This window comes from Scyliorhinus torazame, chromosome 17 (assembly GCF_047496885.1).
Source record: "Scyliorhinus torazame isolate Kashiwa2021f chromosome 17, sScyTor2.1, whole genome shotgun sequence".
Taxonomy (NCBI): Eukaryota; Metazoa; Chordata; class Chondrichthyes; order Carcharhiniformes; family Scyliorhinidae; genus Scyliorhinus; species Scyliorhinus torazame.
The window spans coordinates 113,027,756-113,169,979 of NC_092723.1; the positions used below are offsets into that span (position 1 = coordinate 113,027,756).

Below are 142,224 nucleotides of genomic sequence, written 5' to 3' on the forward strand. Positions count from 1 at the left end.
CCGCAGTTCAGCAACAGACTGGGGCTGCGGGGAGAATTCCTGGTTCTTATACTCCGCCTTCAGGGCGGAGCTAGAGATCAACAGCCAACCAGGACCCGGGATCTGTCAGCCAATGACATCACGGCTTCACAGTCCCACATGACCACTAATGCATACTACCACATTCACCTCTTGTTAAAAATGAACCCGGCGGGGTGGTGCTTCGCATGGTGGTAGTGGTTTACAAGGCTGGTCCTGGGAGGAAAAAACTTTTGCATGTCATTACAGTGCCCTACACTGGGCTATGTACAGGGTTTTTTGTTTTGAACTATTTACAGTATTCGTAAGAGGGAAAAGGAAAAAAACATTCTCGTTAAAGTCCACAACATTCTAGTGTTACACCGATGCCACGAGTCGGGCGGGCGGTCTGGTCGTCCTTGTCGATCGCCTCAGCCCCGGTGGTGGTGGTGCTTGTTCCAGTGTTGTCGCCTCCGGGAGCTTTAGGGTTTCTGCTTCAGCTTCACTTCTGGTTGGACCTGGGAGGAGGACCGATCCTCCCGGGAAGGAGGCTGTCGCGGGGTGCGCCGGTGGCAGGGAGGGGGTGATTGGTGTCGAGGGGGTGTGTGTGTTGCCGGCGGGCGCCAGATCTCGCAGGGAGACCGTGTCCTGTCGGCCGTCGGGGTACTCCACGTAGGCGTACTGCGGGTTTGCGTGGAGGAGGTGAACCCTCTCGACCAACGGGTCCGACTTGTGCACCCGCACATGTTTCCGGAGCAAGATGGGTCCTGGGGCCGCCAGCCAGGTCGGCAGCGACGTTCCAGAGGAGGACTTCCTGGGGAAGACAAGGAGGCGCTCATGGGGCGTTTGGTTAGTGGTGGTACACAGCAGCGACCGGATGGAGTGGAGAGCGTCCGGGAGGACCTCCTGCCACCGTGAAACTGTGAGATCCCTGGACCGTAGGGCCAGTAGAACGGTCTTCCAGACCGTGCCGTTCTCCCTCTCTACTTGCCCGTGCCCCCGGGGGTTGTAGCTGGTCGTCCTGCTCGAGGCTATACCCTTGCTGAGCAGGAACTGGCGCAGCTCGTCACTCATGAAGGAGGACCCCCTGTCGCTATGGACGTATGCGGGGCAACCGAACAGTGTGAATATGGTGTTAAGGGCTTTAATGCCTGTGGCCGCTGTCATGTCAGAGCAGGGGATGGCGAAGGGGAAACGGGAGTACTCGTCCACCACTTTCAGGAAGTATGTGTTGCGGTCGGTGGAGGGGAGGGGCCCTTTGAAATCCAGACTGAGGCGTTCAAAGGGACGGGAAGCCTTGATCAGGTGCGCACTATCCGGCCTGAAAAAATGCGGTTTGCACTCTGCGCAGATGTGGCAGTTCCTTGTGACTATACGGACCTCCTCCACGGAGTAGGGGAGGTTGCGGGACTTTATAAAATTGTAGAACCGAGTGACCCCCGGGTGGCAGAGGTCCTCGTGGAGGGTTTGGAGACGGTTAATTTGTGCGTTGGCACATGTGCCGCGGGACAGGGCATCGGACGGCTCGTTCAGCTTTCCGGGACAGTACAAGATCTCATAGTTGAAGGTGGAGAGCTCGATTCCTCCACCTTAAGATCTTGTCATTTTTAATTTTGCCCCGCTGTGCATTATCGAACATGAAAGCTACCGACCGTTGGTCAGTGAGGAGAGTGAATCTCCTGCCGGCCAGGTAATGCCTCCAATGTCGCACAGCTTCCACTATGGCTTGGGCTTCCTTTTCCACTGAGGAGTGGCGGATTTCTGAGGCGTGGAGGGTTCGGGAGAAAAAGGCCACGGGTCTGCCCGCTTGGTTAAGGGTGGCCGCTTGAGCTACATCGGAGGCGTCGCTCTCGACCTGGAAGGGGAGGGACTCGTCGATGGCGCGCATCGTGGCCTTTGCGATATCCGCTTTGATGCGGCTGAAGGCCTGGCAAGCCTCTGTTGACAGAGGGAAAGTCGTGGTCTGTATTAGGGGGCGGGCCTTGTCTGCGTACTGGGGGACCCACTGGGCGTAATATGAAAAGAACCCCAGGCAGCGTTTTAGGGCTTTTGAGCAGTGAGGGAGGGGAAATTCCATGAGGGGGCGCATACTTTCGGGGTCGGGGCCTATTATCCCATTGCGCACTACATATCCCAAGATGGCTAGCCGGTTTGTGCTAAAAACGCACTTGTCCTCGTTGTATGTGAGGTTCAAGGCTTTAGCGGTCTGGAGGAATTTTTGGAGATTGGCGTCGTGGTCCTGCTGATCGTGGCCGCAGATGGTTACATTGTCGAGATACGGGAACGTGGCCCGCAACCCGTGTTGATCAACCATTCGGTCCATCTCCCGTTGGAAGACCGAGACCCCGTTTGTGACGCCAAATGGGACCCTTAGGAAGTGGTATAATCGCCCGTCTGCCTCGAAGGCTGTGTACTTGCGGTCACTTGGGCGGATGGGGAGCTGATGGTAGGTGGACTTGAGGTCCACGGTGGAGAAGACCTTATATTGGGCAATCCGATTGACCATGTCGGATATGCGGGGGAGAGGGTACGCATCTAGCTGTGTGTACCTGTTGATGGTCTGGCTATAGTCTATGACCATCCTTTGCTTCTCCCCTGTCTTTACTACTACCACCTGTGCTCTCCAGGGACTATTGCTGGCCTGGATTATGCCTTCCTTCAGTAGCCGCTGGACTTCGGACCGAATAAATGTCCGGTCCTGGGCGCTGTACCGTCTGCTCCTAGTGGCGACGGGTTTGCAATCCGGGGTGAGGTTTGCAAACAAGGATGGGGGCTCAACCTTGAGGGTTGCGAGGCCGCAGATAGTGAGTGGGGGTATTGGGCCGCCGAATTGGAAAGTTAGGCTCTGCAGATTGCACTGGAAGTCTAATCCCAGTAATGTGGGCGCGCAGAGTTGGGGAAGGACGTAGAGCCTGTAGTTTTTAAACTCCCTCCCTTGCACCGTTAGGGTCACTATGCAGAAGCCTTTGATCTGTACGGAGTGGGATCCTGCAGCTAGGGAAATCATTTGCGCACTGGGACGGATGGTCAAAAAACAGCGTCTTACAGTGTCGGGGTGGATGAAGCTTTCTGTGCTCCCGGAGTCGACCAGGCATGGTGTCTCGTGTCTGTTGATCAGCACCGTTGTTGTCGTCGTCTGGAGCGTCCGGGGCCGTGCTTGGTCCAGCGTCATTGAGGCCAGACGTGGTCGTAGTGCTTCAGCGTCTTCCTCGAACCCCGTGGAGCCGTCGATGCTGGGGTCCATTGTTGCCGTCCAAGATGGCGGCGGGGTGAACAAAATGGCCGCCCCCATCCATCGCACATGGCTGGGGGTCACAAGATGGCGGCGGGGGTGGACAAAATGGCCACCCCCATGCGTCGCGCAGGGCTGGGGGGTCCCAAGATGGCGGCGCCCCTCCTCCCCTCGTGGTGGCCGGGACCCAAAGTGGCGGCGCCTGCGGGTCGCACATGGGGCGCTGGGGGGGGGTTGGGGAGCGTTTGGAACGCGCAGGACTCCTTCTTCTCCGGGGACAGCGGCGACCCCCCGGGACCGGCACACAGCCGCGAAATGGCCCTTTTTCCCGCAGCTCTTGCAAATCGCTTCGCAGGCCGGGCAGCACTGCCAGGGGTGCTTCGCCTGGCCGCAGAAATAGCAGCGGGCTCCCCCGGGACGACTTGGCGTCTGAACCGCGCAAGCCTGTGGCGGGGGGGGGGGGTTTGTCGCGACGGGGGTCCACGGAGCCCAAGGGGCTGCCGCGTGGTCGGGGCCGTAGGCGCGGGCGTTTCGCGCGGCCACATCTAGTGAGGCTGCAAAGGCCCGTGCCTCTGAGAGTCCTAGCGACTCTTTTTCTAAAAGTCTTTGGCGGATTTGGGGAGAGTTCATACCAGCCACAAACGCATCGCGAATTAACATGTCCGTGTGTTCAATCGCGTTTACCGGCGGGCAGCTGCAGGCCTGTCCCAAAATTAGCAGCGCGGCGTAGAATTCGTCTAGCGATTCTCCGGGACTTTGCCGTCTCGTTGCGAGTTGGTAGCGTGCGTGGATCTGGTTCACTGGGCGAACATAGATGCTCTTTAGTGCTGCGAACGCCGTCTGGAAATCCTCTGCGTCTTCTATGAGAGGGAAAATTTCCGGGCTTACCCTCGAGTGCAGGACCTGTAGTTTTTGGTCTTCTGTGACCCGGCCGGGGGCCGTTCGGAGGTAGGCCTCGAAACAAGTCTGCCAGTGTTTAAAAACTGCTGCTGAGTTCACTGCGTGGGGGCTGATCCTCAGGCATTGCGGGACGATCCTGAGCTCCATAGTCCTTTGAGCACGCTTAATAAATTGTAGCGCACAAAGACTCCCGAGAGACGAATAGAGGTGAAGTCGATGAGGCTTTATTAAGCGTGACTCGTTCCCCGCAGTTCAGCAACAGACTGGAGCTGCGGGGAGAATTCCTGGTTCTTATACTCCGCCTTCAGGGCGGAGCTAGAGATCAACAGCCAACCAGGACCCGGGATCTGTCAGCCAATGACATCACGGCTTCACAGTCCCACATGACCCCTAATGCATACTACCACAGATATACCAAAAGTACCCCTGTTTTCTTGATCTTGTCTTGAGTTTGTTTTGGCAAACAATCTCTCTGGAGTTCCAAAGTATGTGATACACCCAGCTGTCCTTCTGCGTCTTTTTAATTAACGACTGTCGGTCTGTCATATAAGTGTTTATCAGGGAGCCCGGGGACCCCTTTTTAACTTCTTTCGCCGCCATTATTAATTTACCTACCGTCCCTGTGTGATTGGAGAATCTTTATATCTAGACAGTGTGGTAGTATGTATTAGGAGTCATGTGGGACTGTGAAGCCGTGATGCTATTGGCTGACAGATCCCGGGTCCTGGTTGGCTGTTGACTCCTGGCTCCTCCCTGAAGGCGGAGGAGAAGAACCCGGGCTTCTCCCCGCCGCTCCATTCTGTTGCTGAACTGCTGGGGACAAGTCTCACTCAATAAAGCCTCATCGACTTCATCTCTACTCGTCTCTCTCGTAAGTCATTGTGCGCTACAATTTATTGAGCGAGCTTAAAGGACTATGGAGCTCCGGATCGCCCCGGAATGCCTGCGGATCAGCCCCCACGCAGCGAACTCGGCAGCGGTTTTTAAACACTGGCAAGCTTGTTTCGAAGGCTACCTCCGAACGGCCCCCGGCCGGATCACAGAAGACCAGAAAATGCAGGTCCTGCATTCGAGGGTAAGCCCGGAAATTTACCCTCTCATAGAAGAGGCAGAGGATTTCCCGACGGCGCTCGCAGCACTGAAGAGCATTTACGTTCGCCCCGTGAACCAGGTCTACGCACGCTACCAACTCGCAACGAGATGGCAAAGTCCCGGAGAATCGTTAGAGGAATTCTACGCCGCACTGCTAATTTTGGGACGGGGCTGCAGCTGCCCGCCGGTGAACGCGATTGAACACACGGACATGCTAATTCGCGATGCGTTTGTGGCAGGTATGAACTCTCCCCAAATCCACCAAAGACTTTTAGAAAAAGAATCGCTAGGACTCTCAGAGGCACGGGCCATTGCAGCTCCCCTAGATGTGGCCTCGCAAAACGCCCGCGCCTACGGCCCCGACCGCGCGGCAGCCCCTTGGGCTCCGTGGACCCCCGTCGCGACAACCCCACACCCCCTCCTTCACAGGCTTGCGCGGTTAAAGCGCCAGATCATCCCGGGGGGGCCTGCTGCTATTTCTGCGGGCAAGTGAAACACCCCCGGCAGCACTGCCCGGCCCGCGCAGCTATTTGCAAAAGCTGCGGCAAAAAGGGCCATTACGCGGCTGCGTGCCGGTCCCGGGGGGTCGCCGCAATCCCCGGAGAAGAACGAGCCCAGCGCATCCCAAACGCTCCCCAACCGCCCCAGCGCCCCATGTGCGACCCGCGGGCGCCGCCATTTTGGGTCCCGGCCACCACGAGGGGGGGGGGGGTGGGCGCCGCCATCTTGTGACTCCCCAGCCACGTGCGATTCATGGGGGCGGCCATTTTGTCCACCCCCGACCACGTGCGATCCATGGGGGCGGCCATTTTGTCCACCCCCGGCCGCGTGCGATTCATGGACGCCGCCATCTTAGATGACAACAAAGGACCCCAGCATCGACGGCTCCACGGGGTCCGAAGAAGACGCCGAGACACTACGACCACGACTGGCTTTGGTGACACTGGATCAATCACGGCCCCGGACGCTCCAGACGACGACAACAACGGTGCTGATCAGCGGACACGAGACATCATGCCTGATCGACTCGGGGAGCACCGAAAGTTTCATCCACCCCGACACGGTAAGACGCTGTTTTCTGACCATCCATCCTAGTACGCAAAAGATTTCCCTAGCTGCAGGATCCCACTCCGTAGAGATCAAAGGGTTCTGCATCGCGAACCTAACGGTGCAAGGGAGGGAGTTTAAAAACTACAGGCTCTACGTCCTTCCCCAACTCTGCGCGCCCACATTACTGGGATTAGCTTTCCAGTGTAACCTGCAGAGCCTAACATTTCAATTCGGCGGCCCAATACCCCCACTCACTATCTGCGGCCTCGCAACCCTCAAGGTTGAACCGCCGTCCTTGTTTGCAAACCTCACCCTGGATTGCAAACCCGTCGCCACCAGGAGCAGACGGTACAGCGCCCAGGACCGGATATTTATTCGGTCTGAAGTCCAGCGGCTGCTGAAGGAAGGCATAATCCAGGCCAGCAATAGTCCCTGGAGAGCCCAGGTGGTAGTAATAAAGACCGGGGAGAAGCAAAGGATGGTCATAGACTATAGCCAGACCATCAACAGGTACACACAGCTAGATGCGTACCCTCTCCCCCGCATATCCGACATGGTAAATCGGATTGCCCAGTATAAGGTTTTCTCCACTGTGGACCTCAAGTCCGCCTACCACCAGCTCCCCATCCGCCCAGGTGACCGCAAGTACACAGCCTTCGAGGCAGACGGGCGTCTATACCACTTCCTAAGGGTCCCATTTGGTGTCACGAACGGGGTCTCGGTCTTCCAACGGGAGACGGACCGAATGGTTGACCAGCACGGGTTGCAGGCCACGTTCCCGTATCTCGATAACGTAACCATCTGCGGCCACGATCAGCAGGACCACGACGCCAACCTCCAAAAATTCCTCCAGACCGCTAACGCCTTGAACCTCACATACAACGAGGAAAAGTGTGTCTTTCGCACAAACCGGTTGGCCATCCTGGGATACGTAGTGCGCAATGGGATAATAGGCCCCGACCCCGAACGCATGCGCCCCCTCATGGAATTTCCCCTCCCCCACTGCTCCAAAGCCCTGAAACGTTGCCTGGGGTCTTTTCATATTACGCCCAGTGGGTCCCCCAGTATGCAGACAAGGCACGCCCGCTAATACAGACCACTACCTTCCCCCTGTCGACAGAGGCCCGCCAGGCCTTCAGCCGCATCAAAGCGGATATCGCAAAGGCCACGATGCGTGCCATCGACGAGTCCCTCCCCTTCCAGGTCGAGAGCGACGCATCCGACGTAGCTCTGGCGGCCACCCTTAACCAAGCGGGCAGACCCGTGGCCTTTTTCTCCCGAACCCTCCACGCCTCAGAAATCCGCCACTCCTCAGTGGAAAAGGAAGCCCAAGCCATAGTGGAAGCTGTGCGACATTGGAGGCATTACCTGGCCGGCAGGAGATTCACTCTCCTCACAGACCAACGGTCGGTAGCCTTCATGTTCGATAATGCACAGCGGGGCAAAATTAAAAATGACAAGATCTTAAGGTGGAGGATCAAGCTCTCCACCTTCAACTACGAGATCTTGTACCGTCCCGGAAAGCTGAACGAGCCGTCCGATGCCCTATCCCGCGGCACATGTGCCAACGCACAAATAGACCGTCTCCAAACCCTCCACGAGGACCCCTGCCACCCGGGGGTCACTCGGTTCTACCATTTTATAAAGTCCCGCAACCTCCCCTACTCTGTGGAGGAGGTCCGTACAGTCACCAGGAACTGCCACATCTGCGCGGAGTGCAAACCGTACTTTTTCAGGCCGGATAGAGCGCACCTGATCAAGGCTTCCCGCCCCTTTGAACGCCTCAGTCTGGATTTCAAAGGGCCCCTCCCCTCCACCGACCGCAACACATACTTCCTGAACGTGGTGGACGAGTACTCCCGTTTCTCCTTCGCCATCCCCTGCCCCCACATGACAGCGGCCACAGTCATTAAAGCCCTTGGCACCATATTCACACTGTTCGGTTGCCCCGCATATATCCATAGCGACAGGGGGTCCTCCTTCATGAGTGACGAGCTGCGCCAGTTCCTGCTCAGCAAGGGCATAGCCTCGAGCAGGACGACCAGCTGCAACACCCGGGGGAACGGGCAAGTAGAGAGAGAGAACGGCACGGTCTGGAAGACCGTCCAACTGGCCCTACGGTCCAGGGATCTCCCAATTTCCCGGTGGCAGGAGGTCCTCCCGGACGCTCTCCACTCCATCCGGTCGCTGCTGTGTACCACCACTAACCAAACGCCTCATGAGCGCCTCCTTGTCTTCCCCAGGAAGTCCTCCTCCGGAACGTCGCTGCCGACCTGGCTGGCGGCCCCAGGACCCATCTTGCTCCGGAAACATGTGCGGGCGCACAAGTCGGACCCGTTGGTCGAGAGGGTTCACCTCCTCCACCCGAACCCGCAGTACGCCTACGTGGCGTACCACGACGGCCGACAGGACACGGTCTCCCTGCGAGACCTGGCGCCCGCCGGCAACACACGCACACCCCCGACACCGATCATCCCCTCCCTGCCACCGGCGCACCCCGCGACCACCCCCTTCCCGGGAGGATCGGTCCTCCTCCCGTGTCCGCCCAGGAGTGAAACAGGAACAAACACCGAAACGCTCCCAGAGACGACAACGCCGGAACAAGCACCTGCACCACCACCGGGGCTGAGGCGATCGACGAGGAAGACCAGACCGCCCGCTCGACTCGTGGCATCGGCGTGACACCAAGAATGTTGTTGGACTGTAACAAAAAATGTTTTCTCTTACTAATATTGTAAATAGTTTCACAAACCTTGTACATAGCCCAGTGTAGGGCGAAAACTGTAATGACATGCCTGAAATGTTTCCTCCCAGGACCAGCCTTGTAAACCCCTACCACCATGCGAACCACCACCCTGCCGGGTTCATTTTTTAACAAGGGGTGAATGTGGTAGTATGTATTAGGGGTCATGTGGGACTGTGAAGCCGTGATGCTATTGGCTGACAGATCCCGGGTCCTGGTTGGCTGTTGACTCCTGGCTCCGCCCAGAAGGCGGAGTATAAGAACCCGGGCTTCTCCCCGCCGCTCCATTCTGTTGCTGAACTGCTGGGGACAAGTCTCGCTCAATAAAGCCTCATCGACTTCATCTCTACTCGTCTCTCTCGTAAGTCATTGTGCGCTACAGACAGTCCCCCTATTCTTTCCTACCGAGAATACATGGACTTCTTATAGTACTCACGGCGAGGTTCTCAGAAGTCCGGTAGCGTCGTGCTCCGTTCCCGAGAAGGTCCGGACATGTAACTCTTGCCTCCACGGGTGGGTTCCACAACACCCCGTTTTCTCTCCGATGCCTGTTTACCTGATCAGCGCCTCACAACATTGTTCTTTAACATACCTCCATCAATCACCACTTGCCCCTGTAAACAATCTCATTCATTAATTCTCAACGCAGCAGTATCACATTAAAGTTAAACCAGTTAGGTCACTTCTCTCACTCACGTAGCCTGTCTATTATTTTGGTTCTTCCGGTGCCACGTCCCTGATCAGTCGTCTTGCCGAGTGTCTCTAATTTCTGGGTGGTTAAAGTTTGACGACTCTGTTCACTGACCCGAATGACTGCTCAGTTCCGTGACATCCAGCCGACTACGCCATATTGTAGGTGAAAATATTCACGAATAGACCTTTGAGTGAGTAAAGAAGCAATTTATTAATTTTCAGAGCTCTGGAAGAAAAGGCCTTTGACCCCCACGGTCTGTACAGCACCTTTTCTTGCCTGAGCTGAGTTCGCACTAGGTTAATATACAGAAGGAAAGCGGAATTAGTTTGCATTCGCATTTACATATACCCAATCAATTCTGTTCGCGTCGCAATTCATAACATGCATCTTCAATGCCATAAATGGCTACAAGTTAGCTCCTACAGCCTCTAATTGGCAGTTTGCCGTACCCGATCAATTCATTACATAGATAACGGTTACATAAAGTCATGGGGTCAATAGTCCAGCCACGTTGTAACATGTCCTTCCTCATTCCTTGCTAGTTCCTCAATTTGGGGCCCCTTTGTCAGTTACAAATAACTAAGAATACAGAAATTGGGCAAAGGTTGCCAACAGCTCATTGTCGAGCAGAGGGCAGTAGAGCGGAGCTGCTGATTGGCTGTTGCGGGAAAATTTGCATCAGTGCCTTGCAGTCACTGCATCCAGAAAGTGTACCTGAGCAAGACACCCTAGGTGTTCAAGTCAAGGCAAGTATCCAGCAGAGGGCAGTAGAGCGGAGCTGCTGATTTGCTGTTGCGGGGAAAATTTGCATCAGTGCCTTGCGGTCACTGCATCCAGAAAGTGTACCTGAGCAAGATACCCGAGGTGTTCAAGTCAAGGCAAGCATCCAGCAGAGGGCAGTAGAGCGGGGAGAGCGGTGGAGACTCAGTGAAAGAGCGCAAGGAGAGCGGCGGGGACACAGGATAAAAGAGTGCAAGGAGAGCAACAGGGACACAGTGAAAGGGCGCGAGGAGAGCGGCGGGGACACAGGATAGGAGAGTGGCCTTCAGATTTTTGGCGGGAGCAGTGGCCTGGGGTCTGTCGGGAAGGTAAGTTTTCCTCTTTGAAGAGTGACATCACAGCAAAGCAGTGACCTGATTGGCTGGTAAGGAAAGTGCTCCAATTAGCAGTAGCTGGGAGAAACTTAACTCTTTGTGTGTTGGTAAGTATTGTGATTGGTAAGTAAAATCTTTATTCCTTTCACGTATTCATTATTTGATATTATATTTGTAATCAGTTAAGGTAAAGTGTAAAAATGGCAGGCGATCCCAGACCCGTGTTATGCTCCTCGTGCTCAATGTGGGAGTTCAGGGACGCGGCCTATGCCCCTGACTCTTTTATGTGTGGGAAGTGTGTCCAGCTGCAGCTCCTGTTAGACCACATGATGGTTCTGGAGCTGTGGATGGACTCACTTTGGAGCATCCGCGATGCTGAGGAGGTCGTGGATAGCACGTTCAGTGAGTTGGTCACACCGCAGATTAGGATTGGTGAGGGAGACAGGGAATTGGTGACCAAAAGGCAGAGAAAGAGTAGGAAGGCAGTGCAGGTGTCCCCTGCGGTCATCTCCCTCCAAAACAGGTATACGTTTTGGATACTGTTGGGGGAGATGACTCACCAGGGGAAGGCAGTAGTAGCCAGGCTCATGGCACCGTGGCTGGCTCTGCTGCACAGAAGGGTGGGAAAAAGTCTGGCAGGGCTATAGTCATAGGGGATTTAATCATAAGGGGATTAGACAGGCGTTTCTGTAGTCGAAAACGAGACTCCCGAATGGTATGTTGCCTCCCGGGTGCACGGGTCAGGGATGTCTCAGATCGGCTGCAGGACATACTGAAGGGGGAGGGTGAACAGCCAGTTGTCATGGTGCATATAGGCTCCAACGATATAGGTAAAAAACAGGATGAGGTCCTACAATCAGAATTTAGGGAGTTAGGAGATAAGTTTAAAAAGTAGGACCTCAAAGGTTGTAATCTCAGGATTGCTACCAGTGCCATGAGACAGTCAGAGTAGAAATTCAAGAATAGTCAGAATGAATACGTGGCTTGGGAGATGGTGCAGGAGGGAGGGGTTCAGATTTTTGGGACATTGTAACTGGTTCTGGGGGCGGTGGGACCATTACAAATCGGATGGTCTACACCTGGGCAGGACTGGAACCAATGTCCTAAGGGGTGCTTTTGCTAACACTGTTGGGGAGGTTTTAAACTAATGTGGCAGGGGGATGGGAACCAGATTAGGAAGTTAGAGGTCAGTAAAGAGGCAGCAACAAAAGCCAGTAAGGTACTAGATAATAAACTCAATGTGACTAAGGGGCAGACTAGACAGGGAAGAGATGATGAACGCAAAGGGACAGGTGGTCTGAGGTGCATTTGTTTCAATGCGAGAAGTGTAGCAGGTAAGGCAGATGAACTTAGGGCTTGGATTAGTACCTGGGAATATGATGTTATTGGTGTTACTAAGACTTGGTTGAGGGAAGGGCAAGACTGCTGACTAAATATCCCAGGGTATTGATGCTTCAGGAGGGATAGAGGGAGGTAAAAGGGGTGGAGGAGTTGCATTACTGGTCAGAGATGATATCATAGCTGTGATTAAGGAGGGCACGATGGAGGATTCGAGCACTGAGGCAATATGGGTAGAGCTAAGAAATAGGAAGGGTGCAGTAACATCGTTGGGACTTTACGACAGGCCTCCCATAAGCGAGCGTGAAGTAGAGGTACAAATATGTAGACAGATTATAGAAAAATGTAGGAGCAATAGGGTGGTCGTGATGGGAGATTTTAACTTCCCCAACATTGAATGGGACTCATGTAGTGTTGGAGGTGTAGATGGAGCAGAATTTCTAAGGAGCATCCAGGAGAGTCTTTTAGAGCAGTATTTAAATAGTCCAACTCGGGAAGGGGCCATACTGGACCTGGTATTGGGGAATGACCCCGGCCAGGTGGTTGAAGTTTCAGTCGGTGATTACTTTGGGAATAGGGGTCACAATTCCGTAAGTTTTAGAATACTCATGGACAAAGACGAGAGTGGTCCTCAAGGCAGAGTGCTAAATTGGGGAAAGGCCAAGTATAACAAAATTCGGCAGGAGCTAGGGAATGTGGATTGGGAGCATCTGTTTAAGGGTAAATCCACATTTGAAATGTGGGAGTCTTTTAAGGAAAGGTTCATTAGAGTGCAGGACAGGCATGTCCCTGTGAAAATGAGGGATAGAAATGGCAAGATTAGGGAACCATGGATGACGGGTGGAATTGTGAGACTAGCTAAGATGAGAAAGGACGCATACATAAGATCTAGGCGACTTAAAACTGATGAAGCATTGGAGGAATTTCGGGAAAGTAGGACAAATCTCAAACGCGCAATAAAGAGGCTAAAAGGAGTCATGAAATATCTTTGGCTAACAGGGTTAAGGAAAATCCCAAAGCCTTCTATTCGTATATAAGGAGCAAGAGGGTAACTAGGGAAAGGATTGGCCCACTCAAAGACAAAAGAGGGAATTTATGCATGGATCAGAGGAAATGGGTGAGATTCTTAATGAGTACTTTGCATTGGTATTCACCAAGGAGAGGGACATGACGGATGTTGAGACTAGGGATGGACGTTTAAATACTCTAGGTCAAGTCGGCATAAGGAAGGCGGAAGTTTTGGGTATTCTAAAAGGCATTAAGGTGGACAAGTCCCCAGGTCCAGATGGGATCTATCCCAGGTTACTGAGGGAAGCGAGGGACGAAATAGCTGGGGCCTTAACGGATATCTTTGAAGCATCCTTGAGCACGGGTGAGGTCCCGGAATACTGGAGAATTGCTAATGTTGTCCCTTTGTTTAAGAAGGGTAGCAGGGATAATCCAGGGAATTATAGACCTGTGAGCTTGACGTCAGTGGTAGGCAAACTGTTGGAGAAGATACTGAGGGATAGTATCTATTCACATTTGGAAGAAAATAGACTTATCAGTGATAGACAGCGTGGTTTTGTGCAGGGAAGGTCATGTCTTACAAACCTAATAGAATTCTTTGAGGAAGTGACAAAGTTAATTGATGAGGGAAGGGTTGTAGATGTCATATACATGGACTTCAGTAAGGCGTTTGATAAAGTTTCCCATGGCAGGTTGATGGAAAAAGTGAAGTTGTATGGGGTTCAGGGTGTACTAGCTAGATGGATAAAGAACTGGCTGGGCAACAGGAGACAGAGAGTAGTGGTGGAAGGGAGTGTCTCAAAATGGAGAAAGGTGACTAGTGGTGTTCCACAGGGATCCATGCTCGGACCACTGTTGTTTGTGATATACATAAATGATCTGGACAAAGGTATAGGTGGTCTGATTAGCAAGTTTGCAGATGACACTAACGTTGGTGGAGTTGCAGATAGTGAGGAGGACTGTCATAGAATACAGCAAAATACAGACAGATTGGAGAGTTGGGCAGAGAAATGGCAGATGGAGTTCAATCCAGGCAAATGTGAGGTGATGCATTTTGGAAGATCTAATTCAAGAGCGGACTATACGGTCAATGGAAGAATCCTGGGGAAAATTGATGTAGAGAGATCTGGGAGTTCAGGTCCATTGTACCCTGAAGGTGGCAACGCAGGTCGATAGAGTGGTCACGAAGGCATACAGCATGCTTGCCTTCATCGGACGGGGTATTGAGTACAAGAGTCGGCAGGTCATGTTACAGTTGTATAGGACTTTGGTTAGGTCACATTTGGAATACTGTGTGCAGTTCTGGTTGCCACATTACCAGAAGGATGTGGCTGCATTAGAGAGGGTGCAGAGGAGGTTCACCAGGATGTTGCCTGGTATGGAGGGTGCTAGCTATGAAGAAAGGTTGAGTAGATTAGGATTGTTTTCGTTGGCAAGACAGAGGTTGAGGGGGGACCTGATTGAGGTCTACAAAATTATGAGAGGTATGGACAGGGTGGATAGCAACAAGCATTTTCCAAGAGTGGGGGTGTCAATTACAAGGGGTCACAATTTCAAGGTGAGAGGGGGAGGTTTAAGGGAGATGTGCGTGGAAAGTTTTTTTCGCAGAGGGTGGTGGGTGCCTGGAACGCTTTGCCAGCGGAGGTGGTAGAGGTGGGCACGATAGCATCATTTAAGATGCATCGAGACAGATATATGAACGGGCGGGGAACAGAGGGAAGTAGATCCTTGGAAAATAGAAGACAGGTTTAGATAAAAGATCTGGATCGGCATAGGCTGGGAGGGCTGAAGGGCCTGTTCCTGTGCTGTAATTTTCTTTGTTCTTTGTCTCTCCGGATGCATCTGGTTGTGGATCACTTGTTTTGCACAAAGCTTTACTACTTCAGCAGCAGACACTGATAATAACATGGGGTCAAGAACATTGACAGAGTCCTTTTTATATCAAGCGGCATCCATTTTGTATCTTCTGTAGTCCGTTCAGAATTCTATCTCTTCAATGACCATGAAACCATTGTTGATTGTCGTAAAACCCCATCTGGTTCACTAATGTACTTTAGGGAAGGAAACCTGTCATCCTTACCCGGTCTAGCCTATATGTGACTCCAGACCCAAAGCAATATGATTGATTCTTAAATACCCTCAGGGATGGGCAATAAATACTGACCCAGCCAGCGATGCCCACATCCCATGAACGAATAAAGAACAAGGAGCTAAATGGCATAGCCCCTCCCACAATATAAAAAGGACCCCTCAACAATTAACACAGCTCCTCCCCAAGCTAACAGTGACCAACTCCCTGAAGTAGATGATAAACGGCCGCCATTTCTGGTAGAACCCTTCAATTAATCCCTCGACGTATATTTGACCTTCTCCATTAGAAACTCTATTAAATCACCTAGCCACTCCGAGGCACTGGGCAGAGTTGTTAACCACCATCCCAGCAGGACTTGCCTCCAAGCAATCAGCAAGGCAAAGGCAAGAACATCTGCCCCGCACCCATCTGCAGTTCCAGCAAGGAGCCGATGGAGCAGATTCTGATTATGGATTCAGGGACAGAGTTCCAACTCGATGTTCAGAACAGCCTACATGGTGTTGAAAAAGGAGATCCAGGGCAGCACCATTGCACAATGGTTAGCACTGCTGACTCAAGGCGCCGAGGACCCTGGTTCGATACCGGCCCCGGGTGACTGTTCTCATAGAATCATAGAATTTACAGTGCTGGAGCCCATTCGGCCCATCGAGTCTGCACCGGCTCTTGGAAAGAGCACCCTACTTAAGCCCACACATCCCCGTAACCCAGTAACCCCACCTAACCTCAGGGCAATTTATCATGGTCAATCCACCTAACCTGCACATCTTTTGACTGTGGGAGGAAACCGGAGCACCCGGAGGAAACCCACGCAAACACAGGGAGAACGTGCAGACTCCGCAGTGACCCAAGCTGGGATTCGAACCTGGGACCCTGGAGCTGTGCTAACCATTGTGCTACAAGGCCGCCCATTGTGTGGAGCTTGCACATACTCCCCCTGTCTGCGTGGGTCTCACCTCCACAACCCAAAAGATGTGCAGGGTAGGTGAATTGGCCATGCTTGTTATGCTCTGTGTTATGGCCGTGGTAAAGATGCCCACAGAACATATAGTTCTTTGACTTGTAAGATAGTTTATTGACAAAATGAACAAGTGGAAAGAAAACTAACAAACTATAATACAAACAGTAACGAATAATTGAATTCTCCTAGAGCTACTTCTAATGTGACTGTCCTCTTGAACGACTTACTACCAACTGCCAGTTCTGTGGAGTCACATGGTGGATCTTTGTCCCCACCTGCTCGTCGGAGGTTATATATTGAACTATATGTAATACTATGCATATGCTTGTCACCACATTCCCCTTCCTTTGGAAATGTGCATGTTTAACAATATAACTGTGCCCTACAAAACAGGATATGCATAACAATTTCAAACATGTCATATATACAAATCTAACTGTGCTTTACAAAACATAATATGCAGAACAGTTTCAAACGCGTCCCTTGTGCACAGTTCACTACACAGTCAGTCTTTCAGGTTAACGACATCTTCTTGTTGGTCTCCTGAACCTTGACTGAACACAATGATTTTGTTTCATCTTTTGAAAGACCGGTTTTCTGGCTGGTCTTTGAGTCACCAACTCTTTCAGCCTTTTGAAGCGATGCCTCCTACTCCATGTGTGTTCTTGTATTGCCGACGGTTGTGTCTTCACTGTCGTGGCTGCTATCCGATCGACCAACTATTGACTCTTCTCTTACCCTTCCTTCTCATTTTTTTCATAAACTCGGTCCTTCTCCTTTTCTTCTTAGCTTTAATGGCATCATCCGTGAAGTTGGTGTGGTTCACACTTATAGCTGCCTGTCCACCTAGAATGTCATTCTTGCTACTGGTCGCGGCCAAGGGATTATCTGATTCTGGATCCCTTGCTGCAATGGCTGCTTCTGGATCTTTTGCTATAGTAGCTGCTATGAAAGCTGTTTCTGGCTCTCCTGCAACATTAGCTGATTCTGGACCCTTTGCTGGATTGAGGAGTTTTGGTTGATCCATGGTGATGCAGTCGAACGCTGTACTGCATGCTTAAGAACTGGGGAGGCATCGAACGTCAGCATTCTTTTGGACGCTTTCACAGTTGCAGTCAAGTTTGCGACTTCAGAAATGATCTGCAAACCCTCGCATTCCGGTATCTTAGCTGGATCAATGTCCTCAATGAAAGGCATTACTTCTTCACTTTGTGTTTTAGTTTCAATTAGTGGCACATCCTCATCCGATATAACGATACATGCTCCGTCTGTTGTGTTAGAACTACACAAAAATACATCCATCTGTTCTTGCTGCAGGTTCTTTGATGGACTGGCCTTAAGTAGTTGAAATTCACTGCAGGAACCATTCCATGGGCATAGAATAATTCATCGTACTTCTCTGGAGCCAATTTCTCCAAAACGGGGATTATTTCTTCCGTTACCAGTTGGCTGTTCGCAGTTGATTTGCTCTCAGCCAATTTGTCTGCTGTTGCAATCACGCTTTAAACATCAGCATTGATGCTAAATGAACCTTCATGGTCTTCCTCTTCTGGCTCATCATCTCCTTCTTCACTTTCCTCATCGTAATCATCATCATCGTCACCAATAGCTTCTCCTTGATGTATAACACTGTTCGTGAAATTATGTGTTCCTGCAAGTGACCAATTTCAAAGTCAGCAATGAGCCTTGCCACAAAACCTTCATCCAGTTTCCCATCCTCTGGAACTGCAGGAGGATTAAAAAAATGGAAGAGTCATTTGGTACAGTTTTCGTAACTGTTCTACCAGTGCGCCAACACTTCTGCTTCGTTTTAATGGTCTTCATTGTGATGTTTCTTTCCTTTCATCCAGTCGATCTGGCATCCTGTGTATTTCTGGTTCATCAAAGAAGAAAAAAATCTGACTTATCAGGCGCCGACTCCATCTTGTATGTTTTTGTCATGCTTCATTTGCGAAATACTCATTTGGCTCAAACTTAAACTCCAGAATAAAACTCATTGACTGTCCTGGACCTGAAAATGTCACATCTAAGTCTTGTAAATGCTTTATCCATTCTCCCCGTGTTTGCATGGGTTTCGCCCCCACAACCCAAAGATGTGCAGGGTAGGTGAATTGGCCATGTTAAATTGCCCATTAATTGGAAAAAATTAATTGGGTACACTAAATTTTTTAAAAAGTAACTGCTTTATCATAGAATCCCTACAGTGCACGAGGCCATTTAGCCCATCGAGTCTGCACCGACCCTCTGAAAGAGCATCCTATCTTGGCCCAAACCCCACCCTATCCCTGTAACCCCACCTAACCTTTTGAACACTAAGGGACAATTTATCATGGCCAATCCACCTAAATTGCATATATTTGGACTGTGGGTGGAAACCAGAGCATCCGGAGGAAACTCACGCAGACACGGGGAGAAAGTGCAAACTCCACACAGTCATCCAAGGCCGGAATTGGACCCGGGTCCCTAGTTCTATACGATAGCCGTACTAACCACTGTACCACTGTGCCATACTTTAGGATGGGCTCATCAAAGGGCGGCATGTGGCGCAGTGGTTAGCACTGGGACTGCTCGCTGAGGACCCGGGTTCAGATACCGGCCCTGGGTCACTGTCCGTGTGGGGTTTACACATTCTCCCCATGTCTGCGTGGGTTTCACCCCAGCAACCCAAAGATGTGCTGGTTAGGTGGATTGACCACGCTAAATTGCACCTTAATTGGAAAAGAAAAATAATTGCCTACTCTAAATTTAAAAAAAAAGGATGGGCTCATCATGTTCCTGTATCATTTCACTGAACAAATCAACATTCTTGAAGGCTGTTAACCAGAATTCTGGAATTACTATTGGCTCTTCCATCTCTTCATCTGGTTTATCTTCCTCCACCTTGACTTAGCTTTTATCTCATCGGATAACTGCGTCACTTCATCTCATTGCCATTTGCAATCATCTTTTGTCGTAGCACTGTCTGGAATGTACAGCCGTTCAACTAGGTTCAGTGCCTCCCACACTTCCGCTCCTATGATGGTCTCCCGTTCCGTGTCCACAATGGAAAATGTTATGGTGTGACTTCTGTTATGTATCCATGCTTCGAGCTCACATGCGCCCAACGTCACAATCTCCTTTCCATTGCAGTTCTCAGCAGTCTTGTTTGAGTAATGACTGTCAGTTTGACTCTCGGCTTGTTCGAAACTGACAAACCAAGAAGGTTGGTCCTCGCTCTGTGTCAAGCTTGTATTTAATTAAAGTGCCATTGATCATCAATGGGATCGTCCATCTGTCTTACATGGAGTCAGCATCACCATCACTATTGCTGCAAACGGTATGTAAGACTTCTTCACTTTGCATATTCGGACTCATCGTCCGCAGTCAAAATCAGATCAACGAAACACAGGTCTTCAATGCACATTTCATCAATCACGTTAACTGATCCTGTTCAGTTCCCAGTTTGGCGTGAAAAACATTGCCTCGCAAAATGATTTGTTCTGCCACACTTGGAACACACCTTTACAAATGCTGGACATTGTCGTGGCCCACGTCAATTGCCGCATCGCTGGCACAAGATGCCGGATCCGGCTGGCCATTTAAAATTGCCACCCGCACTGGGACCTCGTTCCTTATTGGAATGCGTCACTAAGCTTATGGCAATGGAGTCTTCTTCCATGTTGGTGCCAAATTGTTTCAGGTTGAGCATCGTAACATGCTGTGCAGTTTGCTTGCTTGCATGACAAATCTTGTTAGCATTTTCTAATTGAAGCTCTTCTTCCCTCAATAGCCTCTTGCGTATCATTCGATATCCAGAACACTATTTGGTTGTGGATCATCGACGTACCAAAATTGCACGACTGCAAGTCGGCTAGAAAACTATTGAAAGATTCATCAGCCTTCTGGGTACACGTGCGAAAGATATAACGCTCAACTGTTTCATTTTCTTCAGGGAGCAATGTCGATCAAAGTATTTTTTGACAATCAAAGATTTTGCTTTCTGCTTCACTGTCGAACGCAAAGGTATTATAAATTTTGGTGGCTTGAGGACCTGCTACTGTGAGCAGAAACGCAACAAGCCTCTTGTCAAACTGTGTCGGCAGGCCAAAGGCTGCAACATAGAGTTTGAATTACTGCTTAAAAACACACCAATTCTCATCTACATTATCGGTGACTTGAATCTGGTGAGGTGCCTTCAGACCTTCCATCTCTAACTTCAGTCTTTCTGTGTGTTGCGTCCCAGTTGCCAGTAGTTTACCAGGTAGTTGGAAGAATTTTTTCTTTTTTCGGTCTATTTCGCCCGTCTTCTCCGTAGTTATCTTTAATTGTTCTTCTCGCCTGGTACCATGTTATGTTCTGTGTTCTTTGACTAGTAAGATAGTTTATTAACAAAATGAACGTGGAAAGATAACGTACGAACTATAATATAAACGGTAATGGCTAATTGAATTCTCCTGGAGCTACTTCTAATGTGACTGTCCTCAAGTACGATTTAAACTTCCAACTGCCGATTCAGTGGAGTCACATGGTGGATCTCTGTCCCCACCTGCCGGTTGGAGGCCGTATATCATCGCAATGCTAAATTGCCCCTTAATTGAAAAAAAAATTGGGGACTTTAAATTAAAAATAGGGGCGACCCCAAAACCAACCTGTTTTGGATAGGACCAAAAGATGTGCATGTGGCTAGCAGGACCCCTCGAACAGTGCTCGCGCCTGTCCTCAAACCCCACAAAGAAGCGACTCATTTTAGCTCTGGTCAAGTGCACCCTAAACACTACCTTCAGCTGGATGAAGCTCAACCTCACATACTAGGACTAGGTTCTCCCTATCGAGTGTCTCACTCCACACCTCACCCTACAACATGGGCCCCAGCTCCTTGGCTTTCACCAAGGCCTTTGACAGAATCCGCCCATATATGCTGTTTGTCCTAACCTTCTCTGACCCTACGCATGAAAGGATCCTCTCCATCAAAGAGGATGGCCGTCTCTGGGTTAATGGATGGGAACTTGACCATTTAGTTGACAAATGCATTTGTGCTTCTTGGTGACTAAAGTTCACAGGGCCCTACTTCCCTTAGACAAAAAAACAACTTTCTGATATCGTTTAGGACAAATAGTTCCCATTGCAGGAAGATAAATCATGGAAAATTGAGTGAATTTGATCTCTCCATTTAACAGGTTGCAAGGCCTTTATGTTGACGGCCAGTGACGTCATTGGTAAAGGGCCGTCGGATCAGGAGGACCCTCCGGGTGGTGACGTATTATTTGTGGGACGGGCCACAGTGTCCGGATGTGCCGCGGCCTTCGACGCTGCGATGCCGAAGGTGAAGCGAAGCCGCAAACCGCCTCCTGATGGCTGGGAGCTCATTGAACCCACACTGGATGAACTGGACCAGAAAATGCGGGAGGGTGAGTGAGGCCCAGGATGACTGGATGGGAGGTGATGAAAATCAATCGGGCGGGGTGGGGGAGGTCACAGAGCGAATGACGGGGTCGATCGAGACCAAACGCCATCAGTATGAGACTTGCATTGACATAGCGCCTCTCCCCACCTCAAGGTGTCCCTTTTACAGACGACATTGAAGTACTTTCGTTTGATGTGTAGACACTTGTAATGTAGGAAGCGTGCAACGCCAGTTGTGCACAGCAAGATCCCACAACGTGATAGTGACCGGATGGTCTGCTTTTGTGATGTAGAGTGAGGGATGAATGTAGTCCAGAATACTGGGTGTCATTCCCCACTTCTTTAAATTACTGTGCGATGTGATTTTTTGCATTCACCAATCCAGAGTCACTAACTGTCCCCAATTTTACAGGAGAGAAGGAGAAAATGCTGGAAAATCTCAGCATGTCTGGCAGCATCTGTAGGGAGAGAAAAGAGCTAACGTTTCGAGTCCGATGACTCTTTGTCAAAGCTGATTTTACGGGCCGTCCTGTATCGTGAATCCACTGTTTCGTGTCCTGGGTTGCATGGTGTTGGGGATGCTATTTGTACCGTAATTTGGACCTTTAAATTTTGTGCTTGCACAGCTCTGGCAGCTTCTGCAGTGGGGGTGAGTAGGATAATTCGGTGTGAGTTATGACAGGAGTTCAAATTTATGGAGAGTGGAAGATGGGTGCCAGGCCCGGAGAGTATTGGAAAAGATGCACCTGCAGGCAAAAAAGGCAGGGATAAGGATTTCAGCAGTGGATGAGCTTGAGGCCAGCCAGAGACAGGCATTGTTATATGGATGGAAGCTAGAGAAACTCTGATCAGATCAATCTGAGATTGTAGCTGGAAAGAGGATGGAATCAGTGGCAAGGCAATGGAGTTTGTGACAACCAAAAATGGCAGTGCTGGGGCAGGATGTGATGGAGGTGTCCAGTGCCTTATAGGTAATGATGATGTGGAGATGCCGGCGTTGGACTGGGGTGAGCACAGTACGAAGTCTTACAACACCAGGTTAAAGTCCAACAGGTTTGTTTCGATGTCACTAGCTTTCGGAGCACATTGGAAAATTGCCATTGGAGCTGTTCCCTTGAGCAAGTCTTTTGTACCATGGGGAAGCGCAGGATTTATATAGAAAGATAAACCTTGTTAAAAGGGAGACAGGTACTGAAATAACACAGTAGCCTGAACTGCTTCTGTGTTATAGTGTAACTTGTCCTCAACAGTCTAACCACTGGCTAGATACAAATAAAGAAGACAATTTGTCTAATTTTAGCACATCAGTCAACTATTGTGAACCTATCGAGCGAAAAATAGTCACATCACAGCAAATTGGAAACTAATGACCACAACAAAAGGCTACCAAAGGGGAAAAAAATCCTGCCTTTGCCCCATAAATTTCCTATTGAGTGTACAATGCTGCTATAGGACAATACAACTATTTCTTTAAATTAGGAATTGGTTTGATATCTACAGGTAAATATTATCTTCCTGTTTATTAATATATTCCTAAAATTATGTGATCATTGTCCCCAAAAAAGGGCTTCAGCGAATCATTGTTATTTTCTATGAGGAAGAACAAGATTTTGTAACTTGAGATTCTGCTAAATTATCTTTCCATTCTTCTTGTAGCTGAGACTGAACCTCATGAAGGAAAGAGGAAAGTAGAATCACTGTGGCCCATCTTCAGACTCCACCACCAGCGGACACGTTACATATTTGACCTGTTCTATAAGAGAAAGGCGATTAGCAGAGGTAAGAAACAAAATGTTGTTGAGGTAACCTTGGTGAGTTGCTGCATTGTATCTTGTGGACCAAGTACAGCAGCCACAGTGCACAGGTGCAGAGGAGGTGGATTCTGGGTGCATGAACAATAGGTATCGATCAAAGTGCTCTGGCCTGTTTCCTGATGGGCACTTCCGGTTGAGTGTTCCACTGCACTCCTGATTTGAGCTTTGTAGATGTAGAACGGCTTTGGGAGTGGATCCATCCACTGCAGATCACACCGTCTAAGCCCTGCTGTTGTAGTCACAATAATGTGACTGATCCGGTCCAGATTCTGAAGACTCCTGGAATGTTGATTATTGGGTACTATCTCACGCCATTGAAGATCTGGGGATGGTGGCTTCATCTTGTTCTAGATGTTCATTACCTGATACTTGCGTGTGTGATGAATGGTGGAAAGTTTTCGATACATATTATTTATATTTGTTGCAGTAAGATATTGAAAGAACTTCGGTTAAGATATCCAGATGATAAGTCTGCTAAATAAAGCTATGATTAAGGGGTTAACAGCTATGCAGGCTGTAGTGTCATTTTTGGGGAAGGGTCTGTTTTGTGGTTTTGATTTCAGCCCTGCCCTGTTTATTGTTTTATTTTAAGAGTTCTGCTCTGGGTTCTGACGAAAGGAGTTGTGTTTCTCAGTATGAATTTAAAAAAAAATTATTCGTTCATGGGACGTGGGCATCGCAGGCTATGTCAACATTTATTGCCCATCCCTAATTGCCCTTGAAGGGCAGTTAAGAGTCAACCACATTGCAGTGGTCTGGAGTCGCATATAGGCCAGACCGGGTAAGGATGGCAGATTTCCTTCCCTGAAGGACATTGGTGAACCAGTTGGGTTTTTACAACAATTGTTTCATGGTCATCACTAAACTTTTAATTCCAGATTTTTATTGAATTCAAATTTCATGCGGCACCACGGTGGTGCAGTGGTTTGCACTGCTGCCTCACAGCGCCGAGGTCCCAGGTTCGATCTAGGCCCCGGGTCACTGTCCGTGTGGAGTTTGCATGTTCTCCCCGTGTCTGCGTGGGTCTCACCCCCATAACCCAAAGATGTGCAGGTAGGTGCATTGGCCATGCTAAATTGCCCCTTAATTGGATAAAAAAGAATTGGGCACTTTAAAAAAAAAAAAATCCTATATGTCATTGAGGTGAAGTATCCTTTGCTCACAGTTGAAAAATTGTTGGGGTTTGTTGTCCGATTTCCTAATATAAATTGGTGTCTGGTCCGGTATTGAACACGTGATGCAAATATGATGTACAATTGTCAGACAAGACTGGGTGTTAACCAGTTTTCTACTCTTAAGCTGGTATGGGCTGCTGTCATTGGAGGAATTGTGAATTTGAGTTGAACACTGAGGTCATCAGTAAATGCCCCCACTTCTGTCCTAATGATGGAGGGATGATCATTGATCGAGCAGCTAGGCAGCTCGGTGACGTTGTGGTTAGCCCACTGCTGCCTCATAGCGCTGAAGTCCCAGGTTCGACCCTGGCCCTGGGTCACTGACCGTGTGGAATTTGCACATTCTCCCCGTGTTTGCGTGGGTTGCGCCCCCACAACCCAAAGATGTGCAGGGTTGGTGGATTGGCCATGCTAAAATTGCCCCTGAATTGGGTACTCTAAATTTAAAAAACAATTGAGGGAGCAGCTGTAGATGGATACCTACCTGAGAAACTCTTGCAATGAAATGAAATGAAAATCGTTTATTGTCACAAATAGTCTTCAAATGAAGTTACTGTGAAAAGCCCCTAGTCGCCACATTCCGGCGCCTGTTCGGGGAGGCTGATACGGGAATTGAACCGTGCTGCTGGTCTGCCTTGGTCTGCTTTAAAAGCCAGGTCTTTAGCCCTGTGCTAAACCAGCTATGACTGATGTCCTCCATCTTCCTGATGACAACTATCTTTGTTTGCATTTTGTGTGACTTCATCCAGTGCAAGTGGTTTCCCTTGACTCCCGTTAATATCTTCAGTTTGGTGAGCGTTTCTTTGTGCTATACTCAATCAAATGCTCCCTTGATGTTGATGGCAGCTGCTCTTGCCTCTTCTTTTGAATCCATGTCTGGAGCAAGGCTGCGATGGTTGGATCCTACAGAATCCAAAGTGTCAGTGAGTGGGTGTTGCTTGATGACTTCAATTATTAGTGGTTGGGAGGAAGTTGATAGGATAAATTAACCTGACCAATTACCATCCTGTATATTTTTGTTGTTTGGACAGAGCTGGTAGGTTGCCACATTGTCAGGTAAATTTGATTGTTAACTCTGTAAAGCAGAACAGCTAGCTCTGGTTCAGCATGTTGTCAGGCCTTAAGAAGTTTCCAGTGCTGAAACATCTGGTCAGGATTGACTGGTGAATCTTCTTTTAAAATTTAGAGTACCCAATTCAGTTTTTCCAATTAAGGGGCAATTTAGCGTGGCCAATGCACCTAACCTGCATATCTTTAGGTTGTGGGGGTGAAACCCACTCAAAGACGGGGAGAATGTGCAAACTCCACATGGACAGTGACCCAGAACCGGGATCAAACCTGGGACCTCGCGCTGTGAGGCTTCTGTGCTAGCCACTGCACCACCCTGCTGCCCTTTGACTGGTGAATGTTGATGCAAGTACCCTGACAACGCTGTCAGGAGCTGTTGGCTTTGCTGTGTTCTGTGTACTTAGGTTCATGCCATGTGAGAGTAAAGAGAAGCTAATTGCTCAACACTGGCATCTATGATGGTGGTGACTTTGGGTAGAGATTGAATAAGATTTGACACATTTGGATGAAAGCACTTAAAATGTTGCTATATTGATAGAACTTCCTCCTCCTGTTAGTTGTCCACAACTATTTTCAATTGGATGCCATATGGCTGCGGAAATTTGCTGCAATTGTGTTTATTGTGGGAAATAGCGCAATATCTAACCTAGTTTCAGTATTGGGTGTGCAGGAAATGCTATGTAGATGCACAAAATTCCTACCTCATTCAAAAGTATTTCTGGAGCTGCAGTTGGTACACTTATTATACTTAGAGTCTCGTGGCCTGATTGTGATATGAGTGAGAGATGCAGTGGGCAATTTGATTACATTGTGGTACTGCATAGTTCTGATGATGGCTGCTGCTCAATTTTGCTCAACTTCGAGATCTGTCCTTGGTCTGTCTCACTTAGCATGATGGTAATGCTCCACTCCTTGATGAAGAATGTTTTCACAGTAGAAGCAAGATTTTGCCTTCATAAGACATAGCACTGTCAACTAGTGCTATGATTGAACAATGGATCTGTGAAAAGTTGGTTAGTGAGGATATGATCAATAAGTTAAGATACCCCATATTAATATCATTTCAATTAATCTATGTGATGGTAGAATTGGCAGTTGGCATCAGAAGTGATACTACTGGTTGGTGTTGAACATTGAGGTCCCCCACCCAGAGTGAATTCTGTGCCCCTGGAGACCTCAAAGCTTTCCCCAAGTGATGCCTAACGTGGAATTCTACAGAATCATTGGTTGAGGTAGACCAGGATTAGGTGATGGCCTGTGGGTTTCCACGACTGTCAGACTATGAGTTGATTATTTTACGGGACGGTTTTCCCAGACATTAGTGAGAAGGACTTTGCCGTGTAGACTGTGCTGGCAACGCTGTAGATTTATCCTGACACAATGAATCTATTCAGCTTTCTTTTCTTATTGGCTTTGTGATGATTGTCACTGCAATAACTCGCTAGACTATTGTAGGAGTTGCATTAGGCCAAATCGGGTAAGAGTGGTAAACTTCCTTCACTGACCATTTAGTAGTCAAATTCGGTATTTACAAATATCTGAAGCTTCTACTAGCTTCACAACTGAGCAGATTTATTGAGTGGAGTTTCACAACTTTTCTCCGATTTGTCAATGCCATTGGGTGGCATTTTCTGTGCCTCCTGCGGCGTGTATCGTGACAGAGGAGGCAGCCTGCCATTGGGCGGTGGCGGGATCACTGTCAATGGGGTTTCCCGTTTTATGCACCCCCACCACCAGGTGACCCGCGGCAGGGGGTTCTCCATCGGCGGGACCATAAAATTCTACCAGCGAGAACGGCCGGAGAATTCCAGCCATAGTCTCCAGGCTGCGATGCTATCATTTTGTTAGAAATCATGGGGAACTGTTCTCTTGCTAGTTCATTGACTTCCAAATTGGTAACTAACTGAAGCATACAGCTCCTTTTAAATACTGGTTGAAAATCCTTTACCTAAAAACTGAACGACAATGCAGTTAATTAGTTGGTATGTTGATAAAACAATGTCATTATATTACAGTGTTAACAGGTAAGAAATTGCGTGAGAGTTGGAAAATGTAGAAACAACCTCGTATATGTAGTCTAGCTTATTCGTGAAGGTCCTGCCTTCTCACCCTTGTCGCTCGCCTGAGGTGTGGTGATCCACAGATTAAATCACCAGTCAGCTCTCCCCCTCAAAGGGGAAAGCTGCCTATGGTCACCTGGGACTATGGCGACTTAATGTTTTTTTACCTAGGCCTGGCCCTACCGTATATACGGTCGATCTGAAAATATCTGAATACTGAAATGCTATTGACACCAAGTGTTGGGATAAAGTGTAATTAAATCACTTAAAAGGAGATGCCTCCCATACGGTGGCCCCGTTTCTGGGTCATATATGATAAATACATCAGCCTAGTCAGGGGCGGCATGGTGGTGCAGTGGCTAGCACTGCTGCCTCACGGCGCCGAGGACCCGGGTTTAATTCCGGCCCCAGGTCACTCTGGAGTTTGCATATTCTCCCCGTGTCTGCCTGGGTCTCACCTCCACAACCTAAAGGTGTGTAGGGTAGGTGGATTGGCCACGCTAAATTGGCCCTTAATTGAAAAAAAGATTAATTGGGTGCTTTCAATTGCAGACATTTCTCTCTCTCTCTCTCTCTTCCTCCCCCCCCCCCCCCCCCCCCCATTAATTGTATTTTATAGGGAACAAATATTCCTGTAATTGTATGCATTGTAACGGAAATTAAGTTCCAGCATCCCAGACAGGAAACTGCTGAGTTTATAAGTATGAGGTCATTCCTCAATCATTTACTATGATTAAAGAAGGCTTTTTTATAGAGCGTGTCAAAGCAAGTAACATCTGGACTTCTGGTTGCGGCTATGCGGAGCTAAGTCGCACATTCGGCGGCTCCTGCATAAACGGACTTTTGGGCTCTTTTCAGGGCCCCCAATGACACTTTTTCGATGTTTCCCGGTGTGGTTTCCCGGTGTGGGAAGGAGTCTACAACAGCTCCCCGTCAGTATATGACTTCAACTAGGAGCGGGGCGACAAAAAAAGGTGGTGGTGGACCCGAAGAAGGTGCAAGGGAAGAAGGACAAAATGGCGGCGGCGGCGGAGACCAGTCAGCGTGGATGCAGTGGGCGGAAGAGCAGCAGGAGGGTATCCAGCGCTGCTTCAGAGAGATTAAAACGGACCTGCTAGAGCCGATGAAGGCGTCTATTGATAATCTGCTGGAGACACAGACGGCCCAGGGAGTGGCGATCCGCAAGTCTCGACAAAGGATCTCTGACAACGAGGACGAGATCTTAGGCCTGGCGGTAAAGGTGGAGGCGCACGAGGCGCTCCACAAGAAATGGCAGGAGCGGTTCGAGGAGATGGAGAATCGGTCGAGGCGGAAGAACCTGCGGATTCTGGGCCTTCCGGAGGGGCCGGACGTGGGGGCCTATGTGGTCACCATGTTGAACTCGCTGATGGGAGCGGGGTCCTTCCAGGGGCCCCTGGAGCTGGAAGGGGCCCATGGAGTGCTGGCGAGGAGGCCCAAGGCTAACGAGCCTTCGTGGGCGGTGCTGGTGAGGTTCCATCGGTTTGTCGATCAGGAGTGTGTGCTCAGATGGGCCAAGAAGGAGAGGAGCAGCAGGTGGGAGAACGCGGAGGTTCGGATATACCAGGACTGGAGTGCGGAGGTGGCGAAGAGGAGGGCCAGGTACAGTCGAGCGAAGGCGGTGCTGCACAGCAAGGGGGGTGAAGTTTGGCATGTTGCAGCCGGCGCGACTGTAGGTTACCTACAAGGACCGGCACCATTATTTTGAGTCTCCGGAGGAGGCGTGGGCCTTTGTTCAGGCCGAGAAGTTGCACACAGATTGAGGGTCGGGATGGGCGATTGGGGACTGCAGTTGATATGCTATGTTTATTTCTGTTTCGAGGGGGGGGCCTTTGTATTGCTCCGGGTTTCTTTTTCTCTGTGTTTTTCTCTTTTGGGTCGGGGTGAGGGTGGCTGGGGCGGGTTGGGCATTTTTTGGTTGGGTTGGTCGGGGTGGCTCTTGGAGGGGGGTAGGTAAACGGAACAGGGGGGGTGGATGGCGGTGAGATGGGGCCCCACGGGTGAGGGAGAGGCCCGAGTCAGGGGGGAGGGGACCGGGCCTGTAAAAGGAGCTGTGTCAGAGGTGGCGGGGCCTGGTAGGTGGAAAGCGCAAGCTTTTTCCCGTGCTGAAGACGGGCGGGGTCGGGAAAGCGAGGGTTGTTTCCTGCGCTTAGAACGGAAGGGGGAGGAGGAGAGCCTATGGATGGGGACGGGAGAGGAGGGTGTGCCACAGAATGGGAGGAGTCGAAGGAGAGGCGGGAGTGGCCGGGGTCAGCAGGAGTCCGCTGTCTTGCGGAAGTGCAATGGGGGGAGTAAATCAGCTAGGATGGGTCCTAGCCGGGGGTGGGGGTGTGGGGGGTTGGGTGGGGGGGAATCGAGTTGCTGCTGCTATGGTCAAGGAGGAGCTGGAGCGAGTGGGGGGTCGAGACAGGGGTATGCCTGTGGGGAACGGGCTGGGTGTGGGGTGCGGGTGCGTGGCTGGCCGAGGAGGGGTCCTGGCAAGTCGGCGGGGGAGGGGGGGGGCGGGTAGCCCCCTGATCCGGCTGATAACCTGGAATGTAAGGGGACTGAATGGGCCGGTTAAGCGGGCCCGCGTGTTCGTGCACTTGAAGGGGCTCAAGGCGGATGTGGCTATGCTTTAGGAGACACACCTGAAGGTGGCAGACCAGGTAAGATTGAGGAAAGGGTGGGTAGGTCAGGTGTTTCACTCGGGGCTGGATGCCAAAAATCAGGGGTGGTGATCTTGGTGGGAAAGAAGGTGTCGTTTGAGGCGTCGAGCATTGTGGCAGATAATGGCGGCAGGTACATAATGGTAAGTGGTAAGTTGCAGGGAGAGAGGGTGGTACTGGTCAATGTGTATGCCCCGAACTGGGACGATGCGGGTTTTATGCGGCGTATGTTGGGTCGGATCACAGACTTGGAAGTGGGGGGCCTGATAATGGGGGGAGACTTCAACACGGTGCTGGATCCGGCACTGGATCGCTCCAGGTCTAGGACGGGTAGGAAGCTGGCGGCGGCTAGAGTGCTGAGGGGGTTTATGGACCAGATGGGAGGGGTGGACCCTTGGAGATTTGCAAGGCCGGGGGCTAGGGAATTTTCATTCTTTTCACATGTCCATAAGGCTTATTCCCGAATTGACTTTTTCATCTTGAGTAGGGTGCTGATAGCGAGAGTAGAGGATACTGAGTATTCGGCAATAGCCATTTCGGACCACGCCCCGCGTTGGGTGGACTTGGAGATGGGGAAGGAGAGGGACCAGCGCCCGCTGTGGCGCTTGGAGGTGGGGCTGTTGGCGGACGAGGAGGTGAGCGAGTGGGTCCGAGGAAGTATAGAGAGGTACCTGGAGACCAATGACAACGGGGAGGTCCGAGTGGGGATGGTATGGGAGGCACTGAAGGTGGTGGTGAGGGGAGAGCTGATCTCCAGTAGGGCCCACAAGGAGCGGAGAGAGCGGGAGAGGCTGGTGGGGGAGATAGTGAGGGTAGACGGGAGGTATGCGGAGGAGCCCGAGGAAGGATTGTTGAGGAAGAGGCGCAGCCTCCAGGCCGAATTCGACTTGGTGACCACCAGGAAGGCGGAGGTGCAGTGGAGGCGCCCAGGGGGCAATTTCCGAGTATGGGGAAAAGGCAAGCCGGATGCTGGCGCATCAGCTTCGGAAGCGGGACGCAGCTAGGGAGATCGGGGGAATTAAGGACAGGGGAGGGAGTGTGGTGCGGAGTGGAGCTGGCATCAATGGGGTCTTCAGGGACTTCTACGAGGAATTGTACCGATCCGAGCCCCCACGGGAGGAGGGAGGGATGGGCCGCTTCCTGGACCAATTGAGATTTCCGACGGTGGTGGCGGGATCGGGGGCCCCGATTGGGCTGGAGAAGCTGATCAAAGGGATACGAAGCATGCAGGTGGGGAAGGCACCGGGGCCGGATGGTTTCCCGGTCGAATTCTATAAAAAAATATATGGACCTGTTGGGCCCGCTGTTAGTTAGGACCTACAATGAGGCAAGGGAGGGGGCGGTATTGCCCCCGACGATGTCCCGGGCACTGATCTCCTTGATCCTGAAGCGGGACAAGGATCCCCTGCAGTGTGGGTCGTACAGGCCGATTTTGTTGCTAAACGTAGATGCCAAGGTGCTGGCGAAGGTCTTAGCCACGAGGATTGAGGATTGTGTGCCGCAGATCATCCACGAAGACCAGACGGGGTTTGTGAAGGGGAGGCAGTTGAACGCGAATGTGCGGAGGCTTTTGAACGTTATCATGATGCCGACGAGGGAGGGGGAGGCGGAGATAGTGGTGGCGATGGACGCTGAGAAAGCCTTCGATAGGGTAGAGTGGGGGTACCTGTGGGAGGTGCTGAAGAGGTTCGGGTTTGGGGATGGGTTTGTCAGGTGGGTTAGGCTGTTGTATGAGGTCCCGATGGCGAGTGTGGCCACAAACAGGAGGAGGTCCGAGTACTTTCGGTTGCACCGAGGGATGAGACAGGGGTGTCCCTTGTCCCCCCTGCTCTTCGCACTGGCGATTGAACCCCTGGCTATGGCACTGAGGGAGTCAAGGAACTGGAGGGGGTTGGTGCGTGGTGGGGAGGAGCACAAGGTGTCACTTTATGCGGACGACCTGCTGCTTTATGTGACGGACCCGGTGGGGGGAATGCCGGAGGTAATGAGGATCCTTAGGGAATTCGGGGACTTTTCGGGGTACAAGCTCAACGTGGGGAAGAGCGAGCTGTTCGTAGTTCATCCAGGGGACCAGGAGAGGGGGATTGGCGAGCTCCCACTAAAAAAGGCGGAGAGGAGCTTCAGGTGTCTGGGAGTCCAGGTGGCCTGGAGCTGGGGGGCCCTGCATAGGCTTAATTTTACAAGGCTGGTGGAGCAAATGGTGGAGGAGTTCAAGAGTTAGGACGCGCTGCTGCTGTCCTTGGCGGGTAGGGTGCAGTCAATCAAAATGACAGTGCTCCCAAGGTTTTTGTTCCTGTTCCAGTGCCTCCCCGTGTTTATCCCGAAGGCTTTTTTCAGGCGGGTTAACAGGAGTATAATGGGGTTTGTATGGGCGCGAGGGACTCCGAGGGTGAGAAGGGTGTTCCTGGAGCGGAGTAGAGATTGGGGGGGGGTGGGGGGGGGGGGGGGGGGACTGGCGCTGCCCAACCTCTGTGGGTACTACTGGGCTGCCAATGCGACGATGGTGCGCAAGTGGGTGATGCAGGGGGAGGGGGCTGCATGGAAGAGGCTGGAGACGGCGTCTTGTGTGGATACGAGTCTGGGGGCGCTGGCAATGGCGCCGCTGCCGCACCCTCCAAGGAGGTATACCACGAACCTGATGGTGGTGGCTGCTCTCAAAATTTGGGGGCAGTGGAGGCGGCACAGGGGGGAAGTGGGGGCCTCGGCGGGGACCCCATTACGGGGGAACCACCGGTTCGCACCAGGAAGAACGGTTGGAGGGTTTGCGGGGGGGCACAGGGCAGGGATACGAAAGTTGGGGGACCTGTTTGTGGGCGGGAAGTTCGCGAGCCTGGGTGAGCTGGATGAGAAGTACGGGCTCCCCCCGGGGAACACCTTCAGGTGCTTACAGGTAAGGGCGTTTGCCAGGCGGTAGGTGGCGGAATTCCCGCGGCTACAGCCACACACAGTACAGGACAGGGTGCTCTCGGGGGGGGGGGGGGAGGGGGGAGGGGGGAGTGGGCAAGATATCGGAAACTTACCAGGTGATGCAGGAGGAGCAGTTGGGAGAGGACATTGAGGAAGGGACGCTGGCAGATGCCCTTGGGAGGGTGAACTCTTCTTCATTGTGCGCGAGGCTCAGCCTCATACAGTTTAAGGTACTGCACAGGGCACACATGACCGGGACAAGGATGAGCCGGTTCTTTGGGGGAGAGGACAGGTGTGTTAGGTGCTCAGGGAGCCCAGCAAATCACATCCATCATATGTTCTGGGCAGGCCCAGCGCTGGAGGAATTTTGGAAGGGCGTAGCGAGGACCGTGTCGAGGGTGGTAGGATCCAGGGTCAAGCCGGGCTGGGGGCTCGCAATATTTGGGGTGGCAGAGGAACCGGGAGTGCAGAAGGCGAAAGAGGCCGGAATTCTGGCCTTTGCGTTCCTGGTAGCCCGGCGAAGGATTCTTCTTCAGTGGAGGGATGCGAGGCCCCCCAGCGTCGAATCCTGGATCAGCGATATGGCGGTTTGTTAAGTTGGAGAGGGTGAAATTCGCCTTGAGAGAGTCGGTACAAGGGTTCTTTAGGCGGTGGCAACCGTTCTTGGACTTCCTGGCAGAGCGGTAGACATTGGTCAATGGCAGCAGCAACTCGCTGGGGGGGGGGGGGGGGGGTTACTTTATTATTTTTTGTTTCTGTTATTTACACTGGAGGGTCTGAGGGGGTGTATATACCTGTTGTGTTAAGTCGGGGTGTTAATGTTAATTTATTATTATGTACAGGGGGGAGGGGGGTATGGAGGGTTGTTTTTCTGGACTGTGTTTTGTACTTAACCCTGTTGGGTTCCTTTTTCATTTTGTTATTGCTATTTTATGAAAACCTTTAATCAAAATTTTTTTTTTTTAAAAGCAAGTAACATCTCAATCTTGTTTTGTAGAGCTGTATGATTATTGCATAAGGGAAGGATATGCTGACAAGAATCTCATTGCTAAATGGAAGAAACAGGGCTACGAGAACCTGTGCTGTCTCCGCTGCATCCAGACCCGAGACACCAACTTTGGAACAAACTGCATCTGCAGGGTCCCCAAGAGCAAGCTTGAAGTGGTGAGTCTCCCTCGACATGGAGGTCTCCTCTCCACAGTAAAACTGTTTAGAATCCTTAAACTCAATCATTTAATGGGAGACATTTCAGTCTGACGGCTTCAACTAGACTGCTGTGAAATAATGCTAACTCCTTTAACCTTGCACATTTGTGACAAGTTAATGTGATATAAATGCAAGCTCTTTCCTTCATTTGCAACATTTTTCAAATAGGGTTTGACCCCAAAAAATTTACGTTTAAAGATATAAATAACAATTAAGGATATTCTATGTGCATAATGTGTATTGAGAACAATTCGATAACTCCGATTTATGCCATAAGTCTGGGACAGAAATGCACTTGTTGTTTGGAAGGTGTACTATGGAAAATAAATATTCAGAATTCTAGTATATGGTCACATTTAATGTAGAAAAATGTCCCCAAATATTTCACCAAGTAAAACAGTCAAAAGAATGAACTGAAGCCAAACAAGATATCGGCAGCAATGATGAAAACTGTGGTCAGATAGTTGGGTTTTGAGGAAAGATCTCGGAAGAAACTCCAAGCGGGTAGGGTCCAATGTTCCCTGTAAAATGTTGTTGAAGTGCACTGCCAGTTATTTTTTTAAAAGCATGGTACCCGTACAATTTTATTTGTGTGACACTTAACATAGACAAATGACTGGAACTTTCCAGCCGTTCACATCTTGCTGATGCCCCCCCCGCCACGGGTTTCCTAGCAGCACGGGTGCATTCAATGGGAAACACTGTGGACAACGATGGGCCAGAAGACCCTGCTGCCGGTCAATGGCGGTCCGCTTCTGGGGCACAGCTTAACGGCAACATTGGTAGTGCCTGGGCAGCACGATGGCGCAGTGTTTAGCACTGCTGCTTCCTGGCGCCGAGGTCCCATGTTCAATCCAGGCTCTGGGTCACTGTCCGTGTGGAGTTTTCACATTCTCCCCGCGTTTGCGTGGGTTTCTCCCCCACAACCCAAATATGTGCAGGGTAGGTGGATTGGCCATGCAATTTATCCCCTTAATTTGAAAAAATGAATTGGGTACTCTAATTTTTTTTTTAAAAAAAAAACTTTGGTAGGGCCTAGGTGGCTAGAGACATGGCTGTAAGTAGTGGGACAAAAGGGGTAGAGGGGGTGCACAAGGTTAGAGGAAGACTGAGTTCTTTGTGGGTTTGGATTTGGACCCACGGATACCTAAATAGGCAGGCGTCTAGTCAAAAGTAATTTTAAGATGGATTATTAAGAAACAACAGTTTCAATTTGATACATTAACTAATTTTTGAGTCCAACATGACTGTTTAGAATTGTGTTCAAATAATAACGTAAGACTTGAAATGTTAAGTCTGTTTGTCTCTCCACCGATGCTGCCTGACCTGCTGAGTTTCTCCAGCTCTTTGGATGCTGGAGATCTTAAATACAAGCTCAGTATTTTGCTTTTATTTTAGTTGATGATTTTAAGTTTGAAGCATTGAGGAATCAGGAACCAACTTAGGTCAGCAAGGACTAAGGTGGTGGATGAGTGGGACTTAGTGTTAAGTGGACTATGAGCTGGGGGGTTAATCAGGACAGCATTGAATTGGCAACACTGAAAATAAACTAAAGCATGGATAAGGGTTTCCAAAGCAGATGGACTAAAAGGTGGCAGCGGTCGGGGCAATGAACCAGGTGAAAGTATGTTGTCTTTGTGATGGAAAGACATGGGTGATAAGGATATCAGATTTGCATTAATAGGATATGTAAATTGCAAACATCAGGTTCAATCTGAAACAATGAAAGGAGGTGAAAACTGGCACGATATCTTTCTAGCGGGGTCAGAAGGCACCGGCTTTGGTCTTGCCAACTAGAGGAAATGTTGACTCTCCAGGACTCTGTGTCGGACAAGCGCCTTTGATGATGGGTTGGGGGAGGGAACTTTTGTCTGTGTGGGGACTTCAGAAAAAGGATATAGAGAGGAAAAGGGTCCATGGATTAATCCTCGGGGACTGCAGAGGTATAAATATTTCAGAGTTCTTGTGATCATCAATACTTACTTTATAATCACTTCATTTCTCTTTTTCCCACAGGGGAGGATTATTGAGTGCACACACTGTGGATGCAGAGGCTGCTCTGGGTGAATTTGTCCTTTTTGGATGATGGTGGGGTTTTAGTTTACGGATAATCAATTTTATTTTGAATCAATGTATGGACCATAATTAGAATAATTACTGTATCTGTTGTAGCTCTCTTGTAAGCAGCTTTGTTTTTTGAAATGGATTATATTGAATGAAAATGTATTTTAAAACTGTAGCTTCTGAACACTCTTACCTTTATAAAGTAACAAGTAGCATCACAAATAGATTGATCTGGATGGCACTTGCTCCACTCTGAAGTACTCTCTTTTAAAAGTATGGCAATTTGGCTTGGTGCAATTAAACAACTACACTCACCGCGTGTAACTTGAGTTTAGAAGCAGCACTCCAGACAGCCAGTAAGAGATGACCAGGTTACTTTGGGCTAGTTAGTTCTGACAAACTGATTACATCAACAATAAACTATAATTGAAGACCATGCTATCCTACAACCACTTGACAGATCTGAGCCCACACATTTTAGTAACCTTTCTCGAATTGCTGGTTGATCTGTACTGAAAGTTACTGTGAAATAAAGTTTTTGTTCACTTCTCTGCAGTTTTTGTTTGAACTTCCTACAAAATAATGAACATCTTTTGGAGTTCAAATTTCCAAATCTATCCCAGGGTACAGATGGAAATTATTATTTTTATTTATAGTAGCCTGCAGTGTTGGGCTCCTAAAGCATTTCTTAGCTTTGATCTTTAAAATATATAACTATTTAGTATATTTTATTCTATTCATAAGCATTACATCACTAAACTTAGATGTTGTACTCCATTAATGGGAAGAATAGACTTGATCATTTATGTAATAAAACAAACTATTTGGAAGAGATTAACTACAATGCCTCCCTTTAACCGGCTCCTATTTAATTTCATGGTGAGACAATTTCTTCAAGTTACATATTCTGGGCACTGAGCAATCCTTCGTCGTAAGACAACGTCCTCCGACTTTATGAACGTTTTGTCCTGGAATCAGTTTCCCTGGTTATCGAATACTGTATCCTTTGATTTGTTTCTTTAGGGCAAATATGTTTAGGGATCTTTTAAAATCAGCTTTCACTGTTTTACGTACCGATAAAGTTCAGATTTTTGTTTTTTCCCCACTATTAAGAGTAGAAGACATTTATGGGGAAATCCTGACATACCCACTGCTTTCTTATTTTGTAAAAAAAACAGACCCAGAGATCCATACAAACAAATTAGGAGCAGTAGGCCTTTTTCGCCCCTCTGAATCTGTTCCTCCCATCAATTAGATCATGGTTGAACTGATTGAGACCTCACCGCGGCTATCCTTCTTACCGCCAATACCCTTGTTAGATCCTTGTTAGACAAGAATCTATCTCTGCCTTAAAAAATATTCAATGACCCTGCCACTGCCAGTCTCTGGGGAATTGCAGCCATCATGGTCCTCCTGTGGCATATGTACATCTCTACACATAATTTAGTTTTCATGCTGTTTTAAGGTCGCTTCTGAGGAATATATTCGTCACACTGCAGCAAATGTCAGTCCTTCACTTCTTTTTAAAAAATGTATTTATTCAAATTTTCAACAAACCCCCCCTCCCCCCCCCCCCCCAAACAAAAAGAAAGAAACAAGAACACAACAATCCAAAATTATACATTGGATTTCCCCCATATACAATAACCCCCCCATATAACATTTAAAAACACAAATAGGGAAACCCCCCCACCCTTGGGCTGCTGCTGACCTCCTCCTAACGCTCCGCGAGATAGTCTAGGAACGGTTGCCACCGCCTGAGGAACCCCTGCACAGACCCTCGCAAGGCAAACTTTATCATCCAGCCTGAACCCTGCCTTGTCATTGATCCAAGCTAGGGGTCTTCTATCTAGGGGGCTTCGCATCTTTCCATAGTAGCAAAATCCTCCGCCGGGCTACCAGGGACGCAAAGGCCAGGATACCGGCCTCTTTCGCCTCCTGCACTCCCGGCTCGTCCGATACCCCAAATAATGCCAATCCCCAGCTCGGCTTGACCTGGGCATTCACCACCTTGGACATAGTCCTCGCAAAACCCCTCCAAAACCCATCCAGCGCCGGGCACGACCAGAACATATGGACGTGATTTGCCGGGCTCCCCGAGCACCTCCCACATCTGTCCTCCACCCCAAAGAACCTACTAACCTCGCCCCTGTCATATGCGCTCTGTGAGTAACTTTGAACTATATTAGGCTGAGCCTGGCGCAAGATGAGGAAGAATTAACCCTACTCAGGGCATCAGTCCACAGACCCTCACCTATCTCCTCCTCCCACTTGCCCTTTAACTCCTCCACCGAGGCTTCCTCCTCTTCCCTGGTAAATCACCGAAACCTTCCCTTCTCCAACCCATACACCCGAAATCACCCTGTCCTGAATCCCATGTGCCGGAAGCAGTGGAAATTCCCTCACCTGCCGCCTCACAAACACCCTCACTTGCATGTACCTGAAAGCGTTTCCCAGGGGCAGCCCAAACATCTCCAACGCCCGTAGGCTCGCTAACGTCCCATCAATGAACAGGTCCCCCATTCTAATCCCTGCCCGATGCCAGCTCCGAAACCCCCCATCCATCCTTCCCGGGACGAACCGATGATTCTCCCGAATCAGGGACCAAACCGAGGCTCCCACCTCGCCCCTGTGTCGCCTCCACTGTCCCCAGAGCTTCAACGTCGCCGCCACCACCGGACTCGTGGTGTACCTTGTCGGCGAGAGCGGCAGCGGTGCCGTCACCAGCGCCCTCAGGCTGGTGCCCACACATGCCGCCCCTCTCCATTACCCACTTACGGATCATCGCCACATAATAGCCACACAAAGTCGACTGTCCCTGCTACGCTCCAGAAACACCCTCTTCACCCTCGGGGTCTTATTCGCCCACACAAATCCAATGATGCTCCTGCTTACCCGTTTGAAAAAGGCCCGGGATCATAATGGGAAGGCACTGGAACACAAAGAGAAACCTCGGGAGGACCGTCATTTTGACCGACTGCACCCTACCCGCTAGTGAGAGTGGCAGCATATCCCATCTTTTAAAATCCTCCTCCATCTGCTCCACCAACCGCGTCAAATTGAGCTTGTGCAGGGGCCCCTCAACTCCTAGCTACTTGGATCCCTAGGTACCGAAAGCTCCTTTCCGCCCTCTTCAGCGGTAGCTCGTCTAACCCCCTTCCCTGGACCCCTGAATGCACCACAAAGAGCTCACTCTTCCCTACGTTGAGTTTATACCCCGAAAAGTCCCTCAGGATCCGCATGACCTCCGCCATCCCCTCCACTGGATCCGCAACATACAACAACAGGTCATCGGCATACAACGACACCCGGTGTTCCTCTTCCCCCCCCCCCCGGAATCAATCCCCTCCATTTCCTGGACTCCCTCAATGCCATGGCCAGTGGCTCAATTGCCAGTGCAAACAATAAGGGGCACCCCTGTCTCGTCCCTCGGTACAGTCAAAAGTACTCTGACCTCCGCCAGTTCGTAGCCACACTCGCCACCGGAGCTCTATACAGCAGTCTGACCCAGCTGATGAACCCCTCCCCGAACCCAAACCTCCGCAACACTTCCCAAAGATACTCCCACTCCACCCGATCAAAGGCCTTCTCCGCGTCCATAGCTGCCACTACCTCCGCTTCCCCCTCCACCGAGGGCATCATAATCACATTGAGGAGCCTCCGCACATTTGTGTTTAGTTGCCTACCCTTCACAAATCCCATCTGGTCCTCATGAATCACCCCCGGGTCACAGTCCTCAATTCTCGTAGGCAGCACCTTCGCCAGCAACTTAGCGTCAACATTGAGGAGCGAGATCGGTCTATACGACTCACATTGCAATGGATCCTTGTCCCGCTTCAAGATCAAAGAAATCAGAGCCCTGGACATTGTCGGAGGCCCTCCCTCACCTTATTAAAAGTCCTCACTAGCAACGGGCCCAGCAGGTCCACGTATTTCCTGTAGAATTCAACCGGGAACCCATCCGGCCTCGGGGCCTTCCCCGCCTGCATGCTCCCCAATCCTTTAACCAGCTCCTCCAGCCCAATCGTCGCCCCCAAACCAGCCACCTCCTCCACCCTCGGGAACCACAGCTGATCTAGGAATCGTCACCTCCCCTCCTCCCCCACTGGGGGCTCAGCCCTGTACAGATCCCCATAGAAGTCCCTAAATACCTTGTTTCTTCTCCGCACTGTATTCCCCCCTCTATCCTTAACTCCACCAATCTCCCTCGCTGCCTCCCTCTTACGAAGCTGATATGCCAGCATCCGACTCGCCTTCTCCCCATACTCATACGTCGCCCCCTGCGCTTTCCTCCACTGTGCCTCTGCTTTCCCCGTGGTCAACAGGTCGAATTCCGTCTGGAGGTCAGTCCTTCACTTCAAACTGCGCATGGGATAGGGTAATGGTCGACTGACATAGTTGCCACAGTCAAAGCTTGATTCTGATCACACCAAGGCATTGTGTACTGAAACCAAGATCCCTACTGTTATCCCTGGACAGACTCCCCCAGGAGTGTTTTATAATCCATGATGGAGGCTTGGCAAGTGGCTGGAACCACAAAAATATATCTTCAAATTTAATTAAACATTACATTTTATCCAGTGTTTCAGTAAATCTGATAGCATGTAGAACTGGGGTCGGGGGTGGTTTGATAACTCTTAAGTAGTCGTCGTCTATTATTTCACTTGATGGTACTCTGTAAAAATCTTTGACAGTGTTGAAAAAGTGCATTCCCTGAATGTCCTCATTTTCTCCTGTTTTATACTCTGTGATCCTGAAAACCCAAGTTATCAAATTGGTGATTTAAAAACTAATCTTTTAAAGTTTTTAATTATCCTCCCAATGAGGTTTTGGTCCTAAAGAAACCAAAGATTTTAATTTTTTTATCCCACTCTTAAAGTTACAAAGCCAATGTGCAGAGTGGTCAGGGCAAACCCGTAACCCATCTCATTGCTTGCTCCAAAAAACAATTCAAATTTAAATTGAAGCCAATTCATAGTCTCCACAAGAGAGACATACAAGATCCAAGCTGACAAGAAAAGACATTGCACCTCATCTTGGGCTTGGTCTGATGCTTGAACTTAGCCACAAGGCAGAGAAGCAATCTAAAGAAATCAAGTAAGAAGTCTTACAACACCAGGTTAAAGTCTAACAGGTTGATTTGGAATCACGAGCTTTCAGAGCGTGGTTCCTTCATCAGGTGAGTGAAGAGGTAGGTTACACGAACAGCATATATAGACAAAGCCAATGATGCAAGATGATAATTTGAATGTGAGTCTTTGCAGGTAATTAAGTCTTTACAGGTCCAGATGGTGCGACCAGAGAGAGGAATAATCACAAGTTAAAGAGGTGTGAATTGTCCCAAGCCAGGAGTTGGTAGGATTTCACAAGCCCAGGCCAGATGGCGAGGGGTAAAATGGAGTGAGACATCAATACAAGATCCCGGTTGAGGCCATACTCCTGTGTGTGGAACTTGGCTATCAGTTTCTGCTCAGCAATTCTGCGTTGTGCATCCTGAAGGCCGTCTTAGAGAACGCTTACCCGACGATCAGAGACTGAATGCCCTTGACTGCTGAAGTGTTTCCTGACTGGAAGGGAACATTCCTGCCGGTGATTGTCGCACGATGTCCGTTCATCGATTGCCGCAGCGTCTGCATGGTCTCGCCAATGTACCACGCCTCGGGACATCCTTTCCTGCAGTGTATGAGGTAGACACCATTGGCCGAATCGCAAAAGTATGTACCGTGTACCTGGTGGGTGGTGTTCTCACGTGTAATGGTGGTGTCCATGTCGATGATCTGGTACATCTTGCAGAGATTGCCATGGCAGGGTTGTGTGGTGACATGATCGCTGTTCAATTGCTGCAAACAATTGTTTGTTTGAGGTTGCGCGGTTGAAGACTAGTCGGGGTGTGGTGATGGCCATGCCAAGATGTTCATCTTCATCGAAGGCTCCGAAGAAAATGTCATAGTTTCTCCGCTCTGGGGAAGTGCTTGACGACGAAGGGTACTCGGTCGGTTATGTCCCGTGTTTGTCTTCTGAGGAGGTCGGTGCGATTCTTTGCTGTGGTGCGTTGAAACTGTCGAGTGCCATATCCCGTTCTTATGAGGGCGTCTTTCAGCATCTGTAGATGTCTGTTACGTTCCTCCTTGTCTGAGCAGATCCTATGTATACGGAGGGCTTGTCCAGAGGGGATGGCTTCTTTAATGTGTTTAGGGTGGACGCTGGAGAAGTGGAGCATCGTGAGGTTATCCATGGGGTTGCGTTAAAGTGAAGTGCTGAGGTGACCGTCCTTGATGGAGATGCCTGTGTCCAAGAATGCCACCGATTCTGGATAGTCCGAGTGGTGAGTCTGATAGTGGGATGAAACTTATTTTTTGTTGTTTAAAAAAAAAAAAATTTAGAGTAGAGTACCCAATTAATTTTTTCCAATTAAGGGGAAATTTAGCGTGGCCAATCCACCTACCCTGCACATCTTTGGGTTGTGGGGGTGAAACCCACGCAGACATGGGAGAATGTGCAAACTCCACACTGACAGTGACCCAGGGCCGGGATCGAACCTGGGACCTCGGCGCCGTGAGGCCGCAGGGCTAACCCGCAGTGCCACCGTGCTGCCCCTCATTTAGTTTCTTCAGTTCTTCCCTATGCTGTGTTCAGTTTGGCTTTATACTGAATTATGAACCTAATATTATACATACACTTCCTCTATTTAATTTTAATATATATGACTTCTCATCAAGATAGTTACAGCTTTGCACGTCCATCTTCTCCCTAATGGGAATATGTCTAGTTCTAGTCTCTTCAAACAGTTCTGATTGCTCATTTACTATTTTACCTCTCATTTTTTAATCCAATCCGCCTGGGCCAGATACCTTTTGATGTCACTGAAATGATCCTTCCTCCAGTTGAGTATTTTCACATTTGGTTTATCCTTGCCCTTTCACGTTAAATTTAGTGGTGTTGGTAAGGAAGCTTTGTGGTCCACAGAGCCAGAATCAAAGATCTCCCTGACACAGATGAAGTGCAGAGCACATTGTAAGTGAGAGGTTTAAAATCAAAAAATAAATTGTGTATGCCCTCTAGTGGGGCTCCACAAGACTGCCTCCAACCTGCCTTTGAAGCTTCTTTCCGCCAGAGGTGAAGACAGGAATTACTATCAAGTAGCCCTGGGTTTCACCACTGCTCCTTGTTAGAGTTTAAAGGACATATTCTTTTCCATTGTTGTATTTTATCTTTATTCCATTGCACAAAGAGTAAATTAAGTCAATAACTTACTTGGGCAAATTTACAGAAGTTACTCATCTCTATATATCTCCATTGCAATGTCAGGTAAACTTTTTCATCCACATTCAGAACTGCAATAGGCTGCAGTGCGTGAATTGAGTGGAAATGAAGGGCTGAAAGTTAATACTACAAGGTTCAGTTATCGTATCAATCTTGAAATGTTGTACTATTTCCTCAATTCCGATGTTTGCGTTTATTCTCTTGCCGGGTCACGGCCCTTAATTCTGTACTTTTCCCACGGATGTGGTGCCTCTGCAGCAGGCATAAATTTTAACCAGCGATAATAATACCCGCGAAAGCCATCAATCTTTTCCAGATAGGTATTTTTTGACTTGTACTGGCAAAAAAGGAGAGAAAACATTTCAACTACTTTGTAAAAGCTTGCAAAATTGCATTGTAGAGTTAGTAACAGCCTCTTCCAAGGTGATTCTTGTAATATGTGAAAGTCTACCACGTTGGTTAAAGTCTACATCACAGCTGTAGTTAGATGCTGTGGATAATTTAGCTCTCAAAATAATGCCCCACCTTGGCTTGGCGCATTACTCTCCCTTGCATGTAATTATAAATTTACTATAGCTAAAATTAAGCACGATAGATAATGGTATAGAAACCGTAAATGTTTGGAGAAGGTAAATTTGCATCCTCACGTAACGAGTCTGTTATAATCTTGAACATATTCCCAAGTGTTCCTTTCTTTTCATCATCTTTTATTTGACTGTTGAGTATTTCCATGAATCATTGTTGCAGAATTTTCCCGATAACCCTCAAGGTATTCAGTGAGATCCTGTCTGCCTGTTTCCTATGAGATCTTGTTATATTAGAGAAGGGGATTCGCTATTTTCTGGTTGACATTCCTCTTGGAGCAATGCGACCATCTGTCTCATTATTCTTTGTAGGAAGATGCTATATGTTCCTACAAGGCACTTCAGAAGCAGTTCATTATTCATGATGCACCGTGAGACATAAGGTGCTACAGAGGTCTGCCACTTATACCTTCCAGTTTAGTCCCCAACCTACACTTGCTGCCTGAGGAACTGCACAAATTCAAACACAGCATCACTGCTACGGAAACATCAAGCCTCCAAATATTTTGCGTATGCCCCAGTACATCGCTCTGTCTCCTTTTAAACTCTTGTGTTAGCTATGACACACATTTCCACAGACAGCCTGTTTCTCGAGTTAGCCATGTCGCTGGAGGGAATTAAATGAAGTCTATTAAACCTGGCTGCCATCTCCTCCTTCAGTGACTGGCTGCAGAGTGTTTTGCACCTGGAAAAATGGTTGTGTGTGGAGGCCGATATCCACCTTGGTTTAGCAATGCAACGTGCTCCTAAAAAACACCTCATCTTTCATAATGAAAAATCAATGCTCATCATGTACCTTGTCAAATTTTGGAGGATACTTGACAGCAAATTCCAACTGTCGAAGTACAACCTCGTTGGGCTGTACTTGATTTCTCGACATATTTTGTAGGATGTTTGTGAGATATACGTAGTCCAGCTGCTTTGCTGCATTGTTGATCAAGGTGCTGTACACATTGACATTGGGGATTACTCCAGACATCTAAAATAATGGGAGAATTTCAGTAAGCACTGCAATAGATACTTTTGAAAAACCGAGATGAAACACCACATTGGGAAAAGATAATTTGAGATGATCAGGTCAATCAATTAGTAGAGGCTTAGTGACTCCAAGTAGGGAATCTTTCTTCTAAGGCCCCTTGTACTATTTTGCTTCCACGCTGGAAGGACAACAACTGTCAGGAATGTCTCCATGATCTTGGCTCACCGCTACAGTCTGTTCAGCTCCATGACCAATGTATAAATAAGCAAAATGCGGTGGATGCTAGAATCTGAAACAAGAACAGAGGAAGTTGGGAAAACTCAGCCAGCCTGGCAGCATCTGTAAGGAGAGAAGTCAGAGTTAATGTTTCAAGTCCTTTTGGCTTTTTGTTACAACCTAGCTGCCTAATATTAAAGAATCTAATGCAAAGGAGGCCTGGAAGCCACCAAGAATCTTCCTATTGACTGTTAGTGCATCTGGATATTTTTCCCTTTAATTTTGTGCAAAGCAAAGGCTCCACCTTTTGTCAAAAATGAAGTGTCAGAGATTACCTTCATGTCACGGAGAAGTTTCAGCCCGTCACTTTCTTTTCTGCAGGCTATTGCCAGGTTGCAGAAGGTGTGCATGGTCGGTGATAAACCTCGTTCAACGAGCACTGGCAGCAGAGCCTAAAGGGAGTAAATGCACATCATCAGAGGGCAGGTAGAAGAGAGCAAATTGATATAGTCGTGTTGTCAACTTGTAGAACTCTCATCTCAGAGTGTAAAAATCGTGGGTTCATGCCCCACTCCAGAAACTCGAGCACAAAAATATCCAGGCTGACAATCCCAATTCCGTAACGGGAGTGCGCAATATTGGAGGTGGCATCCTTTGATGAGATGTTCTCATTGTCTGCGCTCTCAGCTATACATGAAAGAAGGCCCCTTGTACCATTTTGCTTCCATGTGGGAAGGACAACTACTGTCATGTGGTGCACTGGTCAGCACTGCTCTCTCTCAGCACTGAGGACCTGGGATCGATCCTGGCCCGGGTCACTGTCCATGTGGAGTTTGCACATTCTCCCCGTGTCTGTGTGGGTCTCACCCTCACAACCCAAAGATGTGCAGGATAGGTGGATTAGCCACGCTATATTGCCCTTAATTGAAAAAAATTGGGTACTCTAAATTTAAAAAAAGGAAAGATCACATGGCACTAGTTCAAAATGCAGAGGAGCTATTGGGACCAATATTTATCCCTTTATCAACCAACTAGCTGGTCATTATACTGCTGTTTGTGGGAACTTGTGCGAAAATGGCCATGCCATTCAAACAGAGCCTACACTTTGTTGGCTGGACAGTGCTTATGGATGTCCTGTGGTTGTGAAAGGTGCTTTATAAATGCAAGCTTTCTTTCTTCCTTTCATAGCTCTGCCATTGACTTAATGGAGACAGAGAGAAGCTCATGGTCACAAAGTTAATTGAGTTAAATAAAGTTGTGATCTGGCATTTGGCTGCAAATCCAGCCTGGACTGATTGGTGACATTGTTTCCTGCAACTTGGGTGAAATGGATTTGTCTCTTTCAGATTCTGATACTGGTAGGTATTAGCCCATACCATAACAATAATCTTTATTGTTATTGTCACAAGTAGGCTTACATTAACACTGCAACAAAATTTACTGTGAAAAGCCCCTAGACACCACATTCCAGCACCTGTTCGGGTACACAGAGGGAGAATTCAGAATGTCCAATTCACCCAACAAGCACGTCTTTCGGGACTTGTGGAAGGAAACCCACAAACCAATTCAGTGTTAATTGATCATTCAAATTAGGACCCGGGATGGCTGTGGGTGTGGAAGAGGAATGGTGTAATAATATAATAATCTTTATTGTCACAAGTAGGCTTACATTAACACTGCAATGAAGTTACTGTGAAAAGCCCCTAGTCGCCACATTGCGGCGCCTGTTCGGATTCACAGAGGGAGAATTCAGAATGTCCAATTCACATAACAGCACGTCTTTTGGGACTTGTGGGAGGAAACAGGAGCACCTGGAGGAAACCCACAGTCACAGGAGGAACATGCAGACTCCGCACAAACAGTGACCCATGCCGGGATTCGAACCTGTGACCCTGGCACAGTGAAGCAACAGTGCCAGCCACTGTGCTACAGTGTTGCCCATTGTACTGGTACAGTGTGGGCTGCTCTTCTGAGTTCAGTACAGGCATGAAATGGCCTGGGCAGAGTCGAGAGAGCTGGACTCTGCTCATAACCAAGACGGCACTGACCTGGGGTGCTTGATGATGAAACTACTAGTCCCCTGGCATCAATACCCTCATCCTGGTCAACACAAAATTGAGTGCTTCATACGGGGATGTGTAGTAATGAAGTGGAACAGCGCTGGAGGTTCAGGGTGGGATCATTATATGTATTTATGGGTGTTATAAAGTGTTTTCCAAAGCACAGATGAGAATATTCCACCCTGATATAAGTTATGAAGGTTTCAGTGGATCAGCCAGTTATTGGGTGCCGAGGCCAGGGTCTTGGGTTTAGCTGCTGCAAATCAGGGTATTGCTACCCCACCAAACGTTGAAGGAAAGAATACCAGAATTATAGGCATTGTAGACCTTCTACATCTTCCAGTACCCATACTGCTTTCATTTTTATACTCCTTGTAATTCTTAACAATCAGAAGGCTGTACAATATCCTAACAGCATTGTGTGTGTACCTATACGACATGGACTGTAGAGGTTCAAGATGAAAGTTCACCGCCACCTTCTTGATGACGCACATGACTGCATAGAAAAATTTGGTACCAACTCCATCTACAAGTTTGCTGACGACATGATCGTAGTGGGTCGGATCTCGAACAATGATGAGTCAGAATACAGGAGGGAGATAGAGAACCTCGTGGAGTGGTGTAACAACAACAATCCTTCAATGGCAGCAATACTAAAGAGCTGGTCATTGACCTCAGGAAGCAAAGTACTGTACACACCCCTGTCTGCATCAACGGGGCCGAGGTGGAGATGGTCGACAGCTTCAAATTCCTAGGTGTGCGCATCACCAAAACTCTGTCCAGTTCCACCCACGTCGACGCTATGACCAAGAAACAGAACAGCGCCCATATTTCCTCAGGGAACTAAGGAAATTCGGCATGTTTACTTTGACTCTTACCAACTTTTACAGGTGCACCATAGAAAGCATCCTATCTGGCTGCATCACAACCTGATATGGCAACTGCTCGGCCCAAGACCGTAAGAAACTACAGAGAATCGTTTACACAGCCCAGTCCATCACACGACCCCGCCTCCCATCCACTGACTCTGTCTACACCTTCCGCTGCCTTGGCAAAGTGGGCAGCATAATCAAAGACCCCCCACCCCCTCCCATCCGCCTTACTCACTCTTCCAACTTCCATCGAGCAGGAGATACAAAAGTCTGAGAACACGCATGAACAGACTCAAAAACAGCTTCTTTCCCGCTGTTACCAGATTCCTAAACGGCCCTCTTCACACATCTTCTCTACGCTCCTGTATGCTTCACCTAATGCTTGTGTCTATGTATTTACATTGTGTATTTTATGTTTGCCCTATTATGTATTTTCTTTTCATGTACGGAATGATCTGTTTGACCTGCACGTAGAACAATACTTTTCACTGTACCCCGGTACACGTGACAATAAACAAATCCAATTGGGGGTGAAAAACCGAGCCAGCAAACCCCACATCCCATGGAAAGAATATAAAAACAATAGATATATACTGCAGCAAATTTTCTGAAAATAAAAAGCTTGCACAAGAACATGATGTGAATAACTTCCACGAAAATGACGCCAGAGAACCTCGCCAAGAGCAGAAACTACCCTGCATCTGGACTTGAAATAAACATGAAGGCAACACTTCTAAAACTCAGCCGCTTGTGATCAAAGCCTCGATACCTTGGGTGGTGTGGATTTCTGCAGCTTGGTTGGGATGGATGTGGGTTCACTCCACACATTTAGCTTCTGATTTTATCCATTCCGTGGTGCAGAGGCTTGACATTTCCCCACATGGAGAGAAGGGACAGCCCAGGAGAAGTCAAACCAGATATCCACTCACAATCAATATATTAAATCCAGTTTGAAATCATTCACTTCACAAAATCATAATCTAATTAAGGGGGAGACGGTAGCCTGGTGGTAACGTTGCTGAACTGGTAATCCAGAGGCCCAGGCTAATGCTCATGGGATGGCCACTGGTGGAATTTTAATTCAATTAATAAATAGAATCGAATAGAGCTTTATTGTCGACACAAATATGGAAATAGGTCTTTGGCTTCATAGAATCCCTACAGTGCAGAAGGCCATTTGGCCCATCGAGTCAGCACCGATCCTCTGCCTAGGTTCAGGCCCCCACCCTGCTCCATAACGCAGTAACCAGATGGTTGAATTTACATTCTCCACATAAAAAAGGGGGCAATATTTTATCAAATTTACAAAATGCGCTCTTATCGTTACAACAAAACCTGGCTGGAAAAACCCAGTGGCCTCGAGGTTTTCTCCCTGAATGCGAGAGTCGGAAAGCCTGTTAAGTGGTACCAAGTGATATGTGTCACCTTTTATTCCCTTCATGGAGCACAGAAACCTTCATGGAATCTGCATTAACCCTATCTAAACCTTTGTACACTAAGGGGCAATTTAGCAATTTCACTTCCAGTATAACGCATAATCACAGTCATTAGTTAAAAACAAGTGAATATTTCATGCATACCTATATCCATACATTTGTGCATATATGGAATTGAAAGCTAGCCTCAGTAACCATGGTGATCCTTAAACGATTGTCGGAAAAACCCACCTAATTCACAAATCCCCTTTAGGGGAGGAAATCTGCCATCCTTACCTGGCCTGGCCTACGGGTGTGACTCCAGAGCCACAGCAATGTGATTGATTCTTAACTGCCCTCTGAAATGGCCCAGCAAGCCACTCAGTTCATGGGCAATTAGGAAGGGGCAACAAATGCTGGCCCAGCCAGGGATGCCCACATCCCATGGAAGAATAAAGAAAAAACTTACTCAAAAGGATTATTGCAGCATTCAGCAGGGATGGACATATATCAATTATCCATTTTAAATAGGTATGGATTTTTACTTCAGTAGTGTTTTTAATTACTCCTCCCCAATTTGTCTTTAAAGTTTTGAAGCAATTCCAAAATGGGGGCAGCGTTTGGGCTCAGGTTGCAGGCACCTTGTAAAATGGATAAATGGAGGCAGGCTCATTGAATATCTTTGCCTTGACTCCCTTGTTCGTGAAGAATCTAAAGTTATCGAGGGATAGGTAGGAATGGGATTGAGGTTACAATCAGACCAGTCATGATCTGACTGAATGGCAGATTAGACTCTAAGGGCTGAATGGCCTCCTCCTGCTCCTCATTCGTACGTACGTATAAAATGTAAACCATTGGGGTTTTGAGACATCTGCAGCTTTCAAACAATGTGATTCCATCAAACTATCTCGCTGGTATATGGATGTATAATCCTTTGGGGCTAATCTATTTTCTCACAGACATGCTGATTCCATGAAGGTTTCTGTGCTCCATGAAGGGAATAAAGGGTGACACATATCACTTGGTGCCACTTAACAGGCTTTCCGACTCTCGCATTCAGGGAGAAAACCTCGAGGCCTCTGGGTTTTTCCAGCCAGGTTTTGTTGTAACGATAAGACCGCATTTTGTAAATTTGATAAAATATTGCTCCCTTTTTTATGTGGAGAATGTAAATTAGACCATCTCATTATTGCGCCATTCTGTCCTTAAACAAAAGCTGGTTTATCCACACATCCACTTACCTTAGCACCCTCCAGGTCACCCTGCCTGCTCTTTTTTCTAATGAAGCTATTAAAAAATGAAATGTCCGGCTTCACGCCATGCTCATCCATGAGGGTCAGCAAGGAGGTCTCAGATTGGCTGTTTGGTTCCACTACTTCAGCCAATAGTGTGAAAGTTTTAATATCTGGTGCCACACCACCTTCCTTCATTTTACTTAAAAAGCCACTCAGGTATCCGATCAGTGCTAGTCTGTCAGGTGGAGTAGCTGCTGTTCCCAAAGAAATGAGGTTCTTCTTGTTGATCTGGATATCAAGTAAATTAGGTAGATAAGCATTCTGAGGAAGGTCAATGGAGTCTGAATCAACTAGAAGTATTTGATCTCTGGGAACTAGTTCCAAAGAGTGTGCTCGTCGTGGCGCCATTTCTTTGTCTCGCCCATCACTGGATGGGAGATTTTCTGCTTCAGTTAGGTTTGATAAAGTTTCATTATTGTGGGTGGCCTCTGGTTCAGGGACTCTGCCATTAGTTGGTTGGTCAGAGGTCAATCCAAACAGCTGCTCTTCCAATAAACCTACAACGAAAGTGGTTGTATTCTTGCTGCTCCTTGCTCTCCTTTGGCCTTTGACTCTTTGAACTCTTTGTCGCTGCTTCAGTTGCCATAGTTCATCCTCCTCGCCCAACAGCAACTGTGATGCCACGACTGGGTTCCCAATACCACAGTCCCTCGTGGCTCGCAGCAGCAGGTTGTAGCTCTTGGCATCGGGCTGCACGCCAAGCTTTAACATCTCTCGCCAAATCTGCAAGAGAGAGAAAGTAAATTCAACATTCAAATGGATTCTCTAGTGCAGGGTCTGTGATAATCACAATATCATCGACTAAATGGACAGGGGAGCAGAGTAGAGACGCAGTTAAAATGATTTTTAAACCTATTTTTAAAAAATAATATATTTTATTCAACTTTTTCGGCCAAACAAAACAGTACAAAGGTTTTTCCCCTTTTTACAACAGCAAAACAATATAAATAACCGTGACCGTATTTTAACAAATAAATAAATAATATATAAACTAAATGGCAACTGCCATAACAAAAATAATAGCTCTCCCAAATAATAAAATCAGCAATTCAATATACATAACCAAGTACCAATATCTTCACAAAAACACCCCACAGCCCCTCTTCAATCTCTTCCCCCAGCTCTTCCTCCCATTTTCCCTTCAGCTCATCCACCATGTTCTCCCCCTCCTTGCTCTGCCAAGGAAAGGGATAGATTACTGGGGGAGATTTTAAGGGTGGACAGGGAATTTGCAGAGACCCCGGAGGAGCTGTACAGGGAGAGGAGACGACTCCAGACCGAGTTTGACCTTCTGACCACCAGAAAGGAGGAGGTAGTATGAATATGGGGAAAAGGCTAGTCGCCTGTTGGCACACCAACTGCGAAAGAGGGCAGCAGCGAGGGAGATAGGAGGAATTAGGGATGAAAGGGGAGACACCGTGCGAAGGGCAGGAAAGATAAATGAGGTGTTTAAGACCTTTTATGAAGAACTGTATAGGTCTCAGCCCCCAGAGGGAGAGGAGGGGATGCGGCAGTTCATGGACCAGTTGAGGTTCCCGAAAGTGGAGGAGCAGGCGGTGGCAGGCCTGGGGGCGCCGATTGAGGTGGACGAGGTTATTAAGGGACTGGAAAGCATGCAAGCAGGGAAGGCCCCGGGGCCAGACGGGTTCCCGGTGGAATTCTACAGAAAATATGTGGACTTGTTGGCCCCGTTGTTGGCGAGGACGTTCAATGAGGCCAGGGAAGGGGGGACACTACCCCCGACAATGTCGGAGGCGACGATATCGCTAATTTTGAAGAGGGACAAAGATCCGATGCAGTGTGGGTCCTATAGACCTATTTCACTATTGAACGTGGCCGCCAAACTGCTAGCAAAGGTGCTGGCATCGAGGATAGAGGACCGTGTCCCAGGGGTGGTGCACGAAGACCAGACAGGGTTCGTAAAAGGGAGACAATTGAATGTTAACGTGCGACGGCTATTAGGGGTGATAATGATGCCCTCAGTGGAGGGGGAGGCTGAGATAGTGGCGGCAATGGACGCAGAGAAGGCATTTGATAGGGTGGAGTGGGAGTATTTATGGGAAGTGTTAAGGAGGTTTGGGTTTGGGAACGGATTTATTCGCTGGGTTAGACTACTTTATGGGGCATCGACGGCAAGCGTAGTTACAGGTCGACATAGATCGGAGTATTTCCGATTATATAGGGGAACAAGACAGGGATGCCCGCTGTCTCCATTGTTGTTTGCGCTGGCAATTGAACCTCTGGCCATGGCGCTGAGAGACTCCAGGAAATGGAGAGGGGTGACTAGAGGGGGAGAAGAACACCGTGTCTCGTTATACGCGGATGACCTATTGCTATACGTGTCGGACCCAGCGGGGGGGATGATAGAGGTTATGCGAATCTTGAGCAGGTTCGGGGAATTTTCGGGGTATAGGTTAAACATGGGGAAGAGTGAATTATATGTGATACATCCAGGGGACCAGAGTAGAGAGATAGAAGGCTTACCGCTAAGGAAAGTGGAAAGAAACTTCCGATACTTGGGGATTCAGATCGCTAGGAGCTGGGGAACCTTGCACAGACTTAATCTGACACGGCTGGTAGAACAAATGGAGGAGGACTTTAAGAGGTGGGACATGCAGCCTTTATCGCTGGCGGGCAGGGTGCAAGCAATTAAGATGATGGTCCTCCCGAGGTTCTTATTTGTATTTCAATGTCTCCCTATTTTAATCACCAGGACCCTTTTTAATAAAATAGATAGGAGCATTACGAGCTTTGTGTAGGCAGGGAAAGTTCCGAGAGTAAGGAGGGGGTTCCTTCAGCGCAGTAGGGACAGAGGAGGACTGGCACTATCGAACTTGGGAGATTATTATTGGGCCGCCAATGTGGCAATGATACGCAGATGGATGATGGAGGGTGAGGGAGCGGCGTGGAAAAGGCTGGAGAGAAGGTCCTGTAAAGGGACGAGTCTAGAGGCGCTGGTGACGGCGCCGCTACCGTTCTCACCGAAAAAGTACACCACGAACCCGGTGGTGGCGGCAACACTGAACATATGGGGACAGTGGAGGCGACAGAGAGGGGTGCGGGGAGCCCTGGTGGGGTCCCCTATCAGGAACAACCATAGGTTCGCCCCAGGAAGAATGGATGGAGGATTTCAAAGCTGGTACCAGTTGGGAATTAGGAAGGTGGGAGATTTATTCATAGATGGGACTTTTGCGAGCTTGGGAGCACTGGAGGAAAAGTATAAGTTACCCCGGGGGAATTTCTTGAGATATATGCAGGTGAGGGCGTTTACTAGACAACAGGTGAGGGAATTTCCGTGGCTCCCGACACAGGGGATACAGGACAGGGTGCTTTCAGGGGTGTGGGTCGGAGAGGGCAAGGTGTCAGAGATTTATAGAGAGATGAGGGAAGAGGGGGAGGAGTCGGTGGGCGAACTAAAAAGAAAGTGGGAAGAAGAATTAGGGGAGGAGATAGAGGAGGGTATGTGGGCTGATGCCCTAAGCAGGGTAAATTCCTCTTCCTCATGCGCCAGGCTTAGCCTGATTCAATTTAAGGTGCTACATAGAGCACACATAACGGGGGCAAGATTGAGCAGGTTCTTTGGAGTGGAGGACAAATGTGGGAGGTGTGGCGGGAGCCCGGCAAACCACGCACATATGTTTTGGGCGTGCCCGGCACTGGAAGGGTATTGGAAGGGAGTGACGGGAGTGATTTAGCAGGTGGTGAAGGCCCGGGTCAAACCAGGCTGGGGGTTAGCTCTATTTGGAGTTGCGGAAGAGCCGGGAGTGCAGGAGGCGAAAGAGGCCGATGTCGTGGCCTTTGCGTCCCTAGTAGCCCGGCGCAGGATCCTACTCATGTGGAAGGAGGCGAAACCCCCCGGACTGGAGGCCTGGGTAAACGATATGGCGGGGTTTATTAAACTGGAGCAGATAAAGTTTGCCCTGAGAGGATCGGCTCAAGGGTTCACCAGGCGGTGGCAGCCATTTCTCGACTACCCAGGGGAACGTTAGAGGGAAGACGGATGACCAGCAGCAGCAACCCAGGGGGGAGGGGGGGGGAGGGAGTTGAGTATAGGTCAATAGAGTACGAGGTTTTGTTACTTGTATATTATTACTACTATTATTATTATTGTTAAAAAGTTAAAAAAATTCTGTTTTGTTACTGTTATCGTTTCGCTTGTTTTGTAAGCGGGAAAAATGTTGCTCAGGGAAAAAAAATGTCAATACAATATATATTTTTTTTTAAAAAGGGAAATGGGCCTGTAGGACCCACACTGCAGCGGGTCTTTATCCTTCTTCAAAAGTAACAATATTGTCGCCTCCGACATAGTCGGGGGCAACTTCCCCCTTTCCCTGGCCTCATTAAAGGTTCTCGTCAAGAGCGGGGCCAGTAGGTCTATATATTTCCTATAAAATTCCACCGGGAACCCATCCGGTCTCAGGGCCTTCCCCGCCTGCATGCTCCCAATCCCCTTTACCACCTCCTCCACATCCATCTGTGCTCCCAGTCCCGCCCTCTCCTGTTCCTCCACCTTCGGGAATTCCAGCTGATCCAGGAAATGCATCATTCCCTCCTTCCCTTCCGGGGGCTGAGCCTTATACAACCTCTCATAGAATGTCTTAAACACCCCATTCACTCTCTCCGCTCCCCGTTCCATCTCTCCCTCCTCATCCCTCACCCCACCTATCTCCCTCGACGCTCCCCTCTTCCTCAATTGTTGGGCCAGTAACCGACTCGCCTTCTCTCCATACTCATACTGCACTCCCTGTGCCCTCCTCCACTGTGCCTCTGCCTTACCCATGGTCAGCAGGTCAAATTCCACATGTAACCTTTGTCTTTCCCTGTACAGTCCCTCCTCCGGTGCCTCTGCATATTGCCTGTCCACCCTCAGAAGTTCTCTCAGCAATCGCTCCCTTTCTTTACTCTCTTGCTTCCCTTTATGTGCCCTTATGGATATCAGTTCCCCTCTGACCACCGCCTTCAACGCCTCCCAGACCACTCCCACCTGAACCTCTCCATTGTCATTAAGCTCCAAGTACCTTTCGATACACCCCCTCACCCTTAGACATATCCCCTCATCCGCCAACAGGCCCATATCCATTCTCCAGAGTGGGCGCTGTTCCTTTTCCTCTCCTACCTCCAGATCTACCCAGTGTGGAGCGTGGTCCGAGATGGCTATGGCCGTGTACTCTGTCCCTGTCACCTTCGGAATCAGTGCCCTTCCCAGGACAAAAAAGTCTATCCGTGAATATACCTTGTGAACATGGGAGAAGAATGAGAACTCCTTACTCCTCGGTCTGATAAATCTCCATGGATCTACGCCTCCCATCTGCTCCATGAAGTCCTTAAGCACCTTGGCCGCTGCCGGCCTCCTCCCGGTCCTGGACCTCGACCGGTCCAGCCCTGGATCAAGCACTGTATTGAAATCTCCCTCCATTACCAACTTTCCCGCCTCCAGGTCCGGGATACGCCCCAACATACGCCTCATGAAGTTTGCGTCATCCCAGTTCGGGGCGTATACGTTCACCAGGACCACCGCCTCCCCTTGCAGTCTGCCACTCACCATCACATATATACCCCCACTGTCCGCCGCTATGGTCTTTGCCTCAAACAGTACCCGTTTCCCCACTAAAGTAGCCACCCCCCTATTCTTCGCATCCAAACCCGAATGAAACACCTGTCCCACCCATCCTTTACGTAGTCTGACCTGATCTGTCAATTTCATTTACGTCTCCTGCAACATAACCACATCTGCCTTTAATTTCTTTAGGTGTGCGAGTACCCGTGCCCTTTTAATCGGCCCATTCAGCTCCCTCACGTTCCACGTGATCAACCGGGTTGGGGGGCTCTTTACCCCCCGCCCCCTTGTCGACTAGCCATCCCCTTTTTTACCCCAGCTCCTCACCCGGTTCCCACGTACCCGTATATCCCACCGACGGTGCCCTCCCGCCTCGACCACCCCATCCCATAACAGCTCCCCCTTCTCCTTAGCAGCAGCAACCCAGTTAGCTCCCCCCCCCCCCCTCCGCTAGATCCCCCTCTAGCGTAATTACACCCCCCATGTTGCTCCCAGAAGTCAGCAAACTCTGGCTGACCTCGGCTTCCCCGTTTGCCCTCGGCCTCTCACTGTGCGAGGCCCCCACCTTCCTGCGTCCCTGTTCCCGCCTTAATTACCATAGCGCGGGAACGAGGCCCGCGTTTCCCACTCAGCCCCGCTTTCCTACCCATCGGCGCCCACAATTCCTCATCCCCCCCCCCCCAAACGAGGGGAAGAGAAAAAATTTACAGGATTAAAGAGTTAACAATTGAAAAATCATCCCCCCCCCTTCATCGTCCCACATAGTCACCCCACCACTTTGCCCCAGATGCTCTTTCTCTCGCCAGACTATTCCAGCTTCTCGTCCACTATGAATGTCCACGCCTCTTCTGCCGTCTCAAAGTAGTGGTGCTTCCCTTGGTATGTGACCCACAGTCTTGCCGGTTACAGCATTCCAAATTTCACCTTTTTGTGAAGCACCGCCTTAGCCCAATTGAAACTTGCCCTCCTTCTCGCCACCTCCGCACTCCAATCCTGGTATACGCGGATCACCGCGTTCTCCCACCTGCAGCTCCGAGTTTTCTTCGCCCATCTTAGGACCATCTCTCCGTCATTATAGCGGTGAAACCTCACCAGTATGGCTCAAGGTATTTCTCCTGTCCTTGGTCTTCGCGCCATAACTCGATGAGCTCCCTCCACCTCCAAAGGGCCCGTCGGGGCCTCCGATCCCATTAGCGAGTGAAGCATCGTGCTCACATATGCCCCGACGTCCGCCCCCTCTGCGCCCTCGGGAAGACCTAAGACTCTCAGATTCTTCCTCCTCGAATTATTCTCCAGGGCTTCCAACCTCTCCACACACCTCTTATGCTGCGCCTCGTGCATCTCTGTCTTCACCACCAGGCCCTGAATTTCATCTTCATTTTCAGCAGCCTTTGCCTTCACGACCCGAAGCTCCAGCTCCTGGGTCCTCTGCGCCTCCTTTAGCCCTTCAATCGCCTGTAGCATCGGGGCCAACACCTCCCTCTTCAGCTCTTCCACACAGCACCGCAGGAACTCTTGTTGCTCCGGGCCCCATATCGAACTGTCACCTTCCGACGCCATCTTGCTTCGAGCTTCCCTTCCTTGCCGCTGCTCCGAAGGATCCACTGCAATCCGGCCGCTATCCTCTCCTTTGTCCATCAACGTCCGGGGGGATTCCCTTCTATTTCACCGCACAGTGATTTTGGCCGTTTAAAATTGCCGTTGGGGCTCTTATCAAGAGCCCAAAAGTCCGTTCCAACGGGAGCTGCCGAAACGTGCGGCTTAGCTGGTCATCACCACACCCGGAAGTCTTTTAAACCTATTTGTTGAGTGCCATGATTGACTTACTAAACAGAGTTTGACCCTCAGTTTTAAAAAAAAAAAGCGATCGGTTCTGTTTTCACCTCATCTCAAGTGTCTGAAGATTATAGATTCAAGTTGCACTACAATTTGAGCATATGTTCCAGGTTGACACTTGTACAGAATTGCAGGTGTGCAGAGTTATGGCTGCTGTGTTTCAGAGCACCAGCAATGCTCTTTCTGTCTTCGCTTGGCATTATTTGAGGAGCTCAGGTTCTTTCCTTGTCCGTGTGAGCAGAAAGCCGTCAAACAATTCCACCAAAACAAACAATCTACTCGGTGAAGCTTTGTTCAGTGCAAATTCCTTTTAAAATAATGACCTCACCTCAGAGTATTTCATTGATTATGATGCTCCTTGGGAGTCCTTGATGGCAAAGATGCTATGTCATTGTAAATTATACATTTTGATGATTTCTTCCTTTTGCTCCCTTCTTTCCTGTCTGATAAACCTAGCCTCTTTCAGCGAGCATGCATTACGAGGAAGCTTCCTCACGTTTTGCTTCCTCTTTCTTTCTGGGACGTCTGCAGTCCACTCATTGCCTTTGCCCGAATCCCTGGATGTTACTCTGGTACCTCAGCTGTGCACAGTTTACTGCCGGGATGTATCTATTGTCACCACCCTTTTTCAAGAATCGGGTCATCGTCTGCTTCTTCATTAACTGCCATTTTGTAATTTTTTTTGTTTGTTTACTTTATAATGCGAAAACAAAATCAAGGAGCAATAAAAGACAATTCTCAACACAATATATGGCAGTGTCCACCTGATGCCACTCGAAGCTGTGCTTCAGCTCGAGCTGTGACATTCAGCACAATCACTGTTTCCTCACTGAAGACAGACTTTCATTGTTTGAAAGACATTGAGATAATAAAAAATGACCTTTAAAGAGCATATCAATAAAAAACACTGAGCACAAGTATATGACAATCCACTGGTACATGCTGACTCACCAGCGCAGTGCACTGCTGAGCAAGAGGAAGGGGGTGTCAATATATCATCTGCCCCTTGGGGAGAGACAAACACCCAATTCAATCTCAGCACTTCTCCAGAAAGATGGAAAAATATCAATATATTCAACTCTGCTATTTATAAAATGGCACTGCAGGTTGACGTTGCAGCAAGAGACGGGCAGAGTTTCCCGTGAGTAATGAGAGGGAGTAGCGAGATGCTTTCCCAACAAGGGAAAGGGGGAAATCAGAGAGCAGAAATGATCACAGGTTGTCTCAGCTTATCCCGTCAGTGTAAAGTCCGGGAGCGGGAGGGAATGGAGACGAAAACAACGCGATAATTACCTGTAAAGAATATCTAAAACCATTTTTGGTGTCCTTGATGCAACCCATTATTAAAATGCTGAATGTTTCCACATTCATTTTGTGACCGCTGTGAATTATTTCCTGAAATGTAAACACAAGAGACAGCTCTGGTAAGAAAGGCAGCAACACTGAGCAATCTGTTTTAACCCACATGTGTGCACCCACCCCCCTTGGAGATTGTTTGAAAACCTCTTCTAATACCTCTTAACTTTTCCTATTTCAGTGAGAAAGCCTTTCTTTACAATTATAACTTTTCGGTCCTGATGTCACTTGATTGAAACTTCTGCACAAAATATTCTAATTGCAGCCTAATCAATATCGTGAGCAAATTCAACATACAACACCTCCGGCATCCTCTATCTGGAATCTGTGATTCTGTCAAAAATTGTAACTGATTTAGCCCATGCAATGCTCCAAGCACAAACATGACAATGGCATTTCAAATGAATGGCAATGTGAGACTTGTTCTTATAATTGAGATTCTAGACTTCCGGGTGCGGCGATGACCAGCTAAGTCGCACGTTTCGGCAGCTCCCGGTGGAACAAACTTTTGGGCTCTTAATAGGAGCCCCATCGGCAATTTTAACGGCAAATAACACTGTGCGGTAATCCAGAAGGGAATCCCCCCCGGACACGGATGGAAAAAAGAAAGGAAAGTAGCCGGATTGCGGTCGATCCTCAAGAGCAGCGGCCAGGAAGGCAGGCACAAAGCAAGATGGCGTCGGATGGAGGCAGTTTAATATAGGGCCCTGACCAACAAGAGTTCCTGCGGCGTTGCGTAGATGAACTCAAAAAGGAGATGAAGAAGGAGCTGTTGGCCCCGATATTACAAGCGATTGAGGGGCTAAAGGAGGAGCAAAAGACCCAGGAGCAGGAGCTTCGGGTCGTGAAGGCAAAGGCTGCCGAGAATGAGATCCACGAGGCACAACACAAAAGATGTGTGGAAAGGCTGGAGGTGCTGGAGAACAATGCGAGGAGGAAGAACTTAAGGATTCTTGGTCTTCCCGAAGGTGCAGAGGGGGCGGACGTCGGGGCATATGTGAGCACGATGCTGCATTCGTTAATGGGATCGGAGGCCCTGACGGGTCCGCTGGAGGTGGAGGGAGCCTATCGAGTTATGGCGCGAAGACCGAGGGCTGGAGAAACTCCTCGAGCAATAGTTGTGAGATTTCTCCGATACAAGGACAGAGAGATGGTCCTCAGATGGGCCAAGAAAACTCAGAACAGTAGGTGGGAGAATGCGGTGATCCGCGTGTATCAAGATTGGAGTGCGGAGGTGGCGAGAAGGAGGGCAAGCTTTAATCGGGCCAAGGCGGTGTTGCATAAAAGGAAGGTCAAATTCGGAATGTTGCAGCCGGCGAGACTGTGGGTCACACATCTAGGGAAACACCACTATTTTGAAATGGCAGACGAAGCGTGGACATTTATTGTCGAGGGGAAGCTGGAGTGAGCGGGCCAGAAGAAAAAGAACGTTTGGGACAAAAGTGGGGGGGGGGGTGAATTTGTGGGATGAAGGGGGAAAAAGGGGGAAGAGAAGACTTCCCAGACTGTTAAACCTGCGACCCTGTAACTTCTCTCTCTTCCCCATGTCGTGGGGGAGGGGGTGAGGGAGGATGAGGAACTGTGGGCACCGGCCATTGGGGGCGGGGCCAAAAGGGGAAGCGCGGGCTTTGTTCCCGCACTATGGTAATCATGGCGGGAACAGGGAAGCAGGAAGGAGGGGGCCTCGCACAGTGTGAGCCGAGGTCACGGGGGGAAGCCGAGGTCGGCCAGAGTTTGCTGACTTCTGGGAGCAACATGGGAGGTGCAATTACGCTAGCTTGGGATCTAGCGGGGGGGGGGGGGGGTTAACTGGGTTGCTGCTGCTGGGGAGAAGGGGGAGCTGGTATGGGGGGTGGGGTGCCGCCTGGGGGGGATACAGCTACGTGGGAATCGGGTGAGGAGCTGGATTGAAAAAGGAAATGGCTAGTCGTCAAGGGGGGGAGGGGTTAAAGAGCCCCCCAACCCGGTTGATCACGTGGAATGTGAGAGGGCTGAACGGGCCGATTAAGAGGGCACGGGTACTCGCACACCTAAAGAAACTTAAGGCAGATGTGGTTATGCTTCAGGAGACGCATCTGAAGCTGACAGACCAGGTTAGACTTCGCAAAGGATGGGTGGGGCAGGTGTTTAATTCGGGGCTGGATGCAAAAAACAAGGGGGTGGCCATACTAGTGGGGAAGCAGGTAATGTTTGAGGCAAAGACTATAGTGGCAGATAGTGGGGGCAGATACGTGATGGTGAGTGGCAAACTGCAAGGGGAGGCGGTGGTATTGGTGAACGTGTATGCCCCGAACTGGGATGATGCCAATTTTACGAGGCGTATGTTAGGATGAATCCCGGACCTAGAGGCGGGAAAGTTGGTAATGGGTGGAGACTTTAATACGGTGCTGGACCCAGGGCTGGACAGATCGAGGTCCAGGACCGGAAGGAGGCCGGCTGCAGCTAGGGTGCTTAAGGATTTTATGGTGCAGGTGAGAGGAGTAGATCCCTGGAGATTTAGTAGACCTAGGAGTAAGGAGTTTTTGTTTCTCTCCTATGTACATAAAGTATTTTCACGAATAGATTTTTTTGTTTTGGGAAGGGCACTGATCCCAAAGGTGACGGGGACGGAGTACACGGCTATAGCCATCTCGGATCATGCTCCACACTGGGTGGACCTGGAGATAGGGGAAGAAAAACAACAGCTTCCAACCTGGAGAATGGACATGGGATTATTGGCAGATGAGGGGGTGTGTTTAAGGGTGAGGGGGTGTATTGAAAGGTACTTGGAACTTAATGATAATGGGGAGGTACAGGTGGGAGTGGTCTGGGAGGCGCTGAAGGCAGTGGTTAGAGGGGAGCTGATATCTATTAGGGCACATAAAGGAAAGCAGGAGGGTAGGGAAAGGGAGCGGTTGTTGAAAGAACTGCTGAGGGAGGACAGACAATACGCGGAGGCACCGGAGGAGGGACTATACAGGGAAAGGCAAAGGCTACATATAGAGTTTGACTTGTTGACTACGGGTAAGGCAGAGGCACAATGGAGGAAGGCACAGGGTGTACAGTACGAATATGGGGAGAAGGCGAGTAGGTTGTTGGCCCACCAACTGAGGAAAAGGGGAGCAGCGAGCGAGATAGGGGGGGGGAGAGATGAGGAGGGGAGATGGAGCGGGGAGCGGAGAGAGTGAATGGAGTGTTAAAGGCATTTTATGAAAGATTATATGAAGCGCAGCCCCCGGACGGGAAGGAGAGAATGATGTGCTTTCTGGATCAGCTGGAATTTCCTAAGGTGGAGGAACAGGAGAGAGTGGGGCTGGGAGCACAGATTGAGACGGAGGAAGTAGTGAAAGGGATTGGGAGCATGCAGGCGGGGAAGGCCCCGGGACCAGACGGATTCCCAGTTGAATTCTATAAGAAATATTTGGACTTGCTGGCCCCGCTACTGATGAGAACCTTTAATGAGGCGAGGAAAAGGGGGCAGCTGCCCCCGACTATGTCAGAGGCAACGATATCGCTCCTCCTAAAGAAGGAAAAAGTCCCGCTGCAATGTGGGTCATACAGGCCCATTTCCCTCCTGAATGTGGATGCTAAGATCCTGGCCAAGGTAATGGCAATGAGGATAGAGGATTGTGTCCCGGGGGTGGTCCATGAGGACCAAACTGGGTTTGTGAAGGGGAGACAGCTAAATACAAATATACGGAGGCTGCTAGGGGTAAGGATGATGCCCCCACCAGAGGGGGAAGCGGAGATAGTGGTGGCGATGGATGCCGAGAAAGCATTTGATAGAGTGGAGTGGGATTATTTGTGGGAGGTGTTGAGGAGATTTGGCTTTGGGGACGGGTATATCAGGTGGGTACAGTTGCTGTATAGGGCCCCGATGGCGAGCGTGGTCACGAATGGACGGGGGTCTGACTATTTTCGGCTCCACAGAGGGACGAGGCAGGGATGTCCTCTGTCCCCGTTATTGTTTGCACTGGCGATTGAACCCCTGGCCATGGCACTGAGGGGTTCCAGGAAGTGGAGGGGAGTACTTAGGGGGGGAGAAGAACACCGGGTATCTTTATATGCGGACGATTTGTTGCTATATGTGGCGGACCCGGCGGAGGGGATGCCAGAGATAATGCGGATACTTGGGGAGTTTGGGGAGTTTTCAGGGTATAAACTGAACATGGGGAAAAGTGAGTTATTTGTGGTGCACCCGGGGGAGCAGAGCAGAGAGATAGAGGATTTACCGTTGAGGAAGGTAACAAGGGACTTCCGGTACCTGGGGATCCAGATAGCCAAGAATTGGGGTACATTACATAGGCTTAATTTAACATGGTTGGTGGAACAGATGGAGGAGGATTTCAAGAGATGGGACATGGTGTCCTTGTTATTGGCAGGTAGGGTGCAGGCGGTTAAAATGGTGGTCCTCCCGTGATTCCTTTTTGTGATCCAGTGCCTCCTGGTGGTGATCACGAAGGCTTTTTTCAAAAGAATTGAGAAGAGCATTGTGGGTTTTGTGTGGGCTGGGAAGACCCCGAGAGTGAGGCGGGGATTCTTGCAGCGTAGTAGGGACAGGGGGGGGCTGGCACTACCGAGCCTAAGTGAGTACTACTGGGCCGCCAATGTTTCAATGGTATGTAAGTGGATGGGAGAAGGGGAGGGAGCGGCGTGGAAGAGAATGGAGAGGGCGTCCTGCAAGGGGACTAGCCTGCAAGCAATGGTGACGGCGCCGTTGCCGTTCTCACCAAAGAAATACACCACAAGTCCAGTGGTGGTGGCTACATTGAGAATTTGGGGGCAGTGGAGACGGCATAGGGGAGGGACGGGAGCTTCGGTGCGGTCCCCGATAAGAAACAATCATAGGTTCGTTCCGGGGAGAATGGATGGGGGATTTGGAGCATGGCAAAGAGCTGGGGTAGTACAATTAAGAGATCTATTTGTAGATGGGACGTTTGTGAGTTTGGGAGCGCTGACGGAGAAATATGGGTTGCCCCAAGGGAATGCATTTCGGTATATGCAATTGAGGGCTTTTGTGAGGCAACAGGTGAGGGAATTCCCGCAGCTCCCGACGCAGGAAGTGCAGGATAGAGTGATATCAGAGACATGGGTGGGGGACGGTAAGGTAGCGGACATATACAGGGAGATGAGGGACGAGGGGGAGATCATGGTAGATGAGCTGAAAGGGAAATGGGAAGAAGAACTGGGGGAGGAGATTGAGGAGGGGCTGTGGGCGGATGCCCTACGTAGGGTAACCTCATCGTCCTCGTGTGCCAGGCTAAGCCTGATACAATTTAAGGTGCTACACAGGGCACATATGACTGGAGCACGGCTTAGTAAATTTTCTGGGGTAGAGGATAGGTGTGCGAGATGTTCGAGAGGCCCAGCGAATCACACCCACATGTTCTGGTCATGCCCGGCACTACAGGGGTTCTGGGTGGGGGTGGCAAAGGTGCTTTCGAAGGTGGTGGGGGTCCGGGTCGAACCAAGCTGGGGGTTGGCTATATTTGGGGTTGCAGAAGAGCCGGGAGTGCAGGAGGCGAGAGAGGCTGACGTGTTGGCCTTTGCGTCCCTTGTAGCCCGGCGCAGGATATTGTTAATGTGGAAGGAAGCTAAGCCCCGGGGGTGGAGACCTGGATAAACGATATGGCAGGGTTCATAAAGTTAGAACGGATTAAGTTTGTGTTAAGGGGTTCGGCTCAGGGGTTCACCAGGCGGTGGCAACCATTTGTCGACTACCTCACAGAAAGATAGAGGGAATGGAAAAGAAGTAGATAACAGCAGCAACCCAGGGGGGAGGGGGGGGGGGGGGGAGGGGGAGTAATCGGACGGACTCTCAGGGATGTTATTGTACATGTATAGGTATTTGGTATATGTAATAGTATATTGGACTGTTGGACTGTAATTTTGGAGAGTGTTTATTTTGGACAAGGCAGTTGCCATTTAGTTTTGCTTTTCTTTTGTTTTTGTTTATATATATTATTTATTTATTTGTTAAAAACTGGCCACGGCTATTTATATTGCTTTATTGTTGTGTAAAAGAAACACTACGTATTGTTATGTTTGGCCAAAAAACTCGAATAAAATATATATTTAAAAAAAAATAATTGAAATTCTAAACAGGGTGCAGGAGCAGAGTGACTGGAAGTATCTGTGCACAAATCTTTGCAGGTAGGAGAGCAGGTTGAAATACTGGTGAAAAAGGCACATCTTCATAAACAGATGCACAGGTTACAAAACAAGAAGGTTATGATGAATCTTTATGAAATGCTGGTTTTGCCTCCAACTCTGGACACCGCACCTTAGAAAGGATGTGGAAAAGGTTTAAGAGGATGGGGATGAGGGATTTCAGTTACGGGGAAAGATTGGAAACTCCTCAGAATCCCGACAGTGCAGAAGATCATTCAGCCCATCGAGTCGGCACCGAACCTTCGAAAGAGCACCCTACCTAGGCCCACTCCCCCATCCTCACCCTGCACATTGATCATGGCCAATCCACCTAACCTGCACATCTTTGGACTGTGGGAGGAAACCGGAGCACCCGTAGGAAACTCACACCAACACGGCGGGAACGTGCAAACTCCACAAAGTCACCTCCAAGGCTGGAATTGAACCCGGGTCCCTGGAGCTGTGAGGCAGTATTGCTAACCACTGTGCTGTCCTGGGTTTATTATCCGCAGTGAGGAGAAGATTGAAAGGAGATTGGACACAGAAGTTCGACACCATGAGGGGTTTAGATCGAGCAGTTGGGGAGAAACTGTTCCCAATGGCAGAGGGAACGAAGAGTCAGAAGCTACCCATTTAAAGTATTGGCAAAAAAAACAATGGTCAAGAGGGAAATCCATTGCTGCAGCGAGTGGTTACGAACTGGGATGCAGTGCTTGGAAAAAGGGAATGTGATAAATACCTGAAGGGAAATAATTAGCAGGGCTACAGGAAGGGTACTGGGGAGTGGGACTAGTTAAATTGTCTGTGCAGAGAGCTAGCATGGACTCAACAGACTGACTGCCCCCTTCTGCACTGTAACCATTCCATCAGTCTGTACGGATAAGCACTATAATTTTCACAGTAACTTCACTGCAGTGTTAGTGCAAGGCTACTTGTGACACTAATAAAGATTATTATTATGAGTTTAATGTATTCCCCATCGATTTGTTGCAATTGCTTTTAGGAACCCATGCACTCACTATAATCCAAAATTCATTAATGTAGTGTCTGAAATGTTTTTGAGACTGCTTTAAGGTGCTATATTAACACAGTTACCCTACTGGAAAAATCATAATTTTAACCCTGTTCCCCACCTCCTCTTCAATGTGAAGGCCCAGCCATGAGCTTTCTCAGTGAGACGTTCCATAGACATTTAATGGCTGAATCCCCCACTATCAACATCCTGATACTTTGGTGTCATGTGAGAGTACCCTTTAAGAAATGGGTGTTTAAGAAATATACCTTTCAGAAATGGAGCTGCTCATGTTACTGGAGTGATGTCAGAGTGTGGGTGGAGCTGAGCTCCACTTCTGCTTTTTTTGGTTTCAGTTTGAGAAGAGCTTGGGTGTGTCTGTGTTTTTCAGGGAGCTGCATCTGAAGTCTGCCATCCAAAGACTATCTTAATCATTTGGCGAACTCAGAATTGTAAAAAAAGGTCGCATTATTGAATGTAAACCTAATGTGCTCCTGTTTAGAGGTTTGTTAAGTTTATGGATGTTAAAAGAACAGCATACAGATTACTTAGTGTTTTATTCTTTGGGGGGTGTATTTGAATTAATGGTTGCTAAGATATTCACTGTTTGTTTTAAAAAGGTTAACTTGAGTTCATAGAATAAACATTGTTTTGTTTTAAAAACCACTGGTCCATTTTCTGCTGTATCATACGTGTAGAGTAAGCCGTGTGCTCCCCATACCACAATCTATTAAAAGTTGTGGGTCAGGTGAACTCCATCTTACACTTTGGGATTCTCTAAACCCTGGCCCATAACAATGGCTACAAGAGCAGGTCAGAGGTCAGGAACTCTGCAGTGAGTAACTCACCTCCTGATTTCCCAAAGCCTGTCTACCATCTACAAGGCAAAAGTCAGGAGTGTGATGGAATACTCTCCACTTGCCTGAATGAGTGCATCTCCAACAACACTCAAGAAGCTTGACACTATCCAGGACAAAGCAGCCCACTTGATTGACACCCCCTTCATTCGCTCCACCACCGGTGCACAGTGGCAGCCGTGTGTACCATCTACAAGATGCACTGCAGGAACTTACGAAGACTCCTTCGGCAGCACCTTCCAAACCCACGACCAACTCTATCCAGAAGGAAAAGGGCAGCAGATACCTTGGAACCCCACCACCTGGAACCCCACCACCTGGAGGATCCCCTCCAAGTCACTCACCATGTGGAATTCATTTCCACAGGAAGTAGTTGATGCTAAAACTTTGAATATATTCAAGAGGCGGCTGGATATAGCACTTGGGGAGAATGGGATCAAAGGTTATGAGGAGAAAGCAGGATTAGGCTATTGAGTTGAATGATCAACCATGATCGTGATGAATGGCGGAGCAGGCTCGGAGGGCCAAAATGCCTCCTCTGCTCCTATCTTCTATGTATCTATGTATGTACCATCCTGACTTGCTGTCGCTGGGTCAAAATACGGGAACTCCATCCCAAATAGCATAGTGGGTGTACCTAAACCACATAGACTGCAACAATTCAAGAAATCAGCTCATCACCACTGTCTCAAGGGTAATTAGGAATGGGTAATAACTGTTGCCTAGCCAGCAACACCCACATCTCTTGAATTTTTTTAAAGTCAGTAACTGGAGAATACTAATGATAGCATCCACTCAAGTGCCAGTTCCTTGTGCAAGTACTTACCCGAAGTACATCGAAGCAAGCCTTTAGATCGGAGCAGACAGCATATACCTTTAACATTGCGTGGTATGTGATCAGGTTAAGACAGATATTCTTGCTGCTTAATTCTTCCCGGAGCTTTGTGGAAAACTGCAGACCCGAGTCCTTCCATGGAGACTCTGCACAAGCATTGAACAGAGCAGTGTAGGTGGCTTCAGAAGGAGTCACTCCTCTTTTCTTCATCTGCAAAGAAAAACCTGATTCATTTGAATTACAATTCAATCAACAACAACTGGCACTTATATGGCATCAGTAACAGCAGTAAAAATGCTTGAGGTATTTCATAAGAGGGTAATTAGGCAACAATTGACGGCGTGCTAAAAAGGAAATTTAAAAAAATATAAATTTAGAGTACCCAATTCATTTTCTCCAATTAAGGGGCAAATTTGCGTGCCCAATCCACCTATCTGCACATCTTTGGGTTGTGGGGGCAAAACGCACGCAAACACGGGGAGAATGTGCAAACTCCACATGGACAGTGACCCAGAGCCGGGATCGAACCTGGGACCTCGGCACTGTGAGGCAGCAGTGCTAGCCACTGTGCCACCGTGCTGCCCCAAAAAGGAGATATTAGGACGTGTAATAAAAATGAGTTGTTAAGGAGCATCTTAAAAGGTGGACAGAGCAGAAAGAAAGATTTCAGGAGGGAATTCCAGAGCTTATGGCCCAGATGGCTGCCAACAGTGAGTGAAATGACCAGAGTGGTACAGATTCCATATAAACCTACCAGGCCTCATCCATGTGCCTGGGGTTACCTGCTCACGCAGGGAGCTGGTATTTGACAGTATCTAATGTCAGAGTGGCTGTGGTACACAGATGTTACAAGTGGTTTTAGAGGTGTGATAAAACGCAAATACTTGGTTAATCTGAAGTCAGAGGTTGGAAGCTCCAGTTCCCAGAGCGCCCCGGGCCTTCTGTGCATGCGCCAGCCAGGGAATGGCCACATATGCACAGCTCTGTTTTTTTAAATGTTCCTTGGGGCATGTGCTGGTTAGCATTCTTACCGTCCTTAGGCTGGGAACCAGCCATGCTCGTCCTCACAGGGGGAAAGGAAGCAAAGAAGAGAAAATATGTGGAAAAGCTGGTCAGGTGACTTGAACGGGAGCACCAATCCGAGGAAGGTGTCCCAGAGAGCAAGGCACGGGGAGAGGGACAGCAAGAGGCCCCGGAAGTGAAGTTGAAAGAAAGGAACAGAGCAATAGGCTTCAAATTAAAGACAGAGCTACAGGAATCAGACTTGAAACAAAGGGTCCCTGAGAGAAGCCCAGAAGATCCAAGAGGACAGCCAAAGATTGGTAACTCTGTGCTGTGTTAGGGGCAAAGATACCCCTTTGGAGCAGTAGCATTTTGCTTGGCACGGGTGAAGATCTGAAACTGTACTTGGACGGTGAAGCCAAGTGTATTTGGAGATCCGGGGAAAGGAATCTCGGACGGTGAGATTGAACCTCTGAAGGGAGATTCTTGTCGAAACCGTCCACGTGGGAGTGTCGGTTTGGCGGGAATTCCAAAGCAAGTTCCTCAAATTCGGAGGTTGGAAACTCTCGTGAAAAAGACAAAAGTTTCAACGAGGCAGATTCACAATGTGACAAACATCTGGTTGGGTTGTTGAGAAATCCATGGAATCTGGTTTGGTCGCATCTGTCATTTACTTTGAGGGTGGTGTGTCTGACCACCGTTCGCTTGATTATTCACATGTACCTCATACTTAACCTGAATATTAGAGTATACACTGTAAATTATTTTATCTTTCTGAATTTTGTGTGTCCATAAAAATGTTGCTGGGGTAAAAGGAATATTGTGAGTTTATACTGAGATGTTTCCAACCACTTTATCTGGTGGAAAAAAGTTCATTTTTCTTGTTTAATAAATGTTTTATTCTTTGCGATAGAAGTTTATCAGCAGACTCCTGTGACTTTGTTCAGTAACTTTTCTCCACGATTTCTAAAATAAGTTAGGATCTATTCAAGCTGGTTCTCACAATGTGATTTAATGTGTCCAGTCTTAACATCAGCTGTTTTCATAATAGGGGTTTGTTATGGGCGAGGCGTTTTCAGAACCCCAAAATATATCATGGAGTTCAACCAACCTCCCCCTTTAATGTATTTGTTGCTTTTCCGAACACACGGCTTTTTCCCTAGGTGTGGGATTACAATTATGGACACATGGGTTTTTTAAACACAAAACACTGTTTATTCCATGAACTCAACTTAATACCTTAAATAAACATTGGATCTCTTAACACTTCAAAGATAACTCAGAAAATATCTCAACAGTGAATAATTCCCTAAAATGTTCCTTCAAACTTCCAAGAGACTTAACACCTTTAAATAGTATCACATCAGGTTAAAGGATATATATATTTTCTGTAGAATGGCAGAGATATATATGCTTGGTTGACTTCAGCTCCAGCACCTTGCTTTCTTCCTGCAAACTCTCTGGAAACACACAGACACACCCAAGCTGCTGTCTCAAACTGGCTTTCTACTTTTAAACTGCTCACAGCAAAACAGCCAGGTACTTTTAAACTGCTCTCAGCAAAAACAGCCAGGCACTTTTTAAACTAACTGCAGCTCTCTTTCAAAACTGAAACTAAAAACCTGCAAAATGGCTGACCTGAGCTCAGCTCCACCCACTCCATGACATCACTGTTTTCTTAAAGGTACATTGCTTAAACATCCAGTTCTTAAAGGCACTCTCGCATGACAGGTTCTTTAAGACTCACTCCCACGCTCTTGAACAGAGTAGCATAGGCATGTAGCACGGAGTGTCACAGGGCCAGACTTACACTAAAAATCTAACTTTCCACATGCACCTCAATCCACCAATGATACAGCAGTAATGAAAACAGAAAATGCTGGATAAACTGAGCAGGTCTGGTAACATCTCATAGAATTTACAGTGCAGAAGGAGGCCATTCGGCCCATCGAGTCCGCACCGGCCCTTACAAAGAGCACCCTACTCAAGCCCACATATCTACCCTATCCCCGTAACCCAGTAACCCCCACTTAACCTTTTTGGACACTAAGGGCAATTTAGCATGGCCAACCCACCTAACCCACACTCTTTGGACTGTGGGAGGAAACCAGAGCACCCGGAGGAAACCCATGCAGACACAGGGAGAACGTACAGACTCTGCACAGACAGTGACCCAGCTGGGAATCGAACCTGGGACCCTGGATCTGAGAAGCAATTGTGCTAACCACTGTGCTACCGTACTGCCCTCTGTAGAGAGAAACAAGAGTTAACCTTTCAGATCAAATTCTATAGAGTTATGCAGAAGGATCATTTAGATACAAAACATTAACTCTGTTTTGCTCTCCACAGATGAGGCCAGAGCTGCTGAATTTATCCAGCATTTTCTGTTTTTATTTCAGATTAACAGTATCTGCAGTATTTTGATTTTAGAATGAGACAGCAGTGTTGAGAACCAATCCTTCCAAGCCACTAGGTCCACAAAATTCAACAGGAGCAGACCAGCAAATAAGAACAATGCAAAGTGCAAATAGAGGGGCAGCATGGTAGCGCAGTGGTTAGCACTGCTGCCTCACGGCGCCGAGAACCCGGGTTCGATCCCGGCCCTGGGTTACAGTCCGTGTGGAGTTTGCACATTCTCCCCACAACCCAAAAAAAGATGTGCAGGGTAGGTGAATTGGCCACGCTAAATTGACCCTTAATTGAAACAAAAGAATTGGGTACTCTAAATTTATTTTAAAAAGCAGGATTGAGTGACCTGCGCTTCAAGGACTGCATGGCCTGGGCTGAGAGTCTGAACGTGGCCGATTAATGACAGTTTGAACAACACTATACGTTCCCCTCCCACACTCACTATTTCATACAAAGAAACAGATTTCACAAATCTCTCATCGGAAATATAACACCATCTTCAGCACTCACATCGTTGTAGAGTTGAAAGGCTTTTTTCAAGTAACCCGCTCGTCCACAACCGCCAATCAGCACTGTGTAATTGTACTCCTCTGGGATCAGACACTCTTCCTTGACCATTCGAGTCTCAAACATGTCCAGAGCCTCAGCTAACTAGAGAGGAGAAAGACATCAGTGTGAGAATTACCAAAGTATGCTGTAAGTGTTGGAACAATTAAAAGTATAGAATCCCTACAGTGCAGGAGGCCGCCATTTGGCCCATCAAGTCTTGCTCTGACCCCCTGAAAGAGCACCCTAACTACACCCCACTCCCCAGTCCTATCACTGTAACCCCACCTAACGTGCAAATCTCTGGACACTTAGGCGCAATTTTAGCATGGCCAATCCCCCTAATCAGCACATCTTTGGACTGTGGGAGGAAACCGGAGTACCCGGGGGAAGCCCACGCAGCCAAGGGGAGAATGGTGCAAACTCCACACAGTCACCCAAGGCCGGAATTGAACCCGGTTGGTGTTGTGAGGCAGACGTGCTTAGCACTGTGCCGTCCTTATACTCACCAATAAAGGGATTTATGCAATCAATCCATCAGTACAGCACATGGCAAGAGCAGCAATAAAAGTCCATTGGCTGAGCCGATGCTGTTAATGTGCAAATATTAGATTTTTAAAAAAGTTTTGAGTACCCAATTATTTTTTTCCACTCAAGGGGAATTTAGCGTGGCCAATCCATCTACCCTGCACATCTTTGGGTTGTGGGGGTGAGACGCATGCAGATACCGGGAGAATGTGGAAACTCCATACGGACAGTGACCCGGGGCCGGGATCGAATCCGGGTCCTCAGCACCGCAAGGCAGCAGTGCTAACCACTGTGCCACCGTGCTGCCCTGCAAATATTAGATTTGATCCTCTGTCAGACTACCATGTACGATTCTGATCACCAAGCTAATGGGAGGATAATATTGGTGGAGCATAGACCAACAAAAATGATTCCAGATGTTGGGCATCTTAGTTATGAAGAAATATTATAGAAGTTGTGCTGGCTCTTGTTGGGAAAAAAATATGCTGGCCTGATCAAATAGCAAAATTCTGTTACGAAGGGGATTGATTGAGCTGAACTGGATTTGATGTTCATACAAATAAAATAAAAAAGGATATTATAACTATCCCACACAAAGGATAATAGACTTTTGGAACAACTTATTTCGGGAACTCTAGTTTTGTGAACTTATTTGAGAAAAGATATAATTCCGTAGGAAGCAGTTCAGAGAAGATGCTCTCAACTCATTCCCGGGATGATGAGCTTTTCTTAAGATAGGTTGAATAGATTGGCCTATACCCATTGGGAGTTCAGAAGAATGAGGTGATCTTACTGAAACATGGAAGATTCTGAGGGGATTTGATAGGGTAGATACGGGGAGGATGTCTCCTCTTATGAGGGAAAAGTGATTAGAACCAAGAAACACAATTTAAGAATAAGAGGTTTCTGGGCGGCACGGTGGGGCAGTGGTTAGTACTGCTGCCTTACGGCGCTGAGGACCCGGGTTCGATCCCGGCTCAGGATCATTGTCTGTGTGAAGTTTGCACATTCTCCCAGTCTGTGTGGGTTTCACCCCCACAACCAAAGATGTGCAGTGTAGGTGGATTGGCCACGCTAAATTGCCCGTTAATTGGAAAAAATTAATTGGGTACTCTAAATTTTTAGGGAAAAAAAGAATGAGGGTTCATAGGGTCAGAGTTTTACAGCACAGAAAGAGGCCCTTCAGCCTACTGTGTCTGCACCGGCCATCAAGCACCTGTACATTATAATCCCATTTTCCAGCACTTGGTGTGTAACCTTATATGCTATGGTGTTTCAAGTGCTCATCTAAATGCGTCTTAAATGTTGTGAGGGTTCCTGCCTCTACCACCCTTTCAGGCAGTTCCAGATTCCCACCATTCGCCAGGTGAAAAACCTTTTCCTCAAATCTCCTGCCCGTTACCGTACACCTATGCCCCCTGGTTACTCACACCTTTATTAAGGGCAAAAGAACCTTCCTATCTACCCTATCTATGTCCCTCATAATTTTGCACACCTCAATCTTCCCTGCTCTAAGGAAAACAATCCAGCCTAACCAGCCTCTCTTCATAGCTGAAACACTCCAGCCGAGGCAACATTCTGGTGAACCTCCTCTGCACCCTCTCTAGTGCAATTACATCCTTCCTCTAGTGTGGCGACCAGAACTGCACACAGTACTCTAGCTGTGGCCTAACGAGTGTTTTATACTGTTCCATCATAACCTCCTTACTTTTATATGATGAAAACAATTGTTTTCTCTCAAATGGGTTGTTGATCTGTGGAGTTCTCTTTTCCAGAGTGCAGTGGAGGCAGGGTTATGAATATATTCAAGAATAAGTTTTTAAATTTTTTTTTAATTATTTCCCCCCCTCCTCCCTCATTCACCCCCCTCCTCCCTCATTCTCCCCCCTCCTCCCTCATTCCCCCACCCCCTCTCTCATTCCCCCCTCCCTCATTCCCCCCATCTCCCTCATTCCCGCCTCCTCCCTCATTCACCCCCTCCTCCCTCATTCCCCCCTCCTCCTCCCCCCCTCCTCCCTCATTCTCCCCCCCTCCTCCCTCATTCCCCCCCTCCTCCCTCATTCCCCCCCTCCTCCCTCATTCCCCCCCTCCTCCCTCATTCCCCCCCTCCCTCCCTCATTCCCCCCCCTCCTCCCTCATTCCCCCCCTCCTCCCTCATTCCCCCCCTCCTCCCTCATTCCCCCCCCCTCCTCCCTCATTCCCCCCCCTCCTCCCTCATTCCCCCCCCTCATTCCCCCCCTCCTCCCTCATTCCCCCCCCTCCCTCATTCCCCCCTCCTCCCTCATTCCCCCCCTCCTCCCTCATTCCCCCCCCATCTCCCTCATTCCCCCCCCCTCCTCCCTCATTCCCCCCCCTCCTCCCTCATTCCCCCCCTCCTCCCTCATTCCCCCCCTCCTCCCTCATTCCCCCCTCCTCCCTCATTCCCCCCCCTCCTCCCTCATTCCCCCCCCTCCTCCCTCATTCCCCCCCTCCTCCCTCATTCCCCCCATCTCCCTCATTCCCCCCCCTCCTCCTCCTCCCCCCCCTCCTCCCTCATTCCCCCCCCTCCTCCCTCATTCCCCCCCCCTCCTCCCTCATTCCCCCCCCCTCCTCCCTCATTCCCCCCCCTCCTCCCTCATTCCCCCCCTCCTCCCTCATTCCCCCCCTCCTCCCTCATTCCCCCCCCTCCTCCCTCATTCCCCCCCCTCCTCCCTCATTCCCCCCCCTCCTCCCTCATTCCCCCCCCCTCCTCCCTCATTCCCCCCCCCTCCTCCCTCATTCCCCCCCCTCCTCCCTCATTCCCCCCCCCTCCTCCCTCATTCCCCCCCCCTCCTCCCTCATTCCCCCCCCCTCCTCCCTCATTCCCCCCCTCCTCCCTCATTCCCCCCCCCTCCTCCCTCATTCCCCCCCCCTCCTCCCCCCCCTCCTCCCTCATTCCCCCCCCTCCTCCCTCATTCCCCCCCCTCCTCCCTCATTCCCCCCCCTCCTCCCTCATTCCCCCCCTCCTCCCTCATTCCCCCCCTCCTCCCTCATTCCCCCCCTCCCCCTCCCCCCTCATTCCCCCCCTCCCCCTCCCCCCTCATTCCCCCCCTCCCCCTCCCCCCTCATTCCCCCCCTCCCCCCTCATTCCCCCCCTCCCCCCTCATTCCCCCCCTCCCCCTCATTCCCCCCCCCCTCCTCCCTCATTCCCCCCCCCTCCTCCCTCATTCCCCCCCCCTCCTCCCTCATTCCCCCCCCCTCCTCCCTCATTCCCCCCCTCCTCCCTCATTCCCCCCCCCTCCTCCCTCATTCCCCCCCCTCCTCCCTCATTCCCCCCCCCTCCTCCCTCATTCCCCCCCTCCTCCCTCATTCCCCCCCCCTCCTCCCTCATTCCCCCCCCTCCTCCCTCATTCCCCCCCCTCCTCCCTCATTCCCCCCCCTCCTCCCTCATTCCCCCCCCTCCTCCCTCATTCCCCCCCCTCCTCCCTCATTCCCCCCCCTCCTCCCTCATTCCCCCCCCCTCCTCCCTCATTCCCCCCCCTCCTCCCTCATTCCCCCCCTCCCCCTCCCCCCTCATTCCCCCCCTCCCCCTCCCCCCTCATTCCCCCCCTCCCCCTCCCCCCTCATTCCCCCCCTCCCCCCTCCCCCCTCATTCCCCCCCTCCCCCCTCATTCCCCCCCTCCCCCCTCATTCCCCCCCTCCCCCCTCATTCCCCCCCCCTGTTTCCCAGGGAAACCCTGCTCATATTCAAGAATAAGTTAAATAGACTTTTTATAGAGAAGGCCATGATCTTATTGATTGCGGAGGAGGCTCATGGGGCCTATTCCTTCTCCTATGTTCCCATGGAACCTGATGAAACATGCAGTGAAAATGGTAAACAACAGCTATAAGGAAGGATGAAAGGATACGGTTGGGGAGTGATTAAGCTGCAACAATGCATCCCTGTTCCTAAAAGGTACACGCGGGTCTAAAAACTACTTTGCATTTGGCAGTTTAAGGCCTACATATCTAGCTTTATTTAAAATTACAATTTTGAACCAAGGTGTGCTGGGCCAGCTGTACAGTAACTGACAGTCACAAGTCAGTCTGGGGATTCAGTACTGAATAGCTGTTCGACATGGTGTAATGCAGGCATTGTCAAACTCATGGGCGCGACCCGCAGGTGGGTCGCAGGCGGGTGTCGGGAGGGTCGTGGAGCCGTCTGTCGGTGCGCTCCCGATCGCGCAAATCCGCGTGCAACAGCCGCAGCAGCCGGCTTTTAAAAATGTCGGCTACATGTGGCCTTCAAAACGGCCAGAACAAAATGATCAGGCATGCATGTGCAGTGCGGCTGCATTTTTTTTTAATATGGTCGCAGCCTTTTATTTTCCCAAGTTCAGGGGACCATTGCGGTCAAAGGGACCCAAAACCATTTCCTCCATTTTTGGCAGCAACAAACAAGGTAAGAGAAAATAGTGGATCGCGCAGGTCGGCCAGCGTGGGCCGCGAAGGTCGGCCGGCGTGGGTCGCGAAGGCCGGCCGGCGTGGGTCGCCAAGGTCGGCCGGTTGGTAAAAATGGGTCCTCGGAAAAAAAGTTTGAAAAACACTGGTGTCATGGACTGTAAGACCCCGCACTCTAAAAGATCGGCCTGTACTGAATGAAGGGCCACCGCTATTGCATAACTTTGGAGTTTGTGGTAACCATCAGGTCACACAACTGAGCAGAATCTATTCTATTTATAACAATGGCACCTACTCAACTGCAATTAAAAATTTAACAAATGTTCCTGTTAATTATGGAATTGTGCCACTACTGATGTTAGCATGTGATCTCACCCTGTGGAATGATCTCTTCTCACAACACCTTACATGCACATTAATATGGGAGAATATTAAAAGCCTTTAAATGGGAGTCAAGCTCCGGTTTGATTTACAAATCTTGATCTTTGTGACCTCCTCCGCTGGAGTGATCCTGAGCAGCTGTGCTGTGGGAAGGCAGAATTGTGGTTCCTTAAGCAGGACGGGTGGAGACAGTGAGGAAATTCCTCACTCTATCCTCTGATAATGTGTCCAGTTCTGGGCACCACACTTTATGAGGGCGCAGAGCAGATTTACCACAAAGGTTCCAGGGATGATGGATTTTAGCTGCAAGTTTACGTTAGAGAAGCTGAGGTTATCCTCCAAGGACCAAAGTAGATTAGTGGTAGGGGTGTACAAGATGATAACAACAATGGAAAATGTAGACAAAATAAAGCTGGTCATACACCTGAGAACAATACTTAGCCAAACTCCAGACCTTATTTTCCTTGATGAGTTTTTTGCACTGCAGGAAGTACCAGTATGTAGTGTTCCTTCTGCCTGCTTTCCATCTCATTTCGGGACTTTTAATACTCTCTTCGTTCTGATCCGTGGTGTCACTGTATCTGGAATCCTCCAGCTCCAAAGAGCTTTTGTGAAAACGTCGCCTTGAAGAGTAGACTTTGCCTTGTACTCCAAATCCTTCAGAGTCAGTTTCTTCCTCGGGCGAGGCAGGCGATGATTTCTGTGCCGGTGCAGCTTGGCTCTGCCTGCCCTCTGTGTCACTGCTGACCATCCGGGGTACATTCGTCCATCCGTAGTTCTGAAACAACAGATTCCTTGGGTGCGTCGCACTTATAGGGGGCACAGCTCTCGCAGGCTTGCTCCTCACAAGGGTACTCATGTGTCTGAATGGCGACACGTATGGAGACAGCAAAGAACAAAGTCGCAAGGAAAGGTACATTTGGTAACCTCGAAGGTGTAAAAATCCCAGCCAAGTCATATTTTGCAAAATCCTGCTCGCCTATGTCTACGCTCTGCAGAATGGATCTCTCTGCTGGAATGCCAAGTTAAAAAAGAACAGTATTAGAGGTAAACATTTACACAAGATTAAGAAGATAGAGTTCACTGTGTGATAATGACATGCAATCATAGAAGTTGAGGTCAGGGGGTTGTAGAACTGGAGTTAAAGGCTATAACACAAATCAAATGTTTTGATAACACAGATCATGATAACAAAGATAAATCCGTACATAAATTAAATGTAAAAAAAAAATTCTGCAAATACTCAGCAGGTCAGGCAGCATCTGTGGAGAGAGAAGCAGAGTCAAGGTTATGGGTGGTAATGACCCTTCATCGGGACACGTTTGTGCATGATGGGTCAGGGAGCCATGAGATTAAACTAAAGCCACATTTATATCCATGAGACATCTCTAAGCCTTAATCCATCTCAGAATCACTGACATCTGCACACAAAACATAGTTCAATCAGTGGGTATACGGAGTGCGGATCAGGGATAGAAGCAGATAAGCAACAGAAATTTTAGCAGTGAGCAGAAAGTCCACCCTGTTTAGAAATAGATTGCGGCTAACACAGTGCAGCCTTTTGGGTAGGCTTGGCTTGTAATAATAATAATCTTTATTGTCACAAGTAGGCTTACATTAACACTGCAATGAAGTTACTGTGAAAAGCTTCTGCCTGCTTTCCATGCCACATTTCAGCACCTTTTCGGGTACAAGGAGGGAGAATTCAGAATGTCCAAATTACCTAGCAGCACATCTTTCAGGACTTGTGGGAGGAAACCGGGGCACCTGGAGGGAATCCATGCAGACACAGGGACAAGGTACAGACTCTGCACAGTGGCCCAAGCCAGGAATTGAACTTGGGACCCTGGCGCTGTGAAGCAACAGCGCTAACCACTGTGCTACCGTGTCACCCAGTTATAAAGGGCTTGCTCCAGGACCCACATGCCTGGAGAATACCTGTTACTATTCCCTGTGGGAGCAAGTTCCACATTCTCACTATTCCCTGGGTAAAGAAGTTTCTCCTGAATTCCCCACTGGATTTCTCGGTGACTATCTTACAATGATGGCCACTCGTTATTCTCTTCCCACGAGACATAACATTCTCTATCAAAACCTTTCATAATTTGAAGATCGCCATTAGGTCATCCTCAGGCGTCTTTTTTCAAGAGAAAAAGAGATCTAAGCCTGTCAATTCATTTCTGATATGTAGACTCACATTACTGGTATCTTCCTTGTGAAACTTCTCTGCACCCTCTCCAGTGCCCCTTGCTTTACATTTACTCATGCTATGTTCTACTAAAGGCTGCATCTGTACTGATTAGGATAAAAACAAACAGCAGATGACTACAGTGTAACAGGAGAAGGCATTCAGCACCTTGAGCATATTCCAGTAGTCAATATTAATAATAATAATCTTTATTATTGTCATAGGTAGGCTGACATTAACACTGCAATTAAGTTACTGTGGAAAGCCCCTAGTCGCCACATTCCGGCGCCAGTTCGGGTACACGGTGGGAGAATTCAGAATGTCCAGTTCGCCTAACAAACACATCTTCGGGACTTGTGGGAGGAAACCGGAGCACCTGGAAGAATCCCATGCAGAACGGGAGAATGTGCAGATTCCGCACAGACAGTGACCCAAGCTGGGAATCGAACCTGGGACCCTGGTGCTGTGAAGCAACAGTGCTTACCACTGTGCTACCGTGCCGCCCATGAAACAAAATTGGTCTGTATCGCAACTGTCTTTGCCTGCCTGGAGTTCAGTAACCCTCAATAACCTTGCTTAAAAAGAAAAGTCTCGTGAAAATTTCAATTGCTTGAAGTCAAGGCATTAATTCAATTTCAGAAGTCCAATTGACATTCAGAAATTGCTCGATTTTCAACAAATTGTAATGTATTGCGTTTCAAATTATAAAACACGGTAGTGTTAAAATATTTAAAAAGGTAGCAGCACGGTAGCTCAGAAGGAGGTCATTTGGTGCATTGTGTCTCCAAATGAACACTTCACCCAGTGCTATTCCCTCACAGTCTCCCCATAAACCATATTCCTTTCCGGATAAGTCTAATTTCCTTTTGAATGTCTCGATTGAACCTTCCTCCACACGCTCTCTAGGCAGTGTGTTCCAAACCCAAACCACTTGCTGTGTGAAAAAGCCTTTTCTCGGATCACTATTGCTTCTTTTACAAATTAATTTTAATCAATCAATGCCCTCTCGTTTAGATCCTTTCACCAATGGGAAGTTTCTCCCAACTACTCTGTCCAGACCCCTCATGATTTTGAATACCTCTATGAAATCTCTTCTCCAGGGAAATTAATCCTAACTTCTCCAACTATCTTCATAATTATAGTTCCTCATCCCTGCTACAGAGAACCAGGGCTTAGATACAATAAGACAGGCTAAGATACCCACCAGACGTTATCCCAACAGCATCAGAGACCCCAAACAAACTTAAACATGGATTAAAACATTCCCGATAACATTTGATACGTTAAACAAATTTCCAATTAAACAATCCCCTGGACTTGAAACAAAAAACTGCAACACTGTCCTTGTCTCCATGTGCTTCCGTCCATTTGAAACCCCGCCCACAGGTAGCACGATTGGTCAGTGTACCAGCGACCGCGCCCTGATTGGCGAACTCGCTCGCACACCTCGGTATGTGATTGGTCAATACGACATCCAATCGCAGGGAGCCTGGTCATCCAGTCCAGAACAATGGATGGACGAGCAATCGATTCTTCCCATCCCTCCAACTGTCCAGAGAGCCTGAAATGCACAAATGCATTTTTTTCTTTCACTGGAAATGTTAAAACAGATTGGAATGCGTTAAAAGGCACGATTTCAGCATGAATTATAGGAGGAAATGCCCCCAGTTTCCCACATAATCTGGAATTGCCTTCCTTTGTGACATTTCCACCAAAGGTCATTCCTGTACCACAAAGACACAAGCTAGAGTTATAACAAAATAGAAAATGCTGCACGTTAACACCAGATCCAGCAGGAGGCCATTCGGCCCATCAAGTCTGCACTGGCCCTTGGAAAGAGCACCCTACCTAATCCCGCACCCCCCACTCCACCCCGTAACCCAGTAAGCCCACCCAACCCAACCTTTTTGGACACAAAGGGCAATTTAGCATAGCCAATCCACCTAACCTGCACATCTTTGGACTGAGAGGAAACTGATGTTGTGGGCCAGGGTTTAGAGAATCCCAAAGTATCATGGAATTCACCTGACCCACAACTTTTAATAGATTGTGATATGGGGAGCACACGGCTCACTCTACAGGTATGGTACAGCAGAAAATGGACCAGTGGTTATTAAAATAAAACAATGTTTATTCTATGAACTCAAGTTAACCTTTTAAAACAAACAGTGAATACCTTAGCAACCAGTAAATCAAATACACCCCCCAAAGACTACAACACTAAGTAACCTGTATGACCATAAGACATAGGAGTGGAAGTAAGGCCATTCGGCCCATCGAGTCCACTCCACCATTCAATCATGGCTGATTTCAACTCCATTTACCCGCTCTCTCCATAGCCCTTAATTCTTGAGAAATCAAGAATTTATCAATTCTGTCTTAAAGACACTCAGCGTCCCGGCCTCCACCGCCCTCTGTGGCAATGAATTCCACAGACCCACCACTCTCTGGCTGAAGAAATTTCTCCTCATCTCTGTTCTAAAGTGACTCCCTTTTATTCTAAGGCTGTGCTCCCGGGTCCTAGTCTCCCCTGCTAATGGAAACAACTTCCCTACATCCACCTTATCTAAGCCATTCATTATCTTGTAAGTTTCTATTAGATCTCCCCTCAACCTCCTAAACTCCAATTAATATAATCCCAGGATCCTCAGACGTTCATCGTATGTTAGGCCTACCATTCCTGGGATCATCCGTGCGAATCTCCGCTGGACCCGCTCCAGTGCCAGTATGTCCTTCCTGAGGTGTGGGGCCCAAAATTGCTCACAGTATTCTAAATGGGGCCTAACTAATGCTTTATAAAGCTTCAGAAGTACATCCCTGCTTTTATAATCCAAGCCTCTTGAGATGAATGACAACATTGCATTTGCTTTCTTAATTACGGACTCAACCTGCAAGTTTACCTTTAGAGAATCCTGGACTAGGAGTCCCTTTGCACTTCAGCATTATGAATTTTGTCACCGTTTAGAAAATAGTCCCATGCCTCTATTCTTTTTTCCAAAGTGCAAGACCTCGCACTTGCCCACGTTGAATTTCATCAGCCATTTCTTGGACCACTCTCCTAAACTGTCTAAATCTTTCTGCAGCCTCCCCACCTCCTCCATACTACCTGCCCCTCCACCTATCTTTGTATCATCGGCAAACCTAGCCAGAATGCCCCAGTCCCGTCATCTAGATCGTTAATATATAAAGAGAACAGCTGTGGCCCCAACACTGAACCCTGCGGGACACCACTCGTCACCGGTTGCCATTCCGAAAAAGAGCCTTTTATCCCAACTCTCTGCCTTCTGCCTGACAGCCAATCGTCAATCCATGTTAGTACCTTGCCTCGAATACCATGGGCCCTATTTTACTCAGCAGTCTCCCGTGAGGCACCTTATCAAAGGCCTTTTGGAAGTCAAGATAGATAACATCCATTGGCTCTCCTTGGTCTAACCTATTTGTTATCTCTTCAAAGAACTAAAATATCGAGCCAGCCAGGAGTCGAACCTGGAATCATCTGATCCATAGTCAGACGCGTTATCCATTGCGCCACTGGCCCGGCTAATATGAATAGCAGAGGATGGTTTCGATCCATCGACGTCTGGGTTATGGGACAAGCACGCTTCCGCTGTGCCACTCGGCTCAGCTGTCCTTTTAACATCCAAAAGACTTAACAAACCTTCAAACAGGAGCACATTAGGTTTACATTTAATACTGAGATCATTTATAATTCTGAATTCACCAAATGATCCATAGATAGTCTTTGGATGGCAAAGATCAACAGTAGTGCAGCTTTTTAAAATTTCAGATTCAGCTCACTGAAAAACACACACACCCAAGCTCTTTCTCAAACTGAAACTAAAAAGCAAAAGTAGAGCTCAGCTCCACCCACACTCTGACATCACTCCAGTAACATGAGCAGCTCCATTTCTTAAAGGTACATTTCTTAAACACCCATTTCTTAAAGGGTACTCTCACATGACACCGGAGCACACGGAGGAAACCCACGCAGACACGGGGAGAAAGTGGAAACTCTGCACAGACAGTGACCCAAGCCGGGAATCGAACCTGGACTCTGGAGCTGTGAAGCAACTGTGCTAACCATTGTGCTACCGTGCCCCCCTAGTGTCCAAAAAGTAGGTGGGGTTGCTGGGTTACAGGGATAGGGTGGACATGTGGGCTTAGGTAGGGTGCTCTTTCAGGGACCAGTGTAGACTCAATGGGCTGAATGGCCTCCTTCTGCACTGTAAATTCTGTGAAATCTATGTATGGACAGAGAAGAATGAAAACCTGTCAAAGCAAACCATTCACCAGTAGACTGATAGAAGAAAATAATAATTTTTATTATTGTCACAAGAAGGCTTATAGAATCATAGAATTTACAGTGCATAAGGAGACCCACCTCCACCCTATCCCTGTAACCCAGCAACCCCACTTAACCCTTTTTTTTGGACACTGAGGGCAATTTAGCATGGCCAATCCACCTAACCTGCACATCTTTGGATAGTGGGAGGAAACCAGAGCACCCGGAGGAAACCCCATAGAGACGGGGAGAATGTGCTTACATAAACATTGCAATTAAGTTACTGTGAAAACCCCCATAGTCGCCACACTCCGGCGCCTGTTCGGGTACACGGAGGGAGAATTCAGAATGTCCAATTCACTTAACAGCCCGTCTTTCGGGAAACCGGAGCACCCGGAGGAAACCCACGCAGACAAAGGGCGAATGTGCAGACTCCGCACAGACAGTGACCCAAGCCGGGAATCGAACCTGGGACCCTGGCGCTGAGAAGCAACAGTGCTAACAATTGTGCTCCGTGCAGCCTGTCAAAAAAAATCAAACATTTACATTGGGATGGGAGATTATCACTCCTCTACCCAGCGTACCCTTAAACCAAATAGCCTCATAGTCCAGATCCCATGTTGCCAGCACCGCATCCAAAAGTCAGGTTATAACTAGAACTTGAAGTTCATACTTAGTTCATACATTTCCTACACCACAAGATTGACTAAATTTCAAAGATACGTTATTGCCTGTACAGAGCTTAGGAACATTCTAAGATAAGGCGCTATATAAATGCAAGTTCTCGCTTTCAAAGGCTGAGGAGAAAGTGGTTTGTTTTTGTTGCCGGAGTTGCGTCCTCCAGCAGAGAGGTGGCGCTGTGCCTGGCGGTGCGGCACCTCTTGCTCTGAGTGGCGGCTCTTTGTTAGGACTGAGAGGGGGTCAGGGGTGAGTGGCGCGGTTCCCGGGCCTGGAGCTCAGGCTGTGCATCCTGGGGCTCGGGTATCGCTCAGGCGGCGGCAGTTGCGAAGATGCAGGAGCTCATTTCCACTGTGGAGCACATCAGGTTCGAGCTGGAGATGGCGGTGGAGCAGCAGCTCGGAGCGCAGCCGCTGCCTTTCCCCGGGATGGACAGTGAGTGATGGCGGGACCGGGAGGAAGGCGCGGGGGCGGATTCACCCGCCAACAACTCCTCCCCTCCAGACCTCCTCTCCGCACCTGCCCCCCCCCCCCCGTTTTCCCCCCCCCCCCCGTTCTCCCCCCCCCCCCGTTTCTCCCCCCCCCCCCCGTTTCTCCCCCCCCCCCCCGTTTCTCCCCCCCCCGTTTCCCCCCCCCCGTTCCCCCCCCCCCCCCCGTTCCCCCCCCCCCCGTTCCCCCCCCCCCCGTTCCCCCCCCCCGTTTCCTCCCCCCCCGTTCCCCCCCCCCCGTTCCCCCCCCGTTTTACCCCCCCCCCGTTTTACCCCCCCCGTTTTACCCCCCCCCCGTTTTACCCCCCCCGTTTCTCCCCCCCCCGTTTCTCCCCCCCGTTTCTCCCCCCCCCCCCGTTTCTCCCCCCCCCCGTTTCTCCCCCCCCCCCCCGTTTCTCCCCCCCCCGTTTCTCCCCCCCCCGTTTCTCCCCCCCCCGTTTCTCCCCCCCCCCCCCCCGTTTCTCCCCCCCCCCCCGTTTCTCCCCCCCCCGTTTCTCCCCCCCCCCGTTTCTCCCCCCCCCCCGTTTCTCCCCCCCCCGTTTCTCCCCCCCCCCCGTTTCTCCCCCCCCCCGTTTCTCCCCCCCCCCCCCCCGTTTCTCCCCCCCCCCGTTTCTCCCCCCCCCCCCGTTTCCCCCCCTCTCCCCCCCCCCGTTCTCTCCCCCCCCCGTTCTCTCCCCCCCCGTTCTCTCCCCCCCCCCCCGTTCTCTCCCCCCCCCCGTTCTCTCCCCCCCCCCCGTTCTCCCCCCCCCCGTTCTCCCCCCCCCCGTTCTCCCCCCCCCCCCCGTTCTCCCCCCCCCGTTCTCCCCCCCCCCTCCCCCGTTCTCCCCCCCCCGTTCTCCCCCCCCCCCCCCCGTTCTCCCCCCCCCCGTTCTCCCCCCCCCCCCCCCGTTCTCCCCCCCCCCCCCCGTTCTCCCCCCCCCCCCCCCGTTCTCCCCCCCCCCCCCCGTTCTCCCCCCCCCCCGTTCTCCCCCCCCCCCCCCGTTCTCCCCCCCCCCCGTTCTCCCCCCCCCCCGTTCTCCCCCCCCCCGTTCTCCCCCCCCCCCCCGTTCTCCCCCCCCCCGTTCTCCCCCCCCCCCCCCCCGTTCTCCCCCCCCCCCGTTCTCCCCCCCCCCCGTTCTCCTCCCCCCCCCCCCGTTCTCCTCCCCCCCCCCCCGTTCTCCTCCCCCCCCCCCCGTTCTCCTCCCCCCCCCCCCGTTCTCTCCCCCCCCCCCCCGTTCTCTCCCCCCCCCCCGTTCTCTCCCCCCCCCCCGTTCTCTCCCCCCCCCCCCGTTCTCTCCCCCCCCCCCCGTTCTCTCCCCCCCCCCGTTCTCTCCCCCCCCCCCGTTCTCTCCCCCCCCCCCCGTTCTCTCCCCCCCCCCCCCCCGTTCTCCCCCCCCCCCCGTTCTCCCCCCCCCCCCGTTCTCCCCCCCCCGTTCTCCCCCCCCCCCCGTTCTCCCCCCCCCCCGTTCTCCCCCCCCCCCCGTTCTCCCCCCCCCCCGTTCTCCCCCCCCCCGTTATCCCCCCCCCCGTTCTCCCCCCCCCCGTTCTCCCCCCCCCCCGTTCTCCCCCCCCCCCCGTTCCTCCCCCCCCCCCCGTTCCTCCCCCCCCCGTTCTCCCCCCCCCCCGTTCTCCCCCCCCCCGTTCCCCCCCCCCGTCCCCCCCCCCGTTCTCCTCCCCCCCCCCCCCCGTTCTCCCCCCCCCCGTTCTCCCCCCCCCCGTTCTCCCCCCCCCCGTTCTCCCCCCCCCCCGTTCTCCCCCCCCCCCGTTCTCCCCCCCCCCGTTCTCCCCCCCCCCGTTCTCCCCCCCCCCGTTCTCCCCCCCCCCGTTCTCCCCCCCCCCCGTTCTCCCCCCCCCCGTTCTCCCCCCCCCCGTTCTCTCCCCCCCCCCCGTTCTCTCCCCCCCCCCCGTTCTCTCCCCCCCCCCCCGTTCTCTCCCCCCCCCCCCCGTTCTCTCCCCCCCCCGTTCTCTCCCCCCCCCCGTTCTCCCCCCCCCCCCGTTCTCCCCCCCCCCCCCGTTCTCCCCCCCCCCCCCCGTTCTCCCCCCCCCCCCGTTCTCCCCCCCCCCCCCGTTCTCCCCCCCCCCCGTTCTCCCCCCCCCCCCGTTCTCCTCCCCCCCCCCGTTCTCCTCCCCCCCCCCGTTCTCCTCCCCCCCCCCCGTTCTCCTCCCCCCCCCCGTTCTCCTCCCCCCCCCCGTTCTCCTCCCCCCCCCCGTTCTCCTCCCCCCCCCCCGTTCTCCTCCCCCCCCCGTTCTCCTCCCCCCCCCACCGTTCTCCTCCCCCCCCCCACCGTTCTCCTCCCCCCCCCCCCCGTTCTCCTCCCCCCCCCGTTCTCCTCCCCCCCCCGTTCTCCTCCCCCCCCCGTTCTCCTCCCCCCCCCGTTCTCCTCCCCCCCCGTTCTCCTCCCCCCCCGTTCTCCTCCCCCCCCCCGTTCTCCTCCCCCCCCCCCGTTCTCTCCCCCCCCCCGTTCTCTCCCCCCCCCCCCCCGTTCTCCCCCCCCCGTTCTCCCCCCCCCCGTTCTCTCCCCCCCCCCCCGTTCTCTTCCCCCCCCCCCGTTCTCTCCCCCCCCCCCGTTCTCTCCCCCCCCCCCGTTCTCTCCCCCCCCCCCGTTCTCTCCCCCCCCCCCGTTCTCTCCCCCCCCCCCCGTTCTCTCCCCCCCCCCGTTCTCTCCCCCCCCCCGTTCTCTCCCCCCCCCCGTTCTCTCCCCCCCCCCGTTCTCTCCCCCCCCCCGTTCTCTCCCTCCCCCCGTTCTCTCCCTCCCCCCCCCCCCCGTTCTCTCCCCCCCCCGTTCTCTCCCCCCCCCCCCCGTTCTCTCCTCTCCCCCCCCCCCGTTCTCTCCTCTCCCCCCCCCGTTCTCTCCTCTCCCCCCCCGTTCTCCCCCCCCCCCCCGTTTCTCTCCCCCCCCCCCCCCGTTTCTCTCCCCCCCCCCGTTTCTCTCCCCCCCCCCCGTTTCTCTCCCCCTTCCCCCCCGTTTCTCTCCCCCTTCCCCCCCGTTTCTCCCCCCTTCCCCCCCGTTTCTCCCCCCTTCCCCCCCGTTTCTCCCCCTTCCCCCCCGTTTCTCCCCCCTTCCCCCCCGTTTCTCCCCCCTTCCCCCCCGTTTCTCCCCCCTTCCCCCCTCCCCGTCTCTTCCCCCCTCCCCGGCCTCGCCCGCCCCACCCCGGCCTCGGCCGCCCCTCGCCCGCCCCACCCCGGCCTCGGCCGCCCTCGCCCGCCCCACCCCCGGCCTCGGCCGCCCCACCCCGGCCTCGGCCGCCCTCGCCCGCCCCACCCCGGCTCGCCCGCCCCACCCCGGCCTCGGCCGCCCTCGCCCGCCCCACCCCGTTCTCCCCCCCCCCCCCCCGTTCTCCCCCCCCCCGTTCTCCCCCCCCCCCGTTCTCCCCCCCCCCCGTTCTCCCCCCCCCCCCGTTCTCCCCCCCCCCCGTTCTCCCCCCCCCCCGTTCTCCCCCCCCCCCCCGTTCTCCCCCCCCCCGTTCTCCCCCCCCCCCGTTCTCCCCCCCCCCGTTCTCCCCCCCCCCCCCGTTCTCCCCCCCCCCCCCCGTTCTCCTCCCCCCCCGTTCTCCTCCCCCCCCCCCCCGTTCTCTCCCCCCCCCCGTTCTCTCCCCCCCCCCCCGTTCTCTCCCCCCCCCCCCCGTTCTCTCCCCCCCCCCCCCGTTCTCTCCCCCCCCCCCCCGTTCTCTCCCCCCCCCCCGTTCTCTCCCCCCCCCCCCCGTTCTCTCCCCCCCCCCCCCCGTTCTCTCCCCCCCCCCCGTTCTCTCCCCCCCCCCCCGTTCTCTCCCCCCCCCCCCCGTTCTCCCCCCCCCCCCCCGTTCTCCCCCCCCCCCCCCGTTCTCCCCCCCCCCCCCCGTTCTCCCCCCCCCCCCGTTCTCCCCCCCCCGTTCTCCCCCCCCCCGTTCTCCCCCCCCCGTTCTCCCCCCCCCCCCGTTCTCCCCCCCCCCCCCCGTTCTCCCCCCCCCCCCCCGTTCTCCCCCCCCCCCGTTCTCCCCCCCCCGTTCCTCCCCCCCCCCGTTCTCCCCCCCCCGTTCTCCCCCCCCCGTTCTCCCCCCCCCCCGTTCTCCCCCCCCCCCGTTCCCCCCCCCCCCGTTCCCCCCCCCCGTCCCCCCCCCGTTCTCCCCCCCCCCGTCCCCCCCCCGTTCTCCTCCCCCCCCCCCCGTTCTCCCCCCCCCCGTTCTCCCCCCCCCCGTTCTCCCCCCCCCCGTTCTCCCCCCCCCCCCCCGTTCTCCCCCCCCCCCCCGTTCTCCCCCCCCCCCCCCCCGTTCTCCCCCCCCCGTTCTCCCCCCCCCGTTCTCCCCCCCCCCGTTCTCCCCCCCCCCCGTTCTCCCCCCCCCCCGTTCTCCCCCCCCCCGTTCTCCCCCCCCCCGTTCTCCCCCCCCCCCGTTCTCCCCCCCCCCGTTCTCCCCCCCCCCGTTCTCCCCCCCCCCCCCGTTCTCTCCCCCCCCCCCCCCGTTCTCTCCCCCCCCCCCCGTTCTCTCCCCCCCCCCGTTCTCTCCCCCCCCGTTCTCCCCCCCCCCCCCGTTCTCCCCCCCCCCCCGTTCTCCCCCCCCCCCCCGTTCTCCCCCCCCCCCCCCGTTCTCCCCCCCCCCCCCCGTTCTCCCCCCCCCCCGTTCTCCTCCCCCCCCCGTTCTCCTCCCCCCCCCGTTCTCCTCCCCCCCCCCCGTTCTCCTCCCCCCCCCCCCGTTCTCCTCCCCCCCCCCCCGTTCTCCTCCCCCCCCCCCGTTCTCCTCCCCCCCCCCGTTCTCCTCCCCCCCCCACCGTTCTCCTCCCCCCCCCCCCCGTTCTCCTCCCCCCCCCGTTCTCCTCCCCCCCCCCCCGTTCTCCTCCCCCCCCCCGTTCTCCTCCCCCCCCCGTTCTCTCCCCCCCCCCCGTTCTCTCCCCCCCCCCCCGTTCTCCCCCCCCCCGTTCTCTCCCCCCCCCCGTTCTCTCCCCCCCCCCCCCGTTCTCTCCCCCCCCCCCGTTCTCTCCCCCCCCCCGTTCTCTCCCCCCCCCCCGTTCTCTCCCCCCCCCCGTTCTCTCCCCCCCCCCCGTTCTCTCCCCCCCCCCCCCCGTTCTCTCCCCCCCCCCCCCGTTCTCTCCCCCCCCCCGTTCTCTCCCCCCCCCCCCCGTTCTCTCCCCCCCCCCCGTTCTCTCCCCCCCCCCCCCCCGTTCTCTCCCCCCCCCCCGTTCTCTCCCCCCCCCCGTTCTCTCCCTCCCCCCGTTCTCTCCCTCCCCCCCCCCCCCCGTTCTCTCCCCCCCCCCCGTTCTCTCCCCCCCCCCCGTTCTCTCCTCTCCCCCCCCCCCCCGTTCTCTCCTCTCCCCCCCCCCGTTCTCTCCTCTCCCCCCCCCCGTTCTCTCCTCTCCCCCCCCGTTCTCCCCCCCCCCCGTTTCTCTCCCCCCCCCCCCCGTTTCTCTCCCCCCCCCCGTTTCTCTCCCCTTCCCCCCCGTTTCTCTCCCCCTTCCCCCCCGTTTCTCCCCCCTTCCCCCCCGTTTCTCCCCCCTTCCCCCCCGTTTCTCCCCCCTTCCCCCCCGTTTCTCCCCCCCTTCCCCCCCCGTTTCTCCCCCCTTCCCCCCCCGTTTCTCCCCCCTTCCCCCCTCCCCGTCTCTTCCCCCCTCCCCGGCCTCGGCCGCCCTCGCCCGCCCACCCCGGCCTCGGCCGCCCTCGCCCGCCCCACCCCGGCCTCGGCCGCCCTCGCCCGCCCCACCCCGGCCTCGGCCGCCCCACCCCGGCCTCGGCCGCCCTCGCCCGCCCCACCCCGGCCTCGCCCGCCCCACCCCGGCCTCGGCCGCCCTCGCCCGCCCCACCCCGGCCTCGGCCGCCCTCGCCCGCCCCACCCCGGCCTCGGCCGCCCTCGCCCGCCCCACCCCGGCCTCGGCCGCCCTCGCCCGCCCCACCCCGGCCTCGGCCGCCCTCGCCCGCCCCACCCTGGCCTCGGCCGCCCTCGCCCGCCCCACCCCGGCCTCGGCCGCCCCGCCCGCCCCACCCCGGCCTCGGCCGCCCTCGCCCGCCCCACCCCGGCCTCGGCCGCCCTCGCCCGCCCCACCCCGGCCTCGGCCGCCCTCGCCCGCCCCACCCCGGCCTCGGCCGCCCTCGCCCGCCCCACCCCGGCCTCGGCGGCCCTCGCCCGCCCCACCCCGGCCTCGGCCGCCCCACCCCGGCCTCGGCCGCCCTCGCCCGCCCCACCCCGGCCTCGGCCGCCCTCGCCCGCCCCACCCCGGCCTCGGCCGCCCTCGCCCGCCCCACCCCGGCCTCGGCCGCCCTCGCCCGCCCCACCCCGGCCTCGGCGGCCCCGCCCGCCCCACCCCGGCCTCGGCCGCCCCACCCCGGCCTCGGCCGCCCTCGCCCGCCCCACCCTGGCCTCGCCCGCCCCACCCCGGCCGCCCTCGCCCTCGCCCGTCCCTCGGCCGCCCTCGCCCTCCCCGTCCCTCGGCCGCCCTCGCCCTCCCCGTCCCTCGGCCGCCCTCGCCCTCCCCGTCCCTCGGCCGCCCTCGCCCTCCCCGTCCCTCGGCCGCCCTCGCCCTCCCCGTCCCTCGGCCGCCCTCCCCGTCCCTCGGCCGCCCTCGCCCTCCCCGTCCCTCGGCCGCCCTCGCCCTCCCCGTCCCTCGGCCGCCCTCGCCCTCCCCGTCCCTCGGCCGCCCTCGCCCTCCCCGTCCCTCGGCCGCCCTCGCCCTCCCCGTCCCTCGGCCGCCCTCGCCCTCCCCGTCCCTCGGCCGCCCTCGCCCTCCCCGTCCCTCGGCCGCCCTCGCCCTCCCCGTCCCTCGGCCGCCCTCGCCCTCCCCGTCCCTCGGCCGCCCTCGCCCTCCCCGTCCCTCGGCCGCCCTCGCCCTCCCCGTCCCTCGGCCGCCCTCGCCCTCCCCGTCCCTCGGCCGCCCTCGCCCTCCCCGTCCCTCGGCCGCCCTCGCCCTCCCCGTCCCTCGGCCGCCCTCGCCCTCCCCGTCCCTCGGCCGCCCTCGCCCTCCCCGTCCCTCGGCCGCCCTCGCCCTCCCCGTCCCTCGGCCGCCCTCGCCCTCCCCGTCCCTCGGCCGCCCTCGCCCTCCCCGTCCCTCGGCCGCCCTCGCCCTCCCCGTCCCTCGGCCGCCCTCGCCCTCCCCGTCCCTCGGCCGCCCTCGCCCTCCCCGTCCCTCGGCCGCCCTCGCCCTCCCCGTCCCTCGGCCGCCCTCGCCCTCCCCGTCCCTCGGCCGCCCTCGCCCTCCCCGTCCCTCGGCCGCCCTCGCCCTCCCCGTCCCTCGGCCGCCCTCGCCCTCCCCGTCCCTCGGCCGCCCTCGCCCTCCCCGTCCCTCGGCCGCCCTCGCCCTCCCCGTCCCTCGGCCGCCCTCGCCCTCCCCGTCCCTCGGCCGCCCTCGCCCTCCCCGTCCCTCGGCCGCCCTCGCCCTCCCCGTCCCTCGGCCGCCCTCGCCCTCCCCGTCCCTCGGCCGCCCTCGCCCTCCCCGTCCCTCGGCCGCCCTCGCCCTCGCCCTCCCCGTCCCTCGGCCGCCCTCGCCCTCGCCCTCCCCGTCCCTCGGCCGCCCTCGCCCTCGCCCTCCCCGTCCCTCGGTCGCCCTCGCCCTCGCCCTCCCCGTCCCTCGGCCGCCCTCGCCCTCGCCCTCCCCGTCCCTCGGCCGCCCTCGCCCTCGCCCTCCCCGTCCCTCGGCCGCCCTCGCCCTCGCCCTCCCCGTCCCTCGGCCGCCCTCGCCCTCGCCCTCCCCGTCCCTCGGCCGCCCTCGCCCTCGCCCTCCCCGTCCCTCGGCCGCCCTCGCCCTCCCCGTCCCTCGGCCGCCCCTTATCCGCCCGCCGCCTCCCCGCCCTCCGTAAGGCTCCATATCAATATTTGTTTCACAAAACTTCAGTAAGGTTACTTGTGACATTTTATTATATTAGAAATGTTTTATGAATTGAATCAAAAAAAATTTTGAGAAACGAAATTTCGAGTACCCAATTCTCTTTTTTCCCAATTAAGGGCCAATTTAGCGTGGCCAATCCACCTACCCTTCACATTTGGGTTGTTGGGGTGAGACCCATGCAGACACGGGGTGAATGTGCAAATTCCACATGGACAGTGACCCGGGGCTGGAATCGAACCCTGGTCCTCGGTGCCGTAAGGCAGCAGTGCTAACCATTGCACCACCTTGCCGTCCGAAATTGAATCAAATGTTGGCAATGTGGAAAGTAAATTTGGAGTTGATGTTGTTGGGAGTGAATGTATTATGTATCCTGAACAACAGCAGCAAGTCTTCCCATAATGTTGCTGAACAGAATTGATTTGCATTGGAAAGTACCTGTGGCTTGTGCAGGCCCCTGGGAATGTTAAACCTTTTGTAGACCAGAGGCTAGAATCTGCGACAGTGCAGAATTGTGGGATGTCACTTCTGCTGTGCTGTCACAATAGTAACTATCATCATTAAGATGGTATTGTTGCAGTGCTGGTATCTTTAATGAAAATTATTTTTCATATGTGTTGAGAGGTTGAGCTTTTTTCTTCAAGTATATTGTGGTTGTATGTAGCGCTTGCAAGTGCTGAATGGAAGTATTCAATTACATTTTTTTTTACCATTGGCATCACAGAACATAAATAAGAGCAGAAGCAGACCCATCAGCTCAAGAGTCTGCTCCACCATTTCATATGATCATGGCTGATCTTCCTGCAGCAGCCCCAAATGTTTTTCATTTGTTTGTATCCAAAAATCTCTTGATTTCTGCCTTGAACATATTTAATAGTTTGAGCACTCACGGCTCTCTGGAATAGCGAATTCCAAAGATCCACAACTTTGAGCGAAGAAATCGCTGCTCGATGCCTTATCCTGAGACTGACCTCTCGATCGACATTCTCCTCCCAGCATCTAACCTATCAGAGCTTTATATGTGTCAAGGAGAAGTATTGAAATTCTAACAAGCATCGGCTCATGCCACTAAAACTCTCTTCCGAGGGCAATTCTCTCATCTCTGGGATGAGTCTAGTCGACCTTTCTGCACTCTCTTTCGGGCAGATGTATCCTTCCTTTGGCAAAGGGACAAAACTGTGCTCCAGCTTTTGCCTTAGCTTGGTCTTACACAATATGAGTATCATTTGCTGGTGCCAATATAAATATGCCCAATGACTATTGCAGCATGTTACAGCTTAAATGCATTGTACCACACGGTGTGATTTCCCCACATGGTAAGTTACAACCTGTGCTGTTCGTGCGTGTGGGGTGGGGGGGAGAGAGAGAGAGAGAGAGAGAGATAGCACCACTTCCTCTAGCTTTACCAATGCATGCTCTGGGACCTGTCCCTTGACTGTGGAGAGTGTGGGTCCAGAAAGCTTCAGTAAGTATCATCCAGGATGTTTGTAACAATCATGGATCGAGTCTGCCACTTATAGCGACAAAATGATCACTATTGACAACTCCCCTTTCCTTCCTCACTCCCCGAACTACATGCAGTTTTTAAATCAAACTGCTGCTAGATGTGTACCGGGATAATGTGTGATGTGAACTGTGTGTTTGGATAGCCCTGGTCAAGTTGCCATCATTGCAATGGAGATTTCTCTTGAATACTTTGGCCAGCTTCAATTCTCAGACCGCATCTTTCTCTCAAGTGACCCTAACAATGATGAACACCTCTCCTGAAGGAACAACAGAGTTGTAGATGAGCTGAATGCATATAAAACATATAGACTAACTGGCTTAATGTTGCAATCAATCTGTACAACACAGTTGTAATTTCCTAAAAACTGGTGCCGCTTTGATTTGATTTAGATTTATTGTCCTGTGTACTGAGGTACAGTAAAAAGTATTGTTCTGTGCACAGTCCAGGCAGATTGTTCCATACATGAAAAAACACAGGATATATGATAAATACAGAATGTAAATACATAGACATCGGGTGAAGCATACGGAGTTGGATTGACCAGCATGAGCGAGTGGTCAGCATCCTCTTGTATGTACACTGTTGTCCCTCTTGTACCACTGAAGCTCTTTTAAAGTCGACGTAAGTGTGCTGATTAATTTTTTTAAATAAACGCAGTATTTGGTGAACTGGCATACCAGTGTAAACAGAGTCAACTCACTTGTGAACATTTTCATGTCTGGCCTCTTCACCATTTGGCCTCTGCCTCAATCATAGGGGTTGGTGGGGGAACAGTTTGAGACTGCCCAATTCATAACCCTTGAGTTAACACAGGAGGGCAGAATGTAAAGCTTTCTTTTTTAAAAAAAAAAATATATAAATTTAGATTACCCAATTGTTTTTTTTCCAATTAAAGGGCAATCCACCTACCCTGCACATCTTTGGGGGTGAGAATAAAGAGATTTCAAGCAATAGAGAAACTGCTTTTGCTGGCTGGGGAATCTAGGACCACAGGTTATGGCTTAAGAGCTAGAGCCTGATCTTTCAGGAATGAAATTAGGAAACACGTCTACAAAAGTGGTAGAAGTTTGAAACTCTTCCCCAAGCAGCAGTTGATGGAAATCTGCAATAAAAACAGAAAATGCTGGATAAACTATTTTCAAGTCCATATGACAGGATCTGCAGAAGAGTCTGAAACAAAAGAGAAAATGCTGAAAAATCTCAGCCGGTCTGGCTGCATCTGTAGGGAGAGAAAAGAGCTAATGTTTCGAGTCCAGATGACCCTTTGTCAAAGTAGAATTCAATCCCGACCCCGGGGTCACTGTCCGTTTGGTGTTTTCACATTCTCCCTGTGTCTTCGTGTGTCTCACCCCCCACAACCCAAAGATGTGCAGGCTAGGTGGATTGGCCCCGCTAAATTGCCCCTTAATTGAAAAAAGAATTGGGTAGTCTAAAATTAGTCATAGATATTTACAGCATGGAAACGGGCCCTTCAGCCTAGCCTGTCCTTGCCGCCCAGTTTCTGACACTAAGCTAGTCCTACTTGCTCGCATTTGGCCCATGTCCCTCCATACCCACCCTGCCGATCGCAATAGTTCCCCGACGGTGTATGGCTTGGACCAGGAGAGGGGCGACTAAAAAGGTGGTGGTGGACCTGAAGAAGATGCGAGGGAAGAACAACAAAATGGTGGCGGGCGGAGACCAGGCAGTGTGGATGCAGTGGGCGCAGGAGCTGGAGCTGCTTCAGAGAGATGAAAGCGGACCTGCTAGAGCCGATGAAGGCTTCTATTGATGAGCTGCTGGAGACAGACAGCCCAGGGGGTTGTGATCCGCGCGGCCCGACAGAAGATCTCCGACAACGAGGACGAGATCTTAGGCATGGCGGTAAAGGTGGAGGCGCACGAGGCGCTCCACAAGAAATGGCAGGAGCGGTTCGAGGAGATGGAGAATCGGTCGAGGCGGAAGAATCTGTGGATTCTGGGCCTCCCGGAGGGGCTGGAGGGGCCGGACGTGGGGGCGTATGTGGTCACCATGTTAAACTCGCTGATGGGAGCGGGGTCCTTCAAGGGGCCCCTGGAGCTGGAAGGGGCCCATAGAGTGCTGGCGAGGAGGCCCAAGGCTAACGTGTCTCTGCGGGCGGTGCTGGTGCGGTTTCATCGGTTCGCTGATCGGGAGTGTGTGCTCAGGTGGGCCATGAGAGAGAGGAGCAGCAGGTGGGAGAACGCGGAGGTTCGAATATACCAGGACTGGAGCGCGGAGGTGGCGAAGAGGAGGGCCGGGTACAATCGAGCAAAGGCGGTGCTGCACAGGAAGGGGGTGAAGTTTGGCATGTTGCAGCCGGCGTGACTGTGGGTCACCTACAAGGACCGGCACCATTATTTTGAGTCTCCGGAGGAGGCGTGGGCCTTTGTTCAGGCCGAGACGTTGGACACAGATTGAGGGTCGGGATGGGCGTTTGGGGACTGCGGTGGATATGTTACTTTTTAAGGGGGGGGGGGCCTTTGCTCTTGGTTTCTTTTTATTTGTGTTTTTCTCTTTCTGGTCGGTGAGGGTGGTTAGGGCGGGTTGGGCACTGTTCTGGTTGTGTTGGTCGGGGGGCTCTTGGAGGGGGGTAAGCAAATGGAACTGGGGTGGATGGCCGGCGGTGCGATGGGGCCCCGTGGGGGAGGGGAGGCCCGAGTCGGGTGTGATGGGACTGGGCCTGTAAAAGGAGCTGCGTCAGAGGTGGCGGGGCCGGGTAGGTGGAAAGCGCAGGATTTTTCCCGCGCTGAAGACTGGAGGGGGCCGGGGCGGGGAAGCGAGGGCTGTTTCCCGCGCTTAGGATGGAAGGGGGAGGGGGGAGAGCCTGTGGATGGGGAACGGAAGAGGAGGGTGTGTCACACAATGGGAGGAGTCGAGTGAGTGGCCGGGTTCAGCAGGAGTCAGCTGACTTGCGGAAGTGCAATGGGGGGGGGATTAAATCAGCTAGGATGGGTCCTAGCCGGAGTGGGGGGGTGGGGGATAATCGAGTTGCTGCTGCTATGGTCAACGGGGAGCTGGAGCGAGTGGGGGGGTGTCGAGACGGGGGTCTGCCGCCGTGGGGTGCGGGCGCGTGGCTGGCCGAGGAGGGGTTATGGCTAGTCGGCGGGGGAGGGGGGTGGGTAGCCCCCTGATCCGGCTGATAACCTGGAATGTAAGGGGACTGGGCCGGTTAAGCGGGCCCGCGTGTTCGCGCACCTGAAGGGGCTGAAGGCGGATGTGGTTATGCTCCAGGAGACACACCTGAAGGTGGCAGATCAGGTAAGATTGAGGAAAGGGTGGGTAGGTCAGGTGTTTCACTCGGAGCTGGATGCCAAAAATCAGGGGTGGCGATCTTGGTGGGAAAGAAGGTGTCATTCGAGGCGTCGTGTATTGTGGCAGACAATGGTGATAGGTACGTAGTGGTAAGTTGCAGGGAGAGAGGGTGGTACTGGTCAATGTGTATGCCCCGAATTGGGACGATGCGGGTTTTATGCGGCGTATGTTGGGTCGGATCCCAGACTTGGAAGTGGGGGGCCTGATAATGGGGGGAGACTTTAACACGGTGCTGGATCCGGCACTGGATCGCTCCAGGTCTAGGACTGGTAAGAAGCCGGCGGCGGCTAGAGTGCTGAGGGGGTTTATGCACCAGATGGGAGGGGTGGACCCTTGGAGATTTGCAAGGCCGGGGGCTAGGGAATTTTCATTCTTCTCGCATGTCATGAGGCTTATTTCCGAATTTACTTTTTTATTTTGAGCAGGGCGCTGATAGCGAGAGTAGAGGATACCGAGTATTCGGCGATAGCCATTTCGGACCGTGCCCCGCATTGGGTGGACATAGAGCTGGGGAGGAGAAGGACCAGCGCCCGTTGTGGCGCTTGGAGGTGGGGCTGTTGGCGGACGAGGAGGTGAGCGAGTGGGTCCGAGGAAGTATAGAGAGGTACCTGGAGGCCAACGATAATGGGGAGGTCCAAGTGGGGATGGTATGGGAGGCGCTGAAGGCGGTGGTTAGGGGAGAGCTGATCTCCATTAGGGCCCACAAGGAGAGGAGGGAGTGGGGGGAGAGGGAGAGGTTGGTGAGGGTATGCGGAGGTGCCCAAGGAAGGATTGTTGAGGAAGAGGCGTAGCCTCCAGGCCAAATTCGACCTGGTGACCACCAGGAAGGCGGAGGTGCAGTGGAGGAAGGCCCAGGGGGCGATTTACAAGTATGGGTAAAAGGCAAGCCGGATGCTGGCGCATCAGGTTCGGAAGCGGGACGCAGCTAGGGAGATCGGGGGAGTCAAGGACAGGGGAGGGAGTGTGGTGTGGAGTGGGGTTGGCATCAATGGGGTCTTCAGGGACCTTTACAAGGAATTGTACCGATCCGAGCCCCCATGGGAGGAGGGAGGGATGGGCTGCTTCTTGGACCAATTGAGATTTCCGACGGTGGAGGAGGGTCTGGTGGTGGGACTGGGGGCCCCGATTGGGCTGGAGGAGCTGACCAAAGGGATAGGAAGCATGCAGACGGGGAAGGCACCGGTGGGCCGGACGGTTTCCCGGTCGAATTCTATGAAAAATATATGGACCTGTTGGGCCCGGTGCTAGTTAAGCCCACCAATGAGGCAAGGGAGGGGGGGCTTTGCCCCCGATGATGTCCCGGGCACTGATCTTGATCCTGAAGCGGGACAAGGATCCCCTGCAGTGTGGGTCGTACAGGCCGATTTTGTTGCTAAACGTAGATGCCAAGGTGCTGGCGAAGGTCTTAGCCACGGGGATTGAGGATTGTGTGCCGCAGATCATCCATGAAGACCAGACGGGGTTTGTGAAAGGGAAGCACTTGAACGTGAATGTGCGGAGGCTTTTGAACGTTAACATGATGCCTGCGAGGGAGGGGGAGGTGGAGATAGTGGTGGCGATGGACGCTGAGAAAGCCTTCGATAGGGTAGAGTGGGGGTACCTGTGGGAGGTGCTGAAGAGGTTTGGGTTTGGGGAGGGGTTTGTCAGGTGGGTTAGGCTGTTGTATGAGGTCCCGATGTCTAGTGTGGCTACAAACAAGAGGAGGTCTGAGTACTTTCGGTTGCACCGAGGTACGAGGCAGGGGTGTCCCCTGTCCCTCCTGCTCTTCGCACTGGCGAATGAACCCCTGGCTATGGCACTGAGGGAGTCGAGGAACTGGCTGGCGCTGCCCAATCTCTGTGGGTACTACTGGGCCGCCAATGCGACGATGGTGTGCAAGTGGGTGGTGGAGGGGGAGGGGGCTGCATGGAAGAGGCTGGAGACGGCGTCCTGTGTGGGTACGAGTCTGGGGGCGCTGGCAACGGCGCCGCTGCCGTTCCCTCCAAGGAGGTGTACCACGAGCCCGGTGGCGGTGGCTGCCCTCAAAATCTGGGGGAGGCACAGGGGGGAAGTTGGGGCCTCGGTGTGGACCCCAATACGGGGGAACCACTGGTTCGTCCCAGGGAGAACAGGTGGAGGGTTTTCGGGGTGGCACATGGCAGGGATACGAAGGTTGGGGGACCTGTTTGTGGATGGGAAGTCCGCGAGCCTGGGTGAGCTGGAGGAGAAGTACGGGCTGCCCCCTGGGAACACCTTCAGATACTTACAGGTAAGGGCGTTTGCCAGGCAGCAGGTGGTGGAATTCCCGTGGCTGCTGCCACGCACAGTACAGAACAGGGTGCTCTCGGGGGGGGTGGGTGGGAGTGGGGAAGATCTCGGAAACTTACCAGGTGATGCAGGAGGAGGAGGAGGCCTCGATGGTGGAGGTGAAAGGTAAGTGGGAAGAGGAGTTGGGAGAGGAGATTGAGGAAGGAACGTGGGCAGATGCCCTAGGGAGGGCAAACTCTTCCTCTTCGTGTGCGAGGCTCAGCCTCATACAGTTTAAGGTGCTGCACAGGGCACACATGACCGGGACAAGGATGAGCCGGTTCTTTGGGTGAGAGGACAGGTGTGTTAGATGCTCAGGGAGCCCAGCAAATCACACCCATATGTTCTGGGCATGCCCAGCGCTGTTGGAATTTTGGAAGGGCGTAGCGAGGACGATGTCGAGGCTGGTAGGATCCAGGGTCAAACCGGGCTGGGGGCTCGCAATATTTGGGGTGGCAGAGGAGCCGGGAGTGCAGGAGGCGAAAGAGGCCGGTATTCTGGCCTTTGGGTCCCTGGTAGCCCGGCGAAGGATTCTTCTTCAGTGGAAGGATGCGAGGCCCCCCAAGCGTGGAATCCTGGATCAACGATATGGCGGGGTTTATTAAGTTGGAGAGGGTGAAATTTGCCTTGAGAGGGTCAGTACAAGGGTTCTTTAGGCGGTGGCAACCGTTCCTAGACTTTCTGGCAGAACGGTAGACATTGGTCAATGGCAGCAGCAGGGTGGGGGGGGTTTACTTTATTTTTGTTTCTGTTATTCACACTGGAGGGTCTGAGGGGGTGTATATACCTGTTGTGTTAAGTCAGGGTGTTAATGTTAATTTATTATTTATGTACAGGGGGGAGGGGGGTATGGAGGGTTGTTTTTCTGGACTGTGTTCCCCTGTTGGGTTCCTTTTTCATTTTTTTATTGATATTCTATGAAAACCTAGAAATATCTCAGCTAGGGGGCCGGCAATTTCCTCCCTAGCCTCCCACAATGCCCTGGGATGCATTTCATCAGGTCCTGGGGATTTATCTATCTTGATGCGCTTTAATACCCCCAGCACCACCACCTCTGTAATATGTACACTCCTCAAGACATCTTTTGTTATTTCCCCAATTTCCCAAACATTCGTGCCTTTCTCAACAGTAAATACTGACGAGAAATATTCATTTAGGACCTCTCCCATCCTTTGTGGATCTGCACATAGATGAGCTTGTTTATCCTTAAGAGGCCCTACCCTCTCCCTAGTCAATCTTTAGCCCTATATGTATCTGTAAAAGCTCTTTGGATTCTCCTTTGCCTTATCTGCCAAGACAATTTCATGTCCCCTTTTTGCACTCCTGATATTTCTCTTAACTCTACTCCGACAAGCCCTATACTCATCAAGAGATCCACTTGATCCCAGCTGCCTATGCCTGTCATATGCTTCCCTTTGACTGTGGCCTCAATATCCCGAGTCGGGCAGGGTTCCCTACTTCTGCCACCTTGCCCTTTACTCTAAGAGGAATGTGCTCACCCTGAACCCCAGTTAACACCCTTTTGAAAGACTCTCACTTACCAGCTGTACCCCCACTTGCCAGCTGTAAAAAATGTTGAATTGAGATTGATTGATAGGTTTTTGTTAACCAAAGGAATTAAGGGATATGAAATGAAATGAAAATCGCTTATTGTCACAAGTAGGCTTCAAATGAAGTTACTGTGAAAAGCCCCTAGTCGCCACATTCTGGCGCCTGTTCGGGGAGGCTGGTACGGGAATTGAACAGTGCTGCTGACCTGCCTTGGTCTGCTTTCAAAGCCAGCGATTTAGCCTGTGGGGCAAAGGTGGGTATATGGAACTAGGTCAGAGATCAGTCACAATCTCATTGAGTGATAGATGTGTCAAATGACCCCCTCCTGTTCCTATGCAATCAGTCATGAGGTACAAGTAGCCTCAACCTGCATTATTATAACTGAAACTTTTCAAAACTATTGATCTTTTAAAATGTGTGCTCTTTATTTCTCCCTCAGAGTCTGGGGCAGCGGTCTGTGAATTCTTTCTGAGGGCATCATGTGGAAAGGGTAAGCGATCTGGGCTGAGCTGTTTCCATCTTCAGTTGTCTGCTGTTTTCCAACTACTTCATCCCATTAGTGATGCAGTAATTCGTCGTGACCATAGCTCTTATCACTAAGATTCAGTGAGGTGCCGCTTTCTTGTGTTTTACTATACATGAATTATTCTGGGAGGGGAGTGGGGGTGGGGGGGAATCACTACATTCCTCTTGGAGCCTCACTTTTCATCCCCCACTGCCCCAGGCCATTTGGATCTGTTTTACTTGTGATGTCAGGGGAAGGCCTGAAGCAAGCTGCCTTCACACTAAGATGAGGAGAGTCACTCTGACAGTGCTCACATGCCAGTGCCCTGACTGAGTAATGCGTTGCAGAAATCAGGAGGCAGCTCATCAGTCAGCCTTCTCAATTACATCATGGTTCCTGGACAAAGCACCACCAGCAGAGTGAGGTGAGGAAGGGAAGATAATGCAGCAATGTGGCTCATTTAATTGTGAGACAGATTGTCTCAAAGTGTTCCTTCATCATAACTTAATGAATCCATGCTGCAAGAGGGGTTGAGAGTCCAGACCATTGACCTGCATGTGTGATTCCCTACTTAGGGCAGTCTCAGTCCTGGTTATAGGAGAGGATGGGAGCCAAGTTATTTCCACAAAAAGCGATGAAAATTCATGGGATAATTCATTTCAGCCCCTTCTGTTCTAGTGTGTCTCCTGTTGGGGAAGAGCATTGTCCCCTCGCTTGTTCATCTGTAGGTGTCGGCTGCAATGTTCATGGGAGAGGAAATATTTTCTATAATCAGGAAATTATATCCACTCCAATCCTCCTGATGCATGGTATTCATCCCTCATATTGAGCGAGTCACAATTCCCGAGAAAATCTAGAAAATCACCCCCAAAACGGAGAATCGAGAAGTGTCCTGTGTGGAGAGGTGGCTCTGGTAATTGAATCTGATTTTGTTGTGCAGGTGGGATGTGCCCCTTTCGCCACATCAGTGGCGAGAAGACGGTGGTGTGCAAACACTGGCTGAGGGGGCTGTGCAAGAAAGGAGATCAGTGTGAATTCTTACACGAGTACGATATGACCAAGATGCCCGAGTGCTACTTCTATTCCAAGTTTGGTGAGCGCTCCCTCTTTGTGGTTTCTAAATGCACCCAGATGTCAGATCACAGTTGGGGGTGGGAAGGGCAGGCTCTGTGTCTCTCGTGATGGCAAAGTGGTTAACTCCCCAAGATAGAACATTAAAGGAGCGATCTGTCACAACTCCCCCATGTGGTTAAAACCATAACATTGTGATTTTATCTTTTTAATAATTTGATCATTTTATTGGGTCTTATTGGCGACTGGAATTGCACCGCAGATTGGTGAAGAGTTGGATTAAGCTCCAGTCACTTGCTGTTAGCTGACATTTCTGTTTCAGAAGTTGGTTGCCCGCTGTGTATTTTTGGCACTTTGTTTTTTTAATTTTCATTTTGTAGATTTTCTTTGTTTCGAGCCCACTTGCTTCCTCACCAGGAGTGGGTTTACTGCATTGGAGTATTACAAAGACTGGACCTGTGTTTTCCCATGCTCTTAGCATAATCTGTCTCCTGCAACAGGGTCTCCTCACAGAAACATGAGCTGGACATAACTTAAGATCTAATTTCTTTGTACTGGGAGTTAATTTCAGGAATAAGCTACTGTCAGAACAAAGACGGTTAGTTCAGGTGACATATTCAGGAAGGAAATGGACAGATTCCTGAACCAGCTGAGGGTAGTGGGTTATGGGGTGGCATCAAGGCAGAAGGAGGATTGAAAGGATCGACGCAAATCCTGAAAGGATCGATGCAAATCCTGAAAATTGAAGAGAATACTGAGTGGTTTTTCTTGTTGCTTCCCCTTGTGATCTGCGTTTTCATTTACTCCTTTTGCCTCCCCAGGTGAATGTAGTAACAAGGAATGTCCGTTTCTACACATTGATCCTGAGTCCAAAATCAAAGACTGCCCCTGGTACGACCGAGGGTTTTGTAAACATGGTAAGCACTGAGCTGTGGCAAAGGCTCACTCGTATACATCCTCCTGGCATTGATTAGCAGAGACCTGCCAGCAGGCCCCTTTGCTCCACTCTCAATGCAGCAGCAAGCTGATTAGCTGCCTGGTTCAGATTTTGCTTCCGCACCGGCATACTCCCTAGCAGGAGGCGTTCAGTGGTGATCTGAAGCAACGACCCAGTATTTTTTTCCCCTTTTCCTATCTAGCCTGTTGGGGGCAATTGTGGCACAGCTACCACCCTGCCTGAGATCAGTGGTCCCAGCCTGTGCTGGGTGATATTTTGCCTGGGATTTCTGTCAGTGTTGGGTGAGCATATTTTCACTCTGCTTTGGTTACACCCATCGGTTCCAAATTAGAGACGTTTGATAAGTATTCTTTATCAACATTGGTTGCATGAATAGCACAGATATTGTTTCAATAAAGTTTAAAAAATAAAATGCTTTTAAGCGGATGCAGTAGTGTACAGCTAGAATTTTCAGACCCTTTGTGATTAATCCGACTGAATCCTATTGTATTCCATGTGCTATGGGTGTAAGAATGTCATTTTCTGAATAATATTTTGGCAGATTGCTGATCGTGTATCTTATCTTGTTGCAGGCCCTCTGTGCAGACATCGACACACACGGCGAGTTATCTGTGTAAATTATCTGGTAGGATTCTGCCCCGAGGGCCCCAGCTGTAAATTTATGCAGTGAGTATATAGAGATGTAGGAACATTATAATGGGGGCAGGACATTCAGCACCTCACACCTGTTCTGTCATTCTGTTGGATCAGTTCCATTTGCCCACTGGTACTGCTTGATGTCCAAAGGTGACACATCTTCAGACAAGATTAATGAATTATTTTCTGACAGCCTATTGACCAGTTACTAGTGGTGTACCACTAGGATCTGTTTTGGGGCCACTGTTGTTTGTCATTTTTATAAATGACCTGGAGGAGGGCGTAGAAGGATGGGTGAGTAAATTTGCAGATGACACTGAAGTCGGTGGAGTTGTGGACAGTGCGGAAGGATGTTACAAGTTACAGAGGGACATAGATAAGCTGCAGCGCTGGGCTGAGAGGTGGCAAATGGAGTTTAATGCAGAAAAGTGCGAGGTGATTCAATTTGGAAGGAATAACAGGAAGACAGAGTACTGGGCTAATGGTAAGATTCTTGGCAGTGTGGATGAGCAGAGAGATCTCGGTGTCCATGTACATAGATCCCTGAAAGTTGCCACCCAGGTTGAGAGGGTTGTTAAGAAGGCATACGGTGAGTTAGCTTTTATTGGTAGAGGGATTGAGTTTCGGAGCCATGAGGTCATGTTGCAGCTGTACAAAACTCTGGTGCGGCTGCATTTGGAGTATTGCGTGCAATTCTGGTCGCCGCATTATAGGAAGGATGTGGAAGCATTGGAAAGGGTGCAGAAGAGATTTACCAGAATGTTGCCTGGTATGGAGGGAAGATCTTATGAGGAAAGGCTGAGGGACTTGAGGCTGTTTTCGTTAGAGAGAAGAAGGTTAAGAGGTGACTTAATTGAGGCATACAAGATGATCAGAGGATTGGATAGGGTGGACAGTGAGAGCCTTTTTCCTCGGATGGTGATGTCTAGCACGAGGGGACATAGCTTTAAATTGAGGGGAGATAGATATAAGACAGATGTCAGAGGTAGGTTCTTTACTCCGAGAGTAGTAAGTGCGTGGAATGCCCTGCCTGCAACAGTAGTGGACTCGCCAACACTAAGGGCATTCAAATGGTCATTGGATAGACATATGGACGATAAGGGAATAGTGTAAAGATGGGCTTTAGAGTGGTTTCACAGGTCGGCGCAACATCGAGGGCCGAAGGGCCTGTACTGCGCTGTAATGTTCTATGACATCAGTAAGAATTACTGTGATTGTTCAACAAAACACTCAGCATGTTGGGGATCAGATAGTGGAGGAGTGCACGGAGGAGGTGGAGAGCTCTGTGTGTCAGCTGGCACTATGTAAGCAGCATCCATATCTCTGAGCCCCAACATTGGAGGTTCAAGTCCCACCCCATGACTTGAGTACAAAACCTAGGTTGATACTCCCAGGGCAGATTTGAGGAAGTGTTGCACTATTAGTGGCGCTGTCTGGATGAGAGACTAAACCGAGGCCCTGCCGGTCTTCTTGAAAGATCCCTTGACCCTATTTTGAATAAGAACATGGAAAGTTGTACCCACTGTCCTGATTATTTTTTATCCTTCAGTTAACATCACTAAAACATAATCTGGTTATTATCACATTACAATTCATGGGAACTTGCTGTGCAAAACCTGGTTGCCAAGTTTCCTACATTGCTGCAGTGATTATTCTGCAAAAGTACATTGTTGGCTATTGAGACATCTCTCTGTGTGTGTGTGTGTGTGTGTCTCTCTTATGGGAGGGGAGATTAGTTAGGATTTGGTAGAGATGGACTTGCATCTCTATGAGGTGCTTACAATCGCTTATACTTCCCAATGGAGGGGAGGAGTCTGAATTTTCTGCTTATGGTAATAACAGATCACGAGCAGCGTTTGCAAATCCTCGTAGGGATCTCTACCATCCCGTGCTGTGAAATAAACCGGCCACAGTTAACCAATGTTCACTTTAATATTTGTACAAGCAGGGGCCTCACAGTGAAACAAATAAGCTTTGCACCACAAAGAGAAAATAGAGGAAGCATTGATGGCAAGAACATATTCAGTGTGGGGGAGTAGAAGGGTGATAATTGTTGCAGTGGAAAAGTACATCAGGCCATTGATTCTTGACTCACCAAGGTAGGTCCACTCCTTTCAGTTGTGGCAAAGTTTGAATCCGTTCCTGACATGTTCATAGCTCGTTCCTGTTCGGTGTATGTTGGCGAGATCTACACACTCGGTCTCAGCCCCTTAAAGCTCTATATGTTTACCCCACTGGACGGGTGGCCCTACGTGGGCCGGTTGTTATGACAACGTGGAGGAGGTACTTTCAGTCACTGCTACCGAATGCCAATCCATTCCAAGTGGAGAATTCATGCGGCGTGTGGAAGTACAGTAATCAAATGAGGAACCTTTGATGTCAGGAGGAGCTTCCACCCTCTGTTAAAGCTGTTGTGTAATGTTAAGGTTTACGGTATCAATGGCATGTGTAACTTCGTATTATGCAGGCTGACCATTCACTTATGTAATAATCTTTATTGTCACAGGTAGGCTTACGTTAACACTGCAATGAAGTTACTGTGAAAAGCCCCTAGTCGCCACATTCCGGCGCCTGTTCGGGTACACAGAGGGAGAATTCAGAATGTCCAAATTACCTAACAGCACGTCTTTCGGGACTTGTGGGAGGAAACCGGAGCACCCGGAGGAAACCCACGCAGACACTGGGAGAACGTGCAGACTCCACACAGACAGTGACCCAAGCCAGGAATCGAACCTCGGACCCTGGAGCTGTGAAGCAACAGTGCTCCCCACTGTGCTACCGTGCTGCCCTTTTTATCTTAATAAATGTACTCTAGGTTGGTGGGCCAGTCTTTGATGTAATACCCACATATTACATCAAGGGTGTACTACCAGGAGTCTAAATCATAAAGGGATTGAAAAGACTGATCCAGAAGGTGAGATCGCAGGGGGTTGGGTGTAGAGTACTAGATTGGATTGAGGATTGGCTGACTGACAAAAAACAGAGGATCGGGATAATTGAGTCGTTCTCTGGCTGGCGGACTGTAACTAGTGGGGTGCCGCAGGGGTCAGTCCTCGGACCTCAACTGTTCACGATCTATATAAATGCTAAGTGTAACACAGGAAAATTTGAGGATGATACTAAAATAGGTGGGACATCAGGCAGTGAAGAGGAGATAGAGTTTACAGACGGATATAGATAGGTGAGGAGAATGGGCCAAAATCTGGTAGATGGAGTTTAATGTGGCTAAGTGTGAGGTTATCCATTTTGGCCGAACAAATAGTGAGGCAAATTATTATCTAAATGGAAAACAGATTCAAAATGTGCCTGGGCAGAGGGATCTGGGTGTCTTTGTTCATGAATCGTGGAAAGTCGGTATGCAGGTACAGCATGTAATGAAAAAGACTAATGGAGTTTTAGCGTTTATTGCAAAAGGACTGGCGTATAAAAGTAGAGAAGTGTTGTTACAATTGGGTGTTGGTGAGACCACATCTGGAATATTGTGTCCAGTTTCTGGTCTCCTTATTTGAGGAAGGATGTGGTGGCATTGGAGGCAGTTCAGAGGAGGTTAACCAGATTGATTCCGGGGATGAAAGCGTTGACGGATGAGGAAAGATTGAACAGTTTGGGCTTATACTTGCTGGAGTTTAGAAGAATGAGAGGGAATCTGATCGAGGTATATAAACTACTAAGAGGGGTTGATAAAGTAAAATGTTGACCAAATGTTCCCCCTCGTGGGTAATATAGGACGAGAGGTCACAGATATAGGTTGAGAGGCAGTAGATTTAAAACTGAGATGAGGAGGAACTACTTCTCCAAGGGGTGTGGTGAATTTGTGGAACTCGCTGCCCCACAGTGCAGTGGAGTCTGAATCATTAAATGGTTTCAAGAAGGGGCTAGATATACTTCTGATGGGGAAAAAAACGGGTTAAAGGGATTTGAGAAACAGCCAGAGAGGTGGATTTGACACCAGGAAGAGATCAGCCATGATCTGATTGAGCACGCTCGAAAGGTTGAATTGCCTACTTCTGCTCCTAATTCCTATGTTTCTAACAGGGTGGAAATGGAGAGATACCTTCCGCTGGTGGGAGGGGTACAGAACAAGTTGACACAATCTACAAGTCAGAGCTAGCCATTTGAGAGTAAAACCAGGAAATCCATTTTTCCAAAGAAAAAAATCATGTCCTCCGAAAAGCTGAGGGGGTCAATTGAAATGTTAACAGCACCTCCAGATTTTAGTTACGTAAGGGTATCAAGAAAGTTTGGACCTAACCTGTGGAAATGAAGTTTAAGAACCGATCAGCTATGATGTAAAGTGGCTAACAGAACTGGCCTGAGGGGATGGAAACCTGGCCTCTTCGTGTTTCTAAATCACTGCAGGCATTGAGTGTAGTAACCCAGTAATGTTTAGCACTGTGCCCTACTAATCAAAGGTGGCTGAATGAGTTGCTTGAGCATGGTTTATGGTGTCCTGTGAAGTGGGTGTAGAGCAGGCCTGTTACACCTAATCATTTATCATCCTCTGTATGTTGAACTGTGGAAATGGAGGAACCTTCTAAATCCTTACATTCTGTCAGGGAACTGGTTGGATTTTATACGTTGTGTTTTACAAACTTATTTCTCTTATGCTGGCCTCTTTGCCTTCCACAAAAGAGAAGATTTGTTGAAAAAAAAACCTCAATATATTTTGTTCTCCCATCAGTCCTCGATTTGAGCTGCCAATGGGTACTGGTGTTGACCAACCACCGTTACAACAACAGCAACAAATACTCCAAAAGGTGAGCTACTGTCCATGTTTTTTCCAAAATTCTTTATTCTGTTGCTTTCTCCAATTTTTTTTGTTCCCTTTCCCATTCGCTGAAAGCTGCTGCTATTGCTAATGACCGGGCTTATTTTCTCCTCTGCTTCTGTCTGAAGAGTGGTTTTGGCTAAGTTTGTTTTGCTTTTCCTTCCTGTTCTGGAGGATATGCATCAGCTCTGTAAAGAATCTTTCTGCTCCCAGCCTCTGCCCATAGTGAGTTCAGGGTCATCTGGGTTAGCACAGCATCTCAGTAGGGCAATATTTAGACATTACATGGTGGAGTACTAAAGCGTACGGACCAAAATGCCAGATTTGATCCCTGGACTTTGCTGAATTAGGTCCTTTCAGTCAGGACAGGACAATAACCATCGTATTACAATTGGCTTTGTTAGCCCTAGGCCACACTTCCCACTATTGATTTCTATCCAGCGATTTCTGCAAAGTATATTATGTTGGACGTGGACAGGATCAAGCTGGACAATGGATACCATTGGGCATGTAGCTTGCCTACTCAGTTATAATCATAATCTTTATTGTCACAAGTAAACTTGAATTAGCACTGCAGTGAAGTTACTGTGAAAATCCCCTAGTTGCCACACTCCGGTGCCTATTCGGGTACACAGAGGGAGAATTCAGAATGTCCAATTCATCTAACAGCATGTCTTTCCTTCCTGTGGGAGGAAACCCACGCAGATGCGGGGAGAATGTGCAGACTCCGCATAGACAGTGACCCAAGCCGTGAATCGAACCTGGGACCCTGGCGCTGTGAAGCAACAGTGCTGACCACTGTGTTACCATGCTGTTGGAGCTCACACATGTAGAATGGGGAGTTGTGAGGCCATGTAGAGCTACCAGCACTTAGAGATCACATTGCAGTAACAGTTGGGGCTTCTAGTGGGTGACGGGAGGAGGAGTGCATATACCATCGAACTGTCCAAAACAATCCCAATCCCAAAAATATCATAAAAGGTCTCATTCTCAGCCGGGGCTTAGTGATAGAACTCTCATCTTGAAAGTTATTGGTTTAAGCGCTACTCCGACTCACACTCATAATCTAGGCTGTGATTTAAACATGGCACTGAAATTAAGTTTGTAAATTGGTCTGACGAACTGGTTTGATGTATTTTCTTTGAATTCAACCTTGCATTTTGTCATTCTTTGGCTATGTACCCAGTTATATGTAATCTTTAGGGTTATTAGGTATGAGCAATAACTGTTGACCTAGCCAGCGATGCCTACATCCTGTGAATAACTAAAGTAAAAAAAAAAAAATCTGCCCAAGAAAGCATGGCGGTTTGACAATCCTGTGCTAACACCTTTGTCTCTCTTCACAGCAAAATCTTACCCCGTTTCTTCAGCGATCATCCTCTCTGGTACAGATTCCCAGTGCCAATATTCTCGTTGGGCAGCAGAAGTCAATTCCACAATCTTGTGGACCAATGCAGCAACCCCAGTTTCAGCCAATGTCAAATCGGGGCCCAAGACCTTTGGAACAAGTCACATGTTATAAGGTAAAAGGAGGCTAATTGACGGTTCATTGTCATTGAGAAATAATTCCATGAGGGAAAATTATTCAGTTACTTCATTGGTGACTTTCTTTAATAAAAAAAAAAGCATTTGTTGGCCATCCCTATTTGCCCTCTAAGGTAATGGTGAGTCATCATCGTGAACTGCTGCAGTCCATATGGTGTAGGGTACACCCCTAGCGCTGTTAGGTAGTGAGTTCCAGGTTAACCCCCCCAAACACCTCACAATGCTGACATCCTAACTATTAAATAAGTCGATGAACGGCTGCCATCTCCACGCAAACCCCTCCACAGACCCTCTCAAGGCGAACTTTATCTTCTCCAGCCTGCGGAGCAATGAGATCACTTCTCGTTCTTCGTAACTCCTGAGGATATAGACCCAATTTTCTCAGCCACTCATCACAGGAAAACCCTTTCATCCCAGAGACCAATCTGGTGAACCTTTGCTGTAGTACCTCCAGTGGAAGTGTACCCTTAAATATGGCGACCACAATTATGCAGTATTTCCGGTGCAATCTCATCATAACTGTGCGATCGCAGCAAGATTTCCTTATTCTGCTACTCTAATTCTAATGGAGGTCAACATGCCATTTGCTTTCCGGTTTTCTTGTTGTACCTGCTAATGTTTTGGTTCTTTTGAAAGAGTACATCTATGTCTCTCTGAACATCAATATTTACAAGTTTTGCACTTTAAAAACTACTTCTTGCAGAGGGTGGTGAAAAAGTGGAAACTCGCTGACCCCTAGTGCAGTGGAGTCTGAATCATTAAATGGTTTCAAGAAGAGATGGATACATTTCTGATTTTTGAAAAAACGGGTTAAAGGGATATGGGGAACAGGCAAGGAGGTGGATTTGAGACCAGGAAGAGGTCAGCCATGATCTGATTGAGCACGCTCAAAGGGTTGAATTGCCTACTTCTGCTCCCAATTCCTATATTCCTAAAAGGGTGGAAATGAAGAGATTACTTCCTCTGGTAGGAGGGGTACAAAATAAGTTGATACAATCTTTAAGTCCGAGCTAGCCATTTGAGAGTAAAATCAGGAAGCACAATTTTCCAAACAAATGACAACTTTCCGATTTTCTTGTTGTACCTCCACGCTAATGGCAACACGGTGGCACAGTGGTTAGCACTGTTGCCCCACGGCGCCGAGGACCCGGGTTCGATCTCGGCCCTGAGTCGCTGTTTGTGTGGCGTTTGCACATTCTCCCCGTGTCTGCGTGGGTCTTACCCCCGCAACCCAAAGATGTGCAGGATAGGTGGATTGGCCACACTAAATTGTCCCTTAATTGGAAAAACATTTTTTAAAAAGAAAAGAAAAAGTACCTGCATGCTAACCTTTTGAAAGTGTACACCTAGGGGTGTCTCTGAACATCAACATTTACAAGTTTCGCACTTTTAAAAAAAATCCACTTTTCTATTCTCGTGACCAAAGTAAGTAACCTCCCCCTTCCCCACATCATACTCCATTTGCCATCATATTGCTCGTGCACTTAACCGTAGAGATCTTTTTGCAGCCCCCATGTATTCGCTTCAAAGCATTTATTCCCACTTACCTTTGTATTGTAAGCAAACTTGGACACACTACTCTTTATCGCATTCATCTAAGTCATTAATATAATTGTACATAGCTGAGGCCAGGGCACTCCGCCAGTCACAACCTGACAATTTTAAAATGCCCCATTTATCCCTTTGCTCTCTGCTTCCTGATTGTTAACCAATCCACTATCCATGCTAATATGTTATCCTCCAACTCTAGAACCCTCATCTTGTGTATTAATCTATTGTGTGGCACATTATTGAATGCTTTTGGAAATCCAGGTATACCACATCTACTGGGTCCCCTTCATCTATCCCACCAGTTAGATCCTCAAAACAATTAGTAAAATTGTCCAACAAGATTTCCCTTTTCATAAAATCACTTTGATTTGTTCCAATCATACTATGTTTATTTAAGTGCATTGTTAAAACTTCTTTAATAACAGATTCCAGGAGTTTCCCGAGGACTGATGTCAGCCTAACTGGCCTGTACCAGGGAGCATTGCCATAGTGCTTTTCTCACTAGCTTGCTGTATGCACTCCATAAGAGTGTATAAGTTTGCTTTTGAGGTGGCTAAAGAAGGTTATAATTGAAATTGGCTGGTACATGGTGACCTCAAATGATTTGGATAGCAATGATGGGGCTTCTGTTTCACTGGATATAACCCGATATCATGTGTAGCCTAAGCATAGTTACATATATTGTGTGCATTCAAGTGGGTTGACTTCATGCAGAGAATATAACAGCAAGGTATTCTTGTATATTTCACATAAAGAATAAGGAGCTGATTGCACATGGATCTTTCAGTCAGTACAAAATGAATTGGTTATCCTAGTAATGTTGCTTTAGCACCCTCCAGGATCAGGGAGAAGCTTGAATTTTCCCATTATGCATCTGAGAACCTATCGCCGTACAAATCTCATGGTGCATTTTAGTGGGGTAATGATGGCCCAACTGTGCTTCTCCTTTTCCATATTTTAACTGACTGTGGTCTGTAGAATTATAGCATTGAAATAATTTTTTTTTCCCCCCCAGTGTGGTGAAAAAGGACATTATGCTAACCGATGTTCCAAAGGACACTTGGCATTTCTTAGCGGTCAGTAGCAGACTCACTGGTGAACAATGCTTTGATGGAGAACTCCAGTTCAACTGATGCCCCAGATGGAGTGTAGGTTATTCGTGACTAGGGTTCGAAGTTGGAAAAATTAATTTATCTCCCACCCCCTTTATGCACATTGTGACAGTAGCTACTGTAGTCTGTGCCACTGTATTTAAGGTTTGGTGTCAGGATGCGCTTGCTCTGAAGAATGAAAAAGCTATTTGGAATAGCTTCCATTGTACCTGTTTCCAACCATACTGTTTGTCCCACAGCTTGTATTTTGCACTGAAACCTGGTACAGAATTGGCAGTGGACTGACTGGTAAAGAAATGTGAGGGAGAGAGAAATGCAGAATCTCAAAATCGATAGAAGATACTAAAAATTGTGATATTTCTATCACGTATTTTGTGCACGTACTTAGTTTTGTTTTGTTTCTGTAAAGTTTTTCCAATTGTGAGGGCGGTTCTGAGACAGGTCTTGAGCTGAAGCTGCTCCCATCTGTTTTTAGAAGCCTTTTGCAAGCACACCTCCCAAGTATGGCGGCATCACCTCAATGCTTTGAGCAGATGTTCCGTTCTCTGTTGAACTACAGGTTTGGCTGCTCTCAATGTCTCTTCTAAGCCTGCTCCTTTTCTCTGGTGGGGCTGTTTGGCGTTGGGATGCTCTGATTAAAGTGAGGCAATTGAGAAGCATGCTTGTATGTAGAAGTGTTGGGGGAGGGGGTGTGAAGTCATCCTAATCTAATTGGCACTGGATGGATCTACACTAACACAGTGTACCACCCAAGCTTGTATACTGATATGAAAACCAATAGAAAATCCTGGTCAGATATCAACTTCGGTGCAAATATCTGTTGGATTTGCAAAATAATAATTGATGAGGGTTACTTTAGGTCATGTAGAATTCCCTGCGAGGGTGTCTTATTAATTTGCCTGTGCGTTATCACATTTTATAGGAAAGAAAGTTTTTAGTTTTGTGAAAAGAAAAATGCAATGACAGTTGCAGAAGTTCTACTCTTGAAACCTAAATCACCTTATGATTGTCGTGTTCATTTTTATCCGATTTAATAAATATTTTTTAACAAAGACCTGTTGTCTTGTCCTTATTTAATCTCATTGCAGCCATATTCAGCATTATTACCTTCAAATTTCTCAGTGAAGTTCCTGAAATGAATTGGTGGGCCGAGAAGATTTTGTGTTGAGGTTCCTTTTGAAACTAATTTCTTTTCATCAAGTGGGTGATATTTTTCAAAACAAAATGAGGCCTCAATTAAGATTCCGAGCTCTCAGTCCACAAAGAGGGTGTTGGAAGGGGACAGTGCCGTATTTTATATGGAAAATCTGCTTGAATACGCAATACAATTTCTTGCGTTGAAATATTAAATCAACTCATCGGACAAATACCACACATCGTACTTAAGGAGAGTAATTTAAGCGAGAGGATGAGTTTTTTTTAGGGGGAAAGAAATAAATATTAAGTGGGGGCTTCCTGTAAAGGGCTGGCTGGCTTCTAGGGGGTGTTGCTAAATGTTGCTCTCTTTGATTGGCTCTGAATATGGCGGTCAATATGGTCACCTTCCTTAATTCTAATTACGTTTGCTCTAGAGTCGCCAGGTATCTTTCAATACCGCCACAAGGTTCAAACCAAATACTGATCAAAGACTCGATACACCAGTTAGTTAGTTCAACGTCAAATGCTTATTCATTTACACATAGTTAAATATACTCATGCACAAATACTACAGACTAAACCATCACTACTGCTAAAGCCTATACTTCGCTTCGGGCGGCCACTCAGTCAGAGGAACAATGGCCGTTGTTCGGTTCTGAGGCTGCTGGGGTGGAACTGGTACGGGATAACAGCTAAGGTCGTCTGCCTGGTAGCGTGCGTTGACCTTGGACTTACTTGTTTCTGGTGCAGCTGGTGGACAGGTTTCTCCTCGGTGAGAGCCGGGTCCAAGAGAACGATTCTCTCTTGGGGGCTCCTTCCTATACCCAAAGGGGCTTCGCGCTCTTTTGGGCGGGCCTTGAACTTGGCCCCAATCAATTGGGCCGTTTCTTGATCATTCATATTGATCTCATCCAATAAAGGAGTGGGTGCCCTGATGGCTGGGCATGTCCTAGGTGGCCGTTGGCCTGCTTTGTTCCGGTCTCCTCTGGCCGGTGGCCGGGGTGTCTGCCTTAGTATCGGTTACTCAAATGTTACTCTTTTGTTCCTGGAGATGGGCCATTGGTATGCTAATTGGCCTACAGTTTTGGTCTTGTCTGGGAGCTGCGGCTCCAATAAACCGACAAACCCTGAACCTGCTTGTTTTCTATGTATTGTCCATTTTCCCTGCAATCTTTGCAAAGTGTCCATTTTGTAATCGGGATGTGGCCATCCCAGGTGGCTACACTTCCTCCTTGTGATCCTCAACACGAAGCGTGAAGGATCACATTACCGCGTTGTCTTTGTTCTCTGACCAAGTGGGGCACCCATAAGCACTGCCCTATCCTATGAATCGCAATTTTTACCTAAAATCATTTTACATACATACATCATTATAAAACTCTATGGGGCGCTATGACATTCAGGCATGCATTACAAAATAAAAAACTGGAACCTCAACTATCCTCAATAAACTATCCTCACTCAAACAATCAAAAATAATCTACAACACTTTAAACTGTGCAAATAGCAGCAACACAAGTTTCTCTGGCTTGGCAGTCAAGCACAGAGTTTTAAATTTCTTTATTAAACAAACAAAACACACAGAAAGAAGAACGGATGCACTTTAATTCACTTAAAGGGGTTGGGAGGTTTGTTGGAGTCTGAAAATAGGGGACCTAAACGTGTATATCAGGGTGCGAGAGCGGGAGGCTCTCCTTCGCCATTTTCTGAGTCCAAGTGTCTGCACGATACTGCAGATATCACCAGTACTAAGAGTGCTTCTACGATGTAAGATAGTGAATACCAGGTGATAAATTTGTCACACCAGGTCGGGGTGTCGGTAACTGTTTCGGGGGTAACTATCTCAGGGTTAACTATCTCTGGGTACAGTGTATGGCAGGGGTGGGAATCATTCACGGCCTATGTGGTAGGGGTCAGGGGGGTAGCGTCCGCACGCAACTGAAGGGATCCCGCTAAGATCCAGGTGAAAAGCCTGAAGGTTGTCTTCATTTTTTCTTTTGTCGGTCTTTTTCTTCCTCTGGGGTTCCGGAGGTTCTATGGATACAAGCATAATATCTGTTATTATCTTGCTTAAGATCTCGTATGTCTGTCTGTATGTCCTTTGTTGCCAATTACCCATTAAAATTGGTCACCATCTGTGACTTTTTTTTTTAAACCTAATATTTGCACAAGACATCCGAGAAAAATACTGACACAGTGCGAGCCATCTCGCAGCCTGTGCGATCTACCATCCTAGATTGAGGATGTAAATAGCATACGGAAGCAACCTAAGGGTCGTCAAAAACCAACAAAAGAATTTAGAACTGAAAGTGCCAAAATTGGGTGCGTATGTGCCACGACGGGTAAGAAATGGGTGGAATCCCCGGGTAGGACGGTGATCAGTGCCGTTTCTGCTCTACCCGAGTGTAGCTGACCAGAGGGGGGGGGGGGTCCTCAGGCAGGGCGGGGACCAGTGCCGTTTCTCCACTGCCTGAGCGACCGGCAAGAACGGGTAAGAATGTGGTAGTCGTGGGGGCTGCCTCTCGTGATCGAATCAGAAGAGTAGCTATAAGTGGTGTCTGCCGACAAACTAGTTCCTCTGAACGGTTGTCTGTCGACAAACTTGTTCCATTAACTGCCAGTGGGCGTCAAAAGAGTGGTTGCGTGGGGCCATGAAAACTTGTAAATTCACAAAGAACATTCAACATGTACATTAAACGAACAAACATACATTACAAACATGGTGCAGGTTCCATCTGAAAGGACACTGTATCTCTCCATCGGTTCCTTTTTGCCATCATGTGGACACCTCATTGCTCAGTAGTGAACAGGGTCGCAAAGGGATTCGTTTGGTGGGAGTCAGACTCTATGTCATCATCTTCTCCCGGCTGCCATACTCTTGACTGGAGTAGCTTGGCTAAAGCTGCTTGGGGCGAATTGGGGTCCATCTCATCATTATGGATGAGCCTGAACGAATTGTTTCGGTGCCAGAATCGTGTGTCGAGGTTGGAGCTACTAGGTTTTAATCTGTAATCATCGGGCGGTGGGTCTGGGTCAGGGGCTTTGATGTATGTGATTTCGAAGGGGTCACTGGAATCATGCTCTGATTCGCTGGGAGTGGGGCCTGGTGCAGGGGTGTAATCATAACGTGGTGTGCTGTGGCTGTCGTCATTGCTATCGCTATCACTGTCGCTGCTGGTTGAAGGAAGGGAGAGGTGGAGTTGTGCCTCTGGGGGTGGAGTTGAAGATGTGTCTGAGGACAGGCTGGGGGAGAATAGGAATGCGTCATCTGTGGGCGGGGTGTGCTCATCTGCTGCTGCGAGCGAGATGTGGTGTTCATGGTTGTTCTGCAAGCCATAAGCTGGTTTATGTGAAACCACGCAGACTTGCCATTGGGATACGTGTTCTTGTATACAAAGGGGCTGACTTTGTCAGAGATGGAGTACAGTCCGGAAAATTTGGGGGAAAGGAATGAACTGTGGTTGTATAGGGAAAGCATCACTTGCTGCCCTACTACAAACTCGGTGGCGTGTACCGTTTTATCGAAACAAGCCTTGCTTTGTTTCCTCCTGGTCCCAAGTCTCTCAGCTGCTGCGAGCTGCCTTTATATTCTAAATAAGCTGCTGTACAGCATTTTCACGTGTAAGGGTGGTGACTGCGGGGCTGGCCAAATCCAGTCCTAATAAATACTCTGTCCCTTTCATGGGGCGTTCGGTCATGAGGGTGTGGGGGGTGTATCCTGTGGACGTGGTTACTGTGTTTCGTAAGAACATTAAAGCAAATGGGAGAACTGAATCCCAGGTGCTGTTCTATTGCACCATTTTCCTGAGAGTGGCTTTTAGAGTCCTGTTCATCCTCTCTACAGTGCCGCTTGACTGGGGGTGGTAGGCTATGTGAAACTTCTGCCTAATTCCGAATATTGTGAGGACGTTCTTCATTACTCGTCCTGTAAAATGGGAGCCTTGATCGGACTCTATACGGCGTGGGAGGCCCCATCTTGTGAAGATGTGCTGTGTTAGGATTTTAGCTGTCGTTTTAGCCGTTTGTTCTGGATGGAAAAGCTTCCACCCATTTTGTGAAGGTGTCGATGACCACCAACACATACTTAAAACCATTTCTGCAGGCGTGTAGGGGTCCTATATAATCTACCTGCAAATTCGTCCAGGGGCCATAAACGGGCGGGTGTGACTAAGCTGAACCTTTTGTGCATATCTGTCCAGATTGTTCTGGGCACAGAGCAAGCAATTTTCAATGTAGTGAGTAACATCGGCATTTAAATCAGGCCACCAGCAGAGAGGTCTGAGGTGGGTTAGGGTGGGTTCAATGCCTTGGTGTCCATGATTGTCATGGAACTGACAAATAATCTGGTTCCTGTCCTGGCTGGGAACTACATAAATGCCGTCTTTCAAAATCACACCGTCATGTGTGGTTACTGCGTTCTTAAACTCATCGTACGGGGCTGGGAAGGTTCCTTTTAAAATTTCCCTGAGTTTTCCATCTTTTTGAGCTTTCGCTAGATCCTGAATGTTGGTCTGAGACCTGAACCGCGTGTACTGGGGTGTTCCAAAAGTAACCATGTCTGGAACCTGCCTTCGCTAGGGCGTCTGCTTTAACGTTACCGGGGGGGGAAGAACGGTGATGACTGCGAACCTTAATTATACCACATTTCCTATCTTTAGCTGTCTCTAGGATATGCCGGAGTAATGGGGCTGAGGGTAGGGGCTTTCCGTCTGCGGAAACGAATCCTCTAGTTTCCCACAGGGGTAGGAATTCTGTTAAACTATTACAGACATATAAACTGTCCGAATATATGTCCGCTGGGGTAGGAAACGAGTCAGGGTGATCAACAATGTAAGCTATGGCTTCCAGTTTTGCTGCCTGCGAGCCTAGATGTCCTGGCAACTTCAATGGAATCTCGTCAAGGGCGCGTCCCTGCGTGTCCTCTACATAAATGCCGCAACCGGTGATTCTCTTTCTATTCAAAACTGGAGGAGCCATCCACATAGATTCTAAGGGGTGTGCACGTGTCTGTGGGCTGGGGTCTCGGGTGTATTACCTGCTTTCCTGGGAGCTGACTTGGGTATAAAAGGTCCTGTATTATGTTTAGTGGAGATGATCTCACACACGTGTGGGGTACCTGCATATAGTAAGTTATCGGTTAGGAAAGTGTGGGTCTTGATTCTTTTAACTGTAATGTCCCGTCCCTGTAAAAGAAGGGTCCAACGGGCTGCACGGATTTGGCTGACTGTGCCATCTTTAAGTCGACCGTCTAATAATAGCTGTGTTGGGGTGTGTTCAGTGAGAATGGTGATGGGGTTGAGTCCTGTAATGTAGGCGAAGTACTGTACTGCCCAAAAAACTGCGAGCAGGTGCCTTTCGCAGGCAGAAAATCCTTGCTAGAAAGGATCTAACAGGCGTGAGGCGTATGCCACGGGGCGTAATTGATCATGGCGTTCCTGGAGGAGTACCGCTGAAAGGGTTCAGTCGGTGCTTGCTACTTCGATTGCGTACGGTGAAAGTGGATCTGGGACCTGTAATGCGGGAGCTGTGCTGAGTGCTCTTTTTAAAGCATCCACGGCATCCGTGTGCTGTGGAAGCCATTCCCAAGGTGCCTGTTTCTTGAGAAGGTTGGATAGGGGCGCTGCTTTTGTGACAAAATCGTCGATATGGTTTCAGCAGTAGCCAACCAGTCCTAGAAATGACCGGAGGGCTGAGACATTATGGGGAAGGGGCAATTTGACGATCGAGTCAATTCTCTTTTGCTCGATCTCGCGTTTACCATGAGTGATTACTGTACCCAAGTAAATCCCTTTTTCCTGCAAAATCTGGGCCTTCTTGGGGTTGACCTTACATCCAATCTGTTTTAGGAGTCCTAGGAGTTTGGCGAGAAGCGAAATGTGCTCTCCCTTTGTGTCTGTCTGTAGTAGCAAGTCATCTACATACTGGACCAGACAATCGGGTCGGGAAAATTTTGCTAGTCCATTTGCCAGCTGTCGGTGGAAAATGGAGGGGGAGTTGTGGAAGCCTTGTGGAAGGCACGTCCACGTATATTGTCCCTGGAGTGTAAAGGCAAATTTTTATTGGCATGTTTTATCCAATGGAATGGATCAAAAGCTGTTGCTAATGTCCAAAACCAAATTTTTTTTTGACTGTAGTCCCTGTTTGAGCATGGTCTCGGGACTCGTGGCTACGGTGGGGGCTGCTACTGGGGTTACTTTGTTCAGTTCCCGGTAATCAATGGTCAGTCGCCATGATCCATTGGGTTTCCTGACGGGCAACATTGGTGCGTTATTTGTGGAGGCTACTGATCGGAGTGCGCCTTGATCAAGCAGACTCTCTATTCCTTTGGAGATCTCTCCCTCTGCTTCTTGGGGAAAACCGTACTGCTTTTGAGGTCTGGGGTCGGGACATGTAATGTTCACCAAGCCAGCTATCTTGCCACAGTCGTGCTTGTGCTGTGCAAATGCTGCTTTGTGTTGCTGCAGGACTTCCCTCACTTCTTTATTCTGACTAATGGCTCGGAGGTCGAACCAGAAGTCTCCTACTGCGCTGATTCTGTTTGCATACTCTCCAACTGTGAGCGTGGCGGGGTCTCGTGCTGCCTTTGCCATTTTCCAAACACATTTATTAACCGGATCAAAAGAGAGGTTGTGGGAGCTCATAAAATCGATTCCTAGGATGTGTTCAGCTGTCTGGGGTAGATCGACCAAAACTACGGTGTGTTTAGTCGTAATGTTCCCTATTTGTATCGCTACAGGGGCTGTGATGTGTCCTTGTTGTAAATGACCTGTAAAGCCGCTGAGTGTAATGGTGTCGGTGGTGGGCCACGTGTTTCGCTGAAACATCGTGGAGGAATTGAGCGTGGTGCGGGACCCTCCTGTGTCCCAAAGAAATTCTACGGGGTGTCCCCGGACTTTGCCTGCTACTACCGGTCTACCGGACTTGTCCCAAAGGGTGTTGCAGACCCAAGTTGGGGAGCCCGAATACCGTCAGTCGGTGCCGTTCATGTCTACGTTCTCTGAACGGGCGCTAACGCTATGGATTGGCTTTGCCCTATTCTTATTTAGGGTGCCCGTCTGTTGGGGTTTCTGCTGCTTTTGGGGGGCTTGACATTCTCGTGCATAGTGTCCTAATTGTCCACAGTTGTAACATTCCTGGGAATTAGGCTGCTGTGGGTTGTTCCTCCCCTCATTTACCCATGCGGGGTTCTGGTGCGTCCTGACTGGATTCATGTCTGCCTGCTCTTCCTCTGGTTTTGCAAATGCGGTTTTGCCTTGGACGGATTGTTCCCAAGGGCGGGACAATCTTTTCAAAACCCATTTCTCGTTGTGGGCCTCGTCTGAGGGGTCGTAATTTGCGCAAGCTCTCTGTCCTGCCTCTGTCGCATGAGAGACTAGGATTCAAGTCCATTTGGCCATATTATCTGCGGACAAATGGGCGCGGGCTAATTCTCCGAATACTGCTGTGAAGTGTATCCACAAGCGTCCAGCAAACGCTGTGGGGTGCTCTGTTTTCTTTTGCCTACACTTGTTTAGGCCTTCTTCTGTTATAGCTGATCGCATCCAGGATCGCTGTGTGCATTTCTTGGAGTGTGCCTCCTCCTACATTGTGGGTCGGGAAAGGCTGCCACGACTGAAGGGTCGAGGCTTAAAACTGTGAGCTTCACTTGCTCCTTTTCGTCCAGGCCGTACGTGGTAGCCTGCTGTTTAACTCTAGCGAAAAACTGGTGGGGGTCTGATGTGGGAAGGAACGGTGTAATTTGTCCACACGCGTCCCGTAATTGGGTCACGGTTAACGGGGTTGTATATAGGAAATCTGCGTTTCCTACTGCTGCTGCGGTGTGTGGTTACAGGGTTCATGGGGGTGTGTTCTGCCTGTTCAGTCGGGGGTTGGGGTGCTTCCCTCTTTTGGGGTTTTTCTTGCGTACATGTCCCATGTACGTATCTGTGGCCAGTTTCATTTAACTCCTGCCAATCGGGGCCGTTTTCCTGGTCTAACTGAGGTCCAAACGTACTTTGAAACCCATTCTGGACAGAAAGCAGAGATTGCAATTCTGCAATTTGCTTCTGGCACTTTACGTGATCTATGGAGCTCTGCCTTTGTTCCGTCGTGGAAGTGTGGAACGCTCGTAGGGCTGCTTTTAAATCATTGCACTGTTTCTGCAATTGCTCTACCTGTTGCTCGGTTTCTTGTCTTACCAATACCGCGCGTTGCGTGTCCTGGTAGGCCTTATCGTACTGGGTCTGAAAACTACTCAAATGGGCGAGACAAGACTGGTGTGCCCTCTTGGCATCATCCACCTCTCTGACCCTTGCTGCTAACTGTTCTCTTAACTCCTTATTCTCCTTCTCAAATTTGCCTCACTATTTCTGTCTCTCTCCTCAATCTCTCTACGGAACGTCGTAATGACCTCCTCTGTGCCTCGCAATTGTGCCAAGCAGGACACGATTGCCATCGGCTTGCGAGCTTTCCCTAAGCTCTTCTTGTGGATCTCTGACGGGTTCTCCCACCAAGTATGTCCTATACTCCCGAGACCTGTTTCATCATTGGTGCAGAATTCACTCCAAAGGGGACATCCTTTCCCTTTGAGATATTTTCTGATCTCTTCTTCCCATGCCGGACACTGTCCTACTCTACTGGTCGCTGCGACCTCAAATTCTTGGGGGTTCATAAGGCGTTCCATTGCCTTCATTGCCATTTTCTCTCTATCTCTGGGTTCTTTACTGAATTTGGAACACGGGGTGATAAAGTGGTGATGTAAACACGGGTATGGCTTACGCTATTTTCCAGCCTACAAAACTCCCGACAGTTTTACGCAACAAAATCTCTCAGGTTTACCTTATATCTTTGTTAGTACGCATGCATTAACACACTTCCGAATCTCGAAGGTTTGATCAGTATCGTTCTTACACTTGTGGTTTTTCTGTTTCCAATTGGATTCCAATTCAAATTTGGGTTCTCTCGGAGTGACTAGGCCACTTCTAGATCGAGCCCCACCCAGAGTCGCCAGTAAATGTTGCTCTCTTTGGTTGGCTCTGAATATGGCGGTCAATATGGTCACCTTCCTTAATTCTAATTACGTTTGCTCTAGAGTCGGCAGGTATCTTTCGATACCGCCACAAGGTTCAAACCGAATACTGATCAAAGACTCGATACACCAGTTAGTTAGTTCAAAGTCAAATGCTTATTTATTTACACAAATAGTTAAATATACTCATGCACAAATACTACAGACTAAACTATCACTACTGCTAAAGCCCATACTTAGCTTCGGGCGGCCACTCAGTCAGAGGAACAATGGCCGTTGTTCGGTTCTGAGGCTGCTGGGGTGGAACTGGTACGGGATAACAGCTAAGGTCGTCTGTCTGGTAGCGTGCGTTGACCTTGGACTTACTTGTTTCTGGTGCAGTTGGTGGACAGGTCTCTCCTCGGTGAGAGCCGGGTCCAAGAGAATGATTCTCTCTTGGGGGCTCCTTCTTAAACCCAAAGTGGATTTGTGCTCTTTTGTGCGGGCCTTGAACTTGGCCCCAATCAATTGGGCCGTTTCTTGATCATTCATACTGATCTCATCCAATAAAGGGGTGGGTGCCCTGATGGCTGGGCGTGTCCTGGGTGGCCGCTGGCCTGCTTTGTTCCGGTCTCCTCTGGCCGGCGGCCGGGGTGTCTGCCTTAGTATTGGTTACTCAAATGTTACTCTTTTGTTCCCGGAGATGGGCATTAGTATGCTAATAGGCCTACAGTTTTGGTCTTGTCTGGGAGCTGCGGCTCCAATAAACAGACAAACCCTGAACCTGCTTGTTTTCTCAGTATTGTCCATTTTCCCTGCAATCTTTGCAAAGTGTCCATTTTGTAATCGGGAAGTGGCCATCCCAGATGGCTACACTGGGGGGCTTTGTGTGTGTGTGTGTGGGGGGGGGGGGAGGAAGAAAGAGGAGCTGATCGCTATTCAGCGTTCGCTGTAGTGACTAGTTTCCTTGCCGACGGCTGCTGCTGGAAGGCGTGAGGGCTGCTACTGGAAGAAGGGAGGGCCCCGTGCGGAGGCCCCGCACTCTCATTCTCCCCCCCCCCCGCCTCGCACACTCTACAGAGCATTTGTGTGATCCTTCGCGCGGTCTCGCATGGAGGTAATCCTTTATTGGGATTTTAAAAATCAGGTCGAGGGTCAACTACACAATCACACATGTACACTATCTACATCACCGAAGGCCTGGAGAACATTGAGAATTGTAATGTATGATGTGATGCAATTTTAAAATGTTTGGTAGTTGTTACGAAGGTAGTCTTTGGTTTTATTGAGCTCTCTGGGAATCGGGAATCCATCGTAATCATTTTAAAAACTCAGAAATGGTTAATTTAAACCCTGCTACATTGATCTCTGTGCAATATTATAGAATTTTTCGTTATTAGATTTACTGAATGTTTGAAGATTAATTTCAAAACACCACTCATGATGTACATCTGTGTAACAGCATTAGATTTGCATTTTCCATTCTTGTTTTAGATTTATACTGCAGATTGGTGGGCATTTATTCTTTGAAATGAAAATACTGAATTTACTGCCAAAATAGATTTTTGGTATCTGGAATACTGTTGGGAACGTCTGCAGCTCTGAAATAATCAGCACCAGTAGGAAAAATGGCAGACAAGGTTTTCTTTCATTATTGGGGGAACTCCGATGAAGGGACAATCCTGGATTGTAACAAAGTTGAAAAGAAAATGCCGTAGGTTGTTCTTCCATATTTTAGTGACTGATTATCGAACAGCAGCAGTATTAGGGGTTAGCTAACCTGTATTTATCCTTAATTCCATTGTGTGTTAGCTAAGAAAGGAATAAAGCCGAGAAGATGGGTGAATGCTCTTTATTCTGCCGGATTGCGTTTTTTTAGATTGTACCAAAATGCAGCATTTGGATTTTGTTCCCTTTAAATATCCTACATGGCAGTTGTGGGATTGGTATTATAAAAGCACAGAAGTCAGATGGGATCGAGATCCATTGGCAGAGCTTTCCATCTTTCCATCTCGAAGAGCTTTCCAAACAATGAAGCACTACTAGCATGCATTCAACTGGGGAAATGCAGCAGCAAATTTATTTATTTTTTATACATTTAAGAGTACCCAATTTATTTTTTCCAATTAGGGGGCAATTTAGCGTGGCCAATCCACATCTTTGGGTTGTGGGAGCGAAACCTACGCAAACACGGGGAGAATATGCAAACTCCACACGAACAGTGACCCAGAGCCGGGATCAAACCTGGGACCTCAGTGCCGTGAGGCAGCAGTGCTAACCACTGTGCCACCGTGCTGCCCCCCCCCCCCCCCCCCCGCAGCTACAAATCTTATCACCCAATCACGATGATGGACCAAAAATGGGATTTAGACATGGAGGCAGAGGTATTAAATTAATATTTTGCATTTGCCATTACCAAGGAAGATTGCTACTGAGTCCATGGGCAATTCAGACACCACAAGAGTTTAAAATTGAAAAGGTGGTATTGGATAGGTTACCTGTATTTAAGGTAAGTAAGGCACCAGAACAGGATGAGGTGCACCCAAGGATACTGCGTGTGGAAATTGTGGAGACATTGGCTATAATGTTTCAGTCTTGGCTTCAGGGGTGGTGCTAGAGGATTGGAGAATTGCAACCATTACACCATTGTTCAAGGAGGCAGTAATGTAATGGTATTGTCACTGGACCAATAATCCAGAGACCTAGAGTAAAGCTTTGGGGACATCAAATCCCCCCAGGGCAGATGGTGGAATTTGAATTCAATTTTTAAAAATGCAATTAAAATTTTAATAACAACCATGAAACCATGGTCACTAATGTCCTTGAGGGAAGGGAATCTGCCATCCTTACCTGGTCTGGCCTACATGTGACTCCAGACCCACAGCAATGTGGTTGACTCTTAAATGCCCTCAGGAATGGGCAGCAAATGCTGACCCAGCCAGTGACCCATCCTGCGAACGAATAAAGGAAAATAAGGTGCAAGGATAAGCCCAGCAACTACAGGATAATCAGTTAATTTCAGTGCGGTGGAAACTTCTAGAAACAATTATTTGAGACAATTTAATAGTCACATAGAATCATAGAAGATTTATGACACAGAAGGAGGCCATTTGGTCCATCGTGTCTTTGCGGCCGAAGTACAAGCCACCCAGCCAAATTCCACTTTTCAGCATTTGGTCAATAGCCCTGCAAGTTTCAACACTTGAGATGCACATCCAGAGATCTTTTATATGGGTTGAGGGTTTCTGCCTCTGCTACCCTTTCAGGCAGTCAGTCACAAACCCCCACCATTCTCAGGGTGACAAAGGTTTTCCTCATCTCTCCTTTAATCACTAAATCTATGCCCCCCAAGTTACTGTTCTCTCTGCTAAAGGAAACAGGTCCTTCCCATCCACTCTATCCAGACCCCTAATTATTCTGTACATCTGAAATCTCCCCTCAGCCTCTGTTCTGAGGAGAACAACGCTAGCTTATCCAATCTTTCCTCATAGCTGCAATTTTCTAGTCCTAGCAACATCCTTGTAAGTCTCCTCTGTACCCTCTCTAATGCAATTACACTATTCCTGTAATGAGTGGACCAGAACTGCACAATACTCAAGTGATGGCCTTTAAAAAATATATATTTACAATTCCCAATTTTTTTTTTTTTCCAATTAAGGGGCAATTTAGCGTGGCCAATCCACCTAGCCTGCACATCTTTGAGTTGTGGGAGTGAGACCCACGCAAACACGGGAAGAATGTTCAAACTCCACACAGACAGTGAGCCGGGGCCGGGATGGAACTTGGGTCCTCAGCGCCATAGGCAGTAGTACTATCCACTGTGCCGTCCTCCCAAGTAATGACCTAATTAATGATTTATAAATTTCTGCATAACCTCCCTGCTCTTAAATTATATGCCTCTGCTAATAAAATAAAATAATTCCATACTTTGCCTTATGGATGAATGTAGATTAATTAAGAAAAGCACAATGCATTTTTAAAAATTTTAAGTGCCCAGTTCTTTTTTTTCTAATTAAAGGACAATCCACCTAACCTGCACATCTTTGGTTTGTGGGGGGTGAGACCCACGCAGACATGGGGAGAATGGGCAAAACACAAAGCATTTCTTAAGGGAAATGTGTTTAACTGGAGCTTGTTCATGAGGTAACAGAGAGGGTTGATGAGGGAAATGCTGTAGATGTGCTGTACAGGGACGACCAAAAGGTATTTGATACACTGCCACACAACAGGCTTATGAGTCGTTTTCGCCTTCTTGGCAGTTCCTCAGGGTCTTGGATGACTTGCTTCCACTCCGAGGAGGTGGTTTTGCAGTGGTTGAATAGTCCAATCCTGGATCTGCAGACTCTGCCACAGGTTTGCAGGTGGTATTTGATGGCATAGAATAGATTACAGCGCAGTACAGGCCCTTCGGCCCTCAATGTTGCGCCGACCTGTGAAATAACTTTAAAGCCCATCTCCCATCTTCACTATTCCCTTATCGTCCATATGTCTATCCAATGACCATTTGAATGCCCTTAGTGTTGGCAAGTCCACTACTGTTGCAGGCAGGGCATTCCACGCCCATGGGTGGGACACTGGATTCTGCGTCTCTTTCCGCTCTTTACGCCTTCTCTCTGAACTTCACCCTGTGATGCTTGAGGTGATTGGTGCCATCGCGGATACTTCTTCTCCAGTTTGTGTGTTCTAAGACAAGTGATTCCCATTTGTGATGGTGGTCACATTTATTTAGGGAGTCTTTCAGAGTGTCCTTGTAGCGTTCCTTTGCACTCCTAGTGATCGCTTGTCATTGTGGAACCCAGAGTAGAACACTTGTTCAGGAGGCTGCAGGCAATGTGGCCTGCCCATCACAGCTGATCGAGCATGACCAGTGCTCGATTGGCCTGGGAGAGGATGCTCACGTCAGTCGGCCTATCTTGCCAGCGGATTTACAGGATTTTGAGGTAAGCAACACTGGTGACATCTCCAGCCATTTGAGGTATCTGCTGTACATTGTCCATGTTTCTGATCCATACAGGAGGGTGGGGACCTAGGCTGCTCTGTAAATCTTGAGCTTGGTGCTGGATTGGTAGTCTGTCTTCGAACACTCTGTTCCTCAGGCATCCGAAGACTGCACTGGCGCATTGGAGCCGATGCTGGATTTCATTGTCAATATCTGCTCGTGCTGAGAGGAGGTTTCTGAGGTATGGTTAATGATCCACATTGTGGCTTCCGATTGCGGCTATGCGGAGCTAAGCCGCACGATTCGGCAGCTCCCGCTACCACGGACTTTCAGGCTCGTTAGAGGAGCCCCAACGGAACTTTTTTTCGACGCAACCCATGGGGAAGGGAAGAGAGAGCTCCCCCTTCAACTTCTATGAAAAGGACCAGAAGTGTAACGGCCAAAGGAGCAACGGGGCAAGCGAGGGAAAGAAAACAAAATGGCGGCGGCCAGGGACAAAGGGGAGCTGCAGGAGTTCATCAAGCGCTGCTTCGAGGAGCAGCGCGAGGAGATGCGCAAGGAGATGTTGGCACCTATGCTTTCGGCAATTGAAGGACTCGGGATCACCCAGAAGGCCCACGAAGTTAAGATCCAGGAGGTACAGAAAAGAGTCAGTCAGAAGGAGGACGAGCTCGTGGGCCTGGTGGTGAGAGTGGAGCAGAACGAAGCGCTACACAAGAGGTGGGCGGGAAGACTCAAAGACCTGGAGAACAGGTCGAGGAGAAAGAATTTGCGAATCCTGGGTCTCCCTGAGGGAGTGGAGGGGGCCGATGCCGGGGCATACGCGAGCACGATGCTCGAGGCGATGATGGGCACGAAGGCCCCTTCGAGGCCGCTGGAGTTGGACGGGGCACATCAGGTGCTGGCGAAGAAGCCCCAGGCAAATGAGCCGCCAGGGGCGATGGTGGTGAGGTTCCACCGGTTCACGGACAGAGAGTGGGTCCTGAGATGGGCCAAGAAGGAGCGGAGCAGTAAGTGGGACAATGCAAAGATCCGAATATACCCGGACTGGAGCACGGAGGTTGCAAAGCGGAGAGCGGGTTTCAACCGGGCCAAAGCGGCGTTGTACCGGAAAGAAGTGAAATTCGGAATGCTGCAGCCAGCGCGACTGTGGGTCACATACAAGGGCCAACACTATTACTTTGAAACGCCTGAAGAGGCGTGGACCTTTGTACAAGCCGAAAAGTTGGACTCTAACTGAGGGTTTGTGAGGGTGGGGGGGATGTTTGAGGTTTGATGTGTGATGGTTGTATATAGGGGGTCAATCACGCGCAGGGAATGTTACGTGGGCTGGGGGAGAGAGAGACAAGGCCGCGACAGGAGCTGCGCCAGAGGGGGCGGAGCAGGCTTTGGAAAGAGCGGGGTTTTTTCCCGCGCGCGGGAAGAAAGGCGGGAGGGGGAACGAAGGAATGCATATTGATTGGGAGACTCCCACACGGGGAGGTCAATGGGACGGCGGGGGAAGCCGGGGTCAGCAGGCGTCAACTGACTTACGGGAGTGACATGGGTGGGGAGCAAAAAAGCTAGACAGGGGTCTAGTGGGGGGGGAAGGGGGGGAAAAGGGTTGCTGCTGCACTGGCCGAAAAGGAATGGGACACAGAAGAGGTGGTCTGGGGGACTGGAGGGTGAGGGAGGCGTGGACACGGGACTGGCCCAGAAAAGGAGATGGCTAGTCGGCAGGGGGGGGGGGCGGAAATCCGGCTGATAACGTGGATTGTGAGGGGCCTGAATGGGCCGGTGAAGAGGGCTCGAGTGTTCACGCACTTAAAGGGACTGAAGGCGGACGTGGTCATGCTCCAAGAGACACACCTGAAGGTGGCGGACCAGGTCAGGTTAAGAAAGGGATGGGTAGGACAGGTATTCCACTCGGGACTGGACGCGAAGAATAGAGGGGTGGCAATATTGGTGGGAAAGCGGGTGTCATTTGAGGCCAAGACTATTGTAGCGGACAATGGAGGGCGATATGTAATGGTGAGCGGTAGGCTGCAAGGTACGTGGGTGGTGTTGGTAAACGTATACGTCCCGAACTGGGATGATGCAGGATTCATGAAGCGCATGTTGGGGCGCATTCCGGACCTGGAGATAGGAGGCCTGATAATGGGAGGGGACTTCAATACAGTGTTGGATCCAGCACTGGACCTCTCCAAATCAAGGACTGGAAAGAGGCCGGCGGCGGCCAAAGTACTTAGGGAGTTTATGGATCAGATGGGGGGTGTGGACCCATGGCGGTTTGCAAGGTTGCAGGTCAGGGAATTTTCTTTCTTCTCCCATGTACACAAAGCCTACTCCCGGATAGATTTCTTTGTTCTGGGTAGGGCCCTCATCCCGAGGGTGGAGGGGACAGAGTATTCGGCCATAGCCGTTTCGGACCATGCCCCGCACTGGGTTGAACTGGAGCTGGGAGAGGAGAGGGACCAGTGCCCGTTGTGGCGGCTGGATGTGGGACTGCTGGCGGACGAGGTGGTGTGTGGGAAGGTGAGGTGGTGTGTGGGAAGGTGAGGGGGTGTATCGAAAGGTACTTGGAGGCCAACGACAACGGGGAGGTGCGGGTGGGGGTGGTATGGGAGGCGGTGATCAGGGGAGAGCTAATCTCCATCAGGGCTCATAGGGAGAAGACAGAGGGTATGGAAAGGGAGAGGATAGTGGGGGAGATTTTGAGAGTGGACAGGAGATACGCAGAGGCCCCACAGGAAAGATTACTTGGGGAAAGACGACGGCTCCAGACGGAGTTTGACCTGCTGACCACAGGGAAGGCGGAGGCACAGTGGAGGAAAGCGCAGGGGGCAATCTACGAGTATGGGGAAAAGGCCAGTCGGATGCTGGCACACCAGCTCCGTAAGAGGATGGCTGCGAGGGAAATAGGGGAGTCAAAGATGGAAGGGGAGCCACGGTTCGGAGTGCGACGAAAATAAACGAGGTATTTAAGGCCTTTTAGGAAGAGCTGTACAGATCCCAGCCCCCAGCGGGGGAAGAGGGGATGAGACGATTTCTAGATCAACTGAGATTCCCGAGGGTGGAGGAGCAAGAAGTGGCTGGTTTGGGGGCACCAATTGGGTTGGAGGAGCTGAGCAAGGGTTTGGGGAGCATGCAGGCGGGGAAGGCCCCGGGACCGGACGGATTCCCGGTGGAGTTCTACAGGAAGTACATAGACCTGTTGGCCCCGCTACTGGTGAGGACCTTTAATGAGGCAAGAGAGGAGGGGACCCTGCCCCCGACAATGTCGGAAGCGACAATTTCTTTGATCCTAAAGCGGGACAAGGACCCACTGCAATGTGGATCGTACAGGCCGATCTCGCTCCTCAATGTGGATGCAAAGTTGCTGGCAAAAGTGATCGAGGACTGTGTCCCGGGGGTAATCCACGAGGACCAGACGGGATTTGTAAAGGGCAGGCAACTAAACACCAATGTGCGGCGGCTCTTAAACGTGATAATGATGCCATCAGAGGAGGGAGAGGCGGAGATAGTGGCAGCTATGGATGCGGAGAAGGCCTTTGACCGAGTCGAGTGGGAGTACCTCTGGGAGGTGCTGCGTAGGTTTGGGTTCGGGGGAGGGTTTATCAGTTGGGTTAAGCTCCTTTACAGAGCCCCGATGGCGAGTGTAGTGACGAACCGGCGGAGGTCGGAGTACTTTCGACTGTACCGAGGGACGAGGCAGGGGTGCCCCCTGTCCCCCCTGTTGTTCGCATTGGCGATCGAACCATTGGCCATGTCATTGAGGGAGTCTAATAAATGGAGGGGGGTGGTCTGAGGGGGAGAAGAGCATCGGGTGTCGCTATATGCGGATGACCTGTTGCTGTACGTGGCGGATCCAAATGGAGGGGCTGGTGGAGGTCATGCAGACTCTAAGGGTGTTTGGGGAGTTTTCGGGCTATCAGCTCAATGTAGGGAAGAGTGAGCTCTTTGTATTACAGGCGGGGGACCAAGAAAGAGGGATAGGGGACCTACCGCTGAGGAGGGCGGAGGGGAGCTTTCGGTATCTGGGGATCCAGATAGCCAGGAGTTGGGGGACCCTACCTAAACTGAATCTGACAAGGTTGGTGGAGCAAATGGAGGAGGATTTCAAAAGATGGGACATGCTACCGCTCTCGCTGGCGGGTAGAGTGCAGTCGGTCAAAATGGTGGTCCTTTTGAGGTTTCTGTTTGTGTTTCAGTGCCTTCCCATCGTGATCACTAAGGCCTTTTTTAAGAGAGTAGGCAGGAGTATTATGGGGTTTGTGTGGCCGAATAAGACCCCGAGAGTAAGGAGGGGGTTCCTGGAACGCAGTAGGGACCGAGGAGGGTTGGCGCTGCCAAACCTGGGGAGCTACTACTGGGCAGCAAATGTGGCGATGATCCGCAAGTGGGTTATGGAGAGGGGGCAGCATGGAAGAGGATGGAGATGGCGTCCTGTAAAGGAACGAGCCTGGGGCGTTGGTGACGACACCGCTGCCGCTCTCGCCGACAAAGTATACCACGAACCCGGTGGTGGCGGCAACGCTAAGGATCTGGGGCCAGTGGAGACGGCACCGGGGTGCAATGGGAGCATCGGTGTGGTCCCCGATCAGGGGTAACCACCGGTTTGTCCCGGGGAAGATGGACGGGCGGTTCTAGAGCTGGCATCGGGCGGGGATTGGAAGAATGGGGGACCTGTTCATCGACGGGACGTTTGCGAGCCTAGGGGCACTGGAGGAGATGTTCGAGTTACCCCCGGGAAATGCCTTTAGATATATGCAGGTGAGGGCTTTTGTGAGGCGACAGGTGAGGGAATTCCCGTTGCTCCCGGCACAAGAAGTTCAAGATAGGGTGATCTCGGGTGTATGGGTCGGGGAGGGCAAGGTGTCGGAAATACACCAGGAGTTGAAAGAAGAGGGGGAAGCGCTGATAGAAGAGTTGAAGGGTAAATGGGAGGAGGAGCTGGGGGAGGAGATCGAGGAAGGTCTGTGGGCTGATGCCCTAGGTAGGGTTAATTCCTCCTCCTCGTGTGCCAGGCTCAGCCTGATACAATTTAAGGTGGTTCACAGAGCGCACTTGACAGGGGCGAGGTTGAGTAGGTTCTTTGGGGTGGAGGACAGATCTGGAAGGTGCTCAGGGAGCCCGGCGAACCATGTCCATATGTTTTGGTCATGCCCGGCACTGGAGGGGTTCTGGAGAGGAGTGGCGGGAGCAATATCTCAGGTGGTGAAAGTCCGGGTCAAGCCAAGCTGGGAGCTAGCAATATTTGGAGTAGTGGACGAACCGGGAGTGCAGGAGGCGAAAGAGGCCGGTATTCTGGCCTTTGCATCCCTAGTAGCCCGGCGAAGGATCTTGCTAATGTGGAAGGAGGCGAAGCCCCCAGCCTGGAGGCCTGGATAAATGATATGGCTGGGTTCATTAAGTTGGAGAGGATTAAGTTCGCCTTGAGAGGGTCTGCGCAGGGGTTCTACAGGCGGTGGCAACCGTTCCTAGACTATCTCGCGGAGCGTTAGAGAAAGGTCGGTCAGCAGCAGCAGCAACCTTGGGGGGGGGACGGGACGGGACGACGTCCTGGGAGGGGGAAGGGGGGGGGGAAAGGGGGGACTGCCTGGGAGGGTGGATGAGCAAGAGATAACATGAAGGGTTGGGGAGAGGGCCAGTGTACAAAGCTGTGTAAATATATCATTTTGCCATGTATATATCTTGCTCTGCGCGATTTCTCTTTTTTTTTATATAACGAGGGGGTTATTGTTTGTAAGGGAGAAAAATTGTGTTAAAAAACTTTAATAAATATATACTTTAAAAAAAAATGATCCACATTGTCCAGGGGTTCGCCATGGATCTTGATGGGCGGGGGACAGTTTTGTGTGGCAGGAGTGGGCTGGCAGAGAACAGGGGTGTCATTCTCCGACCCCCCACCGGGTCGGAGAATGGCCGTTGGCCGCCGTGAATTCCGCCCCCGCCGAAGTCTCCGGTACTGGAGATTGGGCGGGGGCGGGAATCGGGCCGCGCCGGTTGGCGGGACCCCCCGCTCAATTCTCCGGCCCGGATGGGCCGAAGTCCCGCCCAGAAATTGCCTGTCCCGCCGGCGTAAATCAAAGCTGGTATTTACCGGCGGGACCAGGCGGCGTGGGCGGGCTCCGGGGTCCTGGGGGGGGGGCGCGGGGCGATCTGACCCCGGGGGGTGCCCCCGCGGTGGCCTGGCCCGCAATCGAGGCCCACCGATCCGCGGGCGGGCCTGTGCCGTGGGGGCACTCTTTCCCTTCCGCCTCCGCCACGGTCTCCACCATGGCGGAGGAGGAAGTGACTCTGCGCATGCGCGGGAAACTGTCGGCGGCCGCTGACGCTCCCGTGCATGCGCCGCATTTCCGCGCCAGCTGGCGGGGCAACAAACGCCATTTCCGCCAGCTGGCGGGGCAACAAACGCCATTTCCGCCAGCTGGCGGGGCGGAAATCCCTCCGGCGCCGGCCTAGCCCCTCAATGTTGGGGCTCGGCCCCCAAAGATGCGGAGCATTCCGCACCTTTGGGCCGGCGCGATGCCCGTCTGATTGGCCCCGTTTTTGGCGCCAGTCGGCGGACATCGCGCCGTTGGGGGAGAATTTCGCCCCCTTTGTTTTCCGGATGTTTAGCCTGAGGCCAATTCTCATGTCTTGGTGAATGTGTCGACGATGGTTTTTAGCTCAGCCTCTGAATGTGCGCACACAGGTGTCGTCTGTGTACTGCAGCTCGATGTCAGAGGTTGGGTGGCCTTGGTGCTGGCCAGGAGGTGTTCCCGCTTGCCAGTAGGTTCGCTCCACTCTAGCGGGGAGCTTCATGGTGATGGGGTGGAGTATTCCTGCGAGGACAATGGAAAAGAACGTTGGTGCGATGACGCAGCCCTGTTTGACTCAGGTTTACACAAGTATTGGGCCTGTGGTGGTTCTGTTGGTGAGGATCTCAGCTTGCATGCCATCATAGAGCAGGCAGAGAATGGTGACGAATTTCTGAGGGTACCCGAACTTGAGAATGTTCCACAATCACTCATGCTTGACAGAGTCGAAGGCCTTTGCAAGATCGAAGAAGGCCATGCACAGAGGCTGATGCGGCTCCCTGCATTTTTCCTGGATTTGTCGCTCTCTGAATATCATGTCCATTGAACCTCTTGATGGGTGGAAGCCACACTGAGACTTGCGGTGGAGCTCTTCAGCTACAGGGAGGAGGCGGTTGAGGAGGATTCTCGCGATGACCTTTCCCGTAGTGGAGAGTAGGGAAATACCTCTCTTATATTCGCAGTTGGACCTGTCTTCTTTCTTGAAGGTGGTCACAATTAAGGTATCTCTGAGATCGTCCGGTTTGTTCTCTTCCTTCCAGACAAGGGTGTTGAGGTTGTGGATTCTTGCCAAGAATGCCGCTCTCAGCACGAGCAGATATTGACAATGAAATCCAGCATCGGCTCCAATGCGCCAGTGCAGTCTCGGATGCCTGACGAACAGAGCGTTTGAAGACAGAGACCTCAAATCCAGCACCAAGCTCCAGGTTTACAGAGCAGCCGTGGTCCCTGCCCTCCTGAGTTCATCAGAAACATGGACAATGTACAGCAGATACCTCAAATCCCTGGAGAGATATCACCAACTCCTACGGGGAGTCCCTCTGTGCCAGAGGCCTTGTTTTTCAGCTGTTGGATGGCTTTTTTGACCTGACGGTGAGCTGGGATTGCTCTGAGATTAACATAGATTAAACATAGAATTTACAGTGCAGAAGGAGGCCATTCGGCCCATCAAGACTGCACCGGCTCTTGGAAAGAGCACCCTACCCAAGGTCAACACCTCCACCCGATCCCCATAACCCAGTAACCCCACCCAACACCAAGGGCAATTTTGGACACTAAGGGCAATTTATCATGGCTAATCCACCTAACCTGCACATCTTTGGACTGTGGGAGGAAACCGGAGCACCCGGAGGAAACCCACGCACACAAGGGGAGGATGTGCAGACTCCGCATAGACAGTGACCCAAGCCGGAATCGAACTTGGGACCCTGGAGCTGTGGAGCAATTGTGTTGTCCACAATGCTACCGTGCTGCCCCCATGGGTGAGATGGTGGTGGGAAGCGTGTTGTGGGATGGTGTCGAGGGCACTTGAATCAAAGGCGTGTCTTGGTTGAGGAGGTCCTCAAAGTGCTCTCTCCAGTGGGTGTTAGCTGCCTCTCTGACTTTGATGAGCACCTCTCCATTTTCGGCTCTCAGTGGGGTGGGTCCCTGGGTAGTCAGACTGTAGATGGTTGTAATTACGCTGAAGGAGCCGCGCACATTGTGGTTATTGACGAGTTGCTGAGTCTCCTGCGCTGTTTTCACCCACCATCTGTTCTTTAGGCCGCAAGTCCTCTGTTGCACCTCAACCTTTAGTTGCCTGTAAGCTTCATTCTTCTCACTTGGGTTTTGGTGGAGCTGCCAGTTCAGGAACGCGTTGCGTTTGCAGTCCAGGAGATTCTGGACCTCCTGATCATTCTTGTCGAACCAATCTTGGGTGTTTCCTGGTCGGGAGCCCGAGCGTCTCCTCACAGGTGTTGGCTATGGTGGCTTTTAAGGCAGACCAGGCACTGTGGGCATTCTGCGGCTCTGGCACGTTGGTCGTCGCCAGGTTAGCTGTGAGGCTCCGGCTGAGTAGCTCTTTCTTCTCGGGGTCTTTTGAATGCAGCGATATTGAGTTTCCTGTGGCAGAGTTTTTTCTGCCGGTTTGGGGTCAAGGTGATGAAGATGGTAAAACGGATTAGCCGGTGGTCAATCCAGCAGTCTGTTCCGATCATGGTGTGGGTGATGTGGACATCTTGTGGTCCCTTGCTCGGACAATGATATAGTCTATTAGGTGCCAGTGCTTGGAGGGGGGGAGGGGGTGCATGGGGTCCTCTGCCTGTCTGCTTGGTGGAACAGGGTGTTCGTGATGACCAGGTCATGTTCTAAACATTTTGTCAGGAGAACTCCGTTGGCATTTGTTTTCCCCACATCTTCCCTGCTTAACATGCCTTTCCAAAGGTTTGCATCCTTCCCAGCTCGAGCATTGAAGTCGCCAAGAAGAATCAGCTTGTCTCCCTTTGGGATGTGTGAGTAATTGGTTGAGGCTGGAGTAAAGTTTATTGCTCGTGAATTAAAAGGGACAGTTCCAATGTGGATATGGAATTGGTTGAGTGGCATGGAGGTAAACAATGAGTAATTGTTACTGGATGTGTTTCAAGCTGGAGGAAGGTTTGCAGTGGCGTTCTCCCAGGTCAGCGGTGGGACCCTTGCTTTTCTTGTTATATATTAATGACTTACACCTTGATGTACAGGGCACAATTTCAAAGTTTGTGGATGAGACAAGACTTTCAAAAGCATTGTGACTGGTTAGCAGTTCTATCTATGCTAACATGTTATCCCCTACACCATGAGCTCTTATTTTGTGCGGTAGCCTTTGATGCGGCACCTTGTCAAATGCCTTCTATAAATATAAGTCATCCACTGGTTCCCCTTTATCCATGTTGCTTGTTACTTCCTCAAAGACCTCTAATAAATTAGTCAAACACGATTTCCCTTTCACAAAACCATGTTGATTCTGCTTGATTGCAGTGAGATTTTCTAAATTGCCACTATAACCTCTTTAATAATATATCCCAACATTTCCCTCTGATCAATGTAAAGCTAACTGCTCTCTTTGAGATAGAAAACACTTTATCAGTGAGTGCTGAGCAGACCTCTGATATTTATGCAGTGACATGGCACAGGCAGAGGCTGGCAGGCTTAACTCGGCGATTTGAGTGCTGGAAAAATGCGGCTGAGCAGGCCGGGAAGGTGAGTCACTGGTTCAGACTTCACTGTGTTTCTGCTCCTCTCTGACTATTGTGCAGGCTCCTTGCCCTGAGTTAGAAACCCTAAAGTGCAGATACTGGCAACTAAACCAACATGTGGGGAGAAAAAAGGGCTAATTATGTGTGTGTGTGTGTGTGGCGTGCGGAGGGGGTCAAGAGCGGCTTCTTACTACCTGTGTTCCATGGGCAGAGATTGTTTACTGATTGTGTGTGGTCAAGAGGGCTTGTTTACTGTGTGTGGGAGGCAGAGATGATAACTGTCTGTGTATGGGAGACGGAGGGGCTGATTACTGGGAGATGGGGCAGAGGTGCTGGTCACAGTGTGTGATTGTGGAGTGGGACTGATGTTATGGGCCAGGATTTAGAGAACCCCAAAGTGTATCATGGAGTTCACCTGACCCACAACTTTTAATAGATTGTGGTATGGGGAGCACAGGGCCCACTCTACAAGTGTGGTACTTCAGAAATGGACAAGTATTTTTTAAAACAGCAAAACAATGTTTATTCTATGAATTCAAGTTAACTTTTCTAAAACAAACAGTGAACATCTCAGCAACCAGTAAATCACATACACCCCCCAAAGAATACAACACTAAGCAATCTGTAAGCTGTCCTTTTAACACCCAGAAGACTTAACAAACCTTTAAACAGAAGCACATCAGGTTAAAGTCGCTACTGTTATGAGTTTAAATCACCAAAGGATTGATTTACATTCTTTAGATTACAGAGAGATTCAACACCTTCTGGCTGTGACTGCAGCTATCCAGCTCTGAAAACGAAACCAAAAAGACGCAGACACACCCAAGCTTTTTTCAAAGTGAAACTAAAAAGCAAAACCAGAGTTCAGCTCCACCCACACTGACATCACTGCAGTAACATGAGCAGCCAAACATTTCTTAAAGCGACATTCTCATGACACTGATTACGATTTGAACACATTTCATCCTCAAAAACCTCCTTGAAACAGATCTCTTTGACTGCATTATCTTCTATTCACACCCTGTGCACCATTTTCCATCATTTGACCCGCAGCCTTGTACGCTATGGCTTTCAAGTGCTCATCTGAATGCTGCTTAAATGTTGTGTGGGTGGCGGCATGTGGCACAATGGATAGCACTGGGACTGCAGCGCTGAGGACCCGGGTTTGAATCCTGGCCCTGGATCACTGTCCGTGTGGAGTTTGCACATTCTCCCCATGTCTGCGTGGGTTTCACCCCCACAACCCAAAGATGTGCAGGTTAGGTGAATTGGCCACGCTAAATTGCCCCTTAATAAAAAAATATATATATAATTGGGTACTCTATATTTTTTATTTTTAAAAAAATGTTGTGAGGGTTCCCGCCTCTACCACCCTTTCAGGAAGTGAGTTCCAGATTGCTACCATTCTCTGGGTGAAAAAGGTTTCCCTCAAATCTCCTGCCCCTTACCTTAAATCTACAGCCGCCTGGTTATTGACCCCTTAACTCAGGGGAAACGTTTCTTCCTATCTGCCCCAGCTATGCCCTTGTTTTGTACACCTCGATCAGGTCCCCCCTTCTCTGCTGTAAGGAGGACAACCCCAGCTTAAACAGCCTCTCTTCAGAGCTGAAAGGTTACACTGTATGGTTGAGGGATAAATGCTTTCTTTCAAATTATCTTATGAGATCATTTACATCCATTATAAAATAAACTGCTGAGCAGTGGAAGAACTGTTATGTGAGGCATGCTGATATTCTTCAGCAATCCAAATTTAAAGCGAATTTGAAAACAAGTGCTGGAAATACTGTACTCGGCAGGTCAGCCAGAGGGAAACAAAAGTTAACATTTCAGGTTGATAATCTTTTCAAACAAAATAAGTTTAGACTGTGATAGGTTTTAAGCAAGCGCAAAGGCAAGGGAAAAGTGGAGGGTAGGAAAGAACAAAAGGGATGGTCAGTCTTCAACAACAGAAACAGAATGCTGGAAAACCTCAGCAGGTCTGACAGCATCTGCAGGGAGAGAAAACAGAGTTAACATTTTGAGTTTGTATAACTTCATCAGAACTAAAGAGAGGGAAATTGTGTTGGGTATTAAATTGTCGCTGGGAGATATTACAAGATGTAGCAACCTGAAGAACAAGAGACAGACGAGCCGGTGTCTGGGCGAGTGTTTTTGCTTTGAGACGATAAATATATGGGATATTTAAAAATTGAGAGAGGCCACAGTCCAAAGTTGTTGAACTCAATGTTGGGTCCTGAAGGCTGAAACGTGGCAAATCGGAAGTTTAAATTGAAGGAGGTCCAAGGTCAGTCTTCAGTTACCTCGTCCCAAGCTCTGGAATACACTCCCCACACATCTCTATGCAGCTTTCCTCCTTTAAGTTGTATCTGAAAACGTATCTCTCTGTTTAGGCCTTTGGTCATCTGATCTAATTCTCTTTCTGCGATTCTATCTCATGGTTTAGTTTATAATGCTCCTGTGGAGACCCACAGGGGATGTTTCATTACTTTAAAGCTAAGGTGCTTATACATTGTCCATAGGTTAGAAGGAAGGAGAGATTGAATGAACAAAGGGTTGATGGTGCAAGGTGAGCGAGGGTGATAATGGGAGAAGTGAAGAAACAAAAGATGCATTTGGTCAAGTTGTAAACGGAAACATTACACCAACATCAATGGTCTGAAAATAAAGGGAATGGTGGTTGTGATCTGAAAAGGTTGAAGTGGATTTGTAATCCAGCAAGCAAAGTAATGGTCTAGAGCCATGAATTCAAATCCCACCATAGCAGTTTGAGAATTTTAATTAATTAAGTAATAAAAATCTGGTATCTAATAATGGTGACTATTAAATTACTGGATTGTTGAAAAAACTCATCAGCTTCACTAATGTACTTTAATAGTGTAGTAGTGATTAGCCTAAGGTTAGGTCCTCTGTTTATTCCCCAATGACATGCATCTCCATCTTCTCTTGCTTGTTTTAGCCACCTACTTTATACTCAAGTTGTCTAACATTACGGGCAGGAGTCTCCATTTGGGAGACTATGTTGTCTCGCCGGAGCTGAATTGCCTCTGGTTTGTGCTGGTGCTAGGAGCGGCACCCAGAATCCATTCACTCTCCCTTGCCATGCAAATATATGCATCGTGGAGA

General features: G+C 50.4%; 3 protein-coding genes and 1 non-coding gene across 6 annotated transcripts; 2 read left to right on the top strand and 2 right to left on the bottom strand.

Annotated features, from left to right (window-relative positions):
- The first annotated feature begins 21,408 nt into the window (after window positions 1-21,408).
- Window positions 21,409-37,090, top strand: bud31 (BUD31 homolog). The gene is made up of 4 exons (XM_072480902.1): window positions 21,409-21,585; window positions 23,237-23,359; window positions 34,268-34,434; window positions 36,493-37,090. The coding sequence occupies exons 1-4, from the start codon at window positions 21,492-21,494 to the stop codon at window positions 36,541-36,543; spliced, it is 435 nt and encodes a 144-aa protein (XP_072337003.1). The 5' UTR covers window positions 21,409-21,491; the 3' UTR covers window positions 36,544-37,090.
- A 6,637-nt stretch (window positions 37,091-43,727) lies between these two features.
- On the bottom strand, window positions 43,728-81,631 carry ptcd1 (pentatricopeptide repeat domain 1). 3 transcript variants are annotated; one of them, XM_072480905.1, is made up of 10 exons: window positions 81,463-81,631; window positions 80,268-80,360; window positions 78,525-79,082; window positions 72,728-72,868; window positions 68,798-69,016; window positions 59,911-60,012; window positions 51,171-51,947; window positions 45,918-46,034; window positions 45,184-45,366; window positions 43,728-44,140 (listed from the first exon to the last, which is right to left on the bottom strand). In XM_072480905.1, the coding sequence occupies exons 3-10, from the start codon at window positions 79,026-79,028 to the stop codon at window positions 43,997-43,999; spliced, it is 2,187 nt and encodes a 728-aa protein (XP_072337006.1). In that variant the 5' UTR covers window positions 79,029-79,082; window positions 80,268-80,360; window positions 81,463-81,631; the 3' UTR covers window positions 43,728-43,996. The 3 variants fall into 3 exon arrangements, with proteins under 3 accessions (XP_072337006.1, XP_072337005.1, XP_072337004.1); XM_072480904.1 differs by having other exon boundaries at window positions 80,268-80,365; XM_072480903.1 differs by lacking the exon at window positions 80,268-80,360.
- A 2,092-nt stretch (window positions 81,632-83,723) lies between these two features.
- On the bottom strand, window positions 83,724-83,796 carry trnah-aug (transfer RNA histidin (anticodon AUG)). The gene has a single exon. It is a non-coding gene; the product is annotated as a tRNA-His (tRNA).
- A 1,651-nt stretch (window positions 83,797-85,447) lies between these two features.
- Window positions 85,448-115,324, top strand: cpsf4 (cleavage and polyadenylation specific factor 4). Its single transcript, XM_072480906.1, has 8 exons — window positions 85,448-85,653; window positions 102,564-102,614; window positions 103,570-103,722; window positions 104,522-104,617; window positions 105,231-105,324; window positions 109,976-110,051; window positions 111,409-111,585; window positions 114,174-115,324. Exons 1-8 carry the CDS (start codon window positions 85,551-85,553, stop codon window positions 114,240-114,242), a joined length of 819 nt encoding a protein of 272 aa, XP_072337007.1. The 5' UTR covers window positions 85,448-85,550; the 3' UTR covers window positions 114,243-115,324.
- Window positions 115,325-142,224: the final 26,900 nt, after the last annotated feature.

Excerpts from the sequence above, each read along its gene's own strand:
- bud31 (XM_072480902.1), top strand. The coding sequence starts at position 21,492 with ATGCCGAAGGTGAAGCGAAGCCGCAAACCGCCTCCTGATGGCTGGGAG. Across the intron at positions 23,360-34,267 it reads GAGAAAGGCGATTAGCAGAG|AGCTGTATGATTATTGCATA; the intron begins GTAAGAAACAAA and ends CTTGTTTTGTAG. Across the intron at positions 34,435-36,492 it reads CCAAGAGCAAGCTTGAAGTG|GGGAGGATTATTGAGTGCAC; the intron begins GTGAGTCTCCCT and ends TTTTTCCCACAG.
- cpsf4 (XM_072480906.1), top strand. The coding sequence starts at position 85,551 with ATGCAGGAGCTCATTTCCACTGTGGAGCACATCAGGTTCGAGCTGGAG. Across the intron at positions 105,325-109,975 it reads CCCAGCTGTAAATTTATGCA|TCCTCGATTTGAGCTGCCAA; the intron begins GTGAGTATATAG and ends TTCTCCCATCAG. Across the intron at positions 110,052-111,408 it reads AGCAACAAATACTCCAAAAG|CAAAATCTTACCCCGTTTCT; the intron begins GTGAGCTACTGT and ends CTCTCTTCACAG.
- ptcd1 (XM_072480903.1), bottom strand. The coding sequence starts at position 79,028 with ATGACTTGGCTGGGATTTTTACACCTTCGAGGTTACCAAATGTACCTT. Across the intron at positions 72,869-78,524 it reads AACTCATCAAGGAAAATAAG|TTAGCTGAGGCTCTGGACAT; the intron begins GTCTGGAGTTTG and ends TCTCCTCTCTAG. Across the intron at positions 45,367-45,917 it reads AACTTCTCCGTGACATGAAG|ATGTCTGGAGTAATCCCCAA; the intron begins GTAATCTCTGAC and ends CCATTATTTTAG.